Source organism: Brachycentrus maculatus, unplaced genomic scaffold (genome assembly GCF_059751285.1).
Source record: "Brachycentrus maculatus isolate JH-2025_06_01 unplaced genomic scaffold, ASM5975128v1 h1tg000037l, whole genome shotgun sequence".
Taxonomy (NCBI): domain Eukaryota; kingdom Metazoa; phylum Arthropoda; class Insecta; order Trichoptera; family Brachycentridae; genus Brachycentrus; species Brachycentrus maculatus.
In genome coordinates, this window is record NW_028280791.1 from 660,916 (window position 1) to 774,715 (window position 113,800).

Consider the following 113,800-nt stretch of genomic DNA (forward strand, 5'->3'; position numbering starts at 1 on the left):
TAAATACCTGAAATAACTTAATTGTAAAACCAGAGTTCAAAACATGTTTAATAAAACTCGCATATTTTTTTATATAAACGTCTTTTTTAGTTTTATTTTTTAATAAAACTCGTATTAACATAGAAAAATATTAAATCACAAAGCACCATAGTACAGATTCATAGAAAATGCTCCGCTGTTATAAATAACAAAGCATTGTCGTTTTAAAGTATTTTTACTTGTTGCAACTTTTATAACTTGCAACTTAAAATTATCCTTAAAGCATAATAATACTTATTCCTTATTTGCAGCATCTTACAAGATGTTGACTTTTTTCATTTTTCATTCAGTTCTCACACTTTGGTGTCCATGTTTCAACAATATCGTGGTTTTTCGTTCGTTTTTTTTTTTAGGAAGTAATAAACAAACTCCTGATGTAACTAAACAAGAAAATATAAAATTATACATACTGCATATACTATATAGTATACTGTAACTTCTTGTTCGCAAATGAGTCGCCTACTTTCAAAATCCGCCAGATCCAATTTTATAAGATTAAAAAATATATATTCTATCTGAATGCCAATTGTGGGTTTTATTGTTTAATTATTTTACATACCTGAAAACCCTGCTAAAATACTTAAAAACACCTTTGTATTTTAAATTCCGCTTTATTCATAAAACTTGACTTCTGACCCATATCGGCCAATCAGAGAGCAGAGATAGGTCAAAAATTAAGATGACGTCATTATCGGTTATGTGTCTCATGTTTTTTTTTTTAAATACTGAAATATATTTTTAAAAATGGGAAAATTCTCTGTTTTCTTAAGATAGAAGCATTTTTGAAACATAAATGTTACCTGAAAAATTAAGCATTTTTTGTAAAATCGACTTGCATGGATCTGGCGCATTTTGAAAGTAGGCGACACAAATGTCAAATATTATTGACGTACAGCGCCATTTGCCAAAATTACAACATCTTCCGATAGGGTGATGAATTTAACGCCACCCTGTATAATACGTATTTTTTTTAAATATATATGTTTACATATCCAAAGGAAAATTTTAAACTACGTACTTATCAAGAGGCTTCCAAATATGAAAAATGCACTAGGACAGCTTACTTCTATCAGATATCCAATCAAAACGCTACCAATTACAGATCCCAATCTGCCAAACATGAGAGAAAGGCAAACTGCCATCGCCCTGTAAAAAATAAGGTTTACAATTCAGTTTACTGCAGCATATTTAAAAAAAATCATTTCCTGCAAAAAATACATATAATATCATAAAATAAATTAAGAAATTTATCTCAATAATGACAAAAGAATAAAATCTTTAAAATGCTAAGAAAACATTATCTTAAATATGTAATTGTCAATACAGACCTCTCAAGAATACCTAAAAATTTAACCCATGTCCTAAAATGAGCAATGGAAATCACTCATCGAGAATACTATGTATGTGACTTATGTATGTAAGTAATATTTTTTTTTAACTTACCTTAAATGCGTTGGAAATATCTCAACTACAACGGCGTTCATCATTGAAATGCAGCAACCTATTAGCTGGAAAAGGCCCAGAAGAAATAGGGACATGCTGTGGTTGGTGCACCAAAACACAGCATAGGCTGATAATCCGGATAGCAATGGAACTGTCACCAAGATGTTGTGTTTCCCCAAGGTGTTCACCACGAATCCGGACAAAATCAAGAACGGCGCTAAAACTCCCCTTATAATGATCGTCCGTAGATATGTACCAGTGTGAACTGTATCCATGCATTGAGGGATGCTGTGTACCTTAAAACAATATAAACATAACACACCTTTCTTAAATTTATCGATAATGCTTATCTCAGCCTCGCATTCTTTCCATATTTCACCATTCGAACACTATCATAGTTCGTCATTCGTCTCAGGGATCGCATTTCGACTGCATTCAGTCTACTTTATCCTTCTTTTGCTAACTCCTTTACAACTCTCAACTCATCCTTCGATAATGATTATCCCAGCCTTACATTCTTTCCTTGTTTCACCATTCGACCATAAATCATTCATCGTTTGCCTCTCATTCCCAATACATTTTTAATTGATTTTATTCGAATAATTATTCGAATAATTCAACCAAATAATTATCATAATTATACTCGTATATATCGAATAATTTATTTTTCCCTAAGCATTATCGATTTTATTTCGAATAATTTGATCATGGATGCTAAGAAACCTACTTATAATATTGTATATTTTATTCTTACAAATGAATTGTTGATCGCCGGTGATGGAATGCCATTTCTTGATGAAATAATTTCACAAACGGTTCCCGCGGATCCAGCGTGCTCTTCATTTATTACACGGTTAAATATTTCTGGTAACCATATATAAAATCCATTAGCGCTGTAAAATATAACATGTAATCGAATAACAAAAATATCTAAATCCAACTAAGAGAAAAGTTATTGATTGTATTGCACTTAAAATTATAGATATGTTAAATAATTATGAAATATAAAATGATAGTTTACCAAGCAAAGACAATGAGTTGAACGAAACAAATGAGAACCATATACGGGAGCATTGGCTTTTTGAACAACGGTACAGTTTGATTCCACATCGATCTCCACATTGAAACATTTTCTTCAGTCTTATCCAGGATTTCCAATTCTATATTCTAGGAAATTAAATATTACAAACAATCTAACATAATGTTCATATAACTAGATAAATAGGTCCAATCTGATTCGATTCCAGGTTATTTCTTTTTAAATGAAAAGCATTATTGAAGTTTAAATATAAAAATAAAATATTTCCATGTTACCACTTTTTGGGTTTATCGATGTTAACAAGACTAGTTTCGAGAACAATAGGTGTTTTCATCAACAGGTGAAAATACGAACTTGTGTTTTGGCCTCTTCAGTTTGTATTTTCTCATATTATATCAGTTTGTGGTTTGGTACAAGTGTTTTATTTTTCAATTTAAATCAAGTTATTTTATTAAAATTAAACATTTGAATAATCCACTTTATCGAGTTTTATTTTTATTTACGACTAGTTTCGAAAACGACAATTGATTTCATCTTCAGGTACAAATTAAAGTTTTAATTTGTACCAGAAGATGAAAACAATTGTCGTTTTCGAAACTAGTCGTAAATAAATATGAAACTCGATTAAGTGGATTATTCAAGTGTTTAATTTTAATAAAATAATCATGTCGTTCCACAAAGTTCAAGTTCAAAATCAATAAATAATTAAATCAAGTTGTTCCACAAAGTAAATGCCAAATCAATAAATAATATAACTTTTTTTCATGACACAATTCATTAATTTTTTTATTATTATTATTCGAGCACGCAATTTTTTTTTCGCAAATGCTGGATTATATCCACGTAAGAATTATTTATATCTAGATTTTTTTATTGATATCTCAACATTAATGAAGAAATATTTTGAGATGGCAATGGTTAATAATACACAGTGTAGGAAGTAATCACTCAGACCTGCCAATGATAGGTCGTAAACTCTGTAAATATAATAATATATAATAAAACCCTTATCCGCACCCCAATGGTGCATAGGGCACTGCGTCATATAAACGCAGTGTTATCTTGATCGTTTACACATGAAGGAAAGGTGATCAGCCCTCCGCTTCAGGTACCAGTCCAGGGTAATATTGAATAAATATGACAGTGAAAAAATCACTAATATTTATTTTACCTCCCTTGGGAATCGAACCCGGGACCTCCAGAACGGTAGCCGAGCGTGCTGACCATTACACTACGGAGACGGACTGTAAATACCCAGACTTTTATAATGTCCATATGTCACCCAAATAACTGAAGTGAAAATATATATATATATATATATATATATATATATATATATATATATATATATATATATATATATATATATATATATATATATATATATATATATATATATATATATATATATATATATATATATACATATATATAAATATATATATATATATATATATACATATATATAAATATATATATATATATATATATATATATATATATATATATATATATATATATATATATATATATATATATATATATATATATATATATATATATATATATATATATATATATATATATATTTATACTTACCGCAAACGGATTATCGTCTTTCCCTGTATTCCATGAATACATGGATCTTAGGACTGTTTTTGCTTCATCAGTCCTCCCCGCATGTGCCAAAAACTTTGGACTCTCTGGAGCAATGATCATTATACAGGAACACAGGAAGTATGGTATTGTTAGTACTGCTATTAGAAGTCTCCAGGGCTTATAAACGATGCCCAAAATATCGACGGGGATTCGGAAATCCGTGATTTGCGTCAGCCAAGCCAAAGCTGTAACGAAAAAATCGTTTCATTAATTGATTCGTGGTATCTATCCGTTTTTAAGTCACTTTGTGGTAATGTCTATCTATTTATTTACAAACAGTTTAAGCAAATAAAAATCTATCAGCGGAAGCTAAACTGGCAGTACACAATGGAGTTCTGGTTCCAACCCTTATGTATGGAAGCGAAGCATGGAGTTGGCAAAAGAAGGATGAAAGCAGACTGAATGCAGTCGAAATGCGATCCCTCAGACGAATGTGTGGCAAAACGATGTTTGATAGATGTTCGAATGATGAAATAAGGAAAAAATGTAAGGCTGAGATAAGCATTATCGATAAAATTAAGAAAGGTGTGTTGAGATGGTTTGGACATGTGGAGCGTATGAGTGAAGAAAGAACGGTTAAACAAATTTATGGAGCGAATGTAGTTGGAAAAAGAAGCAGAGGACGACCGAGGAAAACTTGGCACAATCAGGTATGTCAAATACTTGAAAGAGGCCGGGTCAGGAGTCGTAATAATCCTCGGGTATGTATGAGGAGATGCATGAATGTAGAAGAGGCAAAGAATGTTTGCAAAGACAGAGTGGTGTGGCGTTCGATTCTCTCTGCCTACCCCTGCGGGGAAGCGGCGTGATGGTTAGTTAGTTAGTTAGTTCACCCTTATCAAATGATGCGGATTGCATCTAAACACGTGTTGCAATATATTATAAGAAATAGTGGTATTTACTAAGTAAAACTTAAATTAAAAACTAAAATGAAAACTTTGCTATTATTTTTAACTAGCGTGGAAAGTCATCTACATCTCGTTTCAATTACATTCAATCTTTAAAAAAATGTAGGGTTCATTTCACTGATCATCTTTTTAATGGGGTTTAATTAGATGGTTATCGTTCTGTCGTCTGAAAATTATCGCGATTTTGCCTCATTCCCCCGTGTTTGGTCGTTCTAAAAATTCTCATTTTTTATCACACTCTTGGGATAATTTGGGATAGGTGTGTGCTGTGACACAACTCCTAATTAAAGTACATTTTGTTTTATGACGTCAGTCTACGTATTATTTGAACAGGCCATGTACATAATATTCGTGCAACTCTCAAATTTAGTCTTACATGCGGTATTTAATAATAAGGGGAAATTCATCAAAACACGAGTCACAATGCATTAAATATTTTATGGTACTATAAGATGACTTTTGAATCAATGAATTTTTTTATGCCATCTAAAAAAACACAATTAAAATGGTCTCTTGAGTCTCATTATAAACCTTAATAGCGAAACGTTAAAAAATCACACGACTTTAAATGAGTCAAATTATTCTATATAGACTTTTTTTATTTCGTGCAGTTACAAAGAAAAGTTTTAAATAATTTTAAACTTTTTAATTAAAAATAATGTAAGTAGCACTCTATAAAGAATATGTGAAAGTTTTGTTTGATTAGAATGAAAATTAAAAATCTATGTAGTAAACAAACCGGGTAATAAGACAACTCCGACACTGATGAAGGATGACCCGATTATGACCATCCGGTCCCTTTGACTCGGTTTGTTGAACTCGCTTAGATAAACGTAAGCAACGGCCGATGGACCAGCGGCGCTGGAAGGAAATATTTTTCAAAAAAAAAGATACAGAAAGGAAAAATAAAAATGTGAATATGGATATACCTCGCATAGTACGGTTCTTGGAATACTCTGTATTCGGACTGCTTGATATCCCAACTCTTAGTGGATTTTTTTTATAAACCATACTCCCTATTATTCTAGTCACATTTGAACTGTTCAGAAATACGGTGTTTATCCCTCAGTTACGTATTTGTGAAAAACACAATGATTTACTCATTACAATGATTAAAGAAAACACTTGTTTTTTACTATTATACCCGTTGTTTTTTGCTAATAGTTTAATTGTGTTTAATTCACAATTATAATTTGAGTTACTGAGGGGGATATTAATTAGTCTATTTAATAATGAATGGAAACTGGCCATTTTATGTGAAATGGGATGAATGGAATCAGCTGGAATGACTGTGTCAGTACGTGTAGGTTTACGATATATACTAAAATCTAATTTATTATTTATAACTTTAATCGATAAATCAAGAAAATTTAGGGTATTATCGTCATTTTTTCCATAGTAAATTTAATATTATTATGTTATGTGTTGATGTGGGTAAGGAATGAATCTAATTGTCTATCAGTGTAAGTTTAACTTCTGAAACATGTAGTCTATAATAAAACTCAAGTGTTAAAAAACAAGTGTTTTTTTAATCATTGTAACATTTCTTACCACAAATTTAATGCCGAAACAATAAATAAAATATTTATTCATTACATATATAATAAAAAAATCGAGGTAGGTATTTCAGAAAACTTCTAATCATGATATACAATATTTTCAATCAATGGATTGCTCACTTATTTATTACTTATATACTTATATCATTCATGATTACATCTAAATGTACCTTAAGACAAGTCAAATGAGCCGCACACTTACCCAATAATACATACATATATTCATTATATTATAATTCCAACAAATTTTATTATGTTCCAATAAATAAGATAAATAAAAAATAAAATAAAATAAAAAATAATAATAATAGTTCAGTACACATGGCGTCATATTAAAATAGTAACAACATATTCATAAATTAACAAGGTCGAGATGAACATTAGTATTATTAACTGATCCACAAGAAGAACCTTGTAAGACGTTGAAGATAACAAGGAAGACAACGTTTGAAGGTTAAATTGTAAGAAGACACTTTTACTCTTGGCTTTACATTTGTGAAAGAAAAACGCATACAGTATGCAACTCAATAGATACCATCGTGATATTATTTTACTCTAAAATCCTTGAGACAAAAACAACAGTGAGATTAATGGCATACTTAGCCGTGAAAAACTACTGAATGATTTATCATAAGGTTAACTGTATTTAAAAAAAATAACATTTGATCTGGTATGGCCAGTCCAGTATTTTTTTAAAAGTAAACAATAATATGGTTACAGAAATTACTGCAAAGCAAATCAAAGCTATCACCAAAAAATACTTATATATTTTTTTAAATCTTAGATATGATAAACTTTACTTCTTGTTACCCTTATCCCCACCTATTTGTGCATAGGACACTTCATTATATCGAAGCAGTGTTATCTTGATCGTTGATTACATGAAGGCATGGCTATCAATCCTGCATCTCGGGTACCAGTCCAGGGTAATACTAAATTGAAGTGAAACATAACTCATATTTTGTTTGACCCCCCCTGAGAAACGAACTCGGAATTTCGAACCTCTAAGTCAATATTCAAACACTCTTACCACTGTACTACGGAGATGGTCGATACTTGACATAGTTGTAAATTAAGAATAACGCAATTCAAAAGAATATGAATGCATATAAATATGGCCTGCCGACAGTCACAGAATGCCATGTAATTATTATGAGAAAGCAGAACCCAAATAGTTCTACAAAAAATTATTAAGTGTTCGAATCATAACTATACCATATCGCTCACTCCATTCAATAACGTCATATATCAAAATGTATCAATATTCAGTTGTGCATGTTATTGGAATGCCAAGAAAATGTACTATATCCCAGCAAAAGCGGCATATTTTAAACTTAATATTTACCCGCTGTACCTACTACTTTCTGCTCTGTAGGGCAGAAAATATTGTTTTTGTATTTTGAAGAAAAGGTATTGTTTAATTATTTTTTTTAAATACTAAATATTTTTCAAATGGAAAAAAACATTCAAGTTTTACCTTAAAAGATCTGTTACACAATAAAAAGTTCTTTAAGTGGCTTGATATTTATTTTTAATACATTTCATTATATTTTTAAACTTTAAAAACGATCTCCTGAAAAATCAAGTTTTTTTAATTTATGACGTTGTTGAGAGGGGTGAGCGATATGTACTTGTCTTTAGAGATCTCTGCGTTTCATTTCTAAAAGCCTATAACATGCGCTTAAGCGACCATCGGGTAAGATTTTTAAATATTCAAATTATATTTATATGACGGAGTAAACCACATGTATGCAAAGTAAAAACAAAAAAGGAGTACATGAACTTTTGAATTTCAACTCACAATATTGCGGAGATAAACCTCACAATGGCAAAGGATAGAAGATCGGGACATAGACTGGATACGACAGAAAAGAAAGCTCCCAATATCATCGAAAACATAATGACAGGCTTCCTTCCTCTAGTGTCTGCCAACCAACCCCATAGATGGGACGTTACTATATTACCTGAAAATAATTTGATTTATTTTTAATAAAAGCAACAAAAAAATATAATTTCTTTGTTATGACAACATTTTTCTACCGCAGATGAAAAAAAAAAAAAAAATATATATATATATATATATATATATATATATATATATATATATATATATATATATATATATATATATATATATATATATATATATATATATATATATATATATATATATATATAAAATTTTAATGAATATGTACCAGCATATGATTTTTTTAAGCACTCGTGATTTTTTTCCATTACACTAATAAAACTCATTTAGTGTTTATTTTTTTTAAGTAATCAACATGTCATTCCACAATGTTAATGCCAAATCAATAAATAATATGTACATTATTGATGTACATATTATTTATTTATTCGGAATATTATTTATTTATTCGGATGAGGATGATTGGACCAGGAATTATTTTGAAACGGTCTGGTTTGAACCAATTTGTATCCAATCTACTTCAAAAAATTGAAGGTTTAAGCCAAAAACCCTGATCTTCTTGGTCTATTGTGCTGTTCTATTTAGACCGGATTGGAAAAGCGCGTAAGACGGGTATTTGGATGCCGCACTAGCTATCTGCCACTAACAAAGAAGATGCGCTTGAACACATGTTGTTTATTATCACGACAAGCGTTTTTTGGCAAAATTCGTTATAGGGAAGAAAAATGGATACTTAATGATAATATAAGGCAAAAACCAAAGGCTTTCCAAAATTTAACACCTATTCTGCACTGCATTATATGTATATAAACGGTGTAATATATTTCGTTAAATACATACATGACGGAAAGGTGATCAGCTCTATGCTTCCGATACCGTCCAGGGTAATATAAAATAAATATTAAAGCTAAAAATCACACTATTTAACCACTGGGAATCAAACCTAGGACCTCCAGCGCGGTAACCAAACGTGCTGACCATTCGCTATGTAGGCAGACAAAAAAATACCTTATACAAAAGTAATGATATCGTAGATTAAAAGATATTTTTAATTGTTGAACGATAATCGTGAAAACAAAGCAATTTACATTTCACATTCAGAAGCCATTTTTTGTTATTGTTTTAGAGTTCGACAATATTAAAATACAAACAAAACAGTCTCAATTTTCGAGGTAAACTAGTAACGCCTGTCGTGTTCCATAGAAAAAATGCGATTACTGTAATTATTATGATATTGGACTAGAGAAGATTGGGGTAAACCGATCACGACATATTTTAAGAAAGTATTTGCGAGGCTTGACTTGACGCTGTACCAAACGGACCAAAGATCTTACTTATCCTTGTGAATGAGCTGAACTACCGATTAATTAATGATCACGTTGATTTGATTAGTAGAAATAATACAATTTTGAATATAAAGGGTGTTTCAAGTGAGACAAATCGTCTATCGATTGAACACAAAAGAAGATGAAGATGTCATTTATCTGGGTTGAGTGAACACGTTATACACTTGTGTAACGTTCACCATTCTGTCCATTATCGAATATCCATTAATTTTTAAAAGATGTACATACATATGTACTGTTGTTGGATACCTTTCTTATGTTACTTGTAATTTTGATAGATGTGTTTTTAATTTTTATTTTCTTTTAACCAAATACTTTTTGTAACAGATAATTCCGCACCCGCACCCGTATTGATGCAGTGTTATCTTCATTGTTACTTACATGAAGGCAAGGTAATCACTCCTGCGCTTCAGGGTCTAGTCCAGGGTAATATTAAATAAATAGAAAATTGAGTGAAAATAAATATTAGTAAGTGTAAAATCATTAATATTTATTTTCACCCCCCTTGGGAATCGAACCCGGTACCTCCAGCACGGTAGCTTAATTTTAACCATTACACCACGGAGGTGGACAAATCCATTGCTGTAATAGTATTTAATTATTTCTTTATATTGTGCATGTAAAAGCCTTTTAGACGTATTTACCAATAAATAAATACAAATAAATATATAAACATTCTACCCAGGTGACCGTTCTGCCCCCGTTCTCCTACAGTAATAAAGTTTCCATATTTATTTACATAGTAATTACTATATGTACACCAGTAGGTACTTGCCAATGAAAGGTATCGCTCCGAGCCATCCTTTGAGCGTTACATTCAGTTGAAGGTCACACTGAGCAGCTGGTATGAAGTATCCTGTCCCTAGAGCCTCAAATATCATGCCAATTAAAACAAATCCCGTGAGGACAAGGATCCCAATGTTGTACTTCCCAAAACCTTAAACAATCAAAATATCAAATATCAAAATCAAACACTGATTTTTCGAGTCTACTAAATTGTATTTTATTGTTAAAAACACATAAAAATTATATTTGTGACAATTTTAACGTTATTACATTTTTAAACTAATGTGCAGATTACATAAATGAACTATAGCTATACAATTCTAGGTACTTAAGTTACAGTTTTAACATGTGTAATAAAAATAAGGCGTACATAACAAGGCGAAACAATTGTCACAAATATGATTTTTATGTATTTTCAACAATAAAATACAATTTAGTAGACTCAAACATTTAATATATAAATAAAAATGGAGTTTTACAAACTAAACGCCAAATCTGTAAATAAAAATACCGATAATACCTCATTTATTATGTTATGTATCATTAAAATAATTTTTTTATTGAATGAATTTTCATAAGATTGAGATTTACGTCATGCAAAATAATATAAATATAATTTTTTTTACAAAAATACCGTACCAGTCAATAGAAGACACTCATCTATAGAAATAATCTTTCTGCTAGATTTTTGTTCTGATGGGGTATTATTTCCAATCATTGTGATATTTATATAAGAAAAAATATCTATTTGACTGTTAATATTTTGTTACAAAACTTTCTCTATAATGTATTATTTGAATCATTTTAGTAGTGTGTACACATATTATACACATGTATTATTTTCAAATCAGAAATCAATTCAGAAATAAATGCACTTAATCACATCACATTTGCTCTTCATTCAGTATTATTTTTTTTAATTCAAAATATATACTCAATTTATGAAATTTTTGACGTGAGCACCATAAATAAGACCACTATAATGCACAAAATAATAAAATTTACACTTGATAAACGGAAATTATGTTTCATAACAACAAAAAATCCCGAATCTGCGTAATATTTCTCAAGGAAATAAATAAGTAAACAAATTATTTAAAGTCAAAAAATTTGTTTGTGGCCGTCGTTTATTGTTACAAATAACACGATAATTACACATTATTTTGAAATGATTTATCGCAAATGCAAACGAAGCTATTTTGCATTTGAATTTATTTCCATAACTCAAATTACGCGAGCAGTATAAATATTAGTTCCTCTCTCGCGTATAACTAGCAACTAAACTGTGTGATAATAATTCTTATACCAGTACTTGGATATTTTAATACCCATGTACTCTGAACACGTTTTCTCAATACTGAAATAAGTTATTTGAAAAAAATGTTCCGGATTCCATTACCATGACATGTAGTTCTTATAATTTAAAACAGCGTTTTGCATTTTTCTTCTTCTTCTTACCCTCAACCGCAACCAATGATGCATAGGGACTCACTTAATGCTCTTTTTGCTGCGGTTGCTGATCCTGTTCTGAGAATTTCGTGCTAGAAGCGGGGAATTGATGGAAGTGGAAACTTTTTGTACCGATTTTAAGGGCATTGGTTACAACTTACCAAAAATACGCAATCCAATATGTCGTCAACATGATAAAATGCTGCTTTTGATTAACGATTTTCTCAAATGATCAATCAAATCATTGATATTTTTGATTTTCATAAATGCAAATAGTAATTTAAAAATCCCTTTATATGTTGAATTCGAGTTGGTTGTATCACATCTGGTATTCTTCGTCAGCGATTATATGTATGTTACATAATAAATTTCTCACTTACTTGCTTACCTAATTAAGAACTGGAATGAATAATTTCTGTTTCAGTTTTTCCAAAAAGGAATGGTATTAAAATCCGTATTTTAAATGTCAATATGTCTTTAGTAGGAACCACTATTAAGATGTTACTTATATTGATAAATATCTATAGATAAATAATAATAATAATAATTAATAATTGTTATGGATACAAGAAGAATTCTTAAATTCGACGAAGCGATGTCGCGCACCGGTAAGTATTCAAACAAATAATCGAGTTTGCATAACAAAATAAATTGTTAAACTTTCAAACACTCCGTATACAAGCGATGCACGTGTACTTCTTTTATGGTTTCAGGTACCTAAACCTCTGGGTATTTAAAGGGCTTATGACCAGCCTATGCTGATTGAGTGATTTTCGTAACTCCTATATCGCTCACGTATATAAAAAAACAACAATTATATTTAACTACGTCATATAAGAAAAAAACTCGATTTTTCAGGAGATCGTTTTTAAAGTTTAAAAATATAATACAATGTATTAAAAATAAATATCAAGCCACTTTATGAACTTTTTACTGTGCAACAGATTTTTTTAGGTAAAACCTGAATGTTTTTTCTCCATTCGAAAAATATTTAGTATATTTAAAAAAATAATTAAACATTACCTTTTCTTCAAAATGCAAAAACAACAATTTCTGCCCTGTAGCGGGTAAATATTCAGTTAAAAATATGCCGCTTTTGCTGGGATATAGTACATTTTTTGGGCATTCCGAAAACATGCACAACTGAAAATTGACGATTTTTTTTATATTTGACGTTGTTGAAAGAGTGAGCGATATATATTGAACAATCTCATAACACAGCATATAGGTTCACAACAGCCATCAATGTTGGATTGAGGAAAGCTTTTATTTAGAGTTCCTCTTATTCCCTTTTATTTATATACATGATCCGAACTCCCGATTATTTTCACATACTGGGAAACGCCCGAAATCGAGTTTTTTTTACGTAGCTTATAATTTGACCAGTTATTTTTATTTACAACATTATGAGTGTGTCCAAATACTTGTTCACATATCTGGATTTTCTCCACTTATTACAGATATTTTTAAATTTTGACATCTCAACGAAGATAAAGAAAAATGTGAAAATCTGGGTATTATGACCCATCTAGACTGGTAACTTGATCACTTTACACACTAGCAACATTCACTATTCAATTCATGTCGACAATGTCCACGATCTTCACATACTTTTGAAAATAATGAATGGGGCAAGTCATAAGTATGACTTGAAAATGATCATCCGAAAAGCGTTGTAAGTGCTTTGCTGAAAGGTGTATTCCTGTGTGAGAGTAACTCTTAAATGCATGCTTGTAAGGATTGTTTTATCAAATAGTTGTTTGACTGCCATGAGTTGTAATTTGTTGAATATTTCCTATATGAGAATCCGTTTTATTTATAAACTATATTTACAACATTTGTAAATAAATTGTCTGGTCAAATTATAAGCTTAAATAATAAAAATGAAAATGGTATTTTCTGGCGTTTCTCATGTGTGTGATTATAATCCAGGATTCGGACCTCACATACTAATATAAGAGTTTCTGCTTAATAAAAAGCTTCTTTACATCTCACCAATAGATGTCTCTAGATAAGTTCTAGTGATTCAAGAACAAGGTTTCTAAATTGGTTCATATATACAGAACTTTCAAGAATTTGAGTAGTGTGGTTGTCAATAATGGGTAGAATTGGTGAATGTTACACGTGTGCAAAGTGATCACTTAAACCAGCCTATGACGGTCGTCAGCCCCGTAAATGCCCAGACTTCCATATTCTTCTTCATCTTTGATGAGATGTCGAAAAATAATGTAAACTATATTCATTAATACCTGTTTATGTTTCTTTTACAGGATTCGGTTGCTACAATATTGTTATAACATTACTTAGTGGATTCATAGTACTGGGGCTAGTTCTAGAAACTATTGGAATAAGCTTTATAATACCCGCGGCACAATGTGACTTAAATATAAGTCTGACGCAAAAAGGTTGCATCGGATCTATCCCATTTCTAGGTATTTTATTATGTTATTTTAAAAATCTCATGTTTTATACTAAACCATGTTAATTAGAATCAAAGCGCAGTACGCCCTTGCAACCTTGTAAATTATAGATTTGTGAACAAGAATTTGAACGCACCCAAAATGTTAGATAAATCAAAACGTTATCAGAATTCCTTTGAAGTGGTATCATTTATTATTTTTTTTTTTCATACTTTAAGCCGAACATAGCGCTTATTTAAACCGATTTGTATTTTTGTGCTACAAATATTCAAAGCCCTACTGTGCGTCTACCACAGATAAGTTGTTATCTATGGGTCTTACTCTTGCTCACATTTTTTTTCGTAATGTGAATTGAACATGGTGTTTATTTTATACACTTTGTGTTTTGGTGTTGCAAATATTCAAAGCTCTACTGTGCATCTACCATACATAAGTACATACCATAACATACCATCGGTCTTACTGTTGTATACATTTTTTTTTCATACTATAAGTTGAACATAGTGTTTATTTAAAGCGATTTGTATTTTTGTGCTACAAATATTCAAAGCCCTACTGTGCATATACCGCAGATAAGTTATTATCCATGGGTCTTAATCTTGCTCACATTTTTTTTCGTACTGTAAATCGAACATAGTGTTTATTTTATCCACTTTGTGTTTTTGTGTTACAAATATTCAAAGCTCTACTGTGCATCTACCATACATAAGTACATACCATAACATACCATCGGTCTTACTGTTGTATACTTTTTTTTTTCATACTATAAGTTGAACATAGTGTTTATTTAAAGCGATTTGTATTTTTGTGCTACAAATATTCAAAGCCCTACTGTGCATATACCGCAGATAAGTTATTATCCATGGGTCTTACTCTTGCATACATTTTTTTTCATACTGTAAGTTGAAGATTGTGTTTATATTAACCATTTTGTGTTTTTGTGTTACAAATATTCAAAGCCTTACTGTGCATATACCGCAGATAAGTTATTATCCATGGGTCTTACTCTTGCATACATTTTTTTCATACTGTAAGTTGAAGATGGTGTTTATACTAACCACTTTGAATTTTTGTGTTACAAATATTCAAAACTCTACTTTGCATCTACCAAACATAGGTTATTATGATAGGTCTTACTCAAAATGATCAATGTAGATTTTAAATTGTAGAGTACAATCTGTAGATTTAGTTTATATCATATTTTGAATAAATAAGACTGGTATTGATAATTTCAGGATTGCTTCTCGCTTCTATATTTTGGGGATACTTCGCGGATACAAAGGGACGAAAGAAAGTTCTCATGTTTACCATGACCCTGAGCTCAGTTGTATCCATGCTGTCCAGTTTATCTTATAACTTGGCCATGTTTGCAATCATGAGATTCATATCGGCCACGCTGTAAGAGTATTCAGATTTTTTTCATGCAATGAGTGATTTAATTTCTCAATTGTGGATAGTGATATTTATCGTTTGTGAAAATGTTTTTTTGTTCCCGAAGAATGGCAGCCACTAACGTATGCATATTTCCATACTTTGGCGAATTCACACCCAAAAAATATATGGACCCCATGATGTCTGTCCTTTCTTCCCTTGTGGTTTTTAGTCAGGCGATTGGAGCACGTACGTACCTTGTATCGTAATTAAAATCCTAAAAGAACATGGAAGTCTGAGTACTTACAGGATACCTGTCACGCGTACAACATTCACCATGATTGACATCCATAATGGTTAAAAATTTGGAACCCACACATATGTATATATCATATAATTGCCACAATCTATGGTTCACTTGGGTAAGTTTTTTTAAAATTTATCAGAGACCTTTTTTCTAGATCTATTGCCTATCAAATGATTGCCCAGACTTCCATATTCTTCTTGATTTATGTTGATATATTAATATAAATAAAGATAAATATTTTTAAACACATCATTCTTCATTCGCACAAATCGCATGTCTGATAAACAGAAAAAACATATTGGTTAGAAGATACTTCTTAGAAATCAGCCTGCCAATGTACATACATATGTACCTACTCGTACATTCTGTATAAGAAGTTAAATTTTATATATTTTTTTAAGCATGTGATATTTTTAGAAGAAAGCACTAACTAGTCATAATAAACAAAAAAAACTAAGTTCCTCGTAATAATAATTTTTGTTATAAAAAATCAGACAATAGAGTTGAAACCGTAAACACCAAATGTAGAGATCCTCAATAAAAAGTTACATTTCAAATATATTGCACGAAAAATCCTTCAAATGCAAGTCTGTTCTCTTTACTGTATTCTATCGAAATCTTAATTAACATTACGACAAAACGTAACAAATCCTGTGTTTAACCAATATGAAATCATTAAATCGCACCAAAACATAGCAATTTTACAAGCTAGAATTCCTGATTAAAATCATTTACATATAATTAAAATGTAACGCTTTGGTGAGGACCTCCACAAATCATACAGACATTTCTTGATGTATAAGTATGTATATCCTATCTTTACCCTTTGTGGTAGATTTTTAAACTAAATGTATAATATTATTCAATACACAACACCCTTTTTCGATGTTTTTCAGTATTTTTTCAGTGAATTCTTAACGAAAACTTATTATTCAATACAATACCCTTTTTCGATGGTTTTCAGTGATAGCATGGAGAGTACTATCGCTAGATTTCAACATACCACTAGATTATCTTGGGATCACTTTCCGTCCGTGGAGACTGATGATAATCTGCTTCGCCTTCCCATTCCTCCTGGGCTCTTTGAGCTTGCTTGCAGCTCCAGAAAGCCCGAAGTACCTCATGGTACACGGCAAAACCAACGAAGCTCTTGTCATACTTAAAAATATGTATCGAGTAAACACTAGGAGAGATTCAAGCACATTTTTGGTAAGCTTATTTAACGATCAAGTTGAATCTAAAGTTACGTTAAAGTTTTTAATTAATGTTTTACTTAGTAAATAATAATAATAATAATAATTAAACCCTTATCCGCACCCCAATGGTGCATAGGGCACTGCCTAATACAAACGCAGTGTTATCTTGATCGTTTACACATAATTGATTCGGCAGTCACTTTGTGGTAAAATCTATCCATTTTTAGTTAATGCTTTACTTACTAAATACCAATGGTATTTAATAATGGTTAATTTTGGTATTTAATCCCAGGGGGGGTAAAATAAATATAAGTGATTTTTTCACTGTACTATTTATTCAATATTAATCTGACCTGGTACCTGAAGCGGAGGGCTGATCCCCTTTCCTTCGTGTGTTAACGATCAAGATAACACTGCATTTATATGATACAGTGCCCTATGCACCATTGAGGTGCGGATAAGGATTTGAAGAATATTGCTGTACATAGTGCTGTTTTATCAATAATTTTTATTTCCAATTTTATTATTATTGTTAAAATTGATTAGATACGCTTTTAAATTATAGGTAGACAAGATAGAATTAGATGAAATGGACCATTTGGGCATGAAAGTTGATGGAGAGTCACCTTTCAGATCTCTCTGGAAGCAAACCGCCCCTCTGTTTGAATATCCGCATTTCAAATACTTTCTGTTATTCGCCGGTTTAAATTTTGGAGTATATGCGAGGTATTTTTCTACATGGTGGCGCAAAATGAATCACCCTATCGAAAAATATTATAATTTTTGCAAATGGCGTCGTACCTTAATCATATTTGACATTTGTGAAGTAGACAGACGTTTTTTTTTGACGTTTACAGACAGATTCAGGTGGCGCGAAATTTTCTTTTTTTTTATTAACTTTTATGCTAAATAAAAAATAAAAATTTAAATTATGGAAATCTTTATTTGGACTTTTTTTTAAAAAGTGAAAAAGATAAAATTCGTCAAGTGGCTGCCACCAGTATTGATACATATTTGTGCCCGTTTTATCAATATGTTTGTATACTGCAGCTGTGGGTTCACAAATATCAAACATGATTGACGTACGACGCCATTTGCAAGAATTATGACATCTTCCGATAGGGTCATTCATTTTGTGCCACCTGTACTATTTTTTATGCTTATTTTTTATAATTGTGAATCTGAAACTGGAATATCACGGATTATACTTACGTAATAACGATTTGTAACTGTGACTATTTTTCTTTTTTTTTTCAAGCACGACATCTTTCATGCTGTGGCTGCCTGATATTTTAAATAAGTTTCGCGTAGGACTTGAATCGGCAGATTCCAGTGATAAGCTATTTTGTGAACTATTGGACGTTGCAAAAATCACCACTCAGCAAAAAATGGCCAATAGTTCAGTAAGCTACATTTTTTATTGTTGGTATTTAATTTGTGAAAAAGAAATTTCTGGGATAAAATTTAACCATCGTTACTTTAACTATACTTATATTACATCGTTACTTTATATTAGAGTGAAAAAATCACATTTATATGACCTCCCCCTGGGAATCGAACCCGGGACCTCCAGAACGGTAGCCGAGCGTGCTGACTATAACACAACGGAGGCTGACAAATTTACACATATAAATCGATGCATGTGTAAAGAATTACACGTACACGTCCAAAAATGTAAAAAAAAAATATTACAAAAAAATGTCTCTTACTGTGTTTTAAGTTTGGACAGCCGAGCTGATCAGTAGTGAGGAAAAATGGTCAGAGTAGAAAGGGTTAATAAGGAGAATGCTCTTTTCTAGTCCTCGGATGCTTGCGACGACACCTTCCACTCCAGCACCTACCCAATGCTAGTCACCGTGAACTGCATAGTCGGGGTGTGCAACGTCATCCTGGCGATCTCCATGACCTGGGTTCGCAAGAAGGTCGCCCTGGTGGCCACCATAGCGATGGGCTCCGGAGCCGGGCTGTCCGTTCTGTGGATCAGGAACCCGTGGGTGTCAGGAAGCTGCTTCATCGCGTTCCAGTGCACTGGTATCGTGAGAGGAATTCTCTTGGCCTATGGGGTGGAGATGTTTCCTACGAACTATAGGTTGGGTATCATTTTATCCTTTAACCCTAGAATACTAAGCTATCGTAAAAATTACAATGGCAAAATTCCACATACCACTATTTCTTGAAATCTCTTGTTACGTGTGTTTCGATGCATTCCGCATCACGGTGTTTGAAAAAGATTTTAAGAATCTGTAGTATTTACCAAGTAAAACATAAATTAAATATGGCACTATACCAAATTATTTATTAATAACCTTTTAGCTGTTAGCTGGTTGTATATATTACTTAAGTAACTGGATTTCAGGTTTCAGTAAATATTATTCAAGATCGCTGATCAAATCACTGGCCTACGTATTTTTAGACCCAGAGATGCATCGATTCACTGATTGACTGTTTCTCTGATTCATTGATTCAATGATTTACTGGTTCACTGATTCACTAATCACTGATTTACTGATTTACTGTTACATTAATTCATGGATTCATTGATACACTGACACACTGATTTATTAATTAATTTACTACATTTTGAGTGTGTCCAAATACTGGTTCACAAAATCTGGATTATCTATAATTACAGGAGTTATTTTCATAATATTTTTTGACATTTCATCAAAGATGAAGAAGAATATGGAAGTCTGGGCATTTACGGGGCTGACGTAAATGCCCAGACTTCCATATTCTTCTTAATCTTTGATAAGATGTCAAAAAATAACATTAATTAATTGATTGGATCCTGTATTATGTGATTGCAATCACACTTATATTTGATTGTTTTCAGAGCTATGGCAATATGTTTGCTGCTGGTGGTTGGCCGCATAGGAGTAGTGACAGGAACTAATATAATTGGGAACATCATGGAGAGATACTGTCCGGCCAACTTCATTACCTTTGGACTGATTCTATCAGGTAATATTTATTCAAAACAATGTTTCGAGTCACACAGAAACTCTTGTCCAATATCAAGGTTCGAAAGATTTCGTATCTGGGTCACGTATTTCGTGCAGAGAAATATTACATTCTGTAAATTATAATGATGAGGAGATTGGAAGGACTATGAGGAGCTGGCAGAAAGCGAACATCGTGACTTTCAAACATTCGCAACTGGACCGGGATGAGAGAAGTGGAGTTGTTCCGGATGGCGCAGGACCGCGAATCTTTGCCATAGTGATCGCCAACGTTGAGGGGACTTTACAAGACATACAAAGAAGAAGAATGTTTCGAGTATTTTATTTTTTAGAAGAAAACACTAACTATTCATTATTTTTTTGACAAATTAACGTAGATGAAGATGAATATGGAAAACTGGGCATTTTCTTTCATCTGACCAATAGATGTCTTTAGTGAAATTCTATTTAAAAAAATGTATTAAAAAGAACTCCACCCACAAGACACACAAGGTGGCTTGGTGGGTTTCTGCAAAAAAAATATATATATAAAAATTGTGATTTCAATAAATGTATACAAATAAAAAATAATAAAAAAAAATAAAATAAATAAAATTTTAATAATATGAAGAGAAGTTCCAAGAATTTGAATAGCGTGGTAGTCAATTATGGGTAGAATTGGTGAATGTTACACGTGTGTAAAGTGATCACTTAAACCCGCCAATGCGGATACAACCCGCATTGGCGGGTTTAAGTGAAGCCCCGTAAATGCCCAGACTTCCATATTCTTCATCATCTATGTAGAGAAGTGAAAAAAATTACGTAAAAAAACATGTTTTATTATTTCATATGATATTTTTCAGTGTGCCTCATATTCTGCCTATTTCTGCCCGGAAAACCTCAACATCTCACCAATCTGGAATTACGCCACAGATCCAGAATATCCATCACGTAAAATTTATATTTCATATTTGTATGGATAAAAAAAAACCTGTTTATACTTACCGAACTGTATTTTGAAGTGCTGACATAATTAATTTATTTTGTAGTGAAATAAATCAAACTTAAAATAATTTTATTTATTACTAGCTGTACCCAAATTCCCGTTGAATTGAATTGAATTGAAAAGAAAGAAAATTCAAAATCCACATTTCTATTATTTATGTTTAATTTCACACCCGCTTGTAATATATCTTGTGTAACATAACTTAATACCCGCTTCTGGGTGTTATAACGGAGTACAGCTGTAAAAAAACGCGCTGTCCGCCATAAGCAATTTTTAGTATTACGTTACGTTACGTTCAACAGATAGCGCTGCAACTGTGGTTTAAAAATTTTAAAAATACATTACCTGTCTCGCTTGTTGGTATATGTATGTGAAAATATATAAAACTTACATAAACAACGATTTAAATGTATCGTTGAGTCAAAATTTCAAAGCAATCGATTGTATTAACATTAGGAGATTTATGATTCTGAACAAATAAACATTTCCATGAGAAATCCCAATAAAGACTAATTTCGTAAATTTAAATTTCAAAATATGTATGACCAAAATAAATAATTGATGACATGTTAAATACTAGTGTTTTTAACTTATTTATATCATTAAAATTGGTGAAGTTCAAAGGATAGGTCAATGTTTTGATGATTGCATGAACATTTATTAAAACATTTCTAATGAATATGTTAAAGTTTACATAAATAAAACATAATTTATTAATATAATACTATGAGACTAGCTGAACTAAAAGTGTATTTTTTATTTCTTTTTCTTTTAATTATTATCTTTCAAATTTAAAAATATTTTCATAATGACGTAACAGTTTCCTGTTGAAGTTGTGAATTTTTCCTCGTTTGTTCCGGTTTTGTTACTGGCAACGTAAAAGTGAGGGCAACGCAACCTGAAAACAGTAAAATCAACACACAACTTTATTTTCCACCACGTTATTTTATGTATCCACTACTGCACTTATCCATGTGTATATCCAGCTACTTTTTCAGAGAAAAACTAAAAAAAATGGATTGATAAATATTTTTAACCCTTGGAGTGCTGAGAATCGATATATCGACTCTAGTATACATTTCTACATCGATGACGACGCTAGTGTACATGTATTTTGGCGGTCGAGCTGGGAAGTTGTGTCGCAACGTGCGCGTTTCTAATGTCCCTATTCGTCAATAATATTCACGAATAAACTAATCCAACGAATTTTAGTGAAAAATAAAAACACTTTTTTAAAGTATAACCTATTTTTTTCGCACTTATAATGTCCACTAAAAATTTAAATAGATCATTTTAGAAAAAGTTTTCAATAATTTTAGCATACATATCGAAAACCCTCACTAAAATGGTTAAATTTTAATTATTTAATGAAAAGTCCACACCTTCTCTCAACCCAATGACCCCCAACCCCCTGAACCATTTGATTTCATAATTTTCTCCCACGACCCAAGTTGTAAACAAAATTTAAAAAAGCAACTCAACTAATGACGACGACATTTTTAACGACAGTCAATATAAATTGTAGAAGACTATAAGTCTCATCTTTCTCTGTGTTTCGTGTATTAAAATATTGTCAACATTTTGAGTGTGTCCAAATACTTGTTCACAAAATCTGGATTATCTCCAATTACAGGAGTCATTTTCATATTATTTTTTGACATCTCATCAAAGATGAAGAAGAATATGGAAGTCTGGGCATTTACAGGGCTGACGTAAATGCCCAGACTTCCATATTCTTCTTCATCTTTGATGAGAGGTCAAAAAATAAAATATTGTCCGTTGAATAGTTATTTCAATTATTCATTTAATTAATTATATATCAATAACCCAGGCAGTTTTAAGAGAAAATTATAGTACCTACAGGTATATAAATATCCCTGGAGAAGGCCAGATATTACCGAAACTATTGTGATGTGAATTTTCTGATAAAAAATGTAAATAGTAAAATAACTAATTGCTTTTGTAAAATATAAAAAATTGTTCTTTTAGAAAAAAAAACACATTTTTAAATATCAATAATGTAGAAAAATTTCGAGGAGAAAACATTGCCCATCCAAATAAAATTAATTTATCTTACCAAATAAAAGTCCACTGAACAGGAAAAAACTGACTGGGCAAACGGAATGTATCAGAATTCCTATTATGTTAGTACCGAACATAGACCCAACTCGACCGATCATCAGAGTCAAACACACCGCCATCGCTCTGAAAATATAGTCAAAATACATTTTTACACATTTGTAGATTTATTCAATTAGTCAAGCGTATTACACATTTTAGTCAGTATAAATCGAAATCACATCATGAAACAATGACTTTATTGCATAAAAATTTTCCGACCTCTCTCGTCTTGTAAATGTGAATTGATCTCCATTGTGGTTTGATTCAACCCCTAAGATATTTATCTACACATTTTTTTATTAAAAACATAGTTTTACCAAACGCTACAGCAACATGGATATATATATATATATATATATATATATATATATATATATATATATATATATATATATATATATATATATATATATATATATATATATATATATATATATATATATATATATATATATATATATATATATATATGTATAATATATACAATACATGTATTATACAATGGATGTTGAAATGCCTAAAACTGTTTCTAAGGACTAATGCAGTTGAGAGGTGATCTTTCCATAACGCCTACACCTATAAGATAATACAATTATAATAAGGAGTTATTAAAGTAGTAACCGATATAATAACAATCGCTATCCATGCCCATACCTGACATGTGTGGGAAAGATCTCCACGACATAAGCGTTGATGAGACCTATGCAAGTTCCCGTTATCTGTATTGTGGAGAACACGATGATGGCGATGTAAGTGTCAGATAACCAGTTCAGAATGAGACAAGAAACCCCCGTGAAGAGCATGATTCCCGCCAGCATGTTCCGTTTGCCAAACACCCCTATCACAAACGCGGAAACTACTGTTATGATGGACACACCACAAGACAAAAGTATGGCGATTGTGAATGTGCTCGTGTTGAGGGTGTCGTTACAGCTGTCTGATGAGGATACCTGAAAAGAAACACAAACATTATCTTTCCCTGTAATTGAAAGATATGAATACTTGTATTATTCAATCTTATTATTCAGTTCTTTGGAGACGTTGCGCGTGCCAATTAGGATAGCCTGGAATGACTGGTTGCGATCGGTAGTCTGGAGGAGAAGAGAGGGAGAGAAAGATCCACCACACGATGGACCGATCAAGTTAAGACAGCAGCGGGCACCTCGGTGGTTGGAGCGCTACGTGCAGCGCAGTCAAGGGATAACTGAAGAAGAGTCCTTGCTTCCACAAGAGTCACAACCCTCAGTAATGAGAAGTAAGACGGAGAAGAAAAATTATTCAATGGTAAAAGATCGATGTTGAAGAGGGTCGAAATTCAACAGCAAAAAGATCGAATTTCATATTAACATTTTTTTAGTAAAAATTGTTTATCATTCAGTTTCCATATAAAAACTGATGCACAGGAACATGCTAAAATAATTTTTTTTATCAAAGTAACAAAAGCCTTGAATGAAATTTAGAATTCAAATTTATAATAAAAATCATAAAACAAAAAATAAAAATTTTTACTCGTTTTCTCAAAAATTTATTTCGAAATTACGATTTTGATAAAAATAAATAATAAGTATTCAACAGAGGTCATGATATTATTATATTTAATACGGAATTATTAATTTATTGACCAAAGTCAAACAGTCAAAGCTCTTAGCTCAATCTGTAGAGCAGCGGACGTGGCATCCGAAGATCCTAGATTCAAGTCCTGGTGTGGGCAGTTACGTTTTTCTGAGAAAAATTTCATTTTGTAATCATATACTGTATCAATAATTTTTTGCTGTTATTTTTTTTATACAATATATTCATAGAAATGAGACGAAATTGCTTACTGTATTATTTGCATCTGGTAAATGTGTATTTTCTTCTTGCAATAAGCCGCAAATATTTTTTCCTTCGTTTAATATACTTTCGTTGTTTAGCAACACCGTATTCAAAATAGCAGGAAACCAAATATAAAATCCATTCGTCCTAAAATATATCACACATTTGAAATAAAAAAAATATTTAGAAATATTAAAAAATACGCGACAGGGGCGGCTAATCCCATTTAATATACACACACATAAATATTATCTTAACTTTATAAAATAAAACTTGAACTTTGTTTTTTACCACTTTTTTTTCACATATGTGCATGTCTATCCCTAAAAATTACAAGATTCTCGTCAAAACCGGTCAGAAAAAAGTATCAAAAATAAAAGCGGTTAAAAACAAGGTTCTAGTTTAAATTCATATATTTTTATAAAACGTGCCAGGAAAAATCTGCGAAAAACATTGAAGAAACTATCTGAACTATTCTAACACGTGATTTGACTCTACAAGCGAGTCTATCTCGCTCATGTCACTATCCCAAGAGATTGAACGGTTTTCATATAGATTGACTTAAAATCTCGTGTAAACTATAGAAAGCACGGTAACTCATGTGCGCATACGCGGGACTTGTGCAAAAAATACTGCATGTCAATATAATACCGTAAAGGCCGAGACACAGCTGTTGGTAAATTAAATTGTGAGTAGAAGTAGTTCACTGCACCTGTGCATGTGTTTTTCTTATAAAAAGGGAAACATTTGTTTTTTTTTTTTATTATTTACAAAAATACTTAAATTTCATACTATTTCTGTGAGCCTAAGTGACTCCTTATTAGAAATAGGTATCAAATGGTGGCAGAGTGGGTTCGAATTCAAAAACTCTGACTCAAGAGTCGACTCTCACTCAGTCACGGGACCACAACCCGACATTATAAGAAACCACTTGTGGTATGCAACCCTAGTACCCTATCTATTTCTGCTCTCCCCCATTTCTTTCTTACCGTCCTCGTTTGTGTTATTCCCTATATATTTTCATAGTAACATCATAGTAGTGTCTTCACCATGATCTGCTTCATCTATCTATATCATCTGTATTCCACCGAATATATTGTACTTCATCATAAATTCAAGAAACTTGAAGCAGGAATTATATAACCTTGTCTTATAAATTATATATACTGAGCAAATGCTTACACAGCAAATACAACAAATTGGAGAGTGCACGTAATCAAAGTATATAGCCTATATTCGCGTGAAAACAATGGCACTGTCTGCCTCCACATGTCCTTCAAGAACGATTCCTTCACATCTCTATGATGTCCTTCTATCTTCAAGTGCTTCACCTGTAAAAAAGAATAGTAACATTGTAAAAGATAAATATTTTTTTACATTACTTGTAAATGTATTTCTGCTAAAAGATAATATTTAATGTATTAATCATAATTCATAATGAAAATTTTACTATGGCATTTAATTTATTACGTTGATTTTTATATTACTTTTTAAAGGACGTGGATTATTTTATTAATAATATATTGACATTTTATGATCATAAAATTTTGTACAATATGTCAAATTTAGGTTCAACAACAAATACTTTTGAACAAATATTTTGACTTCGATATACATATTTTTATTTTACTCAGTTTATTATTTTTTATTGGCTTCATACTATATTATACAACAGAAACCTAAATTTTAGATTACCTATTTTTCATTGTACCACGGATGCTTTATTCATTTATTCCAAACTTATTTTTAAGTCTATCTTTATATCAACCGTAAACCATTCAGGCCCTTTACTTTTTTCCATATAATTTTTACTTGTTATATTTTTGGTATTTATTAAACACTATTCCAAAATGAGTGGTTCCACTTATTTATTGGAAATATTGTACATAGGTATGTGGCTTTCTGTATATATTGTTTTCTTTTTTTAAATAAATTAAATAAAAATATTTTTATGTACGTTATTTGTTATTATTTACACAACAGATATGTACTCGTAATTAATATATGTAGCTCTATTTTCCCAGATGTCGCCAGAACGTGTTGACTTAAAGACCCCCGACTGATATTTTTATTTAATTCATAAATTTTCAGGACCCAAAAATTTTGACAATGAGGAGAATTCCGTATTTAAAAAATACAGAAATTTTCCATACTTAATTCTTTTATTGGTGGACAGTGAAAAAAGTTTTATGGAAAGTGTATGTTTGGTTTTACGATTTGTTATTCAGTATTTTTAAAATTGAAAATCGAGACATTTTCTGGATTGACGTAACGTCAGGATACCGCTGAAAAAAATTGTGACATTCCCTTCCCGATGTATCGACACAAATGATTACTTAGTATAAAATGGAAATGAAATAATTAACATAATTCATAGGCACACTTGACATTGATTTCCTTAAATTAAGCAAGTTTACGAGTATATTATACCATAATTAAATGATTACGTTTTTATCTTTATGTCCCTAGCTTTGATAAGAGTTGCATATTTTTTATAAAATTGTACCACGTCATGTTAAAATACACACCTCTAGAGCCAATAGTTACCTACTTACTGGAAATTCCGACTGTCTTTTCCCTTTGTTTACTGCGTAAATGTATCTTAGCACTTCGAGAGAGTCGTCCTCCAGCCCTTGGGATATGAGAAACTTCGGGCTCTCTGGGAAATTAAAGCTGAGGAGAGCACAAAGGGCGTAGGGCAGAGCGAAGAGACCAGTCAAAAGTCTCCATGGACGGTATTCTATATATCCCAGATTCAACCTGAAATCTGTTGGTAGAACACCCCAGGCGACCACTGCGAATTGGACAACAACAAAATATTTATTAACTTTATAAAATTGTACTTGTTAATCAAATTTAATATTCATTTTCTTATCTGACAAGGTAGTGAAAATCCATTTATGTTTATTTTTAAATACAACATTTCTATTCGAAATGTCGGGTTGTGGTCTCGTGGTTAGTATCGTGGAGTTTCTGGGTTCGAACCCACTGTACCATAATTTGATACTTATTATTAATAATTAGCCGCTTAGGCTCACAGAAATAGTATCAAATTAAAGTATTTTTGTAAATAATAATAACACAAATATTACTCTTTATTAATTAAAATAAATTAAAGCGGTGTTCCGAAAAGTTAAACTGTAGGTCCAATTCAAAAGTACCCAATAATTAGATTTTAGTGTTGCATTGACATTTCTTGGTGGAACTGCATTTTATATAATAAAATAGCAACCATATAATTTTTCACTGCCATTTTATTTACACTTTAAAAAATTAAACTCCAACTCTGTTTTTTCCGATCGGTTTCGACAAGCACCTTGTAATTTTCAGGGATGGATATGGATATGTACATAATATTTGTTTTATCTAACATTATCATTTTCACGTTATGATCCACGTATGTACATATAAGCGCCCTTGAGTATTTTACGAAAATTGAGCTACATAAATTATCTAAAATTATTATTATTGATTGATAAACTTACGAGGTACAACAGCAGTTCCCAATGCCACAGAAGCATTCCCCAGGGTCAACATTTTGTCCCTGTGCGATTTCGGATTTAGTTCTCCCAAGTAAGCGTAACCTAGCGCCGATGGACCAGCAATGCTAAAAGACAGAACGCATTTGAGAGCAACCAAATGAGCTATACTTTTAACGTATTAATCCAGTTGACAAAATCAAAGTAACAACATTTTGAGTGTGTCCAAATACTTGTTCAGAAATCTGAATTACCTCCAATTATAGGAGTTATTTATAAGGTTTTTCTGCTCAATAAAAAGCTTCTTTTCATAATTTTTTTTGACATCTCACCAAAGATGAAGAAGAATATGGAAGTCTGGGCATTTACGGGCTGACGACCATCATAGGCTGGTTTAAGTGATCTCTTTACACACGTGTAACCTTCACCAATTCTACCCATTATTGACAACCACACTACTCAAATTCTTAGAAGTACTATATACAATATATGAACCAATTCAGAAACATTGTTATTAAATCACTAAAACCTTACTAGAGACATCTATTGGTGAGATGAAAAGAAGCTTTTTATTGAGCAGATCAGTATGTGAGGTCCGAATCCTGGATTATAATCACATACATGAGAAACGCCAGAAAATATCATTTTCATTTTTATTATTTTAGCTTATGTATTAATTTTAAATCAGACACAGATTTTTTGAGTCTACTAAGTTGTATTTTATCAACAAAAAACACATAAAAAATATAAAAAATTATATTGTGACAATTGTTTCGCCTTGTTAGGGCATTATCAAACGAATGTCATTCGTTTGATAATGCCCTAACAAGGCGAAACAATTGTCACAATATAATTTTTTATATTTTTTATGTGTTTTTTGTTGATAAAATACAACTTAGTAGACTCAAAAAATCTGTGTCTGATTTAAAATTAATACATAAATTAAAATGGAGTTCTACAAATTAAACGCCAAGTCAATAAATAAATTATTTTAGCTTATAATTTGACCAGATAATTTATTTACAACATTTTGAGTGTGTCCAAATACTTTTTCAGTACTCAGCTTTTTTTCATCTCACCAATCTTGTACAATGTTTCAAAATCGGATCATTTATATAGATCTTCCGAGAATTCGAGTAATGTGGTTGTCTATCATGGGTAGAATTGGTGAATGTTACACGTGTGTAAAGTAATCACATAAACCAGCCTATGACGGTCATAAGCCCCGTAAATGACATCTCAACATAGAATATTCCTGTTCATCTATGTTGAGATGTAAAAAAAATAAAATCAAAGTACTTACAATATGCCAGCTATGAATCTCAGAGCAGCAAAGGTAATGAGATCAGGTGAAAAACTGGAGATAATTGAAAATAATGATCCGACACTCATACACCAAATCAGTATTCTCTTTCTGCCCCTTGTATCTGCTAAGTAGCCCCACATGTGTGACGTCAGGATAATAGCTGAAGCAAAAATATGCATTACAAATCAAACTGGAAGAAGCAATTTTTAATACTACTACAAATTTAGTTACAACACTTTGTAAACTCGTAATAAAAAGCTTACCAAAAATTAATGTAACACTATCTACTATTCGCCTCCGTAGTGTAATGGTCAGCGCGCTCGGCTACCGTTCTGGAGGTCCCGGGTTTGATTCCCAAGGGGGGTAAAATAAATATAAGTGATTTTTTCACTGTCATATTTATTCAATACTACCCTGGACTGGTACCTGAAGCGGAGGGCTGATCATCTTTCCTTCATGTGTAAACGATCAAAATAACACTGCGTTTATATGACACAGTGCCCTATGCACCATTAGGGTGCGGATAAGGGTTTTTATTTATTATTTATCATATCAACTGTTTTATGCAACATCAAAAAACAACAACGTTTTGAGTGTGTCCAAATACTTGTACACAAATCTGGATTGTCTCCAATTACGGGAGTTATTTTTCAAATTATTTTTTGATATCTCAACATAGATGAAGAAGAATATGTAAGTCTAGGCATTTACGGGGCGTACGGCTGTCATAAGCTGGTTTAAGTGATCACTTTACACGCGTGTAAAATTCCGTAAATGCCCAGATTTCCATTTTTTTCTTTATCTGTATTGAGATGTCAAAAAATAATATTTTAAAAAAAACTATGTTCGTTATACCAATAATGACCGCTCTCACCCACTTACTCAAAACTGTAGATTCTAGATACAAAATAATACACGTTAATATAAATTTACACAATGGATTCCCAGTGAGAATCGACAATTTAAAAATGTATTTAAAATAATTAATATTAAAAAATATTACAAGCCTTTGCTCAGTACTGGACACAAGAAGAAGGGTGAAGTTAAGAAGTAAGTAAAAAATATTACTCATTTAAATCAAAAGTATTACTTAACGCCATTAATAAAAGTTTTTTTTTTTAATTTTCGATTAAGATATTTTACTGTTACTCTTGTATTTTAAGTTTTCAATATTCCAAGTCTAAGAAAAGGATCAAATAATGTCCGTATATCAATCATACAAGCATGTTCATAAAAAAACACTCACCTATGAAAGGAATAACCGGAAGCCATGTTTTTTGTATCAAAGTTAACTGCAGATCACACTGGCAAGCTGGGATTATATAGCTGAAGCCCAATGTCTCCAGGATCATTCCCAACAACATGAATCCACAATAAGCCACTACGGTTATATTGAATTTTCCGAATCCTGAAATACAATTATGTTGCATTAACAAACGATCCGATATTTTACCGTATTGTGTCCTAGTTATTTGTATAAGATATTGGTCCTAGGATATGCATTACGACTCCCTATTTGGCCATAAATAAAATAAAAGGTATTTAAAACTTTATTTATAATTACCATGGCCTATTCAAATTTCATTTTCTGATTAAATTTCATCCTTCTACGATGATTCTCAGAGCGCTTGTGCACTACATGGAATTTATTTATTTATTTTTAAAAGAGGAATATTTATGTTTTTATTATTTACACAATTATTTCAATTTCGTACTATTTCTATGAGCCTAAGCGGCTCATTATTAGAAATAGGTATCAAATTGTGGTAGAATGGGTTCGAACCGAGAAACTCTGAATTAAAAGTCCGTGACACGAACCACGGGATCACAACCCGGAATTTTACCGTCCGGCAGTCCAGTTAGCATGAAAAAACGGATGATTGGCTTGTGCACTTCTCCGTCCTTCTTCGGATCGGTGGACTCGATCGGTGCGCGATCACGCTAAACTGTCGTAGTCACTTTTATTTGAAAAAACCAGACTGCCGGACATTGAAATTCCGTGTAGTGCACAAGCGCCCTAACCCGTGCCGACAAGACCCCAAAGATTTTCCAACAAAGAGGGATTCTCCTCTTCTAGATATAACGATAGGCAGTTTAAAATGGTTTATTATTATGAGTGGCAAAATAATATCCCAACTTATTGTATTTGGATGACTACAAAGTGTGTGAGAGCTGTGCCGTTCGCTCATTGTACTCTAACGTAACTTGTATAAATATGTTCTGATGTAAATCAGCACAGGTAACTGTATTTGAAATGTACTGAAATGAAAGAAAAGTGTTTTATAGCAATACGAAAAAAATGGCCCTTTGCATTAAAAAATAAATATTTGAAAAAAAAATTATAATTATAATTATTTATAAAAAAAAACTCAATTCAAAAATAATTTTCAAACATACACGAAGTATTTACGTATTTCAATCATTTGAAAAGTCAGGTATTTTGTATGTACCTTTGAAAGTAAATACATTTCGCTACCAGTAGAACAGCCATAGTACATTTAAGATGATTAAATAATATGACACCTATGCATATACAACGTAAATATTTTGCCATTCCTTGACATAGTTTAATACAGGTTTATGTTATAATTTATTGCGATGTGTGAGAAAAACAAGAAAATCGCAATATCAAACCTTATTATTTCCACATATGACTTCACATACAGGGCGCGTTTTTTTGCATTTTCATTCGCATTTTTGACTGCATACCTTACACGTCAAGGAATGCAATATAAATCTATGAATCAATGCATCTCGGTGCTAGGATTTCCTTCGGTCAATTCCAAATCCTGTATTTTGCTTATACATTTTATCTTTTTACATATATGAAAACATTTGCCGTAGGTCAGTATCACAAAAAATTGAAAATAGCATGACCGATTTGATTAATTTGTTCGCCCTAATATTGGGGTGATTTAAACAAAAGAAAATCACGAAAAAACCCATAGGAAAAGCCGAAAAATCTAAATTAGTAATTTTTATGGGAATAGCCTCAGTTGATACTTTTCAATTATTTCAGAATATTTTGAGTGTTTCCAATTTTTTTTCAGTGGAATTGACAGATCCACACAGGAATTATTTTTTATATAATATAAATCGGGAAAGATGATTCTTTCTTTCTTATATGTAAACGTTGCTTTGTTCAAAATCATGCTTATTGGAAAACAGCTATGGAAACGTCATCTTTTTAACGTAATAGCAAAATAAAAAATAATAAACATTGGTAATGGCGGAGAGCGTGCTTATTGACAGGTGCTGTCACTTAGCATTATCAATGTTTTCAAGTGCATTGTTGTTTATAGATTTTTAATATTGCTTCATAAGCATTGTGAAATGACATATATGGGAAATGTGTTTTTTTCAATATTTTTATCCATTTTAATAGACTAGACATATCAACTCGTGACCGGGTACAGCTAGTATTTTATATAAATAATTTTTATTTTTTACCCAAGGTCATTTGTTATTTTACGTTTGTTGTTTTGAAATTATGAACTACTTCTTATTTGCTTGTTCTTCACAAAAATATTTAAGTTCGTTGAAAATATTTTTGTTACTGTGATTTGTTTTGTTTTTCTTAACTATTATCTTATCTGCGTAAGATACTTATTTATGGGTGCTTGCGTTCACCGTTTACCAACGCTAAATATTTGGCTTGGAAGTTGGGTTTTCCCTGCAAATATGTAATGGTATGGATTTGATTTATTTGCTCGGTTTTTCCCTTTTATATTATTAGATACCTCATGTTCATAGTTCTACACGAATTATTACTACGTTTAATGATATGTATTTTGAATGTCTTTTAACTGGATGTATAAGTAAATATTTAAGAGATGTGAGTTGACAAATATGTTAATGTTTTTATTATGAAAAGCCCCAAACTAGAAGTGAATTCTTACTGTTATGCGATATTCGATTTTGTACTTGTATAAATAACAGCAATATCAATGCCACGCGTGTTAATTCGACCAGCAAAAATCTTTATTCAACACTAATAAGCTAAATATTTCAAATGCCATATTTGTGATGAGAAGCTTTACAATACACAGACCCAGGGTTATCCGTACGTTTTATTTAGGTAAAATAAACTATTTATTTTTAATTAATTCAAAATAAAGTGAAATTTCGACTTCTTAAAGACTTCAAGAGGTGATTTTTCACGAAAATGGAGCTATGTAAATTTGGCTATTATTATTATTATTATTATTATTATTATTATTATTATTATTTACTGAACCTTAAGATCAATAACAGGAAAAATGAAAGATGAAAAGTGGCACAAGTTTTAAAATTAGTCAAAAAGTACTTCCACCACCCAACATCGAACTTGAGTAAGGAAGCTAACACCTTACTAAACTGTAGGTATCTATAAAAGTTGTACTGCATACTGTAGGCATAACATATTAGGATTCCTTCTATAGTACTCCAAATAAATCCCTTGTATGGCCCAACAGATTAAAATAAAACATGGTTTTTACTAGAATAAACGAAAATCCACTAATTGATCTATAAACCTTGTACAGCAAGGTAAATAATAAATGCAACTCCCATCTAAAAATCCCTTGTATGATAATACCTGCAAAGAAACCTTTTTTCATGTTTGGCAAATTAATAAACTGGAAAAATCATTTCTACACTGGTTAGGTCTTAGGCAAGCCATCTCTTATTTAAGATAGTTTATTTAATATCTCCCCAGTGCCAAAAAAAACATGCATGTGTAATAAATGAATATTGGTTTCCAAAATAATTACTTCCAAGTGTATTGTTTTACTTGGTAAAATATTTTATTACCTGTAGTTGTCATAGCATCTTCAAATGATACTTTGAAAGCATTATCTTTATCCAGTCCCGAAGACACTGTTGCTATGTCGTCGGGCATTTTTAAAGTCATTCACAGCACGTCAAATATAGTTATTATGTTTACCAACTCGTTTGTTATTATTTCGACTTATTTTGTTTGTTTACGTCTGAAAATAAAGGTGAAATATTAAAATTACAAAATCTATTTCTGAAAAAATAAAAAAAGCGATATGAATAATTTTAAGTTTACACTTTGACGTTCATTCAATAAAGTAACCTTATTCCATTCCTGAAATCACAACTTGCAATTCACGTCATATCATCACTTTATTTTTTGTATTTCATCCATATTTTTACAATGCAGTTTATATTGATAACAAGCGATATCTTTCAATTAACCAATACAATAGTCATATGAGTACTCAATTTATACAACAATAATCTAGATATAAACATGTAAAAGCCTCAGATCAGTAAGGACCTCCAATACTATGATTTTTTAAAAGATTATTTATCTGCATATAGTGTAACTCATAAAAATTAAAACATTCTTCATCTGGTTGGTCTTTAACACTGGCCAACAAAATGAAGAAAAAAATTGGTGCCAGAAATTGAAAAACAGATTTTTGATATTTTTTTATGTGCTGATTTCAAAAATGCCACCAGATTTTTTATCAGCTCTAGTTTTGAGATACAGGTTAATTGATTTTTGTTCTGATACAAGCCAAAAATAAAGAAAAAAAATCTTTAATGGCTAAAATTGAAATTTCCTACTCAAAATTAGAATCAAATTAGCCAAATATATACCTGAATGAACTTGAACAATAAATACTGGATTAACAGAAATTGGCCATCAAGAGATGTCACGATTCAAGGAAAACAAAACGTAATTAACGAAGCTTTGGTTACGAGAGAAAAAAATATTTTCGCCTTCGCATATTTACAAGTTGAGGCTGATGAAGCAATTTGTGAATGCTCTAAATTATAATGAATTTTAAAATATATATTTTTTAATGTAGCATATCTCAAAAAATGGATGACAAATTCTAAGGGCTATTTCGGATTCTGCAGCCAAAAATTAACTAGCAACAGTTAAAAAATCGTTAGCACCAAAATGTGTGTTAGTCTGTGTAATCGAATGAAAAAATCGATCATCTAAAAACAACGAAACGTTCGAATGGTTATTTGATTGTCTTGACTATTTAGTTACACGCCTACAAATAGGTACTGTCACGTCTTATATACTTAATTTTGTAATATGTTCTCATACATAAACAAAATATTACACTAAAAGTATGATAATTGATAATGTATAACTGTATTGTGTTTTCGTCAAAGATTTGGGCTTTGTTTCAGAATGCAGGAGAAAGGTAATCCTTTTAGGAAAATGCATTTTATAATAACAATTTCAATTAATCATTAAATATAAAGATAATGATACATACGATTATAAAAGCATCAGTGCATAGATATTTTTTTAATAAATATGTTTTTATTCTCATCGCCTACACAAATAACGACTAGGCTCGAACCTAAAAAACTGACTCGGAGTTTGCGATACTAACCACATGGCCACAATCCGGCTATACATACCAGATGATGTTCTCAAAATATTACATATTAGCATTTTATTTGAAAAATACTAAATATTAATTAAAAGAAAGGTGATTTATGTTCAAGTGGTAATCAATTTAATAACAAATAAATAAAAGTCAATAATGATACCTTTTTTAAATAGTAGAAGCATAATATATCGCTCACTCCTTTCAAGAACGTCATAAATCAAAAATCGTCAATTTTCAGTTGTGTATGTTTTCGGAATGCCCAGAAAATGTACTATATCCCAGCAAAAGCGGCATATTTTTAACTTAATATTTACCCGCTACAGGGCAGAAAGTATTGTTTTTGCATTTTGAAGAAAAGGTATTGCTTAATTTATTTTTTTTAAATGCTAAATATTTTTCCAACGGAGAAAATACCTTCAGGTTTTACCTAAAAAGATCTGTTGCACAGTAAAACGTTCAATTAGTGGCTTGATATTTATTTTTAATACACTGTATTATATTTTTAAACATTAAAAACGTTCTCCTGAAAAATCAAGTTTTTTTATTTATGACGTTCTTGAAAGGAGTGAGCGATATGTTAATTTTGCACTTTAAATGGAAACCTATTTTTTTTTAAATAAAACAAACTTACTCAATAATTTGCCTGTGTAATACTAATTTGTTAATACTTTATGGTACATGATACTATCCGGAGAAATTAATTAATTTTAGTATTATAAATATATTCGAAAATCACATTCGATCGCTTTACGGTTTTTAATGGCATGTAAAATCCAATATTTTTCACAAAAACTTAAATACATTAGTTGATTTCAAGTATTTTTGTTTTACATTGTAATTCGTGGCGTCTAGAGCGACTAGTACAATTAAACTGATGTTATTCAAATATGACGACCCGAATATTATTCAACTTTATCTTAATGACACTGATTCGTGAAACTAAAATAACGCTTATGAACACATGATACGAGATAATGAATAATGTTTTTATATACAAAGTTTAACAATGTTTTATCCTCCTTAGACCCGTGGGCCACGTCCCTTTGGATTAGGGTTACCAACATCAAGTGTCCGGTTTTAAACCGAGCTGACCGGTTTCGAGTGTCACCTCACCTGTATTTTTAAAGGACTTAAAATAAAAGTATTGTTTTTATAATATTATATTAAATAAGTGCTGTGTTTTATTCTGAAACATAAATTAGAATCCTAAAATACGACAAATTGAAAAAGTGACACTCAAAAAACTGATCTAAGGCGTAGATGTTCGGGAAATTCATGAAAGTGGAAATATCTGGAAAACCAAGGCACTTTTACTGAGGTCATATTTTAATTTTTTGGTGAGTTATGAGCTGGCCTAACACCCTTTTAATGGAATATTTCGGATTATGGGACACCCTGTATAGTTGTATATTCGTTGTACGTATATAAACAATAAGTGTTTTTTCACTGTAATATTTATTCTATATTATCCTGGAGCGCAGGGCTGATCATCTCTCCTTCATGTATTAACTATCAAGATAACAGTGCGTTTATTTGATGCAGTGCTCTATGCGCCGGGTGCGGATGAGGGTTTAAAGAATATTCGTTGTACTTAAATTAATGGTTGTGTATTAAGTATTTTATGATGAATTAAAATCATTTGTTTTTTTACAACAATTTGTTATTTTTCATACGAACATAGCTGCAGTGAATAGGCATTCCTTTTGTACATAGATTTCGGGCAAGTGTCTAAAAATAATTAATCTGCACGACTTAATGACATTATATTTAAATTTATTGTGAATAAATATTCATCTTGAGTATTCAATATTTGCTTACCATGAAGAAACTTATTTTGTTATAATATACCTAGCTTACAGTGAGGTAAAACGCTTTATGATTACACATATCGCTCACTACTTTCAACAACGTCATATATCAAATTTCGTCAATTTTCAGTTGTGTATGTTTTCGGAATGCCCAGAAAATGTACTGTATCCCAGCAAAAACGGTATATATTTAACTTAATATTTACCCGTCACAGGGCAGACAGTGTTGTTTTTGCATTTTGAAGAAAAGGTATTGTTTTTTTTTAATATCCTAAATATTTTTCAAATGGAGAAAAAACCTTCAGGTTTTACCTAAAAGATCTGTTGCACAGTAAAAAATTCAATAAGTGGCTTGATATTTATTTTTAAACTTTAAAAACGATCTACTGAAAATTCAAGTTTTTTTTTATATATGACGTTGTTGAAAGGAGTGAGCGATATGTAAATTAATAAACACCGGTTTATTGTCTTATGAATAAAAATCTCTTATCTGTAAATTCAACTAATTATTTATTTTTAAAATGTTGGTATTTCCGAACATGTTTTTCCATTTACTTAAAATTAAATTATGTCATTCTGGGCTTATAATAACTTTTTTTTTAGCTCATGGGTATGACACTATATTTAGTATGTTTTTAAGGAATTTAATGCTTCTCCAAATATATAAATTTTCTAGAATATCATACAGACTAAAAAGTAAATATTTATTTAGTTAAAATCGTATAACTAGGTGGAGTGATAAAAAAAAACAATTTAAATATAAAATTATGAACGTAACAAAGTAATGATGCGATGTTACGAATATGCTGTGTATTTTGGACTAAATTTCGGCGTCCATCTTTGATTATGATAGTTGCTTCAAAACCATACAAACCATCATCGAGAACTGCTAACATACGGCATAATAACCCAAAAAACAATTATCGGCCATGACAATTTAAGAAACTTAAGTAAGAATTTATGTATTTATTTATAAATTTAATAGAACATTAACAAAAAACACATTTACAATAATGAATAACAAATAAAACAGGTAATTGTAACATTCCAATTACAAAATTTTACAAATGTTAAATGAGTCAAAAGTAAACAGCAAGAATATAATATAGCAAAAGTTAAGAAGATTAATAGGCAGACTTAATTTAGAGCTAAAGTAATAATAATGATAAAATTTAAAAAAACAAACAGTTATAAGATGTACAAGAGCTGAGAAGAGTAATAAAGTAAAAATAAGTGCTATAAGGCAATAGCAAAAAAAACAGTAAACACATAAAACAGAAAAAAATACGCAACAGATACGTAGCTATTCATATATTGTAGTAATTGTATTGATGTATTCATGCTACGTATCAATATATAAATGTAATGTAATTCATGTTTCCTTAATACAATAATCGATGAGAACTAATAGTTAACAACAAATATAGTACTTTGGTCCCTATTCGGTGCTACTTGGTGCACAGAGCACTGTATTACATCGAAGAAGCGAGTATTTTTGTCTATAATTTTTCATAGAGGAATTATATCAAATTATAGTAGCCCGTCTCCGTAGTGTCAACACGCTCGGCTACCATTCTGGAGGTCCCGGGTTCAATTCCCAGGGGGGATCAAATAAATATTAGTGTTTTTTTCACTCTAATATTTTACCCTGGACTGGGGTACCTGTGGAGAGCTGATCACCTTTCCTTCATGATTCAAGATAACTTGTCGAACTTTTTATAAATTAGACTGTATTGGGGAGTGATTTTAATTAACATTCTTTTTAAATTCATGAAATGATTACTTTTAATGTGAATAAGCAGTTTCAACAGTACTCTCCATGAGGGTGATAATACTGAAAGACTGCTAACGACATACATTTCCAAAAAATACAAATTCTAAAAAAAGTTAAATTCACCTACCTATCCGTAAAAATTCATACCACAATATGATCGAATGAAAAAGATTTTAAGAACCACACATGAAGGACAGCAATATAATAATAAACTTTAAAAATAAAAATAAAAATAAAAAACAAATTTGACGTTATAATACTGTATTTATTTCTCTAAAAAAATCTACAGGAGAATAAGTCATTGTAGCTTCGACTGAGTTTAGTAAATTCTTCTGTCTTACATGCGTCAATATTGCATTTTTGTATACATTGCAGGCTTTTGTATAATTTTTAAATTTAATATTTAGTAAAATATCTTTCCAGGTTTCAGGCAATACTACATTTGAATCAACGTTTCTTCTTAGATGTTCTTCATCAAAATGTTTGAATGGACAGCCTCCTTCTGAAGATGCACTTCTCTGAATGACACTGCAGCCAACCATACAATAGTTCTTACGGGAGCCCTCGAGACCATATAGATGACGAATCCCGTAGATATATTTAGATGCATCTTTATCCCATTCGTGAGTGCAAGCTGACCGCGAGTGACACGGTTTTTGGTATTCTTTTTGCCAAAAATAAATGGACTGCTGCATGGGCATACCTATATCTTTCAAGAAAAGACTGTATCTAAATCGTTCGTTATGAGATAATCTGTGTTTTTTTCTGAGACATGAGTGCAAGTTTTTCATACAAGGAGGGAAAATAGTGGATTTTTCGTCAATATCCGTATGTTTTATAAGTTTTTTGCCTATATTATTAGTGTATCCGATGGTTTGTGTGAGTCTTGATACTAGTTCTCTCCATCTTGGATCTATATCCGAAGCGCCATTGTGTTGAATGTTCTCATTTCTGAAGCTCAAATGTGACTTGAAAAGGGTTTTTAAGAAGAGTTTCCATTTACCACAGGGAATTATCGCAAATCCATTTTTTATTTCGACCTGTCTACTAGCTACTAATGGGAGACACATTGTGAAGTGTGAATCTATTTGGTAAACAGAACAATTGGTATTGTGTCCCTCATGAGCCACGTGCTGAGCTATATGTTTTATCAATATATTTTGGCACAGTTTTTTCAAAACTCGGAAAAACGGTGGATGTCCAGGGTTCGGGTCGTTTATTACTTCAAAAATGTTCTTACAAAGCAGTCTTAAATCGTTTGAAGAAGCACACTGGATCCTTTTGAAGAAAAGAGTTTCTTCAGTACGAGTCACAACGTCTATTAAATGTTTGTCACGCGAAAAAGTCGATAAAAAACTCAGCATGAAGTGTCCAATATTGTCATACGCACTGCCTTCCGTTATATACTGGCAAAATCCTTTTTCTTGTTCCACGAATCCTTTTTGGAAGTACTCCCATCTCTTCAAGACACATTCTTCTAATAAATGTAATGGAATGTTTCCCAAAACAGGCTTTAAATAAAAGTATGACATTTAGAAGTAATTTTTTCGCTACATTTTTCGAAACTGTATTACTGTTTTGTCACAAAGAGTAAATAATAATATTCCTACACAAATGATAAATGAATTATGTATATATTAAGTTAAACTCTGATCAGAGTCACATTTTGAGTGAGATATTTCAATATTCTGATAACAACGTTCGCTTAATTCAGAACCCAACCAATGCAATTTATAAAAAATCAACAAACACAGATATCAACAACGAATGACAGCTGATCCACAGACCACAGACTAACTATTTTATATAAAGACCGCCAACTACCTCGATTTTTTATGGCTGGAAGTGATATTCGCCAGCGGCCGGAAGTGACGTAAACGGCTAGAAGTACTAAGCTCCCGGCTGGGCGTGACTTCGCCGCGGCTGAATGTCAAATCCACCCGCCGAAATATTTATCATTCATTTTTCAGGTTAAATGGTATTTATATTGAAATTTGTTGTATAACATATTTTCAAAATTATAATATTAATATTACAAAGAAGATATTTCACTATCTAAATTTATTTATTTCAGTGTAAACAAAAATAGAAAGGTCACGGCTAAAACGCGACATTTATAAAAAGAGTTCAGGCGATTAATAATGGTTACTCAACTCAACCTTACAATGGTAAATGGTAATGGTAACTTTTTTGAAATTATTATCCCAAACTATGTATAAATATAAGGCTTTTCAACAAAAACAAAAACGATAGAATTTTCAAATTACTATATTATATTTAAAATTCTAGAAAATACAATATTTTAAAAGGGCGGAAGGAGTGCCCACCACTTTCTGAAGTTATGTTCTTTAACGGGGGTGCCAGCGCCCCTTTGTGGGCGTTTTGGAAGTCTGGCTAGGCGTTTTTAAATTTTTTGCATTTGGGGGGTGCTGCAGAAGTTCAAGGGAGCGTTGTGTTAAGTAAGAAAAACTACACTTTCATACGCAAAATTTAACTTTAACTTTGGCATAATACTCAATATTATGAAGTTCTTCATAGACGGATTTCTATTTTTCTATCGATAATTGTCCATAACCATAGTCTGTCTATATTTATTTGAAATATTTGAACAACTTGTTAGTATCTCGTATTTTTCGTTCCCGTTTAGGTGTTTTTGTTAGTGTATTAGTGTGTCTCGTCATTTTCTGGTCGTTTTTTGAACAATCTGACGTTTGCGAGTCGACCCCCCCTGCCACAGACTACTAATCTATATACAGATTTTCAACTTCTCTAAAAACTCGTGGCTAGATGTGACGTCACTCGTGGATGAAAGTGGAAATTTAGCGGCAAAATATGAAAACCCCTGCCGAAATGAATAAAAGTTATATATTTTGATAAAATAATAATACCAAAGTAACAAAATAGGTACTTCATCACCAATATTTCTATAGAAGTTTTCTGATGATCTTAATTCTACCCTCTTTTGCATATTATTGTCTATGGTCATTTTCAACAAGGTGGTCACGTTTCTTGTCGGTTTTTGACAAGCCCCTGAAGTCGGTATAGACGCAACCGCAAAACGAAAAGTCATAAACAAACCACAGACAATAGAAGTGACCATACTTATTGACGTGTGATTATAGATGGAATTTGTGGACACATAAAAAGCCCGTCGAGTTCCCGCCAATAATCAATATTGGGTTCAGTGCGTGCTTCGTCATTTAGCCTTCTTTCAAACGGAAATTTACACCGGCATTTTCCTCTCTGCATATATCTCGTACAAAAACTAAGACCAAGCACACTATTGTTTTTCGTTCGAAAGTACCCTATTGTTAAAAATATCTAGAGATCACTGGATTGCCATTATTGCAAATTTCAATAAATTTCTCATATACAGTTACATTTTTTTATGATTATCAAAATCAATAAAAGGAATAATAAACAAATCTGTTTTGTTTTTTTATATTATATTAATTTTTAATGTAATAACATTTTTTGATTATTTTATATAATTATTTCATAGCAATAAAGATAAACTTAAATCTACACAAGCCATTATGAAGTTGTGTTCTTGTTACTTTTAAATAAAATACACTAGAATCATTTCAACTAAGTGGAAAATTTAACTTAATTTGCTGATTTAATCCTGGAAAGGCTCCAAGTCTAACAACAGGACATCACTGACGAGGCAATCACCAGGCTGAAAGATAAAAAATTATATAGAAACTGAATTTGATACTAGTTCAAAATGATAGGACCAAATATGAATAATATTTTACCTCTGGAGTGATACCAACAAGCGCATCAGCATGTCCATAAAATTCTTCTTTCAGCGATATGACAATTGTCTGAAGCTTATCAGTTTTTCTGCGTATGTACTTGGCTACTTTGCCTATGTTTGTGTTATCTAGAGCGGCGTCTATTTCATCGAGGAGGAAGAACGGCGCGGGATGGTAACTAAAAAGAAAAATAATTTCGTTACATCATAAGAATCCTATTAAGCTTATGAAAAATCCCATGTGTGTATTATTGAGACTTTATGTGTATGTGTATGATAATCGAAATTAGGAAACAATTATTCTTATTCTAATTTTTAAAAAAATTACAAATGGTTACTTTTAAACTTCTTTAAAGTTTGCAAAAAAAAAACAATCGGTGTTAAGATTAAATTTTAAGTTTAAATTTTGTCGCACATGTTCTAAGTCAGTTTTTACAATTAACTTTGCATTTTTGGGTTTTTTGAGAGATTACTTTAGACAAAACTTTACTTGAATTACTTTACTTTAGCAATTAAAAAAAAATTGGCGTCAAATTGGTAGACAGTAGATTGTCTCAATTTTTTTTTGTTCTTCTGGTAATTCGTAATTTATCTCCTGAATTTCGATTCGATTTTTACTATACCTATTTAGTTTGAAACACATTTCTAATAATAATTTCATAAGATGATGGTGTTTTTTTCGATGTATATGTAGATAGTTTGATAAAAATTGAGTAAGCACTCTACTAATATCAATCAATTAACGGTGAAAATATGACAACAAACCTGTGAATGGCAAACAGCATTGCAAGAGCGGCTACAGTTTTCTCTCCTCCAGACAAATTGGACATAGGCTGGAACCGTTTTCCAGGAGCTACACAATTGTAGTTTATACCGTGCAAGTAAGGCTCCTCAGGGTTCTCGGGTCCAAGGAACGCTTGCGCGGACTGATTCATTGCTAAACTCTGCAAAAAAGACACTACTTTTTAAAACAAAATTCTGATTGATGATAGTAAAAGTCAAATTCATATTGCTAGAATAAAATACAACATGGATCGCTTGTGCACTACACGGAATTTTACCATTCGGCAGACCGGCTTTTAAAAAAATAAAAGCTACTACGACAGTTTAGCGTGATCGAATTTACGTGCACCGTGATCATACACTAATCAAGCGCACCGATCCGAAGAAAGGCGGACAAAAGCACAAGCCAATCCAAGCCAATCATCTGTTTTAATATCGTAGTCATACGGGAGAAAGAGACCAAGTGCATTTTTCACAAAAACGTGATTATTGACTATTTGATGTTTTACTAGCTTAATATTGCCCTGAAAAAATCCCAAAGCGATTTTAAACTTGGAAGTATAATATATTGTCTTGTTAAAAATGACTAACTCCATTGATGTATATTTTCTTGCCAAGCAAAAGTGACTTAAATGGCCCTCCTGAACATTTTACGTAATGTTAGTTGGTCACTTTCTCCTGTACGACTACGATATGTTAACGCGACTGCCGGACAGTAAAATTCCGTGTAGTGCACAAGCGCCCATAGGTAGTATATTTTGAACTAAAATAAACGATATATAAAACATTTTTACCTTGTATATAGCATCAATCTCATTTGCTACGTGGTCGAAACAATGTACAAATTTGTCATGCCGGTCCTTTTTGGCTTTCTCGAAAGCGATTTTGGCTTTGCGCGCCTTTTTACGGGCGGCTTCAAAAGCTTTATTTGTTGCCGCAACCTTTTCACGTACTTCGTCTAGCTTTTGTTTCGCCTGTTGAAAAATAAACATATTGTGAAGCACATACATAGTATTGATTTATTCAAATTGAATGTTACAAATTGATTAAAAATTTTGAATAGCACTTACCCTCATATTGGGTGCTTGGATTTTGTCGACAGTTTGTTTCAAATTCGAAATTGATTTGGAAAATTTATCAGCTTGCTTTTTAATATCCTCAGATTCGTCTAATTCTTTATACTTGGAATCCAAAGTTTCGTAGTTAATCCGAATTCTGAAATACAATATCAAGAAATTGTATAGATATTTGAAATCCTTTGCTTTGAAAAGTGCAAATGGATGAGGGCAGAGATGGTGAGGATCCGCATAAACCCTCTTTTGTTATATATGGACTATTTATTATTATATTTATATAATTGTCTAATTTTAAACACGTTTAATGAATTCATTAGTATGAAAAATATACTGAAAACACTCCCATTCACAAGTTTTTTGTTGTTGACAAATTTGGAGAATGTTGTTAATAAAGAAACAATACATACATAGTAATATAGTATGTACGCAACTAACCTCGCTTCCTTTTCAATCATTGCTGTTGTATTCATGGAAGAAGATCCCGATTCATTCTCACCAGAGGCAGTGGTCGTAAATATATCTTCCATATTTCCGTGGATCATGGGTATTACAATATCTTCAATCTAAGAGAAACCAGAGATAAGTACCTCAGATGATCAACTATAATTAAATGGGTAATAGTTGGAGTATGCTTACTTTGCACTGCTTCAAGATGTTGTGCCTGTCATTTTTCTTGCTTTCTATTTTGGACTCGATCGATGAGACTTGTTTCTGGATGGCAAGTATATCTTTGGCTATGTTTCCAACTTCGCGTCTCGCCTAAAATGAAATTATTCATGTCAGACCTTGGCTCTTAATGTATGTTTGTTCTGCAATTCCTAGTGCATGTTGGTCTTCGGGTCGACCGAAATCGCATGTGATAAACATTTTGTGTAGTTTTAAATGTGTGAATAGTACGGCTGTCCAAACTTAAAACACAGTAAGGGACATTTTTTTTCAGCATGTTTTTTTTTGCATTTTTTGACTAAGTAGAATCTACTTAGTCCAAAAAATGCAAAAAAAACGTACTACACTGTACTTACTGTGTTTTGAGTTTGGACAGCCGAGTAGTGCTATGGTAGTGACGGGTAGTATTGCTTGCATGCTGTGGTAGTGATTGTCCTGACAAAGAGACGGGTACGTCTCAGAATCGGTAAATATAAAAATCTCGGAGAGTGGTTATATACTAATATCACTAACATTTTTGTAAAAAAATATAAAAATGAAATTATTAGGACAGTAACAGGTCCGTAAATAAACCAACGTATATCCAGTCTGCCAAATGCCAACTATACCTTGCCCATCTCGTCGTCCATCTGCTCCTGCTGGTGCCTCTTGGCTTGGCGCTCCCCCTTGAGCCCCTCCGCGCGCTGCAGCTCCTTGTCAATGTCCCCGCGCTGCTTCACCTCCGCCTGCCGCGACGCCTCCAACTCGTCCTCCCCGTCCTGCACCGTGCGCTCCCAACGCATCACATTTTCTGCAAACAAATGACCAAAAAACCAGTCAGAATTCTACCAGAATAAAATACAGTAACGCACAGTTGTAAATTATGAGGATGACTCACTCTGGGTGTCACGAGACCTTTCGAATTCCAAGTTACTGGTGATTCTATCAATCTGAGTATCAAACTCCATCCGTTTTTTGGCTCTATCCTGCTGATTGCGCAGTTCTCTCTCTTCGTATTGCCTGGAAAAAAGGACAATAAAAATTTGTATTGCTAATTATGTATTTATATAATAAAATATACTAATTACATGATTAGGGAACAAACCTGATATTGGACACACCAATATCCCGACAGAATTTGCTAAACACGACATCCTCCACGTTATTCATGTTTTCCTTGATCTCCTGAATCTTAAGATCTCTCTCCCGCATTGTGCGTTCAATTTCTGTTATGTTGGGCTGCAAAGCAAGATAAGATTAGTTTATTCTAAATGATGCTCACGTGTTGCGTAATGTGCTGCATGAAAATGATTACTTACACCGTACATGTCCATTCTACGCTCAAGATCGGCTATTTCACTCTCCAGAGTGCTTATTTGTCTTGCCTGTAATTTAAAAAAATAATAATGTTAACACTATTCATTTTAATATTAACACAATGGGAACCTAGCACTCAAGATAGTGCCTCATTTTTGATAAAATTGTATACTTAACATTTTTAGTGGCATTAAAAAATGTTTTGAACTTTTTATCGAGTTTATGTTGCAGTCTGGTGGCTCTTTTAACGTTTACAATAAAAACTCGTCAATTCGAAATAGGAAAAATAAGTCCAATAACAAATAAGCAAATTAAAACAAAAAACTATCAGTTTTCCAATTTTTGTATTTTTTGCTGTCAAAATAACAACAGCAGTTAAAACTTAAATTAAATCAATAAAATAAAAATTAATTTCAGCCAAAGTATTGTGTCTGGCATTGTAATAAGAAGTGCAATTCAAGGTATATACCGTTGTATCCTGATCGGTTCTGGAATACCTCAGACGAGTTTCCAATCCCCTTATTTGGGAGTCGACTGTTGTTAACTCGGATTCCTTTCTGGACTTCTTCATTTGCTCTCTCAGTTCTTCTGTCAATTTTTCCTATAATTTAAAATTTGTAGTAAATATGTATATCAAATTAACTGAATGTGATTGTGCAAAATAAAATGGCATGTATTTACTTTCTTAGCTTTGAGCTGAGACATCTGCTTTTCATCCCAGCGTTTGGCCTTCCTTGCAAGATCCAAACTGCCCCCGGAAATGATTCCAGACTTCTGGTAGAATGTTCCATCCAGAGCTAGGGCCTAAAAAAAATTATAAAATTTGTTTATAATACTTTCACAAGAAGACAATAGAAATTATTCAGAATATGTGGTAAAAGAGGTCTGACTTTCTTAAAATACATGTTCACACTTACATCATATCTGGTGTTTTTATTTCTGTCCAGATCATAGGCAACTCGGGAAGCATCTTCTGGAGTTTCACAAACCAGAGCATTGTTAGTTACGAATAGTACGGCTCTGTGAATGGCCGGAGGCTCAAAGCGCAGTACGTCAAACAATAATTTGACATTTTTGGGTTCTTGAATGTCTCTGTAATTACAATTCAAAATTAATACCTTTGGCACAAATTATGTGTTTTCATATATAGCACGGTCGATTTTGATGGGACGATTTTTGCTTTTACCCCAAAATCATAGGAAAATTTTCATTTGCAATTTTTGTTTTTCGGCATAGCAACACTAACTAACTTACTTATATTGTAACAGTATATACACGGGTCTACTAAAGAATAAAATGACTCGACTGCAATCAGTGTTAAAAGCAGCAGAAAGACAATTTTTTTGGAATTTCTAAATTAAGTCACACCATCCCACTATTTCGCCAACTGCACTGGTAACGCTTTCCCGAAAGAGTTAAGTATAAACTCTGTATGGTATCCTAAAAGAGTATCCTAAAAGAGCTGTCAGACAAATTGATTGATAGACGTCTCACACTTAGATCGGCTACAACAACTGCTATGGTCAAAGTGATCTGGGCAATATAGAGATATTGTGATCTGGGCAATATAGAGTGCAATATAGAGGGAAATTTTAACCATGAAAAATAAGCAAAAGTTGGCGGTAGGCATAAAAAGGTTGACGACCCCTGATCTTTAGTATGAAGTTACAGTTTTCTACTGATGCTATGTACTCATAAATGCTAAAAACTAATTGTTTACCTCAAGCGTTCTCTTAGTTGCTTGGCTTGAATATAATCCAGGGGTAAGAAGGTTTCAGGCTCCAGCATCCGTTCCTTGAGAACTTGAATACATTTCCTGGCCGTCTTCTCGGTATCCACTACAATGGCTTCCATGTACTTGCCTAGCACCTTAGTAATGGCGACATTGTAACGTTTGTGTGTCGGCTGGCACATGTTAATCATACGATCATACTGAAAGGAAGGTAAATAAAATGTATGAAATGGAAGGTTTTAAAAATTTACAATATATTACATTTCATTATATTAATACCTTTTAAAACAGCACTAATAGAATTAGTATATGAAATAATATTTTTCTTGAAGCAAAGTTTGAAATAGATAAATATTTCTATATATTTTTTTTAATTTTCTAGGTCTGCCATATTCCAATTTATACATACTAATGTCAAGTTATCTCAACATTTACTTAGCGGGTTCGAGATCTTTAAACAGTTAAAATTCACATGATTACAGACCAATGATTTATAAGGGTCTGTTAAATTTTGAATAGAGCGTATTTAAGTTATTATTATACATTATGGTAAAAACAAAAAAATATACATTTTCTACACATTCAATGGAGTTAAATTAACTTAAGCAGACATTGTTTTATAATTACGACGACCAAGGTGTTTAGTATTGTAGATTTGCGATTAAATTGTAGAACTCTATTTAAAATCAAAGACTGATTTTTATAGTCTGCTAAATTGTATTTTATTATTAAAAACACATAAAAAATTTGTGAAAATTGTTTTATGAGGACCCTCAGTCATTTAATTCTCAGGCATTTTCGAACTACTTCACAGTACATAGTTTGAAAATGCCATAACAAGGCGAAACAATTATCACAAGTTTTATTTTTATGTGTTTTTTAATAATAAAATACAATTAGGTACTCTTAAAACAGTGATTTATTTTAATATTTAATACATAAATATAGTGTTTCATTCCACAAAGAAAACTATTCAGGGAGAGAGGAGAAAGAGTAAGAAATTACCACTCCGGGGATTTCTCTCTTGAAGCTCTCGACGATCTCCTGTTTCTTGCGTCGCCGGGCGTCCTCGTGCTTGTCGACGCGCGCGTCCCCGAGCTGCTCGCCCACCTGCTCCAGCGCGGCCTGCAGCTCCGCGGCGCGCCCGCGCCCCGCCCCCACGTCCGTCTGCAGCTCCGCCCGCAGCCGGCGCTGCTCCTCCAGCGCCTGCTCCGACGTCCTGGACACACCACCAGTATTAGTGTTGGTGACCCCATTCCCAAATACACACCCAGACTCACTGACATAAGTGGAATCTCTCACCCTACCCATTAATTCCCAAGTCCTCACTCGGACTCACTAATACAAGCATAATCTCAAGCCCTACACCCATTCTATTTGATAACTAAATAATAAGAATAAGTTACATTCAAATTCCACTACGATACTATTTTTATATTAAAATTTCTAATTGAAAACTATATTTCCAACTAATTTACACTGACGTTACAAAAGCAGTGCGATTCACATATCCTGGGTATACTGGGAAAAAAACCTTGACTCTAAAATCCCTATTTTGAATAATCCCTGTTTTGAATAATTTGAATTAAAATTAATTCAATAATTTGAATTGAAGTAAACAAATTTAATATCCTATAAAACTTACTTAATATGCTCTGCCAACTTGTCTATTCTCTTAATGGCTTCCGCCTTTTCATGTCCCTTTTGCCTATGCTTGTTTTCGAACTCAGATTTCTTCTGAATTTCATTGTCTAGACGATCTTGATCGGATTTCTGCTCACGGTTCACGGAGTCCAGCTGCTGCAGGTACATAGCGGACTTCATGGATGCCTGTTTCTTCAGCTGTTCGTACTCTCCTACCTGAGCCTCTTCCAGGTGAACGTCCCTGCCTTGGCTTTGACTCTGCCCCACTACCGTAGCTTCCCATTCAGCCTTGGAAGCTTCCACGACCCTCAACTCTTCCTCCAACTTGCGGATATCGGCTTGGTGAGCATCATTAGCCTTACGCGCTTGTTCCAAAGTCTTAAGAGCGCAGTCTAGCTTCTTTTGGTTGTGAGTAACCCTTTCCTTCGCTTTGATGAATGTCGGACGTTTTTTAGAAATCTCCACTTCCTAAAACCATTACACATATTGTAGTCGTACAGGAGAAAGTGACCAACTAACAAATCGTAAAATGTTCAGGAGGGCCATTTAAGTCACTTTTGCTTGGCAAGAAAATAAACATCAATGCAGTTAGTCATTTTTACCAAGTCAATATATTTTACTTCCAAGTTTAAAATCCTTTGAGATATTTTCAGGGCAATATTAAGCTAGTAAGATATAAAATAGTCAATGATCACGTTATTGTAAAACAATGCACTTGGTCACTTTCTCCTGTATGACTATGATATGTTGTAGTCACAAATAGCTCATCATTAAATCATCAGTACGGCACTGGCCAGCAACAGAAATAAATCAATTGTAAAAAAATCGGGGATAGAATCACCAATACACAAACTCTCAGTGTGTGAGTGTGTGCCATGTTTTGCGTACACGCGCACACAACTTCATACTGTTTGTACCGATATATTTCGGGGTGGTCGTGTCACTATGCCAGCTCGGCTGTCCAAACTCAAAACACAGTAAGGGACATTTTTTTGTTATACATTTTTTATGCATTTTTTGACTAAGTAGATTCTACTTAATCCAAAAATGCAAAAAAAACGTACTACAAAAAAAATGTCCCTTACTGTGTTTTGAATTTGGACAGCCGAGCTATGGCGGCTACTTGCAATGTATTTTTTTTCATTTTCAGATACATACCAGAGCTAACATTACGAAATTAATTCATTTCAACTTCAGCTGTAGTCAATAAAAGCAACATTTAAGAATATTCACATTTTTCCTCTTTTTAAATCACATTTTCATATGGTGTACAAAATACATACCACGGGAAATTTTTACCACCATTAGGGAAAGATTAAATCAATTTTAATACTGAAATTAACTACAACAAACTTACCACTTCCCGAATATCCTGCTCTATCTTAGCCATTTCACGTTGAATCACTCCAGCTTCTTTCTTTTTATCTTTCAGAACCTCTTCAGCTTTGGCTTTTTTCTTTTCAATTTTAGCCATTTCCTGCTGTTTCGATACAAAGTCATCCTCGTACTGCTTTATATCACTCTCGTTATAAAACAATTTGAATAGCTGCAATTCCACTTGCTTGGTAGCCTAAAATAAATAGTTCAATAACAAATAAACAAAAACTTCTTCTTCTTCAAATCCTTATCCGCACCCGATGGTGCATAGGGCACTGCATCATATAAATGCAGTGTTATCTTGATGTTAACACATGAAGGAAAGGTGATCAGCCCTCCGCTTCAGGTACCAGTCCAGGGTAATATTGAATAAATATTAGAGTGAAAAAATCACTTATATTTATTTGACCCGCTCTGGGAATCGAACCCGGGAACTCCAGAACGGTAGGCGAGCGTGCTGACCATTACACTACGGAGGCGGACAAAAATAAAAACACTCGACGGGAAACAAAGTTTCAGTAAGGGTAGACTTATTAATATATTAACCCCGCAATTTCAAAGAGTAAACTTAAAAGTACAGGCAAAAAACAAACTAACCAATTCTATCTTTAAGTCTTGATATTTTTGCGCCTCCTCCTTCTCAATTTTCGCTTCCTTGCGTTCCGCCGCAATCCCTTTCTTTTTTTGGTACGAGAATTGCGTTTCCTCATCGGCTCTGTTCATCTCTAGACGGCAACGCTCATACTCTTCTTTCAATGCACCAGACCTGAAAAGGACAGAGGATATGAATACATGTTTGTGCGCACGCGAATAAATCAGAAAAATCAACTGAACTGGAATGCCATTCTAGTTTGTGCATTTTTACATTTTGATTTATCTGTCCAGCAATTAATTTTTTAAAGAAATTAGTTTTAATGACCGGATATGTGCTTTATTATTATTTACATTTTTTTTTTCTTATCCGCACCCAATGGTGCATAGGGCACTGCATCGTAGCAATGCAGTGTTATGTTGATTGTTAATTGCGTGAAGGCAAGGTGATTAGCCCTTGCGCTTCATATACCAGTCCAGGGTGATATCATATAAATACATATTTATCAAACAGCATATGACTATTATAATTATTTTTTTCAATATTTCAAAACATTGTGTAGATGTCAATGACCTACTGATTTGGAATGAAATAGTCAGTACTTCATGTAAATATACTTTAGAGTACCAAATAAGAGACCGCACCTAAACATACTGATACATCTCACCATGCTGACACATTGGTGCTGCGTCGAGTTAATAAACTTTTCCATTTTTTTTTTAAATATTATTATATACGCCCAAAGGCCTTTTCATCAGTAGTGTAAAGGCAAAGGGGTTTATCTGTCGCAGACCAAATTTTACAGGAGAGCAAAAACAAACTTGTGAAATTAAATAACTTTTCTGTTTTATGTATTTTTTTTATGTACATATCTTAATAATAATAATCAGTATGAAGGCTGTCTGGAGATCGGATTTATACTCGGTGAAAACCAAATGCCGCCTATACAATGCCTGCATTGCTCCTGTTCTCTTATACGGCTGTGAAACATGGCACCTTACAAGGGCCCAGAGCAGCCGTGTACTGAGCTTTGAGAATAGGTGTTTGCGGAGAATCTTAGGCGTGCGGTGGTTTGACTTTGTGAGGAATGAAGAGGTAAGGCGTAGGACGCAGCAAATCTTGGTCACATCTGTCATCAAGAAAAGGCGATTCAGTTGGCTTGGCCATGTACTCCGCATGCCTCCTGAGAGCCTTAATCAAGCTTGCCTCTTTTACAAGGCATCAGGTTCGCGCCGCCCAGGACGACCACTGCTGACAATTCGTCGGCAGTTCTCGTTAGAACTTCGGGACGCGGATCTGACTTGGGAGGATGCAAGGGAGCTGGCAGCCGATAGAAAAGCCTGGAGGCAGTTTGTGGACTCCATATGCTCCACCTAGGGAGCGGATATGGTTAATAATATCTTAATAAACCTAAATAAGTATTGGAACTACAGCTATATCCTTTTGCCAGATTATAGAATACACTATTTTAGACATTTTGTGAAACAAACTTAGGAAACGAAAAATTTTACAGATATACCCCTTTGCCATTACACTACCGACATATATAGTATAATATACAATATATAACTGTACAGCAATATAATAGGACGCAAGTACAAGAAACCATGAAGCTGTAATTAATTTTGAAAACACTCACCCGCTTATTTCTTCAAAAAGGGCAGTGCATTCTTTAGGGCTCTTCATAGCAATCGACTCTACGGCTCCTTGGAAAACTAAGAAATTCTTGGCTTTCACATTTATTCCCAGTTGCTCTAGTTCGCTCAAGTACTGCTGGTTATTTACAGACTGCAAAAAACAACAATTTAAGGACTGAGTGACTTTCCATTTTACAGATTATGAAAGGAACCAAATAATATTTAAGTTATAAGATAAAAACAGTTATTTTGTGTACATTTTAAGTGTGTCCAAATACTTGTTCACAAATCTGGATTATCTCCAATTAGGAGTTATTTTTAAATTATTTTTTGACATCTCAACATAGACGAAGAAGAATTTGAGTATCGGCATTTACGAGGCTTACAACCGTCATGGGTAGGTTTAAGTGATCACTTTACACACGTGTAACATTCACCAATTCTACCCATGATTGACAACCACAATACTCAAATTCTTGGAACTTCTATATATATTGTTCAAATTTGAAACACAGTGTTTGAATTCACTAAAATTTCACTAGGGACAGTTATTTTAAGTGTTGAAAAAAAATGTTAACAAATCAAAATAAATAACTTAGAATATAATAAAATAAAATAAATAACTTTGTAACACTTCTATACAAAGGGTACATTTTAAAAAACCTGTAGAATTCTTTTTTGCACTGTCAAAAGTGGTGGCATCTCCACTAATTCTACAGATAGGTATCTCGAAGTATTATTGTAGAAATACACAAAAATACTATCAGGTCAAATGTTTTCATTAAACATATATTACAGTTCAATTAAACTTTTTTTTTTGTATGTAACTATAAATTTTGCTATTATTTTTTGACATCACATCAAAGATGAAGAAGGATATGGAAGTCTGGGCATTTACGGGGCTGACGACCGTCATAGGCTGGTTTAAGTGATCACTTTACACATGTGTAACATTCACCAATTCTACCCATTATTGACAACCACACTACTCAAATTCTTGGAAGTTCTATATATTTGAACCAATTTAGAAACCTTGTTCTTGAATCACTAGAACTTTACTAGAGACATCTATTGGTGAGATGTAAAGAAGCTTTTTATGAAGCAGAAACTCTTATATTAGTATGTGAGATCCGAATCCTGGATTATAATCACACATGAGAAACGCCAGAAAATACCATTTTCATTTTTATTATTACGCTTATAATTTGACCAGATAATTTATTTACAACATTTTGAGTTTGTGAACAAGTATTTGGACACACTCAAAATGTTGTAAATAAATTTTGCGCTTATTTGTGATAAATTTGAATGGGTCATTTAAACTTTTTCATGGCATTGAATTTGATAAAACCACTGTAATTTTGGATGTCTTATTTTCCTACCCGTTACTGATGATCTTTCAACAGGCAAACTAAAATATAGAAATGTACGGCTTTGTGATTGCCGAAAATTTATATATGTGTTTGCTTAATGGACATTTAATACTTAATAAATGTACATCTGATAAAACACAATATTTTTTTAAAATGTATACACACCTGCCCGTTAATTCTGTGATCTGAAGACTGGCCCTGCACTGACCGTTGAAAGTGTTTTTCTTTGCCATCTTCTAGCACAAATATCGCCGTTACCGATGCACTGAAATACATTTCAATAAAATATATGAAGGGTTTGTCTTTGTATTAGGAGATATTCTATCAGGTTTATTTGTATTGTTTTACAAATAAAGTAAAACATTTCTGTATACTATCTACCTTTTCGACACAGGTCTGTGAATGGAAGCTCCGTGAATAAGATCAGAGAGGCGTTTTACACGAAGACTTGACGTTTTTTCCCCCATAACAAAACTGACGGCGTCCATAAAATTTGACTTTCCTAAAACGAAGAGTTAGCATTAATTGAAGAATAAGTAAAAATAGTACAAGCATTAAATCAATTAGAATTTCGAACAACCTGATCCATTTGGTCCAATAACTGCTGTAAATGCTTTAAATGGCCCAATTCTCCGTTTGCCTCGGTAAGACTTAAAATTCTCAACCTCGATATATTTCAAAAACGCCGGCGTTTTTTCCTGCATTCTTAATTTTGGTGTCTTAATTCACATAAACAACAATATTTTATCAATTTTTGCAGTAAATAATGGGTAAATGACTATCCCAAACTCTGCACAACACCAACAACAATAACATCAGCGGGAAGACACGAAATTAAAAATGGCGTCCAGTGACACAATACCGCAAACCAAAGACTAAATAATTTGTATCACGAACCAAAGACTAACGAATTGGCGCGAACTACTAATTTATATAAAGATAGTCAGCTCCTCCAAAAGCCCGTGGCTAGATATCTAGGTACCCATGACGTCACCGGTGGATTAACCGGAAATACAGCGAATAAGAATAATGTGTAAATAATTTGTTATGCTGGTCACTCACGACGAGGAAAATAGTAGATTTTGTTACATTTTCTCTGGTTTTGTAACGTTCAAGTACGAATTTTGGAAAGACGAAAGATTTCACTGCCAACCTGGCGATGTGACGCGAAATCGAATACCTACAGCGCCATCATTAGTATATGATATTTGTATATAAGCTTCGTTCGAGTCTGGCCGGGCGACCGTCATGAATTCATTGCACAAACTAATTTATATAATTCATTGTAAACGATAAATGACACGCCGGGTGATCTCGTGTTGAAAATAACTATTATGTATTGGAAATGTGAGTACTTCATTATTGGTAAGGCGTTTCCTCTCATTCCGCCGTTTGCCAAACAGCTGTCAAACAAATTACGCAAGAAATTTGTCTCGACTGCTGCTCAAATAAGCGCTAATTAGAAGAAATATGTATTCTATAACCTCCCGAATGACCCCATCAACAGCATTGCAGGTAATCAACTGTTTTTGTTGTTGTTTTTCATGCCTGAAAAACTGTGCAATCTTCTTTGTGTGAAATGTCATTCTGACAGTCCGTTGACAGCGAGTCTGTTTTTATTATCGTTTTTATGTTATATTTTAGGTAAAGTACGGACAACCGACTCTGAGCTGTCGGCAGAGCCACCTGGGAAATTTCGGAACATTGTCGGGATGGCAGAAGCCGAGTTTAAATATCCTTTAAAGAAAATACCCTGCGTGTCCAGCGCTCAAGAGGTGAACGATTGAATGTTATTTGAAGCCCACCTTTCATAAAGAGTTACACTAATCGCGCCATATCATCCGAGCATGGACTCGTAAGAAAGAAGCCAAACATAATTACAAGTACATTTATTGTCATATAATGTTGTTTATTGCAATATATGCATATAAAATAAGATTCAACAAACACAAAAGATGTCATTCAAAAATAACTACAGCACGTGGCGTATAGATTTTGAAATGGTTTTCCAGTTTTACTTATACAGTTACAAATGTCAATTTACTAGTGGGTGCAATGCTTGGCCATGTTTTGTTCACAAAGAAATAGGTATGGATGATAATTAATAAATAATATTGGATATATGATGTAAGAAGACCAGCCCGCCGAAGCTTGCAATCGCAATACCGGACTGGACTCTTGATGCTGACAAATTTTCAGCCCCCATCTGTGCTCCACGAGCAGTTTTATGATGAGGTTGGAACTCTTCATATCAGCCCCTCCGGGAAGCCTGCCACTGTATACCTTATAAGACCATCTCAGTGTATACTGGTGTCTGATATCCTCATAATCGGAGATCGCTCAGTGGGTCGTAATGCTCGCAATTATTTTTCAAACATAAAAACTAATTCTGTAACTTTGTTACCTTTTCAGACGATGCAAGATGCAACTATTGGCAAATGACTTGTCGCGGCAGAAGGGTTCCATTTCCCCCATTGTGTTGGCGCTTTGGACAGTTTCATTTCCTAGCGCTGGATCAGAATATATAAACTACAGAGGACGATTCGGCATTGTTTTATTTGGATGTGTAGCCAGTAATTACTGTTTTAGTGTTTGCAGATATGTATAGGCAGATAGATGATATAACCATGAAACGTGTGTTATTGCACAATTTTCTTGGGAGTTATTCATCGTGACTAATATATGTATACTCTCCCCCCTGAAAATAAACATATTATGCTCTTAAATATGTTTTTATTTTGTTCATTAATGACCGAGATCCTTGAAAAGTATCATCCTATCCCGCTCTCTGTGATCTTACAACATTGACCTTAATTTTTTACAGAAATGCAATCTAAAGTAACTAACTGACCATCACGCCGCTTCCGCAGGGATAGGCAGAGAGAATAGAACACCACACCACGCTACTCTTGTCTTTGTACACATTCTTCTTTACGCATCCCCTCACACATCCTCCTCCCAACCCTTATCCGCACCCCAAAGGTGCATAGGGCACTGCATTATATAGAAGCAGTGTTATCTTGATCGTTAAATACACGAAGGAAAGGTGATCAGCCTTTCGCTTCAGGTACCAGTCCAGGGTCATATTAAATATATATTTGACTGAAAAATCAATAATATTTATTGCGACCCTCTTGGGAATCAAACCCGGGACCTCCAGCATGGTAGCCTAGAGCGCTAACCGCTACACTATGGAGGCGGACCTCATACATACCCGCCGATTATTCGGATTCCTGAATTGACCACTTTCAATTATTTTAAATACTTGATCATGCCAAGTTTTGCCCGGTCATCCTCTGCTCATGTTCCCAACAAGATTCGCCTCATAAATTTCTTTTACAGTCCTTTCTTCACTCGTTCGTTTAGATCTTTTATAACTAACTAACTAACCATCACGCCGCTTCAGGCAGAGAGTATAGAACGCCACACCACTCTGTCTTTGCAAACATTCTTCGCCTCTTCCACGTTCATGCATCTCCTCATACATACCCGCCGATTACTACGACTCCCAACCTGACCACTTTCAACTATTTGGCATACCTGATCGTGCCATGTTTTTCTTGGTCTTTCTCGGCTCCTTTTCCCCATTACATTCGCCTCATAAATTTGTTTTACCGTTCTTTCCTCACTCATTCGTTCCACATGTCCAAACCATCTCAACGCACCTTTCTTAATTTTATTGATAATGGTTATCTCCGCTTTGCATTCCTTCCTTATTTCACTATTCGAACATCTATCATGCATCGTTTTGTCGCACATTCTTCTGAGAGATTGCATTTCGACTGCACTCAGTCTACTTTCATCCTTCTTTTGCCAACTCCATGTTTTACTTCCATACATTAGAGTTGGAACCAGGACTCCGTTGCGCACTGCCAGTTTAGCTTCCGCTGATAGGTTTTTATTTGCCATAACTGATATTATTAGAGGGTATTTCTTTTTCATCGACAATTTTAATGACTTCCTTTAATCTGACTCTATCGAATGCTTTAGTAAGACCTGCAAAGCAGAGGTAAGCTGTCTTATTGAACTCTCTTGCTTTTTTAACTATTTGTCTAACAACAAATATGTTGATATTATTTATGTCCGAGTTCACTCGGTTTCTCACCGTCACATATTTAGCATATTCTTCTGGTGACGGTGAGCTTCTGTATTTCAGATGGTTTTTCTTCGGCGAGTTCCTTGACTTCATCAGTACACCATTTTATCAATAATGATTATCTCAGCCCTGCATTCTTTCCTTCTTTCACCATTCGAACATCTATCATACATATTTTTGCCTCACATACAAATAATGTAAATAAAAATAAAAATAATAGCACAACCTGGCTGAACGGTGGAATTGATACGCGTGAATAGCCAATAAATAAAAAAAAGACATTCATAACAACAGCAATGGGGGCGCGAGATAGAGACAGGCATGAATTAGAAAGAGATAGAAAGGCATTCGCCGGAGCTAGCGATTGAGTTTGGCTTAGTCCCCAGAACCAAAGATCAAAGACGAATATCTATTTACTTATATTTCTTCTTTTTTTATGGCTGTTCACGCTTCTAGCCAATGCGAGTTATTTTTTATTTATATATTATTATTTTACACTTTTTACAATTTTAAAAAAGATAATTGTTTGAGTTTTTATTATTTACAAAAAAAAACTTCAATTTCATACTATTTCTGTGAGCCTAAGCGGCTCATTATTAGAAAGTGGTATCAAATTGTGGTAAAGTGGGTTCGAACCGAAAAACTTTGATTAAAAAATCCGAAACACTAACCACGGGACCACAACCCGATACGATTTGAATTGAAATCGTTTGTTTTCCTGTAATTGGGGTTAGTTTCATTATTAAGTTGGTTTGTTTAGTGAGTTATTTAATATATTTCATACACATTTACAAATGATTTTCAATTAATTTTGTTTGTTAGGGGAGGTCGATGAGATTGAGATGTTAGTAGAAAATGGAATTGGATTGAGAAGACAATACTTGACATATAAATTTATCTTAAAATTTTCGACTAAAAAATATAATATTCTGATTTAAAAAAATGATAGTTAATAATTCCGAGGGGGCGTCAGAGGCCTGCACTTGCAGGGCATTAATTGGAGACCTAGATCTTATTTCATTGGGCACCCGTTTAACTCTTAAACGCTACCATGGGTACTGGAGTACCCCACAGGATTTTAAAAACCCAGTATTTAAAAAAATATCGTATCCACACTTGCGCCATTCAAGCTAATCTCTAATTATTAGTTACTGCGACGAACTGTCCATCGAAGTGTCGCGCAGGTACAGACGTGTGGGCGGGTGTTCCGGGGTACTCTAGAACCCCACGGTAGTAGTTGTCAAAGTTTTTTCAAATTCGAAGGCGGCTGAACTTTGTTATTTATTGGTAAGTTTTATTAAATATTATTCTTGAAATAAATATTTAACTCTTTTATTAGGTATATTATGTTTTTATTATCACTTAAAATCGTGTTTTTATTATTCTTTTTACATATGTTTATAAGTTTGTTATTTTCCATGACAAGTAATCTACGTTTTTGTTAGTCATTTGTCTTATAGATCAAATCGACGTCTTAGAACTGATGGTGAAAAAGCAGTGTTTTTAGAAGATTTGGATAATGAGGAGATGAATACTAGAGGTGCTTCAGATGATGAACTGGATGACCTCATTCAAGATTTTAGCTTTTAGAAGAGCCTGGTGTTAATTCTCAAAATCACTACTCCACTCTTGTTGCTTGCAAATACGCTGATAGTGGCGATGAAGATGACATTCGTGGTATCGTATCAATGAAGAAAATAAAGTACTACTGCCAGAAATTATAGCATTTTATAATAAAATAAAATGTGGGTAGATGTTTTTGACCAGATGAGTAAAAAGTATTCTACGTCTAGAAAAAACGAGAAGATAGCCTTTGTGTATTTTCTATACCCTCTTAAATACAGTAGGAGTAAACTCCTGGATTTTTTATACTATGTCAAGAAGTCCAGACAAGAAACTCATTCCGAAAAGACGTCTATTTTTTAAGGAAATGGCAAAATCTCTTATAACACCGTATATGCAAGAAAAATTACAATGGCCATGTTTGCCCCGGGATATAAGGAAATCTATACATGGTATTTTAAAAAATGAAATGGACATTGCTGAACCAGTCCCTCGAGATACCAAACCTGATCGCTGCTGCTTCTGTCCGCATATAAAAGATAGGAAATCGAGGACCGCGTGCTCCTCTTGTCGTCGTCATATTTGTGCACCCATCAAATAAAAATATGCAATCTTTGCAAACAAAAATTTTAAAAATTATTTCAATTTGTTTTGTTTGTAGGCCTAAGTAATAGTACATTTGAGTAAATACAAGAAATTAATTGATAAATTTATAGTTTTATTTCTAACTCATAAATATCTACGGGGTACTCAGGTACCCCACGGTAGTATTCATGCCTATAAAGTTGAGGGTAGTGTTCTAGAGTTAATGACGGCTTCCTTTCAGACCTCTCCAGCATTAGCATTCCATTTTCCACTAACATCTCAACCTTATTAACCTCCCAAACTTGTTTGCCATAATTTTTATTTCTGCTAATAATTTGGATGCAACTGGCTATCCAGAAGCTTTCAGATTCATTGTCGTTGCATAACCTAGTTGTGAAAGTAGAGTGGAGTTCCCTAGATTTTCAATTCTGCGGCGATTGCATCGTTCAGAACTATCTTCAAAAGCTGTTCCGCACGACCGCGCTTTTGTTGTTTTCGAGTCATCTTGCCCCTATGTGCGGCGCGGCGAATTGCATTTGAATTCAAATCGTATCGGGTTGTGGTCCCGTGGTTAGTGTTTCGGATTTTTTAATCAAAGTTTTTCGGTTCGAACCCACTTTACCACAATTTGATACCACTTTCTAATAATGAGCCGCTTAGGCTCACAGAAATAGTATGAAATTGAAGTTTTTTTTTGTAAATAATAAAAACTCAAACAATTATCTTTTTTAAAATTGTAAAAAGTGTAAAATAATAATATATAAATAAAAAATAACTCGCATTGGCTAGAAGCGTGAACAGCCATAAAAAAAGAAGAAATATAAGTAAATAGATATTCGTCTTTGATCTTTGGTTCTGGGGACTAAGCCAAACTCAATCGCTAGCTCCGGCGAATGCCTTTCTATCTCTTTCTAATTCATGCCTGTCTCTATCTCGCGCCCCCATTGCTGTTGTTATGAATGTCTTTTTTTTATTTATTGGCTATTCACGCGTATCAATTCCACCGTTCAGCCAGGTTGTGCTATTATTTTTATTTTTATTTACATTATTTGTATGTGAGGCAAAAATATGTATGATAGATGTTCGAATGGTGAAAGAAGGAAAGAATGCAGGGCTGAGATAATCATTATTGATAAAATGGTGTACTGATGAAGTCAAGGAACTCGCCGAAGAAAAACCATCTGAAATACAGAAGCTCACCGTCACCAGAAGAATATGCTAAATATGTGACGGTGAGAAACCGAGTGAACTCGGACATAAATAATATCAACATATTTGTTGTTAGACAAATAGTTAAAAAAGCAAGAGAGTTCAATAAGACAGCTTACCTCTGCTTTGCAGGTCTTACTAAAGCATTCGATAGAGTCAGATTAAAGGAAGTCATTAAAATTGTCGATGAAAAAGAAATACCCTCTAATAATATCAGTTATGGCAAATAAAAACCTATCAGCGGAAGCTAAACTGGCAGTGCGCAACGGAGTCCTGGTTCCAACTCTAATGTATGGAAGTAAAACATGGAGTTGGCAAAAGAAGGATGAAAGTAGACTGAGTGCAGTCGAAATGCAATCTCTCAGAAGAATGTGCGACAAAACGATGCATGATAGATGTTCGAATAGTGAAATAAGGAAGGAATGCAAAGCGGAGATAACCATTATCAATAAAATTAAGAAAGGTGCGTTGAGATGGTTTGGACATGTGGAACGAATGAGTGAGGAAAGAACGGTAAAACAAATTTATGAGGCGAATGTAATGGGGAAAAGGAGCCGAGAAAGACCAAGAAAAACATGGCACGATCAGGTATGCCAAATAGTTGAAAGTGGTCAGGTTGGGAGTCGTAGTAATCGGCGGGTATGTATGAGGAGATGCATGAACGTGGAAGAGGCGAAGAATGTTTGCAAAGACAGAGTGGTGTGGCGTTCTATACTCTCTGCCTGAAGCGGCGTGATGGTTAGTTAGTTAGTTATAAAAGATCTAAACGAACGAGTGAAGAAAGGACTGTAAAAGAAATTTATGAGGCGAATCTTGTTGGGAACATGAGCAGAGGATGACCGGGCAAAACTTGGCATGATCAAGTATTTAAAATAATTGAAAGTGGTCAATTCAGGAATCCGAATAATCGGCGGGTATGTATGAGGTCCGCCTCCATAGTGTAGCGGTTAGCGCTCTAGGCTACCATGCTGGAGGTCCCGGGTTTGATTCCCAAGAGGGTCGCAATAAATATTATTGATTTTTCAGTCAAATATATATTTAATATGACCCTGGACTGGTACCTGAAGCGAAAGGCTGATCACCTTTCCTTCGTGTATTTAACGATCAAGATAACACTGCTTCTATATAATGCAGTGCCCTATGCACCTTTGGGGTGCGGATAAGGGTTGGGAGGAGGATGTGTGAGGGGATGCGTAAAGAAGAATGTGTACAAAGACAAGAGTAGCGTGGTGTGGTGTTCTATTCTCTCTGCCTATCCCTGCGGAAGCGGCGTGATGGTCAGTTAGTTACTTTAGATTGCATTTCTGTAAAAAATTAAGGTCAATGTTGTAAGATCACAGAGAGCGGGATAGGATGATACTTTTCAAGGATCTCGGTCATTAATGAACAAAATAAAAACATATTTAAGAGCATAATATGTTTATTTTCAGGGGGGAGAGTATACATATATTAGTCACGATGAATAACTCCCAAGAAAATTGTGCAATAACACACGTTTCATGGTTATATCATCTATCTGCCTATACATATCTGCAAACACTAAAACAGTAATTACTGGCTACACATCCAAATAAAACAATGCCGAATCGTCCTCTGTAGTTTATATATTCTGATCCAGCGCTAGGAAATGAAACTGTCCAAAGCGCCAACACAATGGGGGAAATGGAACCCTTCTGCCGCGACAAGTCATTTGCCAATAGTTGCATCTTGCATCGTCTGAAAAGGTAACAAAGTTACAGAATTAGTTTTTATGTTTGAAAAATAATTGCGAGCATTACGACCCACTGAGCGATCTCCGATTATGAGGATATCAGACACCAGTATACACTGAGATGGTCTTATAAGGTATACAGTGGCAGGCTTCCCGGAGGGGCTGATATGAAGAGTTCCAACCTCATCATAAAACTGCTCGTGGAGCACAGATGGGGGCTGAAAATTTGTCAGCATCAAGAGTCCAGTCCGGTATTGCGATTGCAAGCTTCGGCGGGCTGGTCTTCTTACATCATATATCCAATATTATTTATTAATTATCATCCATACCTATTTCTTTGTGAACAAAACATGGCCAAGCATTGCACCCACTAGTAAATTGACATTTGTAACTGTATAAGTAAAACTGGAAAACCATTTCAAAATCTATACGCCACGTGCTGTAGTTATTTTTGAATGACATCTTTTGTGTTTGTTGAATCTTATTTTATATGCATATATTGCAATAAACAACATTATATGACAATAAATGTACTTGTAATTATGTTTGGCTTCTTTCTTACGAGTCCATGCTCGGATGATATGGCGCGATTAGTGTAACTCTTTATGAAAGGTGGGCTTCAAATAACATTCAATCGTTCACCTCTTGAGCGCTGGACACGCAGGGTATTTTCTTTAAAGGATATTTAAACTCGGCTTCTGCCATCCCGACAATGTTCCGAAATTTCCCAGGTGGCTCTGCCGACAGCTCAGAGTCGGTTGTCCGTACTTTACCTAAAATATAACATAAAAACGATAATAAAAACAGACTCGCTGTCAACGGACTGTCAGAATGACATTTCACACAAAGAAGATTGCACAGTTTTTCAGGCATGAAAAACAACAACAAAAACAGTTGATTACCTGCAATGCTGTTGATGGGGTCATTCGGGAGGTTATAGAATACATATTTCTTCTAATTAGCGCTTATTTGAGCAGCAGTCGAGACAAATTTCTTGCGTAATTTGTTTGACAGCTGTTTGGCAAACGGCGGAATGAGAGGAAACGCCTTACCAATAATGAAGTACTCACATTTCCAATACATAATAGTTATTTTCAACACGAGATCACCCGGCGTGTCATTTATCGTTTACAATGAATTATATAAATTAGTTTGTGCAATGAATTCATGACGGTCGCCCGGCCAGACTCGAACGAAGCTTATATACAAATATCATATACTAATGATGGCGCTGTAGGTATTCGATTTCGCGTCACATCGCCAGGTTGGCAGTGAAATCTTTCGTCTTTCCAAAATTCGTACTTGAACGTTACAAAACCAGAGAAAATGTAACAAAATCTACTATTTTCCTCGTCGTGAGTGACCAGCATTATGTTATCAGTAAAAACATAAATGTAATAAAACAAGTAATTCATATTTTATCCATTTCATTCTTGTAAAAACTGTAACCGTAAAAAAGCTAGACCACAGCCGCTCTCGCCTGAATGCGACATTTATGAAAAGTATTCGCGCATTTAGTAATGACCTCTGGACTCCTCCCGTAGAGCGATTGTGCAATACACAAAATTTTACTGTCCGACAGTCCGGTTGGCATGAAAAAACGGATGTTGGCTTGTGCTTTTGTCCGTCTTTCTTCGAATTGGTGTGCTCGATCGGTGCGTGTGAACTCGATCACGCAAAACTGTCGTAGACGCTTTTATTTTTAGAAACCGGACTGCCGGACAGTAAAGTTCACGGAATTTTACCGTCCGGCAGTCCGGTTTTGAAAAATGAAAGGGACTACGACAGCTTAGCATGATCGAATTTACGCGCAACGTTTTCACGCACCGATCAAGAGCACCGATCCGAAGAAAATGGACAAAAGCACAAGCCAATCCAAGCCAATCATTGTTTTAAAACGCTGACTGAGGTTCCGGACGGTGAAATTCCGTATAGTGCACAAACGTCCATACAGTTACAATTATACCTTTTTAGGTATTCTTCACTTGAACTGTCGGACTCAATTTTGTTTTATCCTATATTCTATGGATCAGGGGTCGTCAGAAGCGACTTGCAGGCAGCATGCGATTTTTAGCATTGACGTTTGTGGCTCTTGAGGCATAAATCAATTTTACTTCATTTCAAACAGCCATATAACGAATTAATGAGATAGAGTAGCCGAATAGACTTGTACGGCATTCTCTCACTACACTTAAGCTTGGCCACATATGACCACATATTGTCTATTGTCTTAAAATGTTTTTTATCACGTTTTTTTCGATGTTTTCATGATGTTTACGTAAATGAGAAGATGAAATCAAGATTATCCTCTTGACATCTTTGTATTCCTAAACTGTGGGAAACCTATATGTGTGTATGTGTATCGGACGTCATACCATTTAAACGATCAAAAATCCAGTGATTATTATTTGAGAATTTAAAAATTAAAATATTTTCGTTTTCGAAAAGGTTTCAAACCTCTGATATTTTTATATGAAGTACTTACCTACATTAACAAAATTTTACAAAATGACAATCTCTTTTCTCTCGACTTGATATGACATTTTGATAATATGACATGTTTGTGACATTGATATTGTGAAATTGTGTTTTCGTGTAAGTAAAAACTTTTACTCGGCCATATTTTTGAAAAATTCCGCAGAGTGTCACAGTTTTATTTATTTATTCAAAACAAGTATGAAAAAACTTCCTGATCCACATAGCTTCCGCATTCTGGGATCCTGTTATTTTAATATCCTTGATATTCTGATTTACTTTCTATAAGTAGTAGATATTCTATATTATGTATATTCTTTTTTGAGTATACATCCCGGAGAGATTCATATATAATATTATCAAACTTTTAAAAATCGTGCATTTTGTATTACAAGTTTTCCTTTACTTTTTACATCATTAAAATTATGTCTCACAATCATGTATGTATATAAATGCATTTTTATTATTAAATACTATGTATGTAAAAAAATTATTATCCCAAGTTTTCACCAACCATTTCATATTATAATTGTTAAATTTGATTTGCTGTGTAGCTTAAAATGACATCGGAGTTTAAATGAATTGAGTTTCTTTTCGTTTTCCAAAGTGTAGGTACATATGTATGTATATTTGACATTTAGTTAGTCATGCAACTTCAAAACAATGTTTATGTACTGCTTATCTACGTACCTATACAGACCACGGTGACATTGGGAGCCACATGACTGGTACTGACCCACAACCAGATTAAGAATAATATATCGTATTACGGCTGTTATGTAGTTTAGTATATGCAAAACTGCTGCCGAGTTTTCACTCTCGCTAATAGCAAAATAAATTTAAAAGATTTATTCTCAATAGTATGGGTATTGTTTTTTTCATTTTCCATCTCATCTCCTTCTAAAAAATCAACTTAACCACAATTTTAGTGGATTCTTTTTTAAAAATAAGTTATGCGTGAACAAAATAACACTCTTTCAATCAGGCATTTCTTCCCGTTCGGTTGATTGATGCTTAACGGCTGGAAGTGTAGTACCTTCTGTGCCTGCCTCATTTCAATGGCAAAAAAGAATCTTCACAATTTTACCGATTGTTTGCGTAGTTGGTCGATTATGACGACCATAATCAGCGCGTATAATGCGCGAAAAGTGGCCACGTTTTAATCACCACTCTGGTAGTAAGTTTTAATAACTTCAACTGGTTCGTTTGTTGAGCAATGCATTATAACATTTCACTAATATTATGATACTTCAGATGACAGCTGAGTTCGACAGGCGTCGAATGTCAGCGCTTTCAACTTGAAATTACGAAATGAATGTACATATCAAACCACAATGAAAGTCTTCATTTTATATGTATCTTTGAGTCTTTCGTGTACATCGGTATTTCAACAAAATAACCTATATTATTGAATACCTGACACTTGACAGGCAATGCATTTGAAGATTAAAAAAATAAGTCATTTAGAAAACATATTCTGTTATTGAAATAATTCAGTTCCTGGAATGAGAGTTTTACGAGCATAAAATTTGAAACTAATTTTTGTCTCTGTTCCGCGCCCACTCGTCTCCTATGACCAAACGAGCAAGAGATGTCGTGCGTATTTCATGAAAGCAGGTATAGGCAAGTACAGATAGGCGATATAATAATAACCATTTAGAACTGCACTTCAGTCATTTTTATCATTTTCAAAGATAAAGTGGTTTAAAACAAAAAAGAAAATTCACGCTGGACCTTTATTTTCGCCCGTTGTCAGTGGTCCGCCCGGCATAAAAAACAACCGCTTGAAATGTGTTAATATAAACCAACCCTCACCAGAGAACTGAGATGCTGGTTGCTCACTCAGTTCCTCATTGCACATAACACGATCATTGCTAATCACTAACAAGCTTTGCCTATCATTGCACAACCAAATCCTGGGGAGCGACCGATCATTTATAGCTACACAAATGTACTAATGAGTTACAGAAGGATAAAACACAATTACTTTGTAACTACTGCTGGGGGTACTAAATAATTATCAGCCTTACTAATAATAATTTGCCCCTTATCAAAAAGTTATGTAACATTTTAGGATATCTATTGTTGAAATCTGGTAGAGCTGTTGACTGCAGTAAAACTTTGAATCTGAATGCTTATTCTCAAGGATCTGGTTATTATGGCTATTTGACTAAGATGGGATGATATCTCTACCATGCAAATATCTGATGATCGAGATCCCTCACTACTGGTCTAATTCCAGCCAGAGATAAACAAGAAAAAGAAAGGCGAGAAAACGCTCTCACGGCAGACTCTCTTTGTGTACCACCTTATTTATTCGATACATCTTCTTATCTCTTATCTTCAGCCTTCTTCTTGTGTCCAGTATTGAACAAAGGCCTCCCTTCTTTACTTCCACAGTTGTCTATTGGATGCGACTTTTTTCCAGTGCAGGCCCGCCACTTTCCTAATGTCATCGGACCATCTTGTCTAGGGCCTACTCACGCTTCTGCGTCCTGTTTAATACATACTAGCTATCAATACTAAAAGGCCTACCTGCAGAGTGTAATTTCTACATCTATGCTATCTATAATTTGTTTTGATCTGTCTCATTGCAGGCTGTTTTTACAATGCCGTTAATCGATGGTATTGGAGATGAAGTGACACAGTTTGTGTTTGCCATGGCGGTCTGTTTTGTAATCCTAGTGGCCTGGTGGTCTACTGGTTATCGAAATGATCGCCTCAGAAATGTATTTGTAATGGAAAGTAATATACGACGGCTAGTGAGACTTGTACCCAGTAGGATGATTGGTATGTAACAACATTTGATGGACTTCTTTCAAATTGCATATTATTTTGTTGTTTTTTTTTTACTCACTCTGTTGGCATCGGTATTTAAAAATTACCAAAAATATTAAAAAATCTGTTCAATTTCGATTTAAAAAATTAGAGAAAATATGCTCAAAACATTGTATAATATTGCAACTGTTATACTTGATAAAATATTAAATGTACGAGTATGAAATAATCGTTGTCTGCTTTGTGCAACATACACAAGCTTGTACAAGTAGGGGTATGTAACCCCCAGTACTGTGGCTATGTTGCTATTCTGTTCTTATTATTATTAATATTTTGTCTCCATTTGTTTTCTGTATAACAGAATTTTTTCCTCTCTCTGAGCTCTTTTACTTACCTCATATATGCAAAAAGGCCAAGACTCTGAACTAATAATTTTAGCATCATATTGACATTTACCAATCAGGTGAATGACAAATGGATACATCTCAGGATATGCATTTGAAGGTTTTAACAACAGCTAGTTTGCACATTAAAATGAGATTGGCAAGTTTTTTAAAAGGGAAATTTAAGGTCTTAGTTTAGTGAATTTTCCGGCGACCTTTGCGGAATGCCGAAAAAAGGTTTTAGCGCAGCATTGAAGATAAAAAGTTGCGGAGCATTATCCTGCTTGACTTGAGTAAATTTAATTGGTACTTAAGTTTCATTTTATATCCCAATCAATAACATGTAATATATATTTTCACATTCAAAGATAATAACTTAATTTCTCATATTTAAAAAATAATTACAGTGAGATTACCACAAACTGCATTACTTCCTTGGCATCCATCTGTGCCTGTGGTAACGACTAATGAATCAGGTATTTATATTACAGACCATTTAATTTTTTTAAATACTGCTTAAAAATATATATTACTTTATTATATATAATAATAATATTTGCTTTTTGATCTTTCCATACCGTAATATACTTATCTGAAGTATTTAATATATTGGTGGTTGTATAAATAATACACCAATTTAGATATAAAGTACTACGATTCCAGATAATAGTCAAGCCCGCCTGCACAGTGTAGTGGTTAGCGATGCTGGAGGTCATGAGTTTGATTCCCAGAGGGGCTTTTAAATTATTTAATATCATTGATTGATTCGGCAGCAACTTTTTGATGAAATCTATCCATTTTTAATTCAGATTTTACTTGGTAATTACCACTATTTCTTAAAATCTATTGTGACACATGTTTCGATGCATTCCATATCATTTTCCGTGTTTGAAAATGCTGCGGATTAGATTTTAAGAAATATGGCGTTCACCAAGTAAAACTTAAATTACAAATATTTAATATCACCCTGTATTTGTGGATGAAGTACAGGACTGATCACCTTGCCTTTGTGTAATCAAAGTTCAATGACACTGACAATGTGACGCTTTGCCCTATGCACCATTAGGTGAGGATAAGGGTTAAAAATGTAGTTTGTCTAGTTTATTACCATATATTCAATATAAATGGCCAAACTATCGTAGCACTTCTTTATAATTTTATCTTATTTCTGTTTCTTGAATTCATTTCCATTGACATTCACAAACTTTTTAAATACATAAAAATAATATTATTTTGAGAAATAAAACAACTTTTTTTTTATCCACTCACATTTTTTGATGTGTGGATCAAAAAACAAAAAAGTCTTTTTATTTCTCAAAATAATAAATCACTATGATCCACAAATTTAATGCTTTAAATATTCAAAATACAAAAAAAATACAAAAATAACATAAAAATAAGCTATCTGTCAGTAAAATTGCAAGCTATTATCATAACAATTCAACTATATAAATAATGTTTAATAAAATTATATTAAATTTATTTACAGGTATATTTAATCTCAATATTTTATTATAAGCTTAATTTATTTTTTAGAGGAAACAAGTGAAGATGAAGTAGGTAAGTGGTTATATGAAATTATAATGTATGCATTTGAATTAGTACCTACTTCACAGTCTCCCCTAAAATTGAACATGACTTGAAAATAATGAATGCAACATTTATCTATCATTGCCGTTTATTTATTGGTTAAAATTTCCTGTTGATTTGTTTGCCTTTCCGGGGGGGTCAAAATAAATATATGTGTTTATTCAGTCTGATATTGATTTAATTACATTGCTTTCATGCAATTAACAATCAAGATAATAAACAAACCTTTCCAGATTATTTTTATGCATGAAACTAGATCTTTCAAGATGAATGGCTCCAATTTTCATAAATATATAGACGTATCCGTACAATAAGACAAAACTATCCCAGAAGAAGTGTAGACGCACCTGCATGGTCCCTGTTTATAAATATTTTTTGTTTGTAAAATCGAATGTTACTGACATCTGTAGATAATTTTGAGTAACTCTTTGAAAATTCAAATGACATTGTGGCAATACCGACAGAGTAATTTGAATTTTAGATTTTTCTGGATCACATTGCCTTCATATAATAAAATATGAAATTAACGTCGCATCAATTCTATGCATCATTTATTGGGCGCAGATAACGTTCAATAGTAGTAGTCATAGATTTTCGAACATATTCTTCCATTGGCAGTTTGAAAATATTTTGATTAAAAAATAACTGCTAACTAACTAACTAACCATCACGCCGCTTCTCCTCAGGGGTAGGCAGAGAAAATAAAATGTCACACCACTCTGTCTCTGCAAACATTTTTCGCCTTTTCTACATTCATGCATCTCCTCATACATACCCGCCGATTTTTGTGACTCTTGACCTAACCACTTTCAAGTATTTGTAATACTTGAACATGCCAAGTTTTCCTCAGTCTTCCTATGCTTCTATTACCAACCACATTCGCCTCATAAATTTGTTTTACTGTTCTTTCTTCACTCATTTGATTCATATAAATATTTGATATACAAAATACTAGATGGAAAACCTTTGTGTATTTTTAGATTTGAAAGTAGTTAAAAATTATCGTATTTTAAACATCCAATAAAAACATTAAAAATCGTAATAACTGGAAAATATTGTTATTTAATTTATGCCTTGTAATAAAGCATTATTTTATTATCAGAAATTTTAAAAATAATGTTTTTTTCAAATTGAATCTTCATTATAACTCATTAGTCAAAGGGTTTATCTGACAGAATATTTATACTCTCATTCGCATTTTTAAATGCCTTTTTTCTTATTCCAGCTAGTTCAAATGCTTCTACATCTTCTACGGAAGACTCGATAGAACCTATTACTCCAGGTAAAAAAAACAAACCAAATTACTCACCGTGAAAATATGTTTTGTCTTAGTATTCTATCTCCCAAAATTTATTATTCATGCAATTTTGCAGATAACCCGTACACAAATTGGTAAACAGATGTTGTTTTTCTTTTTCTTATCTGCATATATGGTAATCAGTAATAATGAAATCATCAAATTAGAAGTGCAAATATAAATTTGAATAATATTTCCTCATAGGTCAAAATCAATTTAAAAGAAATAGAAGGGACAAATTTATTTACTTCACAAAGTCAAGGTTCGGATAGCATTTCCAATTGCAATACGAAAGCAGCCATTAAAACTTCCCAGAATTTAAGCAATATGTATGTTTAATAATGGGATTGTGTTTTTCATCTTTTGTTTAGTCCACAAAAGTTTGTTTTTTTTTGGTAGGAGTTGCATTTATTATTTACCTTGCTTATTGTGTACAAGGTTTATAGATCAATTAGTGGATTTTGTTTATTTTAGCTAAAAACATCTTTTATTTTAATCTGTATTGGGAACATGAAGAGATAATGTAGTGTGGGCCAATCAGGAACTACTCAGCATTTGCTCATTACTGGGAGAAAACCGTGTAAAACTCCTCTGGAGAAGCCGGACTGTTGACTTATATAAAAAATATATAGGATCTATATTTAAAAAAATGGTTAACTGTTATTCTGCTGTATGCTGTAATCGTATTTACTTTTTGGCTAATATGATTTTGTTATCAATATACTTTATAAATAAAACAGAGGGTAGTTCAACATTAGTTTTGTGCTGTGATACGAATAAAATAACTTCTTTACTAGCTTTGACCTGGAAATAGCAGTTGGTACAGTACAATTAATATCCATCTAGCCCAGGGGTGGGCAAATTTTTTGGCTGCAGAGCAACATAGATAAAACATTGAACGCGGACCACTGTAATTTTAATATATATATATTTGTCCCGCATGAGGACTAATTGTTCGCCTCCGGTAGTACTTTAAACTGTATTTTTACATTTTAACCAGCAGAAATAACTGAAATGAGTAATTAAGATTAAATTACAATTTTAAAGCATTAACCTCTTACAATGTTTCCTCTGATAAATGCGGTACCTATCTCAACGTTATAGGGGAATTTACTGTACATAAACTGTAAGCTAATGGATTTATATTATCCACTGACACTTCGTGATGGAATTGCATTTTTAATTTATTATTAGATTAAAACCAATATTTTTAGCTTTTCCACTTTTTTATTTGACCAGCGACCGGGTTTCGTCGTTACCGACATCATCAGACTGGTGAGAGGCTTTACAAATTTGTATGTTATATATAAAAGAAGGCAGGAGTTGATAACCATGATTTGATATAATTTTATGAGAAATTAATTTAATTTTAGTGAATTTAAGTATTGTATGATATTTTAAATATTTTTTTATAAAGGTTTTTTGTATTGAAAGCACGATTTTATATAAAGTTAAAATAGATTTGTATTTTTTGTAAATGAATTTAAATTATGTAACGAGGTATCAGGAAATGCTGGTTGACGGCTCCTTCCACTAAGCTGTGGTTGTCCGGGGGGAGTCCGAAGTTCTCTGAAATGTAAATTTCCCGGCAGTCATTTCTTATCGACAAGACATTAAAAGAGACTTGCAACATCTCAATTAAATAAAGCTCTCATTACAGAGACTTCAAAAGTAGTTAAAAAATGGGCTAAATTATCTTTTATAGGGGATAGTAGCAACAGAATCGGAAAACTAGCGAACAAAGATGAATGTTCCATAGCCTTTTATAATAATTCAAATCTGGGGAAGATACTAATTAATAATAAAGATAAAAGGGAAAAAGAAACAAATTCAGGCTCATATTTATTAAGTTGTGGATCATGCAGTGCTGAATACGTGGGGCAAACAGGACGATCGTTTAAAATAAGAATAAACGAACATGTCCAAAGTTGGAGAAATAAAAAAGAAAACTCCACTTTTGCAAACCACTTGATAGAGTCAAATCATGATTTCGATAAAAATTTTAATGTAAAAATCTTACACAAATGTAGTAAAGGTAAAAAATTAGATAGGCTCGAAATTTTGGAAATAAATAGATTAAAAAATTGTCATAATAAAGACATATTAAATGATCAAGTAACACACATTCATTCTCCCTTACTTTACCCATTAGAAAAGAAACAATAGATGCCTTAATGTCTTGTCGATAAGAAATGACTGCCGGGAAATTTACATTTCAGAGAACTTCGGACTCCCCCCGGACAACCACAGCTTAGTGGAAGGAGCCGTCAACCAGCATTTCCTGATACCTCGTTACATAATTTAAATTCATTTACAAAAAATACAAATCTATTTTAACTTTATATAAAATCGTGCTTTCAATACAAAAAACCTTTATAAAAAAATATTTAAAATATCATACAATACTTAAATTCACTAAAATTAAATTAATTTCTCATAAAATTATATCAAATCATGGTTATCAACTCCTGCCTTCTTTTATATATAACATACAAATTTGTAAAGCCTCTCACCAGTCTGATGATGTCGGTAACGACGAAACCCGGTCGCTGGTCAAATAAAAAAGTGGAAAAGCTAAAAATATTGGTTTTAATCTAATAATAAATGTAAGCTAATGCATTTGTTTCCAATTTGTAACATTCTTTGATATAGAAGCTGGACTATTGTTCTCATAATTATAAGCAATAATACTTTTTTAGGTGATATATATCCTGATCAAATGTCACCACAACCTGATCCCCCGCAAAGTGTCACAGCAGATACAGCCTCTGAAGGTGGCACATCTGAGGAATCTACCTCAAGAACATCTCTGCAAGATGTGGAGATGGATAGTATAGTAAATGCCATGGATTCGGAGACAAGTGTCCTCCGCAATCGTCGTCTGGCATTCTTCAAGACCCACCCTGGAGGTATGAGTTGTTAGTGAGTCGGCATAGATTGTTTCACATTCCTATACACAGGACCAACCTGCCGATGGTTATGCCTGTAGAAAGAGCTACCTCTATGTTGAACAATATCTCATTGGATATTGATCTGTTCCATGTGTCTGAAGGAGTTTTCCGAAGCGGGATTCTTCTACACCTTTAGCAATAGTATTCATGCATATTTTGGATTTTAATATATACGCTTTAAATTTTAAGTTTGTAATGTGTATGTTAATTGTAAATAAATTGAATTGAATTGAATTGAATTGAATCGAATCATAGTGAAATCGGGTAACCGAAAAGGTCACAGTTACCTAATAATGTCACATCACTAATATTAAGTGGTTTAGCATTAGTGTTACAAGTGGCATAAATGAGTTTAACACATTGACTGCTAAAATAATTTTCAGAATTCCGGTCTAAAAAGGCAATTTCATTTAATCATAGTCAATAAAAATATTCTTTTACTTCTTGATTTTGAATAAAAATTATAATTACAATTTCATATTCTGTTCATTTATTAATAAATTTTCTGTTCATGTAAGCCAGCATTGATTTTTTGTTCTCTTCCCAGAAGCCATCTATCCATATTAACACTGATATACTACAAATTTTTATCGTAGCTGCACGAATATGGCAAGGAAACGCAGCACAAGATAACTCGTATTTGGCGTCGTAGCAAAGAACGCAATCTACGAATTATCTCGTATTTGGCAGTCAACGTGTTAAACAAAATCCGAAACATATTGAAGTTTATTTTATGTTCTTAGTTGTTCTTTATGTTTATTAACTATTTCAAATTTTCTTCCCAGCTTTTCCAAATTCCAGCGATGAAGCCAGAAAGCTGGACAGAAGAAGTCCATCAGGAGATACAGTTGAAAGTACTGATAATTTTGATGAAGACAAAGATGAAAGAGAAGATAAAGATGAAAGTGTTAGTGAAACATCAGAAAATAACCCAAGCGAATCTGAAAATGACAATATTAGAATTCGCCTCAAATATTTAAACGATGACGAAAAACTAGTGGACGGAAAATTACACGAATTGCTAGGAGACTTCAAGAGGTAATTTATGTATATAAAATTGTCTTACTATAAAAACTGAGGGTAAAAAATTGTCCTCGGCTTTTGTCTTTAAAAAATCTTAAGTTTGTTCCATTAAGTTTACACGAGCACGGATATGCAACCCCGAGTGCCCTAGCCATTGCTACTATTCTACTTTTCCTACTCAATTTACTTACCTATATAGCAGTAATATCCTTCACTGCCTATTATTAAATATATTCCACTCTTGGAACCAAATTCCAAGTTCATTATCTAGAGCACAGGAATTCACTGCCTTCATATAATTTTTGCTCAAATTAACACCGTGTTGATCCAATTTGGTGCCCTATGCACCATTGGACGTTAATTGAGTTTAAAAGTAATTACTAAAAAAGAAATAAGGTTTTGTTTAATCTTAATAATACGCTGTTACATGTGATTAAAATACCTCAAATTTATTTTCAACATGTTAACAAAATGCGGGTTTTGTTAAATGTTTAATTTTTATATACATATTTAAAGCCATTAAAAAGAAATATCATGCTTTTAACCTTATTTTTTTTAATTTCATTTTAGGAGACACTTTGAAGCAGAACTGAGCTCCCGGAAGTTGGTCCGCCTAATATTTAATGGCCAAGTCTTGCAGAGAGATGGGGCAACATTAGCATCGTGCGGACTATTTGATAATTGTGTGGTACATTGCCTGGTACACCAGCCAAGAACGGCTAGTCAGTTTGCTCAGGTAAAGATTTTTTTTGGCTAAGCACCCCCATTAACATGTACCTATATTTAAAGTGTTGCCATAAAAACTACACCAGTACCCACAATTATTTTCAACCCTTTTTTTAAACTTTATAAAATTAACAACTTTGTTTTTAACCACTTTTTTATTGGTACACTTTTTCTTCAACCGGTTTCGACAAGAATCTTGTCATCATCAGGGTTTCGTGTACTAATTCTAAAACATTGAAATACTCATGATTAGGTGAGTGGGCGGTTTAACCCTTCCCTTACGATGACAAAAACAAAAACGCGCTCCGGTGATATGTATTCCTTTTTTTTGCTAAATGTTTGCCATTCATTCCAGAATGGTCAATTTATATAAGAATAGACATCAGATTAGTCCGCCTCCGTAGTGTAATGGTCAGCATGCTCGGCTACCGTTCTGGAGGTCCCGGGTTCGATTCCCAAGGGGGGTAAAATAAATATAAGTCATTTATTCACTGTCATATTTATTCAATATGTATTACACTGGACTGGTACCTGAAGCGGAGGGCTGATCACCTTTCCTTCATTTGTAAACGATCAAGATAACACTGCGTTTATATGACGCAGTGCCCTATGCACCATTGGGGTGCGGATAAGGGTTTTATTTTTATTTTATTTTAATATTTTACTTTAGTATTTATTTAATATTACTCTGGAATGGTCCCTGAAGTGCAAGAGTGATCATCTTGCCTTCATGAAAGTAATGATCAAGATATCACTGCGTCAATATGATGCAGTACCCTATGCACCATTGGGTAGGGATTAGAGTTAGAAGAAGAAGAAAACATCAGATTCTCGAGGGACTTGTACATATTCCATTCTTAAATGCATAATTCTGGACTGATTACTTTGACTTTGTGATATAAACAATTGAGTTAACTTTGCATTGGACCGGGTTGGTATTAAGGACATATCATAATTGGCTGTCTATATTTCAGGTCGAACAACAACTTAATCCGACAGTAATCCCAGAATTGCACCCTAGTGTGGTAGTTACAACCCAGATGCGAGAGTACTTTCACCTTCCTCAGGACAGTGTGCCACAGGAGGAGAGAGACTGGGACCTCAGTCATATCCTACTTACCATTCTGGCATCTATATTGTCTATTGCCTGGTATTGCCAGTAAGTGTATTTACATTTAAATATATCTCTTTTTTTTTATAATCTGTAAAATAGCTCCTATACACATGCAAATGTATTTGACAGTATTTATTTATGATTCCTCGTGTCAGCAATACTTATCCATCAATATGTTATGTTTAGTTATTATTTTTGTCAGGATAGTGCCTTAAGAATTCTTTTTTTTTTGTTTAGGTGATTGACATACATAATCTATTTGATATGTATGCTCTCTAGATAAATATATACATATTTGTTTTCTGTTTTAGGGGCCTAATAAAAATTTAGTATGTACTAAATACATATGTTTGTACTCTTTCGATATGTTACGAAATGTAAATAACATATCGCTCACTCCTTTCAACAACGTCATATATCAAAAAACTTGATTTTTCAGGAGATCGTTTTTAAAGTTTAAGAATATAGTGAAATGTATTAAAAATAAATATCAAGCCACTTATAGAACTTTTTACTGTGAAACAGATCTTTTTAAGTAAAACCTGAAGGTTTTTTTTCCATTTGAAAAATATTTAGTATTATTTTTTGACATCTCATCAAAGATGAAGAAGAATATGGAAGTCTGGGCATTGGCTGCAGCCTGACGGTCGTCAGCCCCGTAAACACTCAAAATGTAAATATTTAGTATATTTAAAAAAAATAATTAAACAATACCTATTCTTCAAAATGCAAAAACAACACTTTCTGCCTTTTGCTGGAATATAGAACATTTTCTGGGCATTCCAAAAACATGCACAACTGAAAATTGACGATTTTTTATTTATGACGTTGTTGAAAGGAGTGAGCGATATGTGTTGCTGTCGAGGTCGAAACTGATATATTTTTTTTTTAAACAGTATCAACCCTAATGTTTCTTTTAATATTAATGTAATCATAATTTTTATTTTTTATTTAGTTTATCTGCATTTTTTTCAATTGCTCTCCAATGTTACGTGGAAAAGTGACAAATGACGCTGAGATTGATAAAATTTTGTAGATAATTATTATTTTATTGTGTATAAAATCTATCATTACTCTTATTTTATGAATTTTCTTATTTTTGGGCACAACTTTAATTTTTAACCTACTATCTGTTTTTATTTGCAAACAAAAGTGCCTTACAAAGCAGGGTAATAATATTTTTCCTCCATTTTAATTGTTTTTTTTTTTGCAGCATAAGATTTTCAAGTCTGTTTGGAATAGCAGCGAGCATCGCAATGCTGGGGTTGACAGCACTATATTTCATCGCTCTTATTTGTGTTTACTTTCCTGATTCAACGCAAACTTTGGTCGGTAGCCCCAGTATGCCGATACCCAGCACGACGCCACCCACTGAGACTGTGAATGCCGAGTAAAGTACTTACAGAGTGTGTCGTCCCTTCATTAGTATGTATAAATTTAAAATTGTGTTCGGTCAGACACAAAGTAACTCGATGCTACAATGTAGTTTCACCAAATGTGCATTTTTACCGAGATAACTTGTAGATTGCGTTCTTTGCTAGGACGCCGACTATGAATAATCTCGTACTGTGTTTACTTGCCATATTCGTGCAGCTAATAAAATTCGAAGTATATCAGTGCTAATATGGATAGATGGCTACTGGGAAGAAAACAAAAAATCAATGCTGGCTTACATGAACAGAAAATTTATTAATAAATTAATAGAAAATATAATTTAAAAAAATATATATTGAAAATCAAAAAGTAAGAGAATATTTTTGTTTATGAAATTGGCTTTTTTAGGGGGAATTCTAAAAATTGCCGTGGCAGTCAATGTGTTATTGTACTACTTACTTGTGTTGTTATATATTGCAGTTAATATTACTCATTAAGTTATCCCGTGGTTTAGGTAAGTATTACCTTCACTAATACAAAAGGAAGATACTGTGTTAACTACATAATATGGATAACTTTACTTCTGAACCTTTATTTATAACTTCTTTGATATTTTTAAACCGGTTGTTGATTCTGTCCTATTCTGGAAACCGAGTATGTACAGTAAAACCTTTATCTATCGTTTTTAAAGGGACCTATTGAAATAAACAATGAATGCGGCATTAAGAGATCAATACACAAGGAGATATGATCGAGTAAAAATACCGTGCTCCCAATCTGCATAACCATTGGCAGGTTAAAATTTTAGGAAGAATACAAGTTTTAGATGTTAATAAAAATACAAAGCTGAGCTAATTATTTTTAAAAAATACCATGCTGAACTAAAAACAATCAAATATTGTCGTCGAAGGTTACAAAATTGAAAAGAATGTAAAAAAACAGACAAAACATATCAAATATGCAGCGTAATTCAAACAATGAATGCGGGAAAATGGTGGATAGAAGCGATCAGTGCGATCTATTTTTCTATGAAATGAATTAGGGGTAGAAGAAATAAACAACACATCTGGGAAAACAATTATTCGAGGAATGATAAATAGAGGTTTCACTGTTTACACATCTTTTGTGTACTGTGACTAGATTGTGGAAGATGATAAAATATAATTTTGTATGTATTAGTGCTGGGTTGCGTAAAATTTGTAAACTTAGATATTCTAAGTTAAAATTACGCTCTACCTATTGCTAGATGGTGTATTACGTAAGTACATCACCAGGCATCATTGTGGAATTAGGGTCGGGGTGGATTGGCTGCAAAATGCCTGCAAACAGTGTGTTGGTTACCATTCTTTTTACAATGGAATTTTGTTTATTTACCAAATAGAAGCGTAGTCAAAGTTTTCTACGCCAAATTGTTAACACCCAGATTAAATAAAATGTCATCTCTAACAACACTAAAATCACTACCCAACTATCGACAGGAGTGGATCTTTCTCTAAAAATATTTATATTTATCATAAACTACAGTATGAGAGCGGAAAAATCTTTAAAAGAAGTTTTTTAATACCTTTTTTTCCTCTGTTAATTATATTGGTCAACTCTGTGACTGTTTGAACGATAATAACTGCAATCTATGTGTATTTTCATTTAAAGTAATTGATTTCAGTCAGGCATAATACTAAATTTAATTTAAGTTATTTATGAAATATTTTTCAAACATTCCACTTAAAAACTCAATTTTTTCTAAAATGTCCAGTAGAAATTGTACAGTATAAAAATGGTTTTATAAAAAATAAAGATTTAATATGTAGAAATATGCGGATCCCAATAGTACAACTTTTTGCATTTTTTTTTACTATAAAACATGCCTTTCATGATATTGACATCTGTCTAAATACATTCTTCTGATGAATAATATCCCTTCCTAAAGTTAAATAATATAATGGGGCTATAGTAATCTCTTTAGCCACTGTAAGGGAATAAAATGTATCTGCGTCTAGCTCGCGCCACGTGACGTAATAGTAACTTGAACACTTACGTTTGTGAATGGGGGAGACGCATAGTAATAATGTTTGCTTACATATTTGATTTGATATCGTCTTATTTGGGTGAATAATTTACTATCGAAAATGTTTATGCCTTGTATATCTGTTATTGTTATATATAATCATTGATTCTCAGAAAAATATGTGTGTAAAGTAGTTATTAAAGAGAGTTAATTTTGTACCACGTAGTGTGAATCCCACACCAGATTTGAGATGCGGAATTGGGTTGATAAATAATAAGTTTATTTTCTTTTATCTACATAAATAAAAATGTAAATATGTGTTTGTTCAAAATCTTAAATACCCCGAATTTATTCACGATTGCTTTGAAATTTTGTCAAAATATTGCATTCTAATACGCCCTTGTTTTTATATATATCTGTATAAATAAAAATGTTAAAGTCTGCTTGTTCAAAATCTCAAATATCCAAAAGTTATTCAATGATTGCTCTAAAAAAAATCACAGCATTTCATTAGAATACCCATGTGTTTATATGCTCTTTTCTTTGTTTTTCATTTAACCTGACTGAGGCATAGCAGCACATGGCCGGGTACAGCTAATTTTTAATAAAAATCTATGTAGTATATTTATCACTTTTAGATTTAAAGAATCAATTATTCTAGTATAATTTTATAAGGGAAGCAAAAAAAGTGCAAAAATTGTATTCACTATTTAAACCATATTTATTTTTAGCAGTACAGTATAACATACCTATAGAATTCATTTTTACTACATAAAACATTTTTATTTTTTATTAAAATTTCACTTAGTAAATAGCACTATTTCTTTAAATCTACTGTGACACGTGTTTCGATGCATTCCGCATCATTTTCAAACACCATGAATGCATCACCAAAAATGATGCGGAATGCATCAAAACACGTGTCACAGTAGATTTTAAGAAATAGTGGTATTTAATATGTAAAACTTTAATTAAAAATCCATAGATTTTACCACAAAGTGACTGCCAAATCAATTGATGGAACATTTTCTCTATTATTTACTCTTGTAGTAGGCACATTTGCTATCTATTTTTTTAATTTATTTTTTATCCCTTAATTTTTCGTCATTTAAAATATCTCATATGTATAACTATATTACCAGCATGAAATTATGAATTAATATTTTGTTTTATTGTGCTTACTAAAATGACCAATCCCTTATTTTATTATAAAATTTATTTAATATCTTATAATTTTGTATGTAAATATAAATTAAAATGTAAAATATTTTTTCATTTCTACCAATTGAAAACCCACTTTAATATATTGTTCTGCATTGTTATAAAAATAAAACTTCTTTTTAACACACCATGGGCGGAAAAGATATTTTTACCCGTTTGGTCGATTGATGCTTAAGGACGGGATGGGTATTTTTGCCTTCATTTTAATGTCAGAAAAGAAGGAATTACATATTTAATGTTTTTATATGAATATTTTTTTTTAAAAGAGAAATATTTGTGTTTTTATTATTTACACAAATATTTCAATTTCATACTATTTCTGTGAGCCTAAGTGGCTCATTATTAGAAATAGGTATCGAATTGTGGTACAGTGGGTTCGAACCGAGAAATTCTGATTTAAGAGTCCGCGACACTATTATGTACCAATCTCTTTGTTAACGTCTTAACTACATAATTATAACGTACATAATTATCAAATCCTGTTACCAGCGGTCCATGGGCGTAAAAAACACCTGTCCTTAGTGTATTAAGTAACTACCTATAATGTTAATTATTGGTAATTTTTAATTAGATATTTATCAAATATTTTTTAGAAATCAATGCCACTTTAATTCATAATTATCATATTTTTCTTTTTGAAAATGGCATTTTTAATAAATTTGTAAATATGATATACACATTTTTCTTAGCAAAGAATGAAAATTTCAATCACTTATCTCTATTTCTTTTGTGCCTCATTCCCCATATAACGTTGAATGAGATAATTTTTTGTGATAAATCAATAGGATTTTCCATGTCTCTGTGAAAATTGCTCCTTATTGCATCAAATTCTCCTTCATAAAGGTGAATTTTGCAATTTCTCATTGATATAAAATTAAGTGAATTTTGATTGAAGGCATTTTAATCTCTCCATTATTCAGTTCCTGGCAACAAAGCCACTCAAATTATGTCTGTTTTGTTGAGAATCAAAACTTCTCAATATGTATCTTGTGTTCAATATATTGTATATCTTGTAAAATATGGACCACAAGGCCCTGTCATTATTTATTCAAAATATCAGTTGCCATTATGGAGAATTTTACCGTAGAACACAATTTTATTTCATTTCAAATTGGGTTATTTTCAGAGTTATGAATTGTAAAATCAAAAAATTATGTAAACATTTACAAAATATTGACACATCAAACTGACGTTCTGTGATCGGACTGTCAATTTCAAAAACAAATTGACAATCTTTTGTTAATGTTGTCCTGGTCCTATTAGAAACCTTGTCTTTTCTTACAAATTATGGATTTGTAACATAGTTTTCTCAAAATATTAGTTAGAATTTTAAGTTAGATAAAAAAGTAAAGTAAAGTTCTAGCTGTAAATGGAAAAAAAATTACTGTTGTCGATGTACATACAATATAACCTATGTGGTATACATGTAAATAGACGACTTTGGTCACGTTTTGTGTAAATCAATGATGTTTTCGAATCTATATTACAATATATGTTTACATATAAATATTTTTAAAATGTTGAACTAACAATATTTGTACAATAGAGATATATCTGGGTGTTTTATTTTTATTACTTTCAATATGCTGAGACCTTTAGTCAATAACATATTTGTTATTTTATCATTTTTTTGTAAATATTAATAAAATTTATCTAGCATAATAAGTTACATGCAACATATAGGTACATCCATATTATATAATAACCTAAATCATGTGAGTATGATCGATTTTTATTAGATTTGTAATTGAGATGGTATGTGATATAAATTCTCTTATACCGAGACCTTTAGATTTTATAACCTCGCAAATAAATTTTAAAATGTTGTTAATATAATAAATTAAAAAATGATGTTCAATTTGATTGTTTTATTTTAGACATTTCCATGGTATATAATGTTGTCCGTTTCAAAAGTTATATTTTCAACACTGTCAGATATTGAACTCAAATAGATATCTTTTGGAGTGCTATGGGGGAACAAAAACAAAATTTTTATTGAAGTTGATATCTCGGTGCTGCCAACTGGGTCGAGCAAAACTCTGCGCATGGGTGAAAGATATTCCTGCACAACTGTCCTTCTTGTATATTTTTGCATTCATGGTTTGACTTTGTTTTTTGCTACATTAAGGCATCCATTCGAAAATAGAAGCTGTCAGAAAAACATTTAAATAATTTTCTAAAAATCAACTGTCTTAAAAAGTTTATTAAGCAGCCAAGGAAAAAACACACTAAGTATCAACCTCAAAAACAGTATACATGTGGTCGGCGCTACACCAAAGTAAACCTTTGCCAAGTAGTTTTTTTACCGAGTAGAAGCAAAAATAAATTTATCCACTGTACATAGATAATGCCTTTGTAATATCACCCCTACAGCAATACCTACTTGTTTATTGGCACCACCAACACCAACTATGTATTACCATATTAGGCACATAATAAAATTTTGAATATATGGTATAAAAATACTGTCTAATTGTTAGCACTAATGATTGTCTAAATGTTTCTGCTATTCAATTAATACTAACTGGTTAGTTAGTATTAACTGAACTAGCAAAAACATTTAGACAATCATTATTACTAGCATTTAGACAGTATTTTTATGCCATGTACTCAAAATTTTAATTTGTGCCTAATGTACGATAATATTCAAATGGGGGTGTCAATAATACTTCTATTTACCTTACCAATAAAGAACTTTGTTTTTTATTTTATTTATGTTTTATTCATTCTCGAACCAATGGTTTTGCCGACCTGTAAATACGGTTCTCATTTTCTATGGTTTTATTTTACATAAATTTGTATTGTCTATGCCTGACATAAAACATAACCTGTATATAGGCGAAATTGACAGTTTTCCGTTTTTGTTCGCTTGATTTTCATTTCAATCGTTTTATACTTAAATGAATTGATAGTTTTTTTTTCTTCAATGATACAACTAGAAATGAATAACATTCTTACATGAATTAAAACATACAGTTTCACGAAATGGATTCGGCAAAAGAAAATGCAACTGAAGGAAGCAGCACTAATGAGAACGATATACCCATTGTAAATAAAATGCCTAAGCTGAAAGTACTAGCTTTTCATGGATATAGACAAAATGGGAATTCTTTTAAAGGAAAAATAGGATCTTTTCGTAAAACTGTGGCAAAATATGTCGATATAACCTTTTTAACAGGACCTCATGCTGTTAAACCAGAAGAAGGGGAAGAAAGCGGTGAGCTTTAAGTTTTTTTTTAAAATTATGAATCAAACACTTATGCTTATTTTAATCTATTTATTTTGCAGATGGAGACCAAAGAGGGTGGTGGTTTAATGCAGAAGATCACACATTCAGTGGTAAACGTGTTGGAGGACCCGCTATCGGCTTTACAGATACTCTGGAACTGATTGAGAAAGTTTTCAAAGACCATGGCCCATTTCATGGCCTCTTAGGATTCTCGCAAGGAGCTTGTCTTGTTGGTATTCTGTCTGCCATGCAACAAAAAGGGCGTAAGTTGAAACTAATATTTACTTATAATTTATATTTGAAGCACTAACATTGTGATTTTCCATTTTGTAATTAAAATGCAACTTTGTTTTAAAATCACTATAAATATTTGATTATAACTTAATTATACGAAACTGGTAGACATTATAATTAAATATTTACAGTGATTTTCAAACTAAATACATTTTAATAATAGTAATAATAAATTTGGAAAACTTATATAGCTCCATTTTCGTAAAATACTACCTCAAGGGCGCTCAAATTTTAATTAAATAATAAAATTTACTTACCTAACACCAAATCAAAATTAACGATCTCGTAGCTATATTTTTTCTTTGATATTTCTGCCAAATACAAATAGAAATACGGGCACCGTGGCGTAGTCTGGTAGACGCTCGACTGCAAAACTGGCATTGCTGGTTAGATTCCCGGCAATTGCAAAATGAATTCCAGAAATATTAATTTTTAATTGGTCTGGGTGTTTGTAATGTATACCTTCCCTTTCTTAACTATCCTATCTGCAGACTAGCCTTTAAATTAGAGGCTTTGCGGGTTATTCCTTTAAAAATTTATATATATTTATTTATACATAAAAAAATTAATAAATTGTAATTCGTGATATTGTTTACAAGTATCACTGATTTTTTGCATTTGCACTTTTTTAAAAAATGTTTATCACTAAAATATCCAATACCTAGTTGTAGTTTCTTTTTTATGTCAAAATAGTAGTAGATTATATCAAAAACAGGTCAGAAATACTTTTTTTAATTAAATCATTTGAACCTTTGCATTTCACATAATTTTAATAGCTCACTGTGAATGTTTAATGTGTTGTATATGATATATGCTCTCTGAACACGTCTCAATAATTATGAATTATTTTTTATTTTCCAGTTCTGCCTTATACTTTTAATTTTGCCATTCTTGCATCTGGCTTCTGTTCTGGAAGTCTGGTACATAAATCATTCTATGATGCAGATATTGCATTACCAACCATGCACATTTTTGGCGAAACTGACAAAGTCATCCCAAAAGGTGAGTCATTATTAATAATTCATATAATATTAATGATTTATTAACGGCAGGCGCCGTAGCGTAGTTGGCTTCGATTCCCGCCAATTGCAAAATGAATTCAAGAAAGATTTATTTTAGTTTGTAATGTATTTTTCACATTTACCTTCCCTATCCTTACTATCCTACCTGCAAACAAGCATTTAAAATACACGCTTTGCAAGTTATTCCTTTGTAAGACAAAATGCTATACGCCTATTTGGATGAATTACAGTTTTTGTTATAATTTTTGTTCCCAATATATATTTCCATAATTTTCTTTGTATTTTATTACATTTGTACATGTATTACAAAGAAAACACCGAAAAAAATATTAGAATTGGAAAATTTTCAGAAAAAATACAGTTTTTTTCAGGACAAGGGTAAATGACATAAAAAACAAAGATTTCTTTGGCATTTTTAAGTAAATATGAGTAAAAAACAATGGCACTCAAACGGTTAATATAGAGAGAAAATTAATTAATTTTGCTTGTTCCAGAAATGAGTGAAGCTCTCGCAAATATATTTGTGAAGCCCCTAGTTGTGGAGCACGGAGGTGGACACTACCTCGCTTGTTCCGGTTCATTGAAAAATAGTTACAAGGACTTTTTTGGAGATATGGCTGATGAATTTCTAGATCAAACACTTGAGATAGAAGAAGAAACCAGGCCTTCGTCAGACCACTGACCAGTGTTTATATTAGTGCAATTAAATAATCATTTCCATAATTTAATGTAATAAATGCATTTGTAACTATTATGTTAAAATCTTAGTGTAGAACAAATTTTAATAATTTATTAATTGTGGAGAAAAACAGATTTAATTATTTTAATAACAAAATATAAACATTAACATGTGATGATTATTTTTATTATTATGAATTATTTCATAATCTGAGTTTTCTAGGACCATACTTACCTTACTTGACTGTCTTTCAGTTACATAATTATAATTATTGTTCACATAGTGCAGACTTTCCTTTTAAAGAAAACTGTTAATAATTTCGTTTCCAATTCCAAACGTAGAAATGAGGTATAATGAATAATTTGACTGTCTGTTGCCTTTTGTATGCTGACGATGCTGTTCTTCTTGCCGATAGCAGAGAAGACCTGCAGGCGTTGGTGACAAAAGTGTATAATGTGTGCAAGGAAAGTGATTTATTGATGAATGTTAGCAAATCCAAAATTATGGTTTTTGAAAGAGAAGAATGCAGATCTGAATGTGAAATATTGGTAAACAGAGATTTTGGAACAGGTAGATGATTTCGTGTATTTGGGTAGTATGTTTTCTAGGGATGGAAAGATTGATAAAGACATAGAAAGGAGAGTGAATGCTGGGAACAAAGTGAATGGTGCACTGAAATCAGTTATAGCAAATAAAAACCTATCAGCGGAAGCTAAACAGGCAGTGCACAACGGAGTCCTGGTTCCAACTCTAATGTATGGAAGTGAAACATGGATTGGCAAAAGAAGGATGAAAGTAGACTGAATGCAGTCAAAATGCGATCTCTCAGAAGAATGTGCGACAAAACGATGTATGATAGATATGTGAATAGTGAAATAAGGAAGGAATGCAAAGCTGAGATAAGCATTATCGATAAAATTAAGAAAGGTGTGTTGAGATGGTTTGGACATGTAGAACGAATGAGTGAGGAAAGAACGGTAAAACAAATTTATGAGGCGAATGTTATTGAGAAAAGAAGCAGAGGAAGGCCGAGAAAAACATGGCACGATCAGGTATGCCAAATACTTGAAAGTGGTCAGGTTAAGAGTCGTAACAATCGGCGGGTATGTATGAGGAGATGCATGAACGTGGAAGAGGCGAAGGATGTTTGCAAGGACAGAGTGGTGTGGCGCTCTATTCTCTCTACCTACCCCTGCGGGGAAGCGGCGTGATGGTTAGTTGGTTAGTTAGTTAGTTTTATTTTTTCTTTGTTTGGAACTCCGTGACATGTATGATTCAATATTGATCTTGCACCATTATAGTAAATTACTTTAATGGCTTTAAAGCGATCCGTCTTATACTCAAAATGCCAGTAGAGTGTGTTCAATCCAACCCTAGCCTAGAGTAACATTTTCTATTTAACTGCATTAGAATTAGGTAATTGACAAATAACTTATGTAACTGTCCGGTACACAAATATTGCCGCCAAGATTGAAGTAGAAATGTTACTAGGGTTTTTACAGCCTCCAATTAAATAAGCCACATTATTAGTGTTAAAAACATCATTTTACTAATGTGCAAAGGCAAATAGCCGCAAGTTAAAAACTGTAGTTAATAAAATGAGTTAAATCAATAAAATTTTGCAGCTACTTGGATAATGAATATCTCAGTAAAGGAAAGAGCAAAATCTGTGATTGTATATGATAGAGCCTAGTTATAAGAATGCTTTGAGCCGTGTTACGCCAAACAGCTGCAACTTGAGTTACGGCTAGTTGCCTTTACACATTAGTTTAGTGTCCCAGAATTGAACCAGAAGTTTTATTATATGGCCTAAAGGGCAAGCTACAGATATCGTTGAAAGGTATTGTTTTATACACATTGTAAATGTTTGATAAATAAATGTTTTTGGCCTATATTTTTAAGTTGTTAACATAGCTCAGCTGTCCAAATTTAAAACACAGTAAGGGACATTTTTTTGTAGTACGTTTTTTTTAAGTAGACTCTACTTAGTCCATAAATGCAAAAAAAACGTACTACAAAAAAAATGTCCCTTACTGTGTTTTAAATTTGGACAGCCGAGCTATGCTGGTTTCCAAACAAGTAGCGTTGTGTGCATTTGAACCTATTTCAATAAAGATGCGGCAACAATAGCCAATACACACACTATACAGTGCGGATCTAAATTTTCAAGCAGGTTCGGAGCGTGAATCATTACATGCCCGGACTGCATGGAGGTATTACTAGAAGCAATTGTAGAACCCTTCTTGTTCACAAAAATGTAGTAAATATCCAGATACACATGACAAGCGAGTAATAAAACAATCATTTGTAATTCCATGGTTTATTAGATAAAACACATTTTGTATTAATTTGATTGATAATCGAATATCATAAAATTTTCTTATTTAATTCATTGCTTAGTGAAGTTCGTATTTATCACTAAACAATGAGAAGGCTTTCCAAATTGAATATGACTGTTCAACGTTATTCTATTTTTCATTTTTTAAAGATCAAAAAATAAAAACAATACGGCTGATATATTTTTTTTTAAATCATGCTGCGAACTTAATACCTTTACTTTTCATACACGGCAAATTATTATATTGAAATTAATATAATAGCAACATTTACATCCTTCAAAAATATTGCTGTTGACTATTAAATTGGTAAGAATGCTTAGAAGAAAAGAGAGATTAATTTTAGCAATATTAACTCAATAAAAAAAGCTTTTTATTTTAAATAAAATAATATCATTAGTTCAAAGGTATACACACTTGGCAGTTTTTTTCTATAATTTCTGACATATTTAACAAAAATTCAATTGTATTCACTCGCTGTATTTTTTTATGAAAAGAGAAGTTTGTCCTTTCTCTTGTCCTTAAGATATACACAAATATTTTCATTTTATACTATTTTCAACTAAATAGGTTTGTGTTTGAAAATTGGAATCAAGCTGTGGCAGAGTAAGGATCGCATCTCACTCAAGAGTCGGTGAAACCACAGGACCACAACCCAACTCTATTATTCTCTATTGATTTTTAATAAATTCGTTATGAAATATCATGAAATGGAAATTAATTTAAACTGCTACAATGTTACGTGGGATCACCTTTAAACCAGATATATTAATACGCATAAATAAAATAAAATATTAAGTCTTTCTTTTATTAAAAAAAATATATATACTTAAACACCATCTGCTAAGTTTTGCGACCTTAATTTTCATTGCAAGTTATATTTAACCAAACGTAGCAGGGGTTAGATAACACAAAAATAAAAAACATTCACAAATGTGTGCCGATAGAGAAAAGCATTTTGGCAATATCAGCATTCTGAGAATGTTTCCGTGCTCTAGTGACTCGGGTTTAGTTGACTTGTTCTTGCCCATTGCTTTCTTGTGATTTCATTACATCCGGTAGATCTGGTGGGGACGAAAACGGTGTCAGTTCCAATATTTCAAATTCGCCGCTGTCTTTTCTGAAAAAAAAACACATGTCTTTAGTGATAAGGGAAATATGCAAGATTGAAGATGTCGTTAGGTGGGGAAGGCAACGAAGGAGACAATGGTATGCGCATGTGAGGAGAATGGAACCATCCAGACTCCCCCACATTGCACTATACGACCACTCAAAGGTAGATGACTCCCGGGCAGACCACCAAAGAGATGGATCGACATCGCAGGAGACTAATCCCTCTGAAAAACGGGCCACAAGGCCTACACCAAGAAGAAGAAGAAGATGTCTTTAGTGTTTGGTTAGATTTAACATGGCTATGGCCATGACGTTTTAACTTATTTAATTTACACGTACGACTGGGAGGCTTCTGTAAGTGGAGTACATTAAGAAAATTTACACAAGTAGAGGAATAAAAAAAAAGGTACATACGATTACATATACATACAAAGGTTGTTTGATACGCTCCACTCCCGACCCATTTCGACCCCTGCCAACCACTGGCACATTCCTCAGAACATTAAATACCTCTTTGTCAATTAAAAAATTATTTCTGCGCAAATGTTCCTTGAGTTTTGAATAGCAGCCATTGCCAGTAACGCTTTGTGTGTTGGAGCATTGCCCTGATGAAAATACACCCCTTACTCTCTTTTTTATCATCTCGTGCAATTTCATTATCTGCTTAGTTTAATATGTAGTATAGGCTTACTGTGGCTCCCTTTGAGATGCAGTCACCAACCAAACACCCTGGATCATCCCAGAAGACTGAGGCCATGACCTTGCTAGCTGTTATTTGTTTTGTGTTGAATGGTCTTATCCAATATGCCCTTTTCTTCAATCTCTAACAGTTATTGTCATATTTTATACCACTATTCTTGAATATTTTTATCAATTTCAGTGGTCACAGGGGGCTCTCTTCCATATTCATCATCACATGAAGTTCTGGAGCAGTGAAATTCTCCACATCACCTTTTCACTATGTCATATGACGCTGCTGAATCCCCCAAGACGCTCAATGATTCTTAATGGATTTTAGAAGACAACCCTCTTAAATTTAAAGAGATAATAAATAACGCAACATTGCTCACACATGTCGACTTTAGTACTGAACTGCATTTTGTGGTAGTCATTTGGGAAACCATGAGCTAGACTGATCAGGAGGGGAGCGTATCAATCTGTCCTTGTGTATTATAAAAAATTATTAAATTATTAAAAACGTTATAACTATCTATAATTAGAAATAATAAGTCATGAGTATAGCCATAAATACATAATAATTTTACAATTCAAAATTATAATAAAATATATTCAAGTGTGTACAACTAATTAATGTAGCAAAATATATAAAGCTAACTAACCATCACGCCGCTTCCCCACAGGCGTAGGCAGAGAGAATCGAACGCCACACCACTCTGTCTTTACAAACATTCTTCGCCTCTTCTACATTCATGCATCTCCTCATACATACTCGACGATTATTACAACTTCTGACCCGGCCGCTTTCAAGTATTTGACATACCTGATTGTGCCATGTTTTCCTATGTAATTGCTTGAATTATACATTCTATATTTTTCCACTATGTAATTGCTCGAATTATACATCAGTTATGCTATCATTTTCCAAATGAGACGTGAATACGAGTGCTATAGCAGTCATAACCACAATGTGCTAAATTACTAATTAAGTTGGAAAATTTTCACAAAACAAGCTATTTTACCCTACTATACAAAGTATGGTACTTGTTACATTTTACATCTCGATATGCTGACAATCGAATGTGTTACAGAATAGCTAGTTTTATCAAGGGATAAAAACAACGGGTTTTTTTGTTATTTTAGCCCAATCCTCATATATTTATAAACGAGAAAATGTATTTACCTTAAAGCTAAACCGATGGGAGCTGGACTTTGAGCTTTAGCAGTGGAAGACGTCAGACCATAGTCTTGTAGTGTTTTATCTTCCTCCATCATCTGATTATCCTTATTAAATAACATTTGATTTACCGGTGGCACTTTCAGAATACCTACAAAAACATTTTTTTTTAAATGAATAAATACATAAATCTGTAAATGGCTGAGACTAAACTTAAACGTTGTTATTGAAAATATTTTACTATTTTTAGATACAAGAGACCTCTGACTAAATGTTCAAGTGGTCATTCAGTCAAACTTAACCAATTTCAAATGCAATTTGATACAACTACAAAATGGGGGTTATGAAGAATAAATCTGCATTTTTTTTAAACAAACCTTCAATCATTTTCTTAAGCTCCAAGACCGTAGTGGTATCTTTGGCATCAGTGAAGATTGTTCTCTTTTTCCTTCTTATCATGAGGAATACATCCTAGAAAAAAAATCACTGTATGAAAACATTACCCGTACATTAAGTTTTCATGAATACAATGCTTGGAAATGACGGTAAATGTGGTAAATAAGAACAAGGGCTTACCATTTTAAACTGAATTTGGATACTTAAAAGATTACAGAACAAAATTTCTTTAAATAATCGGCAAACGCAAAGTCAGCCGTCACGTCCGTCAACTTAATCACAGATTTAACACAAAAATAAGATAAAAATGAAAGAACGCGTTACTTGTTCATTTCAAATGTTCATGGTTTATGGTGAAATGCCGAGTACCTACCGGCATATTTGACAATCCGCATTCACTTTTCAAGAAATAATATTTTCAACGAATGAATTCTATTTTATTTACTGGTGCATGCATTTCACGCATTCAAAAATCTTATTTATTTGATACAGCTTAGCGGTGGGGAGTGTAGATTTTCCAGTACACGATTTACTGAAAGTTGATCTAACTAAAACATCACGGACTGAAATATAAAACGGCGTATACCAATCGCAAGAAATAAGCGTTCCCATAATTGCAAATACTGAATTACTTTTTCATGCGCTTCGAATATGCAACAATTCACATCTTTCATGACTTTTTTTCAGTGAAACTCTATATGTTCGCGGTTGCTCTTTATTTTAGTACCGAGCAAAACACTTGAGTCACTAAAACTTATTTTTTATGATATCCTGACCGAATGAAGCCATTGCCGCATCACGCCTTCAGTATTTGAGATATGTTTTTAATTGAATCATCAATCGATTTAGTATTTTATTTTCAAATGATCGCTTATTCATTTATCGTTAAATAGTTGAGTCTGGTTGAATCCCATTCTTTTGTCTGTGGTCGGTAAAATAGAGGGTAAAGGATTTCGACAAGGCGGACGAATCTTAGGTTACCGGTGATTTGAAGTGAATTTATTGTTTTTGTAGCCCATCCGATACATCGATGAACATTTCTAAAAATCCTCTTAGGGAAAATGCGATTTTTCAATATAAATAAAATGTAAGTAAGTACTGAGAGTAAAATAATATGTTTCTTGTAAACTGGTCAATTTTTTTTTATGGGTAAACATTGATGATAGGTGTCTAAAAAAGTGTTGCATCTGCTTGAAATCGTGCGCGAATTCTGCGATATATATTTTTTTATTTAGATCGTTGCACAAAAGAAGCAATCACGTGTCGCCCAAGGGACATTATGTCTGACAAGTACGAGTAAATATAAAATATCCAAGTCTTTTCTAAAGATGGTTGCGTTCTTTCTTTTTAACCTCACTTTTCTGCTTAGCACCAAGGGGGATGGAACGGATAATAGTGACAATGAAGAACATCGCGAACCTTCCCCTGATCGGTCGTCTCCCATTCATGTGCCCGCAAATGAGCACAAGCTGCAGTACCCTTACTGGCTCTGGTTCAGAAGACCCGGAAATAGATTGCGAAGCAATACACAGCAGTATGAACAGGTAACATAATCCTACTTTGCAATGTCACAAAATACTATGCGGCTACGTGATCGTCCTATATTTTGGATTTAACTGTTTTTCGACTAATCGACGACCACTCCAGCGCCAATTCGAACATGTTAATTACTTCTCATGCTTTCTCATTATAACTATTAAAATTAAAACACAAAATCTCTTCAATATTTATTTTACATACCTATAATAATTAATAAAATAAAAATAGTCTATCAATGAAGCGTAAAAATTATTGAGGGTGCTGTTGTAGTTCTTATGGGAATACTAAAATGTTTTAAAGATTTTATTCCTTAATTTAAAAATAAAATAAACCATCTCAAAGCCAACTACATCCGCAAAGTAGCCAAGCTGTGTTCCAACGACAAGCGACTGCTTTGCCCAGAATTTTCTCTCATAAATTGTATAATGAATGTAAATCGTCCGCCTCCGTAGAGTAATACAAGTGATTTTTACACTCTAATATTTATTCAATATTACCCTGGACTGGTACCTGAAACGGAGGGCTGATCCCCTTTCCTTCATGTATTATCGATCAAGATGACAGTATGTTTATATGATGCAGTGCCCTATGCACCGCCGGTTGCGTATTAGAGTTTGAAGAAATTGTATGATATTAGTTACTTTTGACATAAAAAGTAAACCCACTCCCGTGCAGAAACTGGCAATGAACCTTATGTAGAGAAGTTAGAAAATGATAAATAAAATAGTTGTTGCCAGGATAAATTGTCACGATAGGTAATTTAAAAACACACACACATTTTAAATTGTAATGGTAGAGACTGACCGGAGCCATTTCGTCGTAATGTAACACGTTACGATGCAAGCATTCGTATAGTCAGTACAGCGAGCCGAGCGCTCCATCCATAGTCGGAACGCTCGCCGCGAGCGACGTTATGACGAAATGCTCCGGTCAGTCCCTACCTTAATGCTAATGACACTAAACAATGTATTTTTCTATAGCCATCTTTAAATTGTTTGTAATTCTGATGTTTTCTGATTTCTACTCTTTTGACACTCTTTTTTGCAGTATCATATCTACTTTGTTGCTTGTAAACAGAGCTTATTTTGTTGTTATTTTTATATTTGACAAGAACATAAAATAAAACATTCTGTTTACTGTCAATAGGATGTCGTAAGGTCATCAGATATCTAAATGTCACTTGAATAATGCATGTCTAAAAGTACAACAGATCTAACAATTATTATTATTATTTATATTTAACTTCAATTTCTAATTAAGTACTATCTGAATAACATTACTTCTTTTAACCCTTATGGTGCATAGGGCACTGTACCAATATGACAATTTGGTTATGCTCAATCAATTGTATTGAAGCCAGTGAAGAATTCATTTAGAGAGAAAAAACTTGCACTAAAAAAACTACCATATAACCATCTCTCGTTAGTAAAATATCTCTTTATTTATTTTATTTTTATTTATTCATACGAACGCCCAGAGGACTTTTATAAGTAAAAATTCAAGTTACAAAAAAATGTAGAGTTGTTATAAGTATAAGTTACAAAAAAATATAGAGTTGTTATAAGTATAAGTGATGTACACTTCTCATCACAACATACTGCTGGTGAGACTTGGTCTCCTCCGAGAATTTCTAGGACGTCCCTGGTCATCTTTCTCCAGTTCCCACTTCTTCCTGTCCTGCTCCGGTCTTCTTCCGCACATTCCATCCACCTATTTCTAGGTCTGGTCGGAGCACCCTTTTGGTCATGATTTTAAGAACCCTTTCGTCTAACATTATCGCTTTATGTCCTGCTTACCATAGACTTTGCGCCACTTACAGAACCCTACTTTAATACCCTTTTCAATATGCAAAAACAACACTTTCTGCCCTGTAGCGGCTAAATATTAAGTTAAAAATATGCCCCTTTTGCTGGGATATAGTACATTTTCTGGGCATTCCGAAAATATGCACAACTGAAAATTGACGTTTTTTGATTTATGACGTTCTTGAAAGGAGTGAGCGATATACATAAATAAATGTAGAATTCAACCAAATAAACCTTGTTTAATTTTGGATATATTGCCCAACAATTCAATATGGAATTCTACCAACTGTCTGCAGTTACAATAAATAAGAGAAATAACATTTGTTATTTTGCAGGCCCTCAAGTTGGTGGGGCAGTTTGCCAGCGTGGAGCAGTGGTGGGCCCTGTACAGCCACCTGGTCCGCCCCAGCGAGCTGCCCCCTGACACCTCCTTTAACCTGTTCAAGTACGGTATACGGCCCATGTGGGAAGACGAAGCCAATATTGACGGAGGAAAATGGGTGAGATTTCTTTATTGTATCTGTAACTTAACACACCTCCATAGCGCAGTGGCCAGCACGTTTGGCTACCGTGCTGGAGGTCCGGGGTTGGATTCCCAGGGGGGTTAAAATAAATATGGCCGATTTTCACTCTCATATTTATTTAACATCACCCTGGACTGGTACAAGAAGCGCAGGGTTGATCACGTTGCCTTCATGCAATTAACGATCAAGATAACACTGTGTCGCTACGATGCAGTGCCCTATGCACCATTGGGTGCGGATAAAGGTTAGAAGAAGAACTTAACACATTGTTTGCGGAAGGTTTTTTCACCAACCCCGACCCTAATTAGTATACTAATTAGGGTCGTATACTAATCACAAGTAACCGCTAACTCGACTCCTATCTGTACATTGGTTTTTGGCGTCACGCACTGTACCAAAAGTAAGCAAATAGAACACTTATAAGCGTCTCCCGCTCTCTACCAACGGTATGTTAAAGACACTTTTAAGCGTTTCCCGCAAACAATGTGTTAATTGTAAAATATTTGTTTCATGTTCAGAATAGACAACTGCTCAAGCAAAATGCACCATAACCTCATTTAAAAATATTTATATGCTTTCAACCCTTACTGGTCCAATGTCGAATCTCATTCGACATTGATTTTTTGCTCTTAGGTCCCATGTCGGATGTTATTCGACGCTTTTTTCATCATTAGTATTATTTATTTCAATTCCAAGCTTGCATTTTTGTCACTCGTATCTATTACAACAGTATGTGGAGCAGAGGACAAAAGTTTTTTCCAATTGAAATGTAACTGTCTACCTAGATTTTTTTTTAAATTTTGGGGGACCGGAAAGTGTTATACATTTTACAATGCTTTGTTTGGGGAAAGTTGTAATGTTTATTATAGTGATTGTTATAATTAGTATTCTGTCAGCATCTCAGCAATAAATCCTTTTCACACTTATAAGTTTTTATTTATTTTCTATTTAAGTTTTTCTACTATCTGTTACTAACATAAAGGGAAAATGTATAAATATATACTATTTAGCAATATGATATTAAACGTACCCATGTGATATAAAAACTTGAATAATCGTTTCAATAATCATACCTCGTGTAATTGATTTTGCGTTCTAATTTGATGATTTAATATTACAGGTGATAAGATTAAGAAAAGGTCTTGCGGCACGAGCATGGGAGGATTTATGTATGGCCATGTTAGGGGAGCAGTTCATGGTGGGCCCGGAGATATGTGGTATTGTCGTCAGTATAAAATTCCAGGTAATTATCACACACCATGTCCTAACACCAATTGAAGAAATTGCCGGAAAAACCACAATTCCTCTCCTATGATTAAATTTAGCCGTAGAAAGGAAATACACATATTAATATATTTTTGTTAATGTATGTAGCGCACTTGTCCATTAAGTAGCATAGTATTTGTCCGCCTCCGTGGTGTAATGGCCAGCATGTTTAGCTACCGTGCTGGAAGTCCCGGGTTTGATTCCCAGGGGGGTAAAAATAAATATTAGTGATTTTTACATTGTAATATTTATTTAATATTACCCTGGACTGGTTCCTGAATCGCAAGAGTGATCACCTTGCCTTCATGTAAGTAATGATCAAGAAAACACTGCGTCAATTTGATGCAGTGCCCTATGCACCATTGGGTGCGGATAAGGGTTATAAGTAAGTAATAATGTATAGCACAAATCAGCTGTGAAAAATGTGCTGTGCTATGTAATATCTAACAAACAACTTTCCTGAAAATAAAATGTTTTGTTGCTATGTGGGTTTTGTCCCAAAATCTTTAATTATATATATTGGATGGGAATACAATTATGTATCTCGCATATTTAAGAGATATGCGAGATACAAGATATCGTTAGGTGGGGAAGACAACGAAGAAGACAATGGTATGTGCATATGAGGAGAATGGAACCATCCAGATTCCCCCACATTGCACTTCTCAGCCAACCCCAAGCTAGATGACTCTCGTGCAGACCATAAAGAGATGGATTGACACTATGAATCAACATCGCTAATCTATTTTAAAACCAGGCCACAAGGTCTACACCAAGCAGAAGAAGATCTTCAATTAAGTGATCTTTAATTACTTACATCCCTAAAAAGTCAAATTGACAGCTTTATTTATTTATTTTATGTATAAAAATATTATAGCTTATTCATTTATTGATGAAAATAATATACATTAAAAAGCTCCAAATCTTTATTTTTTTTACATTACATTATAGAGTTTGCTTTATTGAAATATTATTATTTCAATTTTAAATTAATCTAATTTGATTAGTGGGAATAAACTTAAATACTTTCCTTTTTATATTCTCCTGTAATGTTGCACTTTGATATTAACTTTTCATTTTGATTATTTACAAGTATAATTACATTCCTTTTGCAGGAAGACATAATCTCCATATGGCATCGAACAGCTTCCGACCAGGTGGCCAGCTTACGAATCCGAGATACTTTACGGAGGGTTTTACATTTACAACCCGGAGTTTCCATAGAGTACAAAACACACACCCTATGCCTCAAGTGAGTACAACTATATTTGAAAGGGCAAACAAAGGCCCAAATGGTGGGACCTTATGTAGTAGAGGAGGGACTGATGGGGTAACTTGCTTTACTTACATGATTAGGATGACTTTTGTTACTTTTTCTCAGTTTATATTTCTTCCCAGGTTTAGTTTTTGATGTCAAATATAAATAAAAGATCTAGAAATACGTGACCGAATTTGTGCACTGATACATGTGATTAGCGTTAAATGATGAATCCAAAAATCGAAATATTTTACAGAAATCATTATTTAATTTGACCGTCCATGACTACTATGTAGCCATTTTATAAAGGGAGAAAAGTATTAAATAATGTGTATCATAAGGATAGTTGAAAATGCAGCATAGGAAGAAGACGTATGTCATGGCTTAAAATCTCAAGTCACTATCCAGTAGTAGCTGCTGATAAAATCAAAATTGGCAACCTTCAACATAGACCGGATGTGTGTACCAGCCATTAGATTTATACAAAAAGATGTATAATTTATATATGTTTTGTTTACTTTCAGAGCGTCAATAGCTAATTCCATGGGGTCCAATCCGTCGGGAGGTAGTAATTCCAATTATTCCTCCACATCTTATCACTCGGCAAGCAGAATGAATTCTTATAACAATACAGATCCTTCTAACGAGTCTTCTAGTGCCAACTCTTTACATCCTCTAAAAGTTTCTTCTAATTCTTTGCCTAAAAACTCATCACCGCCCGAATCCGCCATCGATTCATCAAATACAAATTCGTCCACTCCGGAATCCACCAATGGCAGTCTATCTACGGACACTACGTCCACGATGAGTTCCGGCACCGACTCTACCACACAAAAGGTAAACGAAGCTAGTTGAGACTGACTCCGTATCTGTCATCTGTAATGCATCACGTGAAACTATTTCCATTTGGCCGATGACAGCAGAACTAAAACACATCAGATTTGCATTTAATTGTTTTGTAATGAATTTTTTGTTGTACATTTGTAAATATAAAACATCCAGATCATTGAAGAACATTAAAATTGTAACACAAGACCGTGCTAACTTTTGCTGTTTTTATTTAATCGGTGTTATTCTTAGCCCGATGAGTTTTATACTTGCATATGGTTATGAAGAATGGAGGCTGTCAACTATGTTGAAAGAAGCGACATTTTGTTTTAGTTTGCAAGTCATGATCCTACGTTCTAGAACCAGGTCGAGCTTCCACATAAAACATCGCAACACAATTGTAAAAATGCTTTAAATGCTCCAAGAATCTTTTAGTGATTTTTTGCTAAAAAGATTTTAACTTGATAGATGAATTTTTCGAATGTGTAGGTACAAATGGCAAATATATATATATATATATATATATATATATATATATATATATATATATATATATATATATATATATATATATATTTATTGTACCTTCAAATTGAACATCACATTTACAAAAAAAACATGTATTCTTATTAATGGTGAAGAAATCAATTTTATATTTAGTTTTTATTGATATCTCAACATATATGAATATTTATATTTTTTACTGACATATCTTGGTGGAACGGCATTTGTAAGGAAAACATCAAATAAACAGTGTTTTTCCATATTTATCTTGTTGACCGGCAACTGGGTTTCATCATTACCGACATCAGGCTGGTTTATATAGACGAGAAGTTATGGGTTATTGAGCATCTGACTATTTACAAGGCTTCTACCTGGCACTGACAAGCTTAAACTTTGGATAATGTGAGTTATAAGGTCAACACTGATATTTGGCAGCATTTTTCGTATTAACATGTTGACTGCCAACTACGAGATAATTCGTAGATTGCGTTCTTTGCTAAGACGCCGACTACGAGTTATCTCCTACTGTGTTTACCTTCCATATTCGTGCAGCTATGATAAAATTTCTAGTATATCAGTGCTAATATGGATATGGCTTCTGGGAAGAGAAAAAAAAATCAATGCTGGCTTACATCAACAGAAAGTTAAAAAATTTATTCAAAGTCAAAAAGTAAGAGAATATTTTTAAAGATTTGGCATTTTAGACTGGAATTCTGAAAATTACCCTGGTAGTCAACATGTTAAAAGTGTAATTTTGATACCTTTATTAAGATAAAAGGATATATGTATATAACACTATATAAAATAAATTTATACAGTAGAATCGCGATATAAGTAATCGCGATATATCGAAAAATGACGTATATCGAAAAAAAAAACCAAATTTATTCCCTAAAACTAATTTTTCATACAAAAATGCATTTATATAACGAAATCCCGTTATTATGTATAACAAAATCACTTTTGTCCCGTACGAAAAAATGCCAATACATTTAAGTAAATTTATAACAAATAAAAAATGTTATGATAAAAATATTTCAAAGCCGCGCCGCCGCGGCGCCGCGCCGAAATAAAAAATGTTAAGATAAAAATATTTCAAAGCTGCGCCGCCGCACCATATATGCGGATGGTTTTATGGCGATTTTTAAAAGTAATTCAATACAATATCCCATCAGCTTGAGTAATTAGTAATTAGAGTCAATGAGTCAGTGAAATGATTTACTTTAGCAATAATAATTCTTTAGTTGTGTCGCCTACTTTCAAAACCCGCTAGATCCAGTTTTATAAGATTTTAAAATAAATACTCTATCGGAATGCCAGTTGTGGGTTTTATTGTTCAAAAATTTTAAATACTTGAAAACCCCGCTAAAAAATACTTAAAAACGAACGTTGTATTTCAAATTCCGATATATTCATGAAACTTGCCTTCTGACCCATATCGGTCAATCAGAGAGCGGAGATAGGTCAAAAGTTAAGATGATGTCATTATCGATTTGTGTCTCGTGTTTTTTTTTGAGTACTGAAAAACTTTCCAAAAAAATGGGAAAATTCTCTATTTTATAATATTTTATATAAAGATAGACAAATCTTTGAAACATAAATGTTATCCGGAGAATTTGGATTTTTTTTTGTAAAATCGACTTAAATGGATCTGGCGGATTTTGAAAGTAGGCGACGTAGTTATAATCTCTCTTCTTATTTCAATGAAATTATTTCTGTAGGCCATAAAAATTCTAAAGTATATTCTCTCCCATAATCAGTCCACCTGCTTATCTCAATGGTAGACAATAATAATTCTCTAATTACAATCCGTCTTTTTATCTCATTGAAATGATTCTGTTGACAATAATAATCCTCAAATTGCATCTGTCTTTTATCTACATCGTAAGGGCATTTGTCCACTACACGGAATAATTTTACCGTCCGTCAGGCACGTCAGTTTGCGTTTTAAAACGACGATTTTACGATCGAATTTACGCGCAACGTGTTCACGCACCGATCAAGAGCTCCGATCCGAAGAAAGATGGACAAAAGCACAAGCCAATCGTCATTTTAAAACGCTAACTGACGTGCCGGACAGTAAAATTACACGGAATTTCGGGTAGTGGACAAGCGCCCTAAGTGGGGCGTAGTGTCGGGTAAGACGATCTGCACACTATTGGACTAGCGGAGTAACGTGTTACGACGTACGACATGCACGCATACTTACAAAGCACGCCACACGCGCAAACACAGAAACGTTTGTGTATTTTTACAATTTTATGTTAGGATTTGATTCCCGATTTTTTTACAAATTATTTATTTCCGTCGCTGCAAATGAATGACATTATGAATAATATTTACCAGACTCAACATTACAAAATTGTTTTATTTCAACTTTAAATATGGCCAATAAAAGCAACTAGGAATATTAAATATGACGGACAAATTTAGACAAATACGAATTTGTCTGTTTTATACGGATTTTGAAGGAATAAAGAGATCAAACGGAATTTGAAGGATTATAACGGAATTTTAACGGATTTTAGGAAATTTTTAGCGACGGCGAAAAAAAATTCATCGCGTAAATTTTGGAAAAAAAATTTTTTTCGCCGTCTCGTAATTTCGCAATTTCGTAATTTCGCAATCTCAATATCGAAAACTACTCTTTGACGTCTGACAACACTGGCCATCAGTAGCGCGCAAGCCGTTCTCGTTCTCGGCTTTGGCGGCTACTTGTGATATTATTATTATTATATTTGATGTTATTATTCTCATTTTCAGATACATATTTACCAGACCCAACATTACAAAATTGTTATATTTCAACTTTAAATATGGCTAGTAAAAGCAACTAAGAATATTTACGTTTTTCCGGTTTTAAAATCACATTCTCATATTGTGTACAAAATACATACGAGTATCATCGATTCCCGCAGCACTTTTATCACCGTAAGGTTAATAAGAAAACAAGTGAAAATATGTAGGTATTCAGTTCCCTATGGCCCCCTTCCTCCTTTGTTTGCAGAACTTGCGATCTTTTTGAAAAGCCGCGCAACATTTTTTGCAACGGCGTGCAACATATACATACTAAGTATGATTTTAAAAAAATTCGTTATATGTAAGAATTCGTTATTACGAATTAATATTTTTTGGTCCCTTGGATTTCGTTATATCGCGATTCTACTGTAATGCCAAATTTCAAAATGTTTTGATGCTAAGATAATCATATATATGTATATAAAAGGTAACGAGTTGATCACTACAAAGAAATATTGCAACTTAATCCATTATATTGATTTTGGGTTTGTTAATTTATTAATATATTTTTTTTAAAGAAATACTTAATAATAAGAGGAAAGATCATTTCAGCTGTCAATTTTATTGTCACACTATTGTTTTTGTTTGAATTTTCAATGACCGGCTGCTTTCGTCTTAACTACATATTTCGGAGTCTGGTTGATCTTCTAAACTACGTATAAAATGCAGTTAATATTTTTAATTAAAGCGGGTATACAACTTTCCAAAATTAGAATTATCTGGTTGTCAATCATGGATAGGTGGTGAATGTTACGTAGTGTTTGAGGTTATCACTCAATGAAAGGTCGTAAGTCTTGTAAATGCCCAGACTTCTTCATATATGTTGATATATCAATAACAAATTTATTTATTTTATTTTTAAATATTTTAATTGAACCACAATGTTAGTGATACAAATCAAATTAAAATACTTGTTAAAAATTAATAAAAAAAGAAATGTATCCATATGTTTTCCAATAAGACAATAAACTTTTACAAATTCACACAACTTGCAATTATTTCATCACAAAATGTGCTATTGCTAACATCGAAATAACAAATTACTTTACGAATTATACATACTGCACTGTTTCTAAATTATTACATATCGTGTTGCATCTGCCGAAAAATTGTATCGGATATGAATAAATATTTAATTTTTAATCCATTAAGATATATTTTTAATATGGGTTCCTACTGAAAACTTATGTACATTCACTCGTAACAATTGTGAATGGATCTGCTTTTCAACTTTAGAACTAGTTCAATACATACTATAATAAATACTTGGTTTACATAATTTAATAACCCTCCTATTTACAGTGCTCGTAAATGAAGGTAAATACAATGGAAAATGCCTAACATAAATATACTACTTTTTTATAGTATGAAATAAAAATGCTAAACACGAAAATATTTAGTCTCTTGGAATAACAACAAAATATACATGTGTTTACAATGTGGCCAACATGTTTTTTGACTATTTCTTTTCTTTAGGTTGGTACGTAGCTTGTTGGTACGTTGGCAGGTAACAAAGTATCAGATAAATAGCATTACTAATTGTCAGACAAAATATTTTTATCATTTTGGTGTGCAGCACCAAAACATTTTTCAACACCAATTTTTTTTTTATTCTCAGTCTTTTCTCTAAAATTTTGTACAAAATTATTAATGGACATTAATAGGACATTTTTTTAACAGGTATGTACACTGCATTATTATGTATAGACTGTTAGTGAACGAGTTTAAATTTACATAATCACTCCGTTATTTAACCTGTCCAGGAGTATGGCCGTACATGTAAGGACATTTATATATAAAATGGCACTTGTACTGACATCTGTGGTTGTATTTAAACAATATAATCACAAATCAAATCATGTTTACTGTTGTAAATATTTTTTTCATTCTAGAAAACATGTTGCTTATAGCAATCTATGTCCAATGACTATGATATAAAATTATTAAAATATATAAAATATTAAAAGTAAAAAAAGTAGCAAAAAAACTCACTCCCCAGATAAACTTTTGTCCGCAGAAACTCAATCCCGGACAGGTTAACATCAGTGACTTATTTTGTTTTTTTTTTAATGAGAAGTATTTTGAAAATAATGGTTTTGTGTCAAACGATTTCCACTTTATTTTCATCACTAGGCATACATAGCTTGTTAACAATAATGAATGATTATGGGTTCCCTTTTACGACTGTTAAAAATACAGTCACAGTGCCTTATTCACCTCAACATCGGTACATTGACTCCATGACAGCAGGAATAATTGTGGTACGCGTACAAATCCTAACATGTCTGTAGCAAGGAAATGTATTTTAAGATGTCAACCCGTATGGCTGTTAGCAGGATTTAAAAAAAAAATTGTGTTTTTATTATTTACACAAATATTTCAATTTCATACTATTTCTGTGAGCCTAAAGCGGCTCATTATTAGAAATAGGTTTCTAACTGCGGTAGAGGGGTTCAAACCGAGAAACTCTGACTTAAGAGTCCGCGACACTAACCACGGGACCATAATCCGACGTTTTGTTCTCACATAATGCATAATCGTGTATTTGATTTTACCCGAATAATATTGACGTAAAAATTAAGCAGGGCTCTCAAATGTTTTTTCTTGAAACAAGATTTCAATAAAAGGGGCTTTTAGAATTCTAGTTATTCAAATAGTGTATTTTTTTTTCTTTATGAAAAATAAGAATTTAACGGAAGTCCGAGTATTGCTGGTACTATGAATGTGCATATTTAGGCATAGTTTGAAAACTTTTATTGAAAGCACATTTTACAAAATAACACAGACTGATCATCTGCACGGATGCCTGTTTTATCCTGTTCATTACAATTACGCTAATGTTATACAATGTATTACAATACACAGCATATCGACGGCCCCTACGTAAAGTACTCTATCTGCAAATCTGTTACTTTACAGGAGAGAGCTTAGAAGATTTTTTCAATGTATTTTTTTTTTTATTAATTAACGGTTTTATCTGAAATTCTAAACTAGTATTCATTCAAATTATTTAACATTCAAAAACACGATAAAATAATGCATTAAATTGTTTTAAAACTTTATGCTTTGTCAAAATTAAGTGGTTAGCGTTTTAGGAGTTCAGTTTATTTCCAAAATTCGATGTAGATAGCGTCTTATACGCCTGAAAACTAGGCGTAATTTATTTTACATATTTTTTTAGTTTTTTTTAAATGAGAAGATAATGGTCAGTTGATATATACACCAAACATCTCAAAATTGACAAAAATATAGTTAGAGCACTTTACGTAGGGCATGTCGATATATCCTTGCCTGCTAGATGATTTATATTGACTTTAAAACTGCTTTTTTTTAGAAACTCCTAAATATTGGGTTATAGTATTAGTATGACAAATTCACGCAGGTGTACTTGATTAGATTTTTTTTTTAAATTTATCCTTGCTAAAGAATACCATGTCAACTTAAAATTTTTAAATGTGTAATTCCATTCACACTGTATTTTTACTACTCTATAAAGGTATTATATAATTTAATATTGCCTCGGGACCATATCAGTATTGCCTCACCTCCGGCGTCAGTGCGGTTATGGTCGGGTGTCGGCCTGTTAACAGCTTGCCTTCACTCAGTATCGATGCTAAGGTGTCAAGCTTGTCATCAACTAGCATTCGTCTGTTAAATTGTAGTTGTTTAGTTGTTGATTGTAAATTAAAGTACGCGGTTATTTTCGGGTATGCCTCAGTTTACCTTCCATGAGATGGTATGAGCCTCGAAAATCTAAGGAAAAAAATAGTGTATCCGAGAGACGTAAGCGCTAGAACTGCAGACCATCGGCATGCAGTAAACGCGGCGTCATGTCTACAAAGTCTTAGGGTGAAGACTGACCGGAGCATTTCGTTGTAACGTAACATGTTACGATGCGAGCATTCAGGCAGTCGGTACAGCGAGCTGAGCGCTCCATCCATAGTTTCGGATGCTCGCCGCGAGCAATGCTACGACGTTATGTTACGACGAAATTCTCCGGTCAGTCTCCATCTTTAGGTTACTGTTTTTTTTGTTAACTGTTGTTGTTGAGGCCAGGGAATGACGAGTGTGCATGGAATTCCACATAGAGAAATGGGAAAGACTCGAGTGGCAATTATTCTTAAAGAGTGCAGGAGCATAAACGAATATTGACAAATTCTAAGCAATTAAGTGCACTTATCGCTCACTCAAAATTCAACGCGTTGTTTTGCATTGATAGTTACAAATAATATTGAATTTTTAAATGCACTCTTGTAAGTAGACCAATATTAGATGTGGATATTAGCTCAGATTATGCGAGAGTACTACAATGTGTTCTGAAATGTCAGCAAAGAGTGTCAATAATATAAAGTAATAACCCATTAAAAACACTGTTATTAGCTTTTTATATTAGTACTGTAGCGTGGTTAGACAATACATGTACCTACGTGTTGATCAGCAATAATTATGGACTAGTCTATTGTAAGAAAAGTGCACATTAGCAATTTATGTATATAGTTGATTGGCTGATTTTGTTTTTTGAATGTGTTGTTTAATGTGTTGTTTTTTTAGAATACCTATATTGGCAGATTATACTAATTGATGGTTGTAAATTGTTGATTTGTTGTGAAAAATGAATTGTCTAAGAGAAAGTTCCGGTTGTTTGGTGAGTTAGTCAAATCTACTTTGGTGAAAACGACTGTCAGAATTCATGTTTCTCAACAAATTCCTCCATTGTACTTATAATTTTATAGAGTATTATATTTATAAATTCAGTAAAATCTTTCAAAATCCCACATGAGAAGTCTAAATTATAAAAATTAGTCATGGGAGACCTAATATATTTTTAAACAAAATAGATTTCAATGTGATGGAAAGAGGTACTAGATTTAAGATGATTTTAGAGCAAGTTTCGCTGTATTTGAGTAAGTATTTTTCAAGGGGAATTTGCAACTACATTTGGGAATTTACAAGTCTGAAATTTTAATATAAATCTGTAAGTTCCTAAAAAAAGCATTATAAATGTTGTAATAAACGAAAATGCGATCCAAGTGTACTAATAATAGTCACTGGCATATAATAATATGTGGAAATAATATTTTACTTGATGGTTTCATCTTAAGGTGAATAATTAATCCAAACAATTTATAACATATAAAAATTTATTGTGATCTGAGTAAATTAAAACGAATTTGAGTAGATTAAAAAAAAAGTGAATTGGCCATACTGACTCACTAATTCAGAAAAATCTATTAATCCCGTCATTACCTCTGCATTGTGATTGATTGTCAGTAAAATTGTGTTCTTTTTTTAATGATGTGTTTGTTCATTTGTTTTAAGCTTTAGCGAAATTGTATGAAATATAATGAAAAGGTATTATAAGGAAATTTAATTTATTGTTTTATTCAAATGCTTGCTACACTATAATAAAAATATATTGCATTTCTCCTATAATGTTATTTTAAATATCTACTTTTGTTATAGCCTCAAATAAATACTAAAATCTAGATAACTTTTTATGATTGATGCTTTTTAAATTATAAAGACATTAGTGCATATGTTTTCTGTAATTAATATATTTTTTATCTAAACTGCAACAACATACTATTAAATAGAAATAAACCTTAGCTTGGGCTGGAATTACAATGAAAAGTTCTCCTGAATGTATATTTCTGAAGACTTGGCATTTTGAAATCAATATAATTAGATAGTATTTTTCAGGAAGTTCATATTTAGAAAAATAAAATAAATGAATATTTGTTTTTAAGCAAATAGAAATTATCTATGTAGTTGACGCATTATATTTCACTTTAAATCAAACCCTGGACATGATAAAAATCACTATTTACAAAAAAATTTCCTTTAGTAAATATGTATGTCATATCAGTTTCTATTTATTATTTTTTTAGAAAAATCATTTTAAATTTAAATTTGGCAATTCTAAAAGAACACCGATTTTAAATGTATGAATATATTGAAACGTTTTCAAAATCATGTACATAAAATGTTCTGAAAATCGTTCTATAAACCATCTCTTTAGGATCTATTGACTAATATTTAAATTTCAACGTGGTAGTTGAGTGATAATTTGAAAATACCTGTTAGTGGCTTCCATTTGAATGGGGATGATGCCATATTAATGAGATATTTATTAAAAATATTGATTGTCATCTAGTAAAATGTTTTATTACTTTTCTGAACATTTTTTAAAGTGCCTTACTTGGTGTTGTACAATTAGCTGTTTTTTTTTAAAAATAGAATATTGACAGAATCTTGTATGTTGATCACTTTCTTATGTGCATCAAAGATAAGAATTTTTAAATTCCACTTTCATTCAATATATATATATATATATATATATATATATATATATATATATATATATATATATATATATATATATATATATATATATATATATATATTTATATATATATATATAATATATATATATATATATATAATATATATATATATATATATATATATATATATATATATATATATTTATATATATATATATATATATATATATATATATATATATATATATATATATATATATATATATATATATATATATATATATATATATATATATATATATTATATATATATATATAAATATATATATATATATATATATATATATATATATATATATATATATAATATATATATATATATATATATATATATATATATATATATATATATATATATATATATATATGTATATATATATATATATATATATATATATATATATGTATATATATATATATATATATATATATATATATATATATATATATATATATATATATGTGTATTTTTTATTATAGATATACTCTTAAGACAACATTTCCATAAACCCTATCCTTTTCGTGTCATGCTAGTGATTATTGTCACATATCGCTCACTCCTTTCAAGAACGTCATAAATCAAAAATTGACAATTTTCAGTTGTGTATGTTTTCGGAATGCCCAGAAAATATACTATATCCCAGCAAAAGAGGCATATTTTTAACTTAATATTTACCCGATACAGGGCAGAAAGTGTTGTTTTTGCATTTTGAAGAAAAGGTATTAGTTAATAATTTTTTTAAATATACTAAATATTTTTGAATGTACAAAAAACCTTCAGGTTTTACCTAAAAAGATCTGTTGCATATGAAAAAGTTTAATAAGTGGCTTGATATTTATTTCTAACACATTGTATTATATTTTTAAACTTTAAAAACGTTCTCCTGAAAAATCAAGTTTTTTGATTTATGACGTTCTTGAAAGGAGTGGGCGATATGCCAAGTTTTCTGAAGGCAAAATATCATTAAGCTTTCATAATTTTGCACAAGTCTAATGAAAAATTGACCGGGTCATTTTTTGTCTTCTGCTTGTATTTATATTATCTGAGAGATTGTCAATTGACGACATCTATGACCTGTCAAATGGATAATTACCTCGAATCTTGTGCTTGGTGAATATTATAACGCTTGCATCACATTAATATAATATTATTTTAGTGTGGTTATTATTATGTTATTTTATACACTATGTTTATATTTTTAATTTAATAAAGTTTTTTTTAAACAAACGCTTAGTAACCATTTGAAAACTAATCACAAATTTTCATGAATGATCTTGTTTGTTAAGTATACCTGTAACGTGTACTATCATAAGTCACGATTTAACAAAGTTTATGTTTCTTTTGTGTATTGTATTTTGTAAGTATTGTGTCTTTAGTTCCGACTGATAAAAAAATATTCATATTTTGTAATTAATTTAAAGACAGTGGATGCAAAACTTCCATCTCACTACATTTGTTCCGCATAAAAGAATGATAAATCTTTCTCCTGTAAAATTGCATTTTATGCCTTACGATAGAATATGTAGAAGGCTTCAATATTTATATTAAAAAAGTCTAAATAAATGTTAAAAATTGCTGATTAAATCCTATTTAGTTGTCACATCAATTTTGTTATCCCTCAAACTTTATAGAGGAGGCAAATCTAAATGATTTCACCCTGTATGTGAACATGTCCATAAAAACACTAGTCACGCCTTTCGCTCCCAGTATCAACACAGTCAAAGTATGCAGAAAAAAATATGTTGATAAATTAAGTATGGTTAGAATGATTAAAGAAAACACTTCGTTTTTTACCACTTGAGTTTTATTATAGACTACATGTTTCAGAAGTTAAACTTCCATCATTCAGGTCTGTATAATAATAAGTGTTTTCTTTAATCATTGTAACATGTCTTACCACAAAGTTAAT

General features: G+C 32.6%; 9 protein-coding genes and 2 long non-coding RNA genes across 14 annotated transcripts; 5 read left to right on the plus strand and 6 right to left on the minus strand.

Moving 5' to 3' along the window:
- Nucleotides 1-1,049: 1,049 nt before the first annotated feature.
- Nucleotides 1,050-11,968, minus strand: LOC148312624 (synaptic vesicle glycoprotein 2B-like). The gene is made up of 9 exons (XM_088275975.1): nucleotides 11,349-11,968; nucleotides 10,699-10,860; nucleotides 8,449-8,611; nucleotides 5,828-5,949; nucleotides 4,121-4,365; nucleotides 2,504-2,649; nucleotides 2,237-2,375; nucleotides 1,483-1,778; nucleotides 1,050-1,185 (listed from the first exon to the last, which is right to left on the minus strand). The coding sequence occupies exons 1-9, from the start codon at nucleotides 11,425-11,427 to the stop codon at nucleotides 1,050-1,052; spliced, it is 1,488 nt and encodes a 495-aa protein (XP_088132101.1). The 5' UTR covers nucleotides 11,428-11,968.
- Nucleotides 11,969-12,633: 665 nt separating this feature from the next.
- On the plus strand, nucleotides 12,634-21,438 carry LOC148312625 (synaptic vesicle glycoprotein 2B-like). Its single transcript, XM_088275700.1, has 10 exons — nucleotides 12,634-12,766; nucleotides 14,429-14,590; nucleotides 15,814-15,976; nucleotides 16,077-16,198; nucleotides 17,221-17,465; nucleotides 18,018-18,178; nucleotides 18,711-18,855; nucleotides 19,252-19,541; nucleotides 20,286-20,413; nucleotides 21,255-21,438. The coding sequence occupies exons 1-10, from the start codon at nucleotides 12,718-12,720 to the stop codon at nucleotides 21,344-21,346; spliced, it is 1,557 nt and encodes a 518-aa protein (XP_088131826.1). The 5' UTR covers nucleotides 12,634-12,717; the 3' UTR covers nucleotides 21,347-21,438.
- A 595-nt stretch (nucleotides 21,439-22,033) lies between these two features.
- Nucleotides 22,034-37,424, minus strand: LOC148312626 (putative transporter SVOPL). The gene is made up of 11 exons (XM_088275688.1): nucleotides 37,115-37,424; nucleotides 34,910-35,085; nucleotides 31,365-31,526; nucleotides 30,116-30,278; nucleotides 28,819-28,940; nucleotides 27,889-28,127; nucleotides 26,516-26,664; nucleotides 25,342-25,480; nucleotides 24,173-24,468; nucleotides 23,475-23,602; nucleotides 22,034-22,295 (listed from the first exon to the last, which is right to left on the minus strand). The coding sequence occupies exons 2-11, from the start codon at nucleotides 35,007-35,009 to the stop codon at nucleotides 22,201-22,203; spliced, it is 1,593 nt and encodes a 530-aa protein (XP_088131814.1). The 5' UTR covers nucleotides 35,010-35,085; nucleotides 37,115-37,424; the 3' UTR covers nucleotides 22,034-22,200.
- Nucleotides 37,425-40,316: 2,892 nt separating this feature from the next.
- LOC148312627 (DNA primase large subunit-like) lies at nucleotides 40,317-41,845 on the minus strand. Its single transcript, XM_088275982.1, has one exon. It carries the CDS (start codon nucleotides 41,595-41,597, stop codon nucleotides 40,317-40,319), a length of 1,281 nt encoding a protein of 426 aa, XP_088132108.1. The 5' UTR covers nucleotides 41,598-41,845.
- Nucleotides 41,846-43,492: 1,647 nt separating this feature from the next.
- On the minus strand, nucleotides 43,493-56,828 carry SMC1 (structural maintenance of chromosomes 1). The gene is made up of 23 exons (XM_088275708.1): nucleotides 56,579-56,828; nucleotides 56,380-56,500; nucleotides 56,164-56,263; nucleotides 54,628-54,776; nucleotides 52,994-53,162; nucleotides 52,377-52,589; nucleotides 51,021-51,487; nucleotides 50,381-50,594; nucleotides 49,364-49,575; nucleotides 48,561-48,735; nucleotides 48,325-48,447; nucleotides 48,113-48,244; nucleotides 47,646-47,711; nucleotides 47,432-47,565; nucleotides 47,225-47,346; nucleotides 46,956-47,137; nucleotides 46,318-46,440; nucleotides 46,117-46,244; nucleotides 45,676-45,820; nucleotides 45,400-45,579; nucleotides 44,588-44,766; nucleotides 43,824-44,001; nucleotides 43,493-43,744 (listed from the first exon to the last, which is right to left on the minus strand). Exons 1-23 carry the CDS (start codon nucleotides 56,700-56,702, stop codon nucleotides 43,685-43,687), a joined length of 3,696 nt encoding a protein of 1,231 aa, XP_088131834.1. The 5' UTR covers nucleotides 56,703-56,828; the 3' UTR covers nucleotides 43,493-43,684.
- Nucleotides 56,829-57,051: 223 nt separating this feature from the next.
- On the plus strand, nucleotides 57,052-58,724 carry LOC148312629 (uncharacterized). Of its 2 annotated transcripts, none has more exons than XR_015839079.1 (3): nucleotides 57,052-57,345; nucleotides 57,643-57,773; nucleotides 58,411-58,724. It is a non-coding gene; the product is annotated as an uncharacterized LOC148312629 (long non-coding RNA). The 2 variants fall into 2 exon arrangements; XR_015839082.1 differs by having other exon boundaries at nucleotides 57,057-57,513.
- A 6,129-nt stretch (nucleotides 58,725-64,853) lies between these two features.
- On the minus strand, nucleotides 64,854-66,535 carry LOC148312630 (uncharacterized). 2 transcript variants are annotated; one of them, XR_015839083.1, is made up of 3 exons: nucleotides 66,233-66,535; nucleotides 65,805-65,935; nucleotides 64,854-65,167 (listed from the first exon to the last, which is right to left on the minus strand). It is a non-coding gene; the product is annotated as an uncharacterized LOC148312630 (long non-coding RNA). The 2 variants fall into 2 exon arrangements; XR_015839088.1 differs by having other exon boundaries at nucleotides 66,065-66,523.
- A 1,107-nt stretch (nucleotides 66,536-67,642) lies between these two features.
- Nucleotides 67,643-81,222, plus strand: LOC148312631 (uncharacterized). 2 transcript variants are annotated; one of them, XM_088275720.1, is made up of 10 exons: nucleotides 67,643-67,757; nucleotides 70,235-70,427; nucleotides 71,206-71,274; nucleotides 72,335-72,358; nucleotides 73,614-73,670; nucleotides 76,385-76,594; nucleotides 77,422-77,674; nucleotides 78,230-78,395; nucleotides 79,360-79,544; nucleotides 80,713-81,222. In XM_088275720.1, exons 2-10 carry the CDS (start codon nucleotides 70,247-70,249, stop codon nucleotides 80,891-80,893), a joined length of 1,326 nt encoding a protein of 441 aa, XP_088131846.1. In that variant the 5' UTR covers nucleotides 67,643-67,757; nucleotides 70,235-70,246; the 3' UTR covers nucleotides 80,894-81,222. The 2 variants fall into 2 exon arrangements, with proteins under 2 accessions (XP_088131846.1, XP_088131857.1); XM_088275731.1 differs by lacking the exon at nucleotides 72,335-72,358.
- A 5,695-nt stretch (nucleotides 81,223-86,917) lies between these two features.
- LOC148312632 (esterase AGAP003155) lies at nucleotides 86,918-89,498 on the plus strand. The gene is made up of 4 exons (XM_088276101.1): nucleotides 86,918-87,316; nucleotides 87,388-87,591; nucleotides 88,484-88,624; nucleotides 89,139-89,498. The coding sequence occupies exons 1-4, from the start codon at nucleotides 87,085-87,087 to the stop codon at nucleotides 89,324-89,326; spliced, it is 765 nt and encodes a 254-aa protein (XP_088132227.1). The 5' UTR covers nucleotides 86,918-87,084; the 3' UTR covers nucleotides 89,327-89,498.
- A 2,129-nt stretch (nucleotides 89,499-91,627) lies between these two features.
- EloB (transcription elongation factor elongin B) lies at nucleotides 91,628-95,302 on the minus strand. The gene is made up of 4 exons (XM_088276107.1): nucleotides 95,204-95,302; nucleotides 95,005-95,098; nucleotides 94,634-94,778; nucleotides 91,628-92,779 (listed from the first exon to the last, which is right to left on the minus strand). The coding sequence occupies exons 1-4, from the start codon at nucleotides 95,204-95,206 to the stop codon at nucleotides 92,668-92,670; spliced, it is 354 nt and encodes a 117-aa protein (XP_088132233.1). The 5' UTR covers nucleotides 95,207-95,302; the 3' UTR covers nucleotides 91,628-92,667.
- Nucleotides 95,303-96,178: 876 nt separating this feature from the next.
- eIF4EHP (eukaryotic translation initiation factor 4E homologous protein) lies at nucleotides 96,179-102,459 on the plus strand. The gene is made up of 6 exons (XM_088275742.1): nucleotides 96,179-96,313; nucleotides 96,393-96,567; nucleotides 98,703-98,867; nucleotides 100,012-100,134; nucleotides 101,273-101,409; nucleotides 101,940-102,459. The coding sequence occupies exons 1-6, from the start codon at nucleotides 96,303-96,305 to the stop codon at nucleotides 102,268-102,270; spliced, it is 942 nt and encodes a 313-aa protein (XP_088131868.1). The 5' UTR covers nucleotides 96,179-96,302; the 3' UTR covers nucleotides 102,271-102,459.
- The last annotated feature ends 11,341 nt before the right edge of the window (nucleotides 102,460-113,800 follow it).

Excerpts from the sequence above, each read along its gene's own strand:
- LOC148312626 (XM_088275688.1), bottom strand. The coding sequence starts at position 35,009 with ATGACTTTAAAAATGCCCGACGACATAGCAACAGTGTCTTCGGGACTG. Across the intron at positions 30,279-31,364 it reads TCCGGTTATTCCTTTCATAG|CTATTATCCTGACGTCACAC; the intron begins GTGAGTGTTTTT and ends TTTTTGCTTCAG. Across the intron at positions 28,128-28,818 it reads GGGAACTGCTGTTGTACCTC|TGGTCGCCTGGGGTGTTCTA; the intron begins GTAAGTTTATCA and ends TCCAATTCGCAG.
- LOC148312625 (XM_088275700.1), top strand. The coding sequence starts at position 12,718 with ATGGATACAAGAAGAATTCTTAAATTCGACGAAGCGATGTCGCGCACC. Across the intron at positions 17,466-18,017 it reads GAGATTCAAGCACATTTTTG|GTAGACAAGATAGAATTAGA; the intron begins GTAAGCTTATTT and ends TTTAAATTATAG. Across the intron at positions 19,542-20,285 it reads ATGTTTCCTACGAACTATAG|AGCTATGGCAATATGTTTGC; the intron begins GTTGGGTATCAT and ends GATTGTTTTCAG.
- LOC148312624 (XM_088275975.1), bottom strand. The coding sequence starts at position 11,427 with ATGATTGGAAATAATACCCCATCAGAACAAAAATCTAGCAGAAAGATT. Across the intron at positions 8,612-10,698 it reads CGGAGCGATACCTTTCATTG|GTAATATAGTAACGTCCCAT; the intron begins GCAAGTACCTAC and ends AATTATTTTCAG. Across the intron at positions 1,186-1,482 it reads ATATTTCCAACGCATTTAAG|GGCGATGGCAGTTTGCCTTT; the intron begins GTAAGTTAAAAA and ends TATTTTTTACAG.
- EloB (XM_088276107.1), bottom strand. Across the intron at positions 94,779-95,004 it reads GCTTAAGAAAATGATTGAAG|GTATTCTGAAAGTGCCACCG; the intron begins GTTTGTTTAAAA and ends ATGTTTTTGTAG. Across the intron at positions 92,780-94,633 it reads CCCATCGGTTTAGCTTTAAG|AAAAGACAGCGGCGAATTTG; the intron begins GTAAATACATTT and ends TTTTTTTTTCAG.
- SMC1 (XM_088275708.1), bottom strand. The coding sequence starts at position 56,702 with ATGCAGGAAAAAACGCCGGCGTTTTTGAAATATATCGAGGTTGAGAAT. Across the intron at positions 53,163-54,627 it reads CTTTTTGAAGAAATAAGCGG|GTCTGGTGCATTGAAAGAAG; the intron begins GTGAGTGTTTTC and ends TGTCCTTTTCAG. Across the intron at positions 47,138-47,224 it reads AAGGTCTCGTGACACCCAGA|AAAATGTGATGCGTTGGGAG; the intron begins GTGAGTCATCCT and ends ATTTGTTTGCAG.
- LOC148312631 (XM_088275720.1), top strand. The coding sequence starts at position 70,247 with ATGCCGTTAATCGATGGTATTGGAGATGAAGTGACACAGTTTGTGTTT. Across the intron at positions 72,359-73,613 it reads AACAAGTGAAGATGAAGTAG|CTAGTTCAAATGCTTCTACA; the intron begins GTAAGTGGTTAT and ends TTCTTATTCCAG. Across the intron at positions 77,675-78,229 it reads TTGCTAGGAGACTTCAAGAG|GAGACACTTTGAAGCAGAAC; the intron begins GTAATTTATGTA and ends ATTTCATTTTAG.
- eIF4EHP (XM_088275742.1), top strand. Across the intron at positions 98,868-100,011 it reads ATATTGACGGAGGAAAATGG|GTGATAAGATTAAGAAAAGG; the intron begins GTGAGATTTCTT and ends TTAATATTACAG. Across the intron at positions 101,410-101,939 it reads ACACACACCCTATGCCTCAA|AGCGTCAATAGCTAATTCCA; the intron begins GTGAGTACAACT and ends GTTTACTTTCAG.
- LOC148312627 (XM_088275982.1), bottom strand. The coding sequence starts at position 41,597 with ATGTCATACTTTTATTTAAAGCCTGTTTTGGGAAACATTCCATTACAT.
- LOC148312632 (XM_088276101.1), top strand. The coding sequence starts at position 87,085 with ATGGATTCGGCAAAAGAAAATGCAACTGAAGGAAGCAGCACTAATGAG. Across the intron at positions 87,317-87,387 it reads AGAAGAAGGGGAAGAAAGCG|ATGGAGACCAAAGAGGGTGG; the intron begins GTGAGCTTTAAG and ends TTTATTTTGCAG. Across the intron at positions 88,625-89,138 it reads TGACAAAGTCATCCCAAAAG|AAATGAGTGAAGCTCTCGCA; the intron begins GTGAGTCATTAT and ends TGCTTGTTCCAG.